This window comes from Lolium perenne, chromosome 3, assembly GCF_019359855.2.
Source record: "Lolium perenne isolate Kyuss_39 chromosome 3, Kyuss_2.0, whole genome shotgun sequence".
NCBI lineage: Eukaryota > Viridiplantae > Streptophyta > Magnoliopsida > Poales > Poaceae > Lolium > Lolium perenne.
This window is the reverse complement of record NC_067246.2, coordinates 77,509,650-77,653,828: the sequence shown is the minus strand read 5'-3', so window position 1 is coordinate 77,653,828 and position 144,179 is coordinate 77,509,650.

Below are 144,179 nucleotides of genomic sequence, written 5' to 3'. Positions count from 1 at the left end.
TAGTAACAGGGGTGATGTGAAAGCAGCAGTAATATGAGAGCAATAGTAACAGTAACACAGTAGCAGTAGCAATAACACAAAGGAGATGGCAACAGAAAATAGTTGATACTACTTCCAATGACATATAGAACGAGTATATGATGATGAAAGATGGACCGGGGTTCCCAGCGATCTACACTAGTGGTAACTCTCCAATAACAAGTGACAAGTGTTGGGTGAACAAATTACAGTTGGGCAATTGATAGGATTGAAATAGCATTAAGATAGAACATCAAGATTATTAATCATGTAGACATGTTTTCCATATATAGTCATACGTGCTCGCAATGAGAAACTTGTACAACATCTTTTGTCCTACCAGCCGGTGGCAGCCGGGCCTCTAGGGAATCTACTGGATATTAAGGTACTCCTTTTAATAAAGTACCGGAGCAAAGCATTAACACTTGGTGAAAACATGTGATCCTCATACCTATGCCTTCCCCTCCAGTTGTCCCAATTTCTGTCACTTTGGGGCCTTTGGTTCCGGACATAGACATGTGCATACAACTTGTAGATACAATCTAAGCAATATTTATAGAGCTTAAATCTAAGATCATGCCACTCGGGCCCTAGTGACAAGCATTAAACACAACAAGATTGCAGCAACAATAACTTCACAAACTTTATAGATAGACTAATCATAATGTATCATCCATCAGATCCCAACAAACACAACAACGATTACATCAGATGGATCTCAATCATGTAAGGCAGCTCATGAGATCATTGTATTGAAGTACATGGGAGAGAGAGAGTACCAACTAGCTACTGCTAGAACCCGTAGTCCATGGGGGAACTACTCACGGAGCATGATGGAGGCGGTGGCGTCGATGGAGATGGCTTCCGGGGGCACTTTCCCGTCCCGGCAGGGTGCCGGAACAGAGACTTCTGTCCCCCGAATTGGAGTTTTGCGATGGCGGTGGCGCCCCTGGAGTCTTTCTGGAGTTTCGTCAATTCGGTATCGCGTTTTTAGGTCGAAAGGGCTTATATAGGCGAAGAGGCAGCGCAGGAGGGCGCCTGGGGCCTCCTCCCCATAGGCCGGCGCGGCCAGGGTGGAGCCCGCGCGGCCCTGGCATGTGGTGGCCCCCTGGCCCGCCTCCGACTCTCCTTCGGTGTTCTGGGGTCTTCCGGGAAAAATAAGATACTGGGTCTTTGTTTCGTCGAATTCCGAGAATATTGCCCGAACAACATTTCTGGAACCAAAAACAGCAGAAAACAGGAACTGGCACTTCGGCATCTTGTTAATAGGTTAGTTCCGGAAAACGCATAAAAACATTATAAAGTGTGAGCAAAACATGTAGGTATTGTCATAAAACAAACATGGAACATCAGAAATTATGGATACGTTGGAGACGTATTAGCATCCCCAAGCTTAGTTCCTACTCGTCCTCGAGTAGGTAAACGATAAAAAGAATAATTTCTGTAGTGACATGCTACTTACATAACCTTGATCATACTATTATAAAGCATATGAGATGAATGCAGTGACTCAAGGCAATGATCTATAGTTGCTAACAAATAGATAATATATAGCAAAACTTTTCATGAATAATACTTTCAAGACAAGCATCAAAAGTCTTGCATAAGAGTTAACTCATAAAGCAATAAATTCAAACTAAAGGCATCGAAGCAACACAAAGGAAGATATAAGTTCCAGCAGTTGCTTTCAACTTGTAACATGTATATCTCATGGATAGTTGTCAATATAAAGTAGAATGATGAATGCAAATAAGCAAGTATGTAAGAACCAATGCACAGTTGACACAAGTGTTTGCTTCTAAGATGGAAGGAAGTAGGTAAACTGACTCAACATAAAGTAAAAGAAAGGCCCTTCGTAGAGGGAAGCAGGGATTAAATCATGTGCTAGAGCTTTTTAAGTTTTGAAATCATATAGAGAGCATAAAAGTAAAGTTTTGAGAGGTGTTTGTTGTTGTCAACGAATGGTAGTGGGCACTCTAACCCCCTTGCCAAACAGACTTTCGAAGAGCGGCTCCCATGAACATTATCTCTCACATGTACTTTAGTTTAATTTATTTTTATTTTTGGGTGACACTCCTTCCAACCTTGCTTTCACAAACCATGGCTAACCGAATCCTCGGGTGCCTGCCAACAATCTCATACCATGAAGGAGTGCCCTTTTATTTTAGTTTTATTTAGATGACACTCCTCCCCACCTTTGCTTTCTCAAGCCATGGCTAACCGAATCCTCGGGTGCCTTCCAACATTTCACATACCATGGAGGAGTGTCTATTTGCAAAATTAAGTTGCTTACTGACGAATCAGAGCAAAACATGTGAAGAGAATTATTAATGAAAGTTGATTAATTGGGGCTGGGAACCCAGTTGCCAGCTATTTTTGCAAAATTATTGGATAAGCGGATGAAGCCACTAGTCCATTGGTGAAAGTTGCCCAACAAGACTGAAAGATAAAACACCACATACTTCCTCATGAGCTATAAAACATTGACACAAATTGAGAAGCATTTTGAATTGTTTAAAGGTAGCACATGAAGTATTTACTTGGAATGGAAGGAAATACCACATAGTAGGTAGGTATGGTGGACACAAATGGCATAGTTTTTGGCTCAAGGATTTGGATGCAAGAGAAGTATTCCCTCTCAGTACAAGGCTTTGGCTAGCAAGGTTATTTGAAGCAAACACAAGTATGAACAGGTACAACAAAACTTACATAAAAACATATTGCAAGCATTATAATACTCTACACTGTCTTCCTTGTTGCTCAAACACTTTTACCAGAAAATATCTAAACCTTAGAGAGACCAATCATGCAAACCAATTTCAACAAGCTCTACGGTAGTTCTCCACTAATAGGTTTAAACTACATGGTGCAAGAACTTAATCATGATCTACTTGAGAGATCAAAACGATTGCCAAGTATCAAATTATCCAAGTCATTGTGAGGCATTTTTTGTTTCCAACCAAATAGCAATAAATGCAACAGCTTCCAACTTTTGTCATTGAACATTAAAAGTAGAACGAAGAACAAGTGTTCATATGAAAAAGCGGAGCGTGTATCTCTCCCACATAAGGATTGCTAGGATCCGAATTTATTCAAACATAAACAAAACGAAAATAAACACACAGACGCTCCAAGTAAAGCACATAAGATGTGACCGAATAAAAATATAGTTTCAATAGAAGAAACCTGATAAATTGTTGATGAAGAAGGGGATGCCTTGGGCATCCCCAAGCTTAGACGCTTGAGTCTTCTTGAAATATGCAGGGATGAACCACGGGGGCATCCCCAAGCTTTGACTTTTCACTCTTCTTGATCATATATCATCCTCCTCTCTTGACCCTTGAAAACTTCCTTCACACCGAACTTCTCATAAACTTCATTAGAGGGGTTAGTACTTAAAAAAACTTGAATCCACCTTGGTCCTGTAGTGACACATTGCAAGAACTCAATAAAACATTGGCTACAGCTCTCCACGTCTAGAAAGCCTCACTTAAAGTCCACAAGAGACAATGCAAGAAAACAGAGACAGAATCTGCCAAAACAGAACAGCCAGTAAAGACGAATTTTTAGGAGGTACTTCCGTTTCTCAAATCAGAAAACTCAAAACTAATGAAAGTTGCGTACATATCTGAGGAACACGCACGTAAATTGGCAGATTTGTCTGAGTTACCTACAGAGAATCTGACCCAAATTCGTGACAGATAGAAATCTGTTTCTGCGCAGAAATCCAAATCTAGTATCAACCTTCTATTAGAGACTTTACTTGGCACAACGATGCAATAAAATAAAGATAAGAAGAGGTTGCTACAGTAGTAACAACTTCCAAGACACAACAAAACAGTAGCAAAATAAAGACATGGGTTATCTCCCAAGAAGTGCTTTCTTTATAGCCATTAAGATGGGCTCAGTAAATTTAACGATGCACTCGCAAGAAATAAGAGTTGAAGCAAAAAAGAGCATCAAAAAGCAAATTCAAAACACATTTAAGTCTAACCCACTTCCTATGCATAGGAATCTTGTACACAAATAAATTCATGAAGAACAAAATGACAAGCATAGGAAGATAAAACAAGAGTAACTTCAAAATTTTAAGCATATAGAGAGGTGTTTTAGTACCATGCAAATTTCTACAACCATATTTTCCTCTCTCATAATAATTTTCAGTAGCTTCATGAATACACTCAACAATATAACTATCACATGCAGCATACTTTTCATGATTCATAAACACATAATTTTTATCAAGCTCAAAAATAATGGGATTAAAACTTCCAAACCCACTTTTATCAATAATATAACAAGATGATTGATCATTCTCAAGAGATATGGGACTCCTACATAAGGTCAAGACTTCTCCAATCCCATTTTCATTAGTAGTACAATTAATATTATCAAGTAACATAGGACCATCATCTAGAGCTTTATCATAAACATTTGCTACGCAAAACTCTTTAGTATCATGCATTTCGACATCAGGCACAAACAAGGCATTATCATAAGATTTATCAAAATAGCATGGATTATCATAAATAACAGTATCATAATTATTCTCACAAGTTTTACTCATAGGTACTATTTCAAGAGAATCCACAGGAACATAACATTCAACCTCCTTTGGTAAGCATGGAGGACAATCAAATAGTGTAAGAGATAAAGAGTTACTCTCATTAGAAGGTTGGCATGGGTAGCTAATCCATTCTTCCTCCTTTTGTTCATCACTCTCCTCTTCTTTTTCATCCAATGAGCTTTCAGGTTCATCAATTTCCTCCTCTTTTTCATCCAATGAGCTTTCAGGTTCATCAATTTCTTCTTCCTTAGGTTCCTGCAAATTGTGAGTGCATTCTTGTGAATTAATGAGTCTCTCTTTATAATCAATGATATAAGGATTATCACTGTAACTTTCTATGCAAAAATTAAGGATAGAAGAGACATAATCTTTAAGGTCCTTACAAACAACACAAGTTTCATAATTTTTAGACATGAAGGATTCTATCTCAGAGGCTCCCATAAATAAGACAAATTGTTCTACCTCTTCGAACCCAAGATGAATATAGTTATTCCAATTACAGTTCTTAATTAAAACTTCTTCACTAAAGCCACATTGAAATTTCAGATGTTTAGTATCCTCTTTAGAGCAACAATTTATATCATGGCGTTTAAGCAAGATTTTAGCAATTGTATTCAATTTTTCTATCATAGCACTCATTACTTTACCCGTTCTTGATTCTCTATAATTATTATAATATTCTATAAGCTCCAACATGGTTATGCGTTCTTCCATAACAACAGTTTTTAATTTTTAGATTTTTCAAATTTTTATGGATTTTTGGGTATATAAGAAAAATAAAACAAGACAAAAAAGAAACTAAGCAAAAGTAAACTAAGCAAAATAATACTAGACAGAAATAAACTAAGCACAAATAAACTAGACAAAAGTAAACTAAGAAAAAACAAAACAAAATAAAACAAAATAAAAACAGAGAGAGAGGTAGAGTGTACTCCCCAGGTGAACTTATGAGTAGAGCTATGCCTCCCCTGCAACGGCGCCAGAAAATAGTCTTGATAACCCACAAGTATAGGGGATCGCAACAGTCTTCGAGGGAAGTAAAACCCAAATTTATTGATTCGACACAAGGGGAGGTAAAGAATACTTATAAGCCTTAACAACTGAGTTGTCAATTCAGCTGCACCTGGAAAAGCACTAGTAACATGGGTGATGTGAAAGCAGCAGTAATATGAGAGCAATAGTAACAGTAACACAGCAGCAGTAGCAATAACACAAAGGAGATGGCACCAGAAAATAGTTGATACTACTTCCAATGACATATAGAACGAGTATATGATGATGAAAGATGGACCGGGGTTCCCAGCGATCTACACTAGTGGTAACTCTCCAATAACAAGTGACAAGTGTTGGCTGAACAAATTACAGTTGGGCAATTGATAGGATTGAAATAGCATTAAGATAGAACATCAAGATTATTAATCATGTAGGCATGTTTTCCATATATAGTCATACGTGCTCGCAATGAGAAACTTGTACAACATCTTTTGTCCTACCAGCCGGTGGCAGCCGGGCCTCTAGGGAATCTACTGGATATTAAGGTACTCCTTTTAATAAAGTACCGGAGCAAAGCATTAACACTTGGTGAAAACATGTGATCCTCATACCTACGCCTTCCCCTCCAGTTGTCCCAATTTCTGTCACTTTGGGGCCTTTGGTTCCGGACATAGACATGTGCATACAACTTGTAGATACAATCTAAGCAATATTTATAGAGCTTAAATCTAAGATCATGCCACTCGGGCCCTAGTGACAAGCATTAAACACAACAAGATTGCAGCAACAATAACTTCACAAACTTTATAGATAGACTAATCATAATGTATCATCCATCGGATCCCAACAAACACAACACCGATTACATCAGATGGATCTCAATCATGTAAGGCAGCTCATGAGATCATTGTATTGAAGTACATGGGAGAGAGAGTACCAACTAGCTACTGCTAGAACCCGTAGTCCATGGGGGAACTACTCACGGAGCATGATGGAGGCGTTGGCGTCGATGGAGATGGCTTCCGGGGGCACTTCCCCGTCCCGGCAGGGTGCCGAAACAGAGACTTCTATCCCCCGAATTGGAGTTCCGCGATGGCGGCGGCGCCCCTGGAGTCTTTCTGGAGTTTCATCAATTCGGTATCGCGTTTTTAGGTCGAAAGGGCTTATATAGGCGAAGAGGCGGCGCAGGAGGGCGCCTGGGGCCTCCTCCCCATAGGCCGGCGTGGCCAGGGTGGAGCCCGCGCGGCCCTGGCGTGTGGTGGCCCCTGGCCTGCCTCCGACTCTCCTTCGGTGTTCTGGGGTCTTCCGGGAAAAATAAGATACTAGGTCTTTGTTTCGTCGAATTCCGAGAATATTGCCCGAACAGCGTTTCTGGAACCAAAAACAGCAGAAAACAAGAACTGGCACTTCGGCATCTTGTTAATAGGTTAGTTTCGGAAAACGCATAAAAACATTATAAAGTGTGAGCAAAACATGTAGGTATTGTCATAAAACAAGCATGGAACATCAGAAATTATGGGTACGTTGGAGACGTATCACCCACCACGTATTTCCCCCTTTACCGGGTGCTGTATGAGTGTAGTGATGCCAGCGGGTGAGGCTAGAACTATCCGAACAGCCTACCACATAGCCATAATGAGAGCCATCACTGATATCCTGGAGCATAAGACGAAGGAGCTTATGGGTTCCGAATTCGCACACATTCCTCATATGGAGGAGGAAGATGATCCTATGCTTAACCACTTTAAACTTGCAAAACGCAAACCAGCAGAAGCCGCTAAGTACATGGACAACAGCCGCAACTTACTGTCATTGTTCTTTCAGTTGAACCGACATCTGTCGGGGCAATTGATACAATGTTAGAAGAGTTTACTGAACCCAAGGAGGAGGCGAAGGGAAAAGAACCAATGGAGGGTGAGGTACACACACCCGTTTATTCATCAGCATTCCGAGACTCCTATAGAGAACTCAATAGGTTGGCGTTAGGGGTGATGACCCACAAGTATAGGGGGTTTTGATATAGCATATGAATAAAGTACGAGTAAGTAAAATGCGAGAGTAATAATTGCAGCAAGTGGCCCAATCCTTTTTAGCACAAAGGACAAGCCGGTTTGTTTACTTATAATGACCAAACGTTCTTGAGGACACACGGGAATTTAGTCTAGTGCTTTCACTTCATATAGCTGATTAATCTTCATTGTTTTGATAAGTGTTGTGTGGGTGAACCTATGCTAATGCACCGCCCTTCCTAGGACTAATACATACTTGTGATTATACCCCTTGCAAGCATCCGCAACTACAAGAAAGTAATTAAGATAAATCTAACCACAGCCTTAAACTCTGAGATCCTGCTATCCCTCCTGCATCGATATACCAACGGGGGTTTAGGTTTCTGTCACTCCGGCAACCCCGCAATTGGCAAACGAATACAAGATGTACTCCCTAGGCCCATAAAGGTGAAGTGTCATGTAGTCGACGTTCACATGACACCACTAGAAGAATAACACCACAACTTAAATATCATAACATTGAATATTACCCAACATAATTCACTACTAACATTTAGACTTCACCCATGTCCTCAAGAACTAAACGAACTACTCACGAGACATCATATGGAACATGATCAGAGGTGATATGACGATGAATAACAATCTGAACATAAACCTTGGTTCAATGGTTTCACTCAATAGCATCGATAACAAGTAGAAATCAATACCGGGAGAGTTTCCCCTATCAAACAATCAAGATCCAACCCTAATTGTTACAGCGGTGATGATGTGCAGCGGTGGAGATGGCGGTGATGATGATGGAGATGATGGTGATGATGATGGAGATGATGTCCAGCTCGATGACGATGACGATGGCGTCGATTTCCCCCTCCGGGAGGGAATTTCCCCGGCAGATTTCAGCCTGCTGGAGAGCTCTTTTCTCTCCGGTGTTTTCCGCCCCGCAGAGGCGGCTGTGACTCTTCGCGACTATCCTCTGGAGCTTAGGTTTTCGGGACGAAGAAGTACGCGAAGGAGAGGAGGCCAGAGGGGGCTGTGGGCCCCCTCCCCACAAGGCGGCGCGGCCAGGCCTGGGCCCGCGCTGGCCTATGGGGGGCCCATGGCGGCCCTCCTCGGCTCGTCATAGGATTTTCAGTGTAATTTCCATCAATTGTTGATCTTCCGAAATATTGCATTCTGATGGCGCTTTTTCCAGCAGAATCCTGACTCCGGTGCGCGATTCTCCAATAATCATGAAACATGCAAAATAGATGAAATAACATAAGTATCATCTCTAAATATGAAATATATCAATGAATAACAGTAAATTATGATATAAAATAGTGATGCGAAATGGACGTATCAACTCCCCCCAAGCTTAGACATCGCTTGTCCCCAAGCGAAACTGAACTCGGTAAATAGGACCACATGTTTATGGAGTGAAGAGTCGATAAACCAAATACGGACAAGAAGCATCATATTAATTCACACAAGACATTCTAGTGAACAACTTCCTGATATAATTCAGCTTGAAACAAGTAGAAGGTAATCACAAATAAAGGTGCATAAGAAATCATAATTGGTGATGGCAAACTTCGTTCTTGGTCAGAGAACAATTAACGGATCATACTTATTTATCGAGCAGCGCTCTTATGTTAAAGCTTATATGGCACAGCTTGTATACTCAATCATAATAATCTCCTCTTAATTATTGATAACTTTCAAAGCTATATTCATTCAGATAAAACTTGTACTAAACAAGGAAGAGTAAAAGGCATGATTAAACAGATCACAATATAAATAGTTTGATCACAACAACTCAAATACTTGCTTAAGATGGAGGGAAATAGGTTTACTGACTCAACATAAAGTAAAAGATAGGCCCTTCGCAGAGGGAAGCAGGGATTAAGTCATGTGCTAGAGCTTTTTCAGTTTTGAAAACATATAGAGAGTATAAAAGTAAAAATTTGAGAGGTGTTTGTTATTGTCAACGAAAGGTAGCGGGTACTCTAACCCCCTTGCCAGACAGACTTTCAAAGAGCGGCTCCCATGAAATTTTTATTTTTGGGTGACACTCCTTCCAACCTTTTCTTTCACAAGCCATGGCTAACCAAATCCTCGGGTGCCTTCCAACAATCACATACCATGAAGGAGTGTCTATTTATTTTAGTTTTATTTAGAGATGACACTCCTCCCAACCTTTGCTTTCTCAAACCATGGCTAACTGAATCCTCGGGTGCCTTCCAACAATCTCATACCATGGAGGAGTGTCTATTTGCAAAATTATGAAGGTTAATTAATTGGGGCTGGGAAGCTCTTTTTGCAAAATTATTGGATAAGCGGATGAAGCCACTAGTCCATTGGTGAAAGTTGCCCAACAAGATTGAAAGATAAAACAACACATACTTCCTCATGAGCTATAAAACATTGACACAAATAAGGGATGATGAATTTTGAATTGTTTAAAGGTAGCACACGAAGTATTTACTTGGAATGGCAGGGAAATACCACATAGTAGGTAGTTATGGTGGACACCGATGGTATAGGTTTTGGGTTAAGGTTTGGATGCACAAGAAGCATTCCCTCTCAGTACAGGTCTTTGGCTAGCAAGGTTGATTAGCAAGCATAAGAGTTGAGGGAAACAAACAAATATACATGTGATAGAAACAATCATGCATCTTCCTTGTAAGCACAAACAATTTTAACTTCAGAATAATAAGCTAAGAGCTAACAAGAAAGAAAGACAATGAAATAGCATATCTACATGTATTTCTCTTTTCTACTTAAACCTCAAAGTGTTGTTGCTATTGACCAATGCTAAGTTTGCCAAAACCAAATAAATTTACTCAATGCTCCCAAAGTGATACCAATACTAACAACAAGATCAATCATATAATAGAGATTGCAAACTAAAATAAGATGTGCAATATGTAAATGATAAGACTTCTCATTAATATTCCATAACGATAACTCACACCAAGGGATACATAGACAACCAACTAAAGAGAGATACTTCCACACTGCAACCCATCTTATATGACAACTTCCCTACTCATGATATGACACTACTTGATAATAAAAAGTAAAAGATAGTGCTGATGTGATACCGCGGCACTCCCCCAAGCTTGGAACAAACCAAGGGGATGCCAATACCGATGATGAATTACTCCTTCGGCGGTGGTGGTGATGATGGGACAACCTCAATGGGAGTGAGGAACCGCTCTAGCATTCTTCGAAGTCGGTAATTCTCCTCCTGAAGTATCTCCACTTCCCTTCTCAGAGCACGGTATTGCTCACAAAACTCATCGGTAACCCGTAAAGCTTCTTCCAAAATAGGGAAAGAGTCGAGGCGAGGAGCAGGTGGTAAGGGTCCCTGCAAGTTATGAGAAAAGGAACGTCGAGCGTCAATAGATCCCACCAAGATTTGCTTACTCCCAACAGCTTGTTGCTCTTGTTTTGACGACATCTTCTTCACTTCTTCCTCCGAAAGCCCCTTGCCCTTGTTGTTGGAGACCATGGTGCTTCTAGATCAAAGACAGATCCTAGCAGAAACAGCTAGAAACAAAACACGTCAAAAAAACGATATACGGACCTCCAAGGGTCCGGGGGATTATATAGAAGAAATTTTTACGACAAAAGGAAAGTACCAGGTCGAACCAGAGTCGGAGAGGAGCAACGAGGGACCCTCCTCATAGGGCGGCGCGGCCAAGCCAGGGCCCGCGCCGGCCTATGGGGGCACGCCCTCGTGCGTCTCCTCCACTCCGTTTCGATCTCGTAATTTTTCATATTTTCCAAAAACAGCAAAAACATTGTTCGGAAAGTTAAACGCGGACTTTTTATTACCAGTACTGTTACCTATTCAAAGTCGAACTCTGCAGAACTGTCAAACTGGCCTTTGATGAAAGCTTCCGGAGTTACCACTCGAATAACATCAACATCTTCATTATAAGAATCTCCAGAGATATAATGCTTAAGTCTTTGTCCATTCACCACTTGTGTGGCGTCGCCTTGGAGAGAACTAATTTTAATTGCTCCTGAACGATACACCTCCACAATGACATATGGTCCTTCCCATTTTGAGAGTAATTTCCCTGCAAAAAATCTGAGACGAGACCGATACAATAGGACTTTATCCCCAACATTAAATTCTCTTTTGATAATTCTTCTATCATGCCATTTCTTAACTTTCTCTTTAAAGAGCTTAGCATTTTCATAAGCTTCACTTCTCCATTCATCTAGAGAACTCAATTGTAGCAATCTCTTCTTACCGGCAAGTTTATGATCTTTATTTAGTTCTCTTACAGCCCAATAAGCTTTGTGCTCTAGTTCTAAAGGTAAATGACAAGCTTTCCCATAAACCATTTTATAAGGTGACATACCCATGGGATTTTTATAAGCAGTTCTATAAGCCCATAGTGCTTCCTTCAATTTACTAGCCCAGTTCTTTCTAGATTTATTAACAGTCTTTTGTAAGATAGATTTAATCTCTCTATTTGATAATTCTACTTGCCCACTAGTTTGAGGATGATAAGCGTAAGCAATTCTATGATTAATACCATATTTAGCAAGAGTTTTTCTAAAACCACCATGAATAAAATGAGAACCTCCATCATTCATAAGATATCTAGGAACTCCAAATCTAGGAAAAATAATATCTAAAAGCATTCTTAAAGAGGTCTCACCATCAGCACTTTTTGTGGGTATGGCTTCCACCCATTTAGTAACATAATCAACAGCAACAAGTATATGAGTGTTACCTTCTGAAGAGGGGAAAGGTCCCATGAAGTCAAATCCCCAACAATCGAATGGTTCAATAACAAGAGTATAATTCATAGGCATTTCATTGCGTCTGGAGATAGTACCAACCCTTTGACATTCATCACAAGATAAAATAAACCTTCTTGCGTCTTTGAAGAGAGTTGGCCAATAAAAACCTGATTGCAGAACCTTTTGCGCGGTTCTATCTCCGGCGTGATGTCCTCCATAAGCACTACCATGACATTTACTCAATATCTCTTGTTGTTCATATTCGGGAACACATCTTCACAGAATACCATCCACTCCTTCTTTATATAAGTGTGGGTCATCCCAAAAATAATGCCTCAAGTCATAAAAGAATTTCCTCCTTTGCTGAGTTGAAAAGGTTGGAGGCAAGTACTTGGAAACAATAAAGTTAGCATAATCGGCATACCAAGGACTATCTCGCGAGCTCACCTTTATTACAGCCAATTGTTCATTTGGAAAACTATCATTAACAGGAACAGGATCATAAGCAATGTTTTCCAATCTAGACAAATTACCAGCAACAGGATTATCAACACCTTTCCTATCTATAATATGCAAATCAAATTCTTGCAACAGAAGCACCCATCTAATAAGCCTTGGCTTAGCATCTTTCTTTTGCATAAGGTATCTAATTGCAGCATGATCAGTATGAATTGTAACTTTTGAATCAACAATATAAGATCTAAACTTGTCACAAGCAAAGACTACAGCTAACAATTCCTTTTCAGTTGTAGCATAATTTCTTTGAGTAGCATCAAGAGTTTTACTAGCATAATGAATAACATTCAATTTTTTATCTACTCGCTGTCCAAGAACAGCACCTACAGCAAAATCACTAGCATCACACATAATTTCAAAAGGTAAGTTCCAATCAGGAGGTTCAACTATAGGAGCAGTTGTTAAGGCTTTCTTTAGAGTTTCAAAAGCTTCCTTACAATCATCATCAAAAACAAAAGGTACATATTTTTGAAGAAGATTAGTAAGAGGCTTTGAAATATTAGAAAAGTATTTAATAAATCTCCTATAAAACCCAACATGACCAAGAACACTACGAATACCTTTAACATCCCTGGGATAGGGCATCTTCTCAATTGCATCAACTTTAGCTCTATCAACTTCAATACCTCTCTCGGAAATTTTATGTCCCAATACAATTCCTTCATTAACCATAAAGTGGCATTTCTCCCAATTAAGAACAAGGTTAGTTTCTTCACATCTCTGCAAAACTTTATCGAGGTTTCGCAAGCAATTATCAAAAGAATTCCCATAGACAGAAAAATCATCCATGAATACCTCTATAATATTCTCGCAAAAGCCATGAAAAATAGCAGACATGTATCTTTGAAAAGTAGCAGGAGCATTACATAAACCAAAGGGCATACGTCTATAAGCATAAGTTCCATAGGGACAAGTGAAAGTGGTTTTCTCTTGATCTTTAGTTTTAACAGCAATTTGTGAAAACCCAGAATAACCATCAAGAAAGCAAAAATGAGTATTTTTAGACAACCTTTCTAACATTTGATCAATAAAAGGCAAAGGGTAATGATCTTTCGATAATCAATGCACATTCTATACCCTACAACTACTCTTTGAGGGATGAGCTCATCATTATCATTAGGTACAACAGTCATTCCTCCCTTCTTAGGAACACAATGCACAGGACTAACCCATCTACTATCAACAATAGGATATATAATACTAGCTTCAAGAAGTTTTAATACCTCATTTCTTACCACATCCTTAATTTTAGGAATTAGACGACGCTGATGTTCAACAACAGGCTTTGCATCATCTTCCATATTAATGGCATGTTGGCAAATTGAGGGAGAAATCCCCTTCAAGTCATCAAGAGTGTAGCCAATAGCTCCTCGGTGTTTCTTCAATATTTCCAATAACCTTTCTTCCTCAAACTCTGAAATCTTAGAACAAATAATAACAGGATATATTTTCTTATCATCAATATGAGCATATTTAAGATTATCAGGCAATGGTTTTAAATCGAAAACAGGATCTTCCTTTGGTGGTGGCGTTGTACCTAGATCTTCTACCGGTAAATCATGCTTAAGAATAGGTTGACGAAGGAAAATTTCATCAAGCTCATTTCTTTCTTCCCTAAAAACTTCACTCTCACTATTCTCCAAATGTTGCTGCAAAGGATTATTAGGAGCAAGAGCAATAGATGCACACTATTCAACTCTAAAATCATTATTAGGCAAATCAGCTTTATAAGGAGTTTTGGCAAATTTAGAGAAATTAAACTCATAAGATTCACCAGCAAATTTAGTCACATTTTTCTCTTTCTTGCAATCTATGACAGCTCCACAAGTATTTAGAAAAGGTCTACCAAAAATGATAGGACAATACTTACTAGCAGCAGAACCAAGTACTAAAGAGTCGGCAGGATATTTAATCTTACCACATAGAACTTCCACATCTCGAACAATACCAATTGGAGAGATAGTTTCTCTATTAGCTAGCCGAATAACCACATCAATATCTTCAAGTTCACAAGAACCAATTTCATGCATGATCTCCGTGTAAAGCTCATAAGGAATAGCACTAATACTTGCACCAATATCGCATAAACCATAATAACAATGATCACCAATTATAACAGATAGCATAGGAACACTAGTTTTCGTAGACTTATTAGGATGTGAAACAATATTAGAAGCATCTTCACAAAAAATAATATGACCAACTTCCACATTTTCAGTCACAAGATCTTTAACTATTGCAATAGCAGGTTAAACCTTTATTTGCTCTTCAGGTTCTATAGGTTTCTTTCCACTTTTATTAACCGCACTATTTATAACAGAATACTCCTTCATTTTAGCGGGGAAAGGAGTTTTTTCAATATAAGCTTCAGGAAGGATATGATCAATAGTTTCAGCTACAACACATTTATTTATAGATGAATCAATTTTATCTTTATACGGTTCATGATACTTATCAAAATTCTTTCTAGGCAATTGAAAATGAGAGGCAAAAGCTTTGTAAAGATTTGCAACGACTTGAGAATCAAGACCATAAGTAGCACTCATATTACGAAATTTATCAGTATCCATAAAAGTTTCAATGCATTTATAATCATAGTTTATACCTGACTCTCTATCTTTGTCGTTCTCCCATCCTTCAGTATTCTCCTAAATCCGATCGAGAAGGTCCCTTTTAAACTCTTCTTTGTTGCGTGTAAATGATCCAGAACAAGAAGTATCCAGCAAGGTCTTATCTTGAAAAGAAAGTCTTGCATAGAAATTATCAATGATAATATTACGAGGAAGCTCTTGAATGGGGCATTTGAGCATTAAAGACTTCAGTCTCCCCCACGCTTGGGCAATACTCTCTCCATCATGAGGCCAGAAATTATATATGCGGTTCCGGTCTTTGTGAATTTCACTTGGAGGATAGAATTTAGAATAAAATAGAGGCACAATATCATTCCAATCAAGAGAATCCCCATTCTTCAGTAATTTATACCAATGCGCTGCTTTACCAGACAGCGATATAGAGAATAGTTTCTTCCTAACTTCATCCATAGCAATACCTGAACAACAAACCACACCCATTACATGATGGTGATGATGATGGAGATGATGTCCAGCTTGATGACGATGACGATGGCGTCGATTTCCCCCTCCGGGAGGGAATTTCCCCGGCAGATTTCAGCCTGCCGGAGAGCTCTTTTCTCTTTGGTGTTTTCCGCCCCGCAGAGGCGGCTGTGACTCTTCACGATTATCCTCTGGAGCTTAGGTTTTCGGGACGAAGAAGTACGCGAAGGAGATGAGGCCAGAGGGGGTTGTGGGCCCCCTCCCCACAAGGCGGTGCGGCCAGGCCTGGGCCCGCGCCGGCCTATGGGGGGGGGCCATGGCAGCCCTCCTCGGCTCCTCCTTTTGGCTATCTTCGTCTTCTGGAAAAATAGGATTTTCAATGTAATTTCCGTCAATTGTTGATCTTCCGAAATATTGCATTCTGACGGCGCTTTTTCCAGCAGAATCCTGACTCCGGTGCGCGATTCTCCAATAATCATGAAACATGCAAAATTGATGAAATAACATAAGTATCATCTCTAAATATGAAATATATCAATGAATAACAGTAAATTATGATATAAAATAGTGATGCAAAATGGACGTATCAGGGGGTCAGACACAGGAACCTCTGGCGATCCAGTCAGAGGTAATTATGAGATGAATGAGGACGCCACAACCCAGTTCTAGAACAATCAGTATAATAGGGGAGACTATGAGGAGTACCCTATACTTATTGAGTCTGATACTGATGGTGGAAATACCTATGGCGGAGTCACAGGGGAGTACACCCGATGGGTGGATTATGATGTATTGAATAATCAGTTCATGAACATAGATTTCTCCCTGGGATCATCCTCTGATTCCGACTACAAGCCAACGGGAATACCCTATGTTCCAGATTCTATCGGGAGGACTACACGTTCGACCGGATGGAAGACTGGGATGTACCGGGAGTAAAGCACGACTAGAGACCACCATGGGAGGCGATACTACAATACAATAGTACCACATGTATTGTAGTGTGTAATATTTGTAGAAATTTGTGCATATACTTCAATAAGTGAGTTTGCATACTCACATCGTCACTGAGTATTGTAATAAAACCACTTAAGTATGTATATACATGGTATATGTTTTGTATGATTTTGATTTGCTTCTTGATTTCCATTGTGTGACTAGTTCTATGCACAAAGTTGAGCTCAGAAAACTTGCGCATGGAGTAACTATGAGTACCACTTTGTGTTGCAGAACTAGGGGAATATGTCGGGAGCGACGGGTGAGGAGAGTGAAGCACAGCGCCTCGAGCGCGAGGCCAAGCAGAAGGAAGAGGCTGATGAAGCAGCCAGAAACCAGTTTCCACCACCACCACCACCCATGACGCAGCAGAACTTCCTCCAATACATGCAAATGTTGGAGGAAAGGCAACGTATGATGATGGAGCAGCAAAACAAGTTCTTCCAGGAGCTGCTTCAGCGGAACAGGGTGGAGAGGCCAGACAATCAGGGAGTCACTTTGTCGGACTTCCAGAATACAAAGCCAATATCCTTCGCATACGCGCCCGAACCTATGGACGCGGAGGATTGGTTGATGGACACTGAGCGAAAGCTCAATACTGTTGGATGCAACGACCTGGAGAAGGTCAGGTATGCAACACACTTGTTGTGTGGACCCGACGCATCATGGTGGGATAACATAGTAGCCGTTTATCCAGCTGAGAAAGTATTCACCTGGGAGGAGTTCAAGAGGAAGTTCAGGTAATCCAATGTCCCTGGAAGTATAGTGGAACTAAAGCGTTGAGAATTTGAAAGTATCGAGCAGAAAGATAAGGCCATCCTGACTTATGTCAGGGAGTTTTCAAAACTGTCTCGGTATGCTGTTGAAGAGGTCAACACCGAGGACAACAAGAAGAAGAGATTCTTGCGGGGATTAAGTCCCCAGTTCAAAGTACAGCTCAGAATGATGAGAGCTACTAAATTCCAGGAGTTGGTGGATGCAGCCATCACTCTTGAAGATGATTTCAAGCAGCTGCAAGAAGAGAAAAGGAAGAAGGCTAAATTTGAGCCTAAGAGATATGTCAGCAACAAACCTAATACCAGCTTGAGTTTCAAGCCAAGGTCCAACAACAACAACAACAACAACAACAACCAGAGGAGGAACCAAGGATTTCAGCCTGCATTGTTTGCCGTATCTGTGGAAAACCAGGACACCTTTCCAAGGATTGCAGGAGGCCAAGGATAATATGCTTTGGTTGTCGTGAGGAAGGACACATGCTTAGGGATTGCCCTAAGAAGAAGAATGGAGGAGGTCAGTCAGGAGGACGAGGAAACCGAGGCGGGAACACCGGAGGGAACTGGAAGAACAAGAAACCCTTCGGCAAGTTGAACTGCACCAGCTTGGAGGAGGTGGTGAACTCCGATCAGGCAGTGATAGGTACGCTTCAGATACTTACTCATCCTGGCAAAGTACTTTTTGATACTGGTGCAACTACATCATTCATTTCTCAGCAATTCATCATCAAACATGGGATTAGTTGCACTAAGTTAGATACACCTATAACCATACTTTCCGCGGGGGGAACGATAGTAGTAACCCACACCAAACAAGGACAAGTCATTATGATCAATAAATGCGCGTTTGACGCAGACCTGTTCATTTTACCGATGAAGGACATTGATGTCATTCTTGGTATGAACTGGTTAGAGGCAAATGGAGCATTGATCGACTGTGTGAACAAGACAGTGTCTTTGAAAAGCCCCGATGGAAGTAGAATGATCTACCAAGAAGATAAGCATACACAGATTGAAGTAGAGCTATAGTTGAATAGGATGAAGGAAGTAAAGTTGGAGGATATTGATGACGCGTAAAGCACACGGCCGTTGGGAACCCCAAGAGGAAGGTGTGATGCGTACAACGGCAAGTTTTTCCCTCAGTAAGAAACCAAGGTTATCGAACCAGTAGGAGTCAATAAGCACGTTGAAGGTTGATGGCGGCGGAGTGTAGTGCGGCGCAACACCAGGGATTCCGGCGATAAACGTGGAACCTGCACAACACAACCAAAGTACTTTGCCCCAACTTAACAGTGAGGTTGTCAATCTCACCGGCTTGCTGTAACAAAGGATTAGATGTATAGTGTGGATGATGATGTTTGCAGAAAACAGTAGAACGAGTATTGCAGTAGATTGTTGATACGTCTCCGACGTATCGATAATTTCTTATGTTCCATGCCACATTATTGATGATATCTACATGTTTTATGCACACTTTATGTCATATTTATGCGTTTTCCGGAACTAACCTATTGACGAGATGCCGAAAGGCCAGTTGCTGTTTTCTGCTATTTTTGGTTTCAGAAATCCTAGTAAGGAAATATTTTCAGAATCGGACGAAATCAACACCGGAGATCTTATAATTTAGGGAAGCTTCCAGAGCACCGGAGAAAAGTCAGAGGGGAGCCAGGGGGCCCACCCCACAGGGCGGCGCGGCCCAGGGGGGGCGCCCCCTATCATCTGGGCACCCCGTGGCCCCTCCGACTCCGCCTCTCCGCCTATATAATTGTCCCTGACCTAAAAACCTCGACCAGTTCGACGAAACCAGAGAAAACCATCCAGAGCCGCCGCCATCGCGAAACTCCAATTCGGGGGACAGAAGTCTCTGTTCCGGCACCCTGCCGGGACGGGGAATTGCCCCCGGAGTCGTCTCCACCGCTGTCTCCACCGCCATCTTCACCGCCATCGCTGCCTCCATGATGAGGAGGGAGTAATTCACCCCCGGGGCTGAGGGCTCCGCTGTAGCTATGTGGTTCATCTCTCTCTCTTTGTGATCAAGTTGAATATCATCTATGTGCTACTCTAGTGATGTTATTAAAGTAGTGTATTCCTCCTGCACGGTGTAATGTGGACAGTGTGTGCATCGTGTAGTACTTGGTTTATGCTATGATTGTGATCTCTTGTAGATTATGAAGTTAACTATTACTATGATGGTATTGATGTGATCTATTCCTCCTTTCATAGTGTGATGGTAGAAGTGTGCATGCTATGTTAGTACTTGGTTTGGTTGTGTTGATCTATCTTGCACTCTAAGGTTATTTAAATATGAACATTGAATATTGTGGAGCTTGTTAACTCCGGCATTGAGGGTTCGTGTAATCCTACACAATGGTGTTCATCATCCAACAAGAGGGTGTAGAGTAGTCCTATTATGTGATCATTGTTGAGAGTGTCCACTAGTGAAAGCAGGATCCCTGGGCCTTGCTTCCAAGCATTGAATCTCCGTTTGTTTACTGTTTTGTTGAATGTTTACTCGCTGCCATATTTTATTCAGATTGCTATTATCACTCATACTCATCCATATTACTTGTATCTCACTATCTCTTCGCCGAACTAGTGCACCTATACATCTGACAAGTGTATTTGGTGTGTTGGGGACACAAGAGACTTCTTGCTTTGTGGTTGCAGAGTTGCTTGAGAGGGATATCTTTGACCTCTTCCTCCCTGAGATCGATAAACCTTGGGTGATCCACTTAAGGGAAACTTGCTGCTGTTCTACAAACCTCTGCTCTTGGAGGCCCAACACTGTCTACAAGAATAGAAGCTCCCGTAGACATCAAGCACTTTTCTGGCGCCGTTGCCGGGGAGGAAAGGTAAAAGGCACTCATACTCCGGTTCCAGGTAACAGTACTTTTCTGGCGCCATTGTGTGTGTGCTCGAAGCTATTTCCTTTAGATCCTGCAATTGCAACTTTTTGTTTCTTGTTTACACTAGTTAGGCATAATGGAATACAACTATGAGCTTTTTGATTTATTTCCTAAGTTAGGACATGAATTGTGTGATGCGAAAATTAAAGAACCTATGGAGCCTCAATTGCATGCTAGTAGCAATGTTATTAGTATGAACGCAATCACTACTAATGCTATGAATAAGTCTAAGCTTGGGGAAGCTAGTTTATATCAAAATAATCTTTTTTGCTCTTCAGCTTTTGAAGAAATATTTTGCTCTGATAATGCTTTGTCTCCCATATGCGATAACTCTAATGATGCTTCTGATATTTTAAATCCACCTACTGCAAGTACTTCTTTCAAGATACCCATGAAAATTATTGAACGTGTTATGGATAACCGCTATGAAGGGGATGGAACTGTCCATCCTGAAGATCATTTACTGTTTTTGCATGAATTATGCGGGTTATTCAAGTGTGCAGGTATCTCTATGGATGAAGTGAGGAAGAAGCTATTCTCTGTTTCGCTGTCTGGTAAAGCGGCGCATTGGTATAAATTGTTGGAGAATAGTCATTCTCTTGGTTGGGAGGAAATTGCATCTCTCTTTTATTCTAAATTTTATCCTCCTCATGAAGTGCATATTGATAGGAATTATATTTATAACTTTTATCCTCGTGATGGAGAGAGTATTTCTCAAGCATGGGGGAGATTGAAATCACTAATGCTCAAATGTCCCATTCATGAGCTCCCCCGTAATGTTATTGTTAACAATTTTTATGCGAGGCTTTCAGGACAACACAAGGACTATCTGGATGCCTGTTCGGAGGAATCTTTCACAAGCAAGGAGGTTGAAGCTAGGTGGGATCTTCTTGATCGGATTGAGGAGAACGCTGAAGGATGGGAGAACAATGAAGGTAAAGAGTCAGGTATAAATTATGATTATGAATGCATTGAAGCTTTTATGGATACTGATAAATTCCGAAATATGAGTGCTACTTATGGTCTTGACTCTCAAGTTGCTGCAAATCTTTATAAAGCCTTTGCTTCTCATTTTGAATTGCCTAAAAAGAATTTTGATAAGTATCATGAACCTTTTAAAGAGGCTTGCATGAAGAATGAAATTGTTGTTAATGATTGCAATAAGCATGCTCAAACTCCTAAGAATGCTATTTCCTATAAGCATGTTAATTTTTGTGGAATGCATAGACCTTGTGGAATTAATCAAGTCAAAGATGAATATTGCATCCATCATATTAATGAAAAAACTAGAAAGTGGCTTAGGGCTCTAGATGATCTTGGTAAAAAAGTTTGTGCCCTCTATCCTTTTATTTGTGAAGTTTGCCATGAAGTGGGTCATTTTAATTTTCAATGCTCCTCCAATGATAATTTGAACCCAATGAGTGCTGCAAATTTGTATTGTGATGATGAAATTACTCCTAATCAGCATGATGAACTTACTTTATTTTTGGGGTGTGAAGAACTGTCGAGAAAAATCTCTTTGTTACATATGAGTGATCTTGATATTGATGATGTCCTGCATGGGTGTTTTTCTTATTGCATTGATAATAGCCATACAAATACTTACATACAAAATATTTTAGAAGATGACACCTTGCCAAAATATGATAGGACCGCTGTGTGTTTTCAACTAATTAATGAAAAGGAGGGATCCTCCCAAGTTTCTTCTATTGTTTCTGAAAGTAAATCAGGTTATGCGGACAAGCCATCCTTCAAGCCTCTTCCTCCTAAAGAAGGGAATGAGGAGAAGGAAGAGAAGAAGAAGAAGAAGAAGAAAAAGAAGAAGAAGAAGGAGAATAAAAAGAAAGAGGCAACGGCATATCCCCGCGTGAATGAGATAACGCTAGGTAACCGTAAGTATGTTGCTCCTAATGATTATTATGATAATGAATCTGAATACGATGATCTTCCTATGCTCTCTACATACACTAGTGATCATGATTTGAATGAGCACACTACTTTTGATATTGCAAATCTCTGGGAAACTAATTCCGAAAATGATGATGATAATAATTGCCATAGTGTCAGTGCTATCCATGCTTCCTCCCATAATGATATAGAAAGCTCTAAGCTTGGGGAAGAGGTGTTTGAAAATCCTTTTGCTACTGATCATTATGTGTTTGATACATCTCCTTCTAATAACAATGATGGTATGGACACAGATAAACCGACTGTGAAAGATAACTATTCTATTTCTTATGATGACACTGTGCCTCCGACCTTTGATGATTATTATAAAGAATGCTATGATATAGGTTATAACTATCCTTATGAAACTTGTCATAGTCATGATTGGATTACCAAAAACAATTCCCTTAATATGCAACTTGTTTACCATGTTCAAATTCTTGATAATAATCTCGCTCCAATTACTATTAATGAGAAGAATTCTTCTTATGCCAAAATTAATGATACTTTTATGCATATGAACCATGATAAGAATGTTTTAAGTGATGGGTATATTGTGGATTTCATCAATGATGCTACTGAAAGTTATTATGAGAGAGGGAAACATGGTTATATGCATCTTAATAATATTAAGTTTCCCCTCTTTATGTTGAGAATCTTGAAGTTACTCGTGTTTTATCCTCGTATGCTTGTCACTTTGTTCTTCATGAATTCATTTGTGTATAAGATTCCTTTGCATAGGAAATGGGTTAAACTTAAATGTGTTTTGAATTTGCCTCTTAATGCTCTCTTTTTGCTTCAAATACTATTTCCTGCGAGTGCATCATTGAAACTGCTGAGCCCATCTTAATGGCTATAAAGAAAGAACTCCTTGGGAGATAACCCATGTGTTATTTTGCTACAGTACTTTGTTTTATATTTGTGTCTTGGAAGTTGTTTACTACTGTAGCAACCTCTCCTTATCTTAGTTTTGTGTTTTGTTGTGTCAAGTAAAGTCTTTGATAGCAAGGTTGATACTAGATTTGGATTACTGCGCAGAAACAGATTTCTGTCTGTCACGAATCTGGGCAAAATTCTCTGTAGGTAACTCATAAAATTATGCCAATTTACGTGAGTGATCCGCAGATATGTACGCAACTTTCATTCAATTTGAGCATTTTTATTTGAGCAAGTCTGGTGCCTCAATAAAATTCGTCTTTACGGACTGTTCTGTTTTGACAGATTCTACCTTTTATTTCGCATTGTTTCTTTTGCTATGTGGGATGGATTTCTTTGTTCCATTGACTTCCAGTAGCTTTGAGCAATGTCCAGAAGTGTTAAGAATGATTGTGTCACCTCTGAACATGTGAATTTTTGATTATGCACTAACCCTCTAATGAGTTTGTTTCGAGTTTGGTGTGGAGGAAGTTTTCAAGGGTCAAGAGAGGAGGATGATATACTACGATCAAGAAGAGTGAAAAGTCTAAGCTTGGGGATGCCCCGGTGGTTCATCCCTGCATATTTCAAGAAGACTCAAGCATCTAAGCTTGGGGATGCCCAAGGCATCCCCTTCTTCATCGACAAATTATCAGGTTCCTTCTCTTGAAACTATATTTTTATTCGGCCACATCATATGTGCCTTACTTGGAGCGTCTGTATGTTTCTTGTTTTTGTTCTTGATTGAATAAATGCTTGTGTGGGAGAGAGACACGCTCCGCTGGTTCATATGAACACATGTGTTCTTAGCTTTTAATTTTCATGGCGAAGGTTGAAACTGTTTCGTTAATTGTTGTATGGTTGGAAACGGGAAATGCTACATGTAGTAATTGGTAGAATGTCTTGAATAATGTGATACTTGGCAATTGTTGTGCTCATGTTTAAGCTCTTGCATCATATACTTTGCACCTATTAATGAAGAAATACATAGAGCTTGCTAAAATTTGGTTTGCATAATTGGTCTCTCTAAGGTCTAGATAATTTCTAGTATTGAGTTTGAACAATAGGGAAGACGGTGTAGAGTCTTATAATGTTTACAATATGTTTTTTATGTGAGTTTTGCTGCACCAGTTCATCCTTGTGTTTGTTTCAAATAACCTTGCTAGCCTAAGCCTTGTATCGAGAGGGAATACTTCTCATACATCCAAAATCCTTGAGCCAACCACTATGCCATTTGTGTCCACCATACCTACCTACTACATGGTATTTCTCCGCCATTCCAAAGTAAATTGCTTGAGTGCTACCTTTAAAATTTCCATTCTTCATCTTTACAATATATAGCTCATGGGACAAATAGCCTAAAAACTATTGTGGTATTGAATATGTACTTATGCACTTTATCTCTTATTAAGTTGCTTGTTGAGCGATAACCATGCTCCTGGGGACGCCATCAACTACTCTTTGTTGAATATCATGTGAGTTGCTATGCATGTCCGTCTTGTCTGAAGTAAGGGAGATTTACCACTAAAATGGTTAGAGCATGCATAATGTTAGAGAAGAACATTGGGCCGCTAACTAAAGCCATGATCCATGGTGGAAGTTTCAGTTATGGACAAATATCCTCAATCTCATATGAGAAAATTAATTGTTTTTGAATGCTTAAGCATTAGAGAGGAGTCCATTATCTGTTGTCTATGTTGTCCCGGTATGGATGTCTAAGTTGAGAATAATCAATAGCGAGAAATCCAATGCGAGCTTTCTCCTTAGACCTTTGTACAGGCGGCATAGAGGTACCCCTTTGTGAAACTTGGTTAAAACATGTGCATTGCAATGATAATCCAGGTAATCCGAGCTAATTAGGACAAGGTGCGGGCACTATTAGTATACTATGCATGAGGCTTGCAACTTGTAAGATATAATTTACATAACACATATGCTTTATTACTACCGTTGACAAAATTGTTTCTTGTTTTCAAAATCAAAGCTCTAGCACAAATATAGCAATCGATGCTTCCCTCTGCGAAGGGCCATTCTTTTACTTCTATGTTGAGTCAGTTCACCTATTTCTCTCTATCTCAAGAAGCAAACACTTGTGTGAACTGTGCATTGATTCCTACATACTTGCATATTGCACTTGTTATATTACTTTACATTGACAACTATCCATGAGATATACATGTTATAAGTTGAAAGCAACCGCTGAAACTTAATATTCCTTTGTGTTGCTTCAATACCTTTACTTTGAATTATTGCTTTATGAGTTAACTCTTATGCAAGACTTATTGATTCTTGTCTTGAAGTACTATTCATGAAAAGTCTTTGCTATATGATTCATTTGTTTACTCATGTCATTTACATTGTTTTGATCGCTGCATTCATTACATATGCTTACAATAGTATGATCAAGGTTATGATGGCATGTCACTCCAGAAATTACCTTTGTTTATCGTTTACCTGCTCGGGACGAGCAGAAACTAAGCTTGGGGATGCTGATACGTCTCCGACGTATTGATAATTTCTTATGTTCCATGCCACATTATTGATGATATCTACATGTTTTATGCACACTTTATGTCATATTTATGCGTTTTCCGGAACTAACCTATTGACGAGATGCCGAAAGGCCAGTTGCTGTTTTCTGCTGTTTTTGGTTTCAGAAATCCTAGTAAGGGAATATTTTCCGAATCGGACGAAATCAACACCGGAGATCTTATAATTTTGGGAAGCTTCCAGAGCACCGGAGAAAAGTCAGAGGGGAGCCAGGGGGGCCCACCCCACAGGGCGGCGCGGCCCAGGGGGGCGCCCCCCTATCATCTGGGCACCCCGTGGCCCCTCCGACTCCGCCTCTCCGCCTATATAATCGTCCCTGACCTAAAAACCTCGACCAGTTCGACGAAACCAGAGAAAACCATCCAGAGCCGCCGCCATCGCGAAACTCCAATTCGGGGGACAGAAGTCTTTGTTCCGGCACACTGCCGGGACGGGGAATTGCCCCCGGAGTCTTCTCCACCACCGTCTCCACCGCCATCTTCACCGCCATCGCTGCCTCCATGATGAGGAGGGAGTAATTCACCCCCGGGGCTGAGGGCTCCGCTGTAGCTATGTGGTTCATCTCTCTCTCTCTTTGTGATCAAGTTGAATATCATCTATGTGCTACTCTAGTGATGTTATTAAAGTAGTGTATTCCTCCTGCACGGTGTAATGTGGACAGTGTGCGCATCGTGTAGTACTTGGTTTATGCTATGATTGTGATCTCTTGTAGATTATGAAGTTAACTATTACTATGATGGTATTGATGCGATCAATTCCTCCTTTCATAGTGTGATGGTAGAAGTGTGCATGCTATGTTAGTACTTGGTTTGGTTGTGTTGATCTATCTTGCACTCTAAGGTTATTTAAATATGAACATTGAATATTGTGGAGCTTGTTAACTCCGGCATTGAGGGTTCGTGTAATCCTACACAATGGTGTTCATCATCCAACAAGAGGGTGTAGAGTAGTCCTATTATGTGATCATTGTTGAGAGTGTCCACTAGTGAAAGCAGGATCCCTGGGCCTTGCTTCCAAGCATTGAATCTCCGTTTGTTTACTGTTTTGTTGAATGTTTACTCGCTGCCATATTTTATTCAGATTGCTATTATCACTCATACTCATCCATATTACTTGTATCTCACTATCTCTTCGCCGAACTAGTGCACCTATACATATGACAAGTGTATTTGGTGTGTTGGGGACACAAGAGACTTCTTGCTTTGTGGTTGCAGGGTTGCTTGAGAGGGATATCTTTGACCTCTTCCTCCCTGAGATCGATAAACCTCGGGTGATCCACTTAAGGGAAACTTGCTGCTGTTCTACAAACCTCTGCTCTTGGAGGCCCAACACTGTCTACAAGAATAGAAGCTCCCGTAGACATCAATTGTATTCGATGTAAAAGAATGGACCGGGGTCCACAGTTCACTAGTGGTGTCTCTCCCATAAGAAAAAGCATGTTCGGTGAACAAATTACAGTTGGGCAATTGACAAATAAAGATGGCATGACAATGCACATACATGTTATGACGAGTAGTGTGAAATTCAATTGGGCATTACGACAAAGTACATAGACCGCTATCCAGCATGCATCTATGCCTAAAAAGTCCACCTTCAGGTTATCATCCGAACCCCTTCCAGTATTAAGTTGCAAACAACAGACAATTGCATTAAGTATGGTGCGTAATGTAATCAACAAATACATCCTTAGACATGGCATTGATGTTTTATCCCTAGTGGCAACAGCACATCCACAACCTTAGAACTTTCTGTCACTGTCCCAGATTTAATGGAGGCATGAACCCACTATCGAGCATAAATACTCCCTCTTGGAGTTACAAGTAACGACTTGGCCAGAGCCTCTACTAATAACGGAGAGCATGCAAGATCATAAACAACACATAGATGATAGATTGATAATCAACATAACATAGCATTCAATATTCATCGAATCCCAACAAACGCAACATGTAGCATTACAAATAGATGATCTTGATCATGTTAGGCAGCTCACAAGATCCGACAATGATAGCACAATGAGGAGAAGAAGACCATCTAGCTACTGCTATGGACCCATAGTCCAGGGGTGAACTACTCACACATCACTCTGGAGGCGACCATGGCGGTGAAGAGTCCTCCGGGAGATGATTCCCCTCTCCGGCAGGGTACCGGAGGCGATCTCCTGAATCCCCCGAGATGGGATTGGCGGCGGCGGCGTCTCTGGAAGGTTTTCCGTATCGTGGCTCTCGGTACTGGAGTTATTATCGACGAAGGCTTATGTAGGCAGAAGGGTAGGTCAGGGGGCGCCATGAGGGCCCCACACGCCAGGGCCGCGCGGCCCAAGCCCTGGCCACGCCGCCCTGTTGTGTGGGCGCCTCGTCGCCCCACTTCGTTTCCCTTTCGGACTTCTGGAAGCTTCGTGGAAAAATAAGCCCCTGGGCGTTGATTTCGTCCAATTCCAAGAATATTTCCTTACTAGGATTTCTGAAACCAAAAACAGCAGAAAACAGCAACTGGCTCTTTGGCATCTTGTTAATAGGTTAGTGCCAGAAAATGCATAAATATGACATAAAGTATGTATAAAACATGTAGGTATTGTCATAAAACAAGCATGGAACATAAGAAATTATCGATACGTTGGAGACGTATCAGATATACCTGTAGTAAATGATTTCCAGGATGTTTTTCCTAAGGAATTACCTGGAATACCACCAGATAGGGAGATAGAGTTTACTATCGACCTAATTCCAGGAACAGCTCCGATTGCTAAGGCACCATACAAGATGGGGCCTAAGGATTGATACGTCTCCAACGTATCGATAATTTCTTATGTTCCATGCTACTTTTATGATGATACACACATGTTTTATACATACTTTATGTCATATTTATGCATTTTCCGGCACTAACCTATTAACAAGATGCCGAAGAGCCAATTTCTTGTTTTGCTGTTTTTGGTTTCAGAAATCCTAGTAAGGAAATATTCTCGGAATTGGACGAAATCAACGCCCAGGGTCTTATTTTTCCACGAAGCTTCCAGAAGTCCGAAAGGGAAACGAAGTAGGGCGACGAGGCGGCCACACAACAGGGCGGTGCGGCCCACCCCCTGGCCGCGCGGCCCTAGCGTGTGGGCCCCTCGTGACGCCCCCTGACCTACCCTTCCGCCTACATATAGCCTTCTTCGAGAATACCCCAGTACCGAGAGCCATGATACGGAAAACCTTCCAGAGACGCCGCCGCCAATCCAATCTCGGGGGATTCAGGAGATCGCCTCCAGCACCCTTCCGGAGAGGGGAATCATCTCCCGGAGGACTCTTCATCGCCATGATCGCCTCCAGATTGATGTGTGAGTAGTTCACCCCTGGACTATGGGTCCATAGCAGTAGCTAGGTGGTTGTCTTCTCCTCATTGTGCTATCATTGTCGGATCTTGTGAGCTGCCTAACATGATCAAGATCATCTATTTGTAATGCTACATGTTGCGTTTGTTGGGATCCGATGAATATGGAATACTATGTTATGTTGATTATCAATCTATCATCTATGTGTTGTTTATGATCTTGCATGCTCTCCGTTATTAGTAGAGGCTCTGGCCAAGTCGTTACTTGTAACTCCAAGAGGGAGTATTTATGCTCGATAGTGGGTTCATGCCTCCATTAAATCTGGGACAGTGACAGAAAGTTCTAAGGTTGTGGATGTGCTATTGCCACTAGGGATAAAACATCAATGCTTTGTCTAAGGATATTTGTGTTGATTCCATTACACACCATACTTAATGCAATTGTCTGTTGTTTGCAACTTAATACTGGAAGGGGTGCGGATGATAACCTGAAGGTGGACTTTTTAGGCATAGATGCATGCTGGATAGCGGTCTATGTACTTTGTCGTAATGCCCAATTAAATCTCACACTACTCATCATAATACGTATGTGCATTGTCATGCCATCTTTATTTGTCAATTGCCCAACTGTAATTTGTTCACCCAACATGCTATTTCTTATCGGAGAGACACCACTAGTGAACTGTGGACCCCGGTCCATTCTTTACATCGAATACAATCTACTGCAATACTTGTTCTGACTGTTCTCTGCAAACATCATCATCCACACTATACATCTAATCCTTTGTTACAGCAAGCCGGTGGGATTGACAACCTCACGGTCACATTGGGGCAAAGTATTTTGGTTGTGTTGTGCAGGTTCCACGTTGGCGCCGGAATCTCTGGTGTTGCGCCGCACTACACTCCGCCGCCATCAACCTTCAACGTGCTTCTTGACTCCTACTGGTTCGATAAACCTTGGTTTCTTACTGAGGGAAACTTACTGTTGTACGCATCACACCTTCCACTTGGGGTTCCCAACGGTCGCGTGTTGTACGCATGTCAAGCTAAATTTCTGGCGCCGTTGCCGGGGAGATCAAGACACACTGCAAGGGGAGTCTCCACTTCCAATCTCTTTACTTTGTTTTTGTCTTGCTTTATTTTATTTACTACTTTGTTTGCTGCATTATATCAAAATACAAAAAATTAGTTACTTGCTTTACTTTATTTACTGTCTTGTGCATTCTCCATATTAAAAACACAAAAAAATTAGTTACTCGCATTTACTTTATCTAGTTTGCTTTATTTACTATTGCTAAAATGAGTAATCCTAAAGTTGAAGTTCTTTCATTTAAGCAACAAGGGGGAGAATGTTTAAAAGATGCTTGGTATAGAATTAGTGATGCTCATAATAGGTGCACTAAGAAACACTCCACTATTATCCTACTCAGGAATTTTTATGTTGGTATCTCTAGCTGGAATAGGTATGTTCTTGATTGTTTCGCGGGAGGTAATTTCCTAGGCACTCCTGCTTTAGAAGATAGTTGCATTATTGAGAGTCTATTTGGAATACCACCTGTTAATGAAGTTAAAATTGAAATCTCTCTTGAAGATGTCATGAAAAAGTTGGAGACCATAGAGCAAAATCTTCCAAGTATTGAGACTAAATTGGGAGTATTACTTAATAGCACTGATAAACTTGATAAATCTTTAGGTGGAATTAATGAGAGAATTGCCATCTTAGAAGCTTGTGCTATTCATGATAATCAAACCCAAAGGATTAGTGAACTTGAAGAAGCTATGGGAATCTTGGGTTCAACTTTTTCTTCTATTAAGTTTAAAGAGAAAGCTTATGTGGGTAAGGAGCAAAAGTTCATGTATGTCTCTAAGGTGCCTAAACCAAAAAACTATTATAGGCCTAAAATTGACAAAGCCCTTGATACCACTATAGATAATGGAGCATCCAAGTTACCTACTGTGACAAGTTGTGAAAATTATGATGTTGATGCTTCATCTCTTGATAATACTTGATACACACTTTCTGCGCCTAGCTGAAAGGCGTTAAAGAAAAGCGCTTATGGGAGACAACCCATGATTTTACTTCTGCACTTTTGTTTTATATTTGAGTCTTGGAAGTTGTTACTACTGTAGCAACCTCTCCTTATCTTTATTTTGCTGCATTGTTGTGCCAAGTAAAGTCTTTGATAGTAAGGTTCATACTAGATTTGGATTACTGCGCAGAAACAGATTTCTTGCTGTCACGAATTTGAGAAGTGTTCTCTGTAGATAACTCAGAAAAATCTGCCAATTTACGTGAGTGGTCCTCAGATATGTACGCAACTTTCATTCAATTTTAGCATTTTCATTTGAGCAAGTCTGGTGCACCTGAAAAATTCATCTTTACGGACTGTTCTGTTTTGATAGATTCTGCCTTTTATTTCGCATTGCATGTTTTGCTATGCTTGATGGATTTCTTTATTCCATTAACTTTTATTAGCTTTGTGAAATGTCCAGAAGTGTTAAGAAAGATTGTGTCACCTCTGAACATGTGAATTTTTATTATGCACTAACCCTCTAATGAGTTTGTTTTGAGTTTGGCGTGGAGGAAGTTTTCAAGGATCAAGAGAGGAGGATGATACAATATGATCAAGGAGAGTGAAAGCTCTAAGCTTGGGGATGCCCCCGTGGTTCATCCCTACATATTTCAAGAAGACTCAAGCATCTAAGCTTGGGGATGCCCAAGGCATCCCCTTCTTCATCGACAAATTATCAGGTTCCTCTAGTGAAACTATATTTTTATTCCGTCACATCTTATGTGCTTTACTTGGAGCGTCTTTATGTTTTTGTTTTTGTTTTGTTTGAATAAAATTGGATCCTAGCATTCATTGTGTGGGAGAGAGACACGCTCCGCTATTGCATATGAACACATATGTTCTTAGCTTTATTCTTAATGTTCATGGCGAAGGTTGAAACTGCTTCGTTAATTGTTATATGGTTGGAAACAGAAAATGCTACATGTGGTAATTGGTATAATGTCTTGAATAATTTGATACTTGGAAATTGTTGTGCTCATATAGATCATGTTTAAGCTCTTGCATCATATACTTTGCACCTATTAGTGAAGAAATACATAGAGCTTGCTGAAATTTGGTTTGCATGATTGGTCTCTCTAGAGTCTAGATATTTTCTGGTAAGGGTTTGAGCAACAAGGAGGACAGTGTAGAGTCTTATAATGCTTGCAATATGTTCTTATGTGAGTCTTGCTGTACCGGTTCATACTTGTGTTTGCTTCAAATAGCCTTGCTAGCCTAAGCCTTGTACTGAGAGGGAATACTTCTCGTGCATCCAAATCCTTGAGCCAAAAACTATGCCATTTGTGTCCACCATACCTACCTACTACATGGTATTTTCTGCCATTCCAAAGTAAATTGCTTGAGTGCTATCTTTAAACAATTCAAAATTTATCACCTCTTATTTGTGTCAATGTTTTATAGATCATGAGGAAGTATGTGGAGTTTATCTTTCAATCTTGTTGGGCAACTTTCACCAATGGACTAGTGGCTTCATCCGCTTATCCAATAATTTTGCAAAAAGAGCTAGCAATGGGGTTCCCAACCCCAATTAATTAACCTTCATAATTTTACAAAAAAAATAGACACTCCTCCATGGTATGTGATTATTGGATGGCACCCGAGGATTCGGTTAGCCATGGCTTGAGAAAGCAAAGGTGGGGAGGAGTGTCATCTAAATAAAACTAAAATAAAAAGGCACTCCTTCATGGTATGAGATTGTTGGCAGGCACCCGAGGATTCGGTTAGCCATGGTTTGTGAAAGCAGAGGTTGGAAGGAGTGCCACCCAAAAATAAAAAAATTCATGGGAGCCGCTCTTTGAAAGTCTGTCTGGCAAGGGGGTTAGAGTGCCCACTACCATTCGTTGACAACAACAAACACCTCTCAAAACTATACTTATATGCTCTCTCTATGTTTTCAAAATAAAAGCTCTAGCACAAATATAGCAATCCATGCTTCCCTCTGTGAAGGGCCATTCTTTTACTTTTATGTTGAGTCAGTTTACCTACTCTTTCTATCTTAGAAGCAAACACTTGTGTTAACTGTGCATTGATTCTTACATACTTGCATATTTGCATTAATCATATTACTTTATATTGACAACTATCCATGAGATATACATGTTACAAGTTGAAAGCAACCGCTGAAACTTAATCTTCCTTTGTGTTGCTTCAATGCCTTTACTTTGAATTTACTGCTTTATGAGTTAACTCTTATGCAAGACTTATTGATGCTTGTCTCGAAAGTACTATTCATGAAAAGTCTTTGCTATATGATTCAGTTGTTTAATCATTGTCTTTACCATTGCTTTGGATCGCTGCATTCATTACATATGCTTACAATAGTATTGATCAAGATTATGATAGCATGTCACTTCAGAAATTATCTTTGTTATCGTTTACCTACTCGGGGACGAGTAGGAACTAAGCTTGGGGATGCTGATACGTCTCCAACGTATCGATAATTTCTTATGTTCCATGCTACTTTTATGATGATACACACATGTTTTATACATACTTTATGTCATATTTATGCATTTTCTGGCACTAACCTATTAACAAGATGCCGAAGAGCCAGTTGCTGTTTTCTGTTGTTTTTGGTTTCAGAAATCCTAGTAAGGAAATATTCTCGGAATTGGACGAAATCAACGCCCAGGGTCTTATTTTTCCATGAAGCTTCCAGAAGTCCGAAAGGGAAACGAAGTAGGGCGATGAGGCGGCCACACAACAGGGCGGCGCGGCCCACCCCCTGGCCGCGCGGCCCTAGCCTGTGAGCCCCTCGTGATGCCCCCTGACCTACCCTTCCGCCTACATATAGCCTTCGTCGAGAATACCCCAGTACCGAGAGCCACGATACGGAAAATCTTCCAGAGACGCCGCCGCCAATCCCATCTCGGGGGATTCAGGAGATCGCCTCCGGCACCCTGCCAGAGAGGGGAATCATCTCCCGGAGGACTCTTCATCGCCATGATCGCCTCCGGATTGATATGTGAGTAGTTCACCCCTGGACTATGGGTCCATAGCAGTAGCTAGATGGTTGTCTTCTCCTCATTGTGCTATCATTGTCAGATCTTGTGAGCTGCCTAACATGATCAAGATCATCTATTTGTAATGCTACATGTTGTGTTTGTTGGGATCCGATGAATATGGAATACTATGTTATGTTGATTATCAATCTATCATCTATGTGTTGTTTATGATCTTGCATGCTCTCCGTTATTAGTAGAGGCTCTGGCCAAGTCGTTACTTGTAACTCCAAGAGGGAGTATTTATGCTCGATAGTGGGTTCATGCCTCCATTAAATCTGGGACAGTGACAGAAAGTTCTAAGGTTGTGGATGTGCTGTTGCCACTAGGGATAAAACATCAATGCTTTGTCTAAGGATATTTGTGTTGATTCCATTACACACCATACTTAATGCAATTGTCTGTTGTTGGCAACTTAATACTGGAAGGGGTGCGGATGATAACCTGAAGGTGGACTTTTTAGGCATAGATGCATGCTGGATAGCGGTCTATGTACTTTGTCGTAATGCCCAATTAAATCTCACACTACTCATCATAATATGTATGTGCATTGTCATGCCATCTTTATTTGTCAATTGCCCAACTGTAATTTGTTCACCCAACATGCTATTTCTTATCGGAGAGACACCACTAGTGAACTGTGGACCCCGGTCCATTCTTTACATCGAATACAATCTACTGCAATACTTGTTCTTACTGTTCTCTGTAAACATCATCATCCACACTATACATCTAATCCTTTGTTACAGCAAGCCGGTGAGATTGACAACCTCACTGTCACGTTGGGGCAAAGTATTTTGGTTGTGTTGTGCAGGTTCCACGTTGGCGCCGGAATCCCTGGTGTTGCGCCGCACTACACTCCGCCACCATCAACCTTCAACGTGCTTCTTGACTCCTACTGGTTCGATAAACCTTGGTTTCTTACTGAGGGAAACTTACTGCCGTACGCATCACACCTTCCACTTGGGGTTCCCAACGGTCGCGTGCTGTACGCGTGTCAAGGAGTTGAAAGAACATAAGGAGCAATTGGATGACTTAGAACAGAAAGGATTCATACATGAGAGTATCTCACCATGGGGATCACCTGTTATCTTTGTGGATAAAAGAGATGGAGGCAGAAGGATGTGCGGAGACTACAGGAATTTGAATAATATTACTATCAAGAACAAATACCCACTTCCTAGAATACACGATCTATTTGATCAATTTAGAGGCGCGGGAGTCTTTTCCAAGATTGATCTAAGATCCGGTTATCATCAGATAAAGATCAAGAAGAAGACGTTCTGAAAACAACCTTTGTCTCAAGGTACGGACATCATGAATACCTAGTAGTACCTTTTGGATTAACCAATGCCCCAACAATCTTCATGAATCTTATGAATAAGATCTTCATGCCATGTCTAGACAAGTTTGTCATCGTATTCATCGATGATATCTTGATATACTCCAAAGATAAAACTGAACATGCTGAACATCTGAGGACAGTGTTGCAAACACTAAGAGAACATCAACTCTATGCCAAATTCAGCAAGTGTGAATTTTGGTTAGATCAAGTAGAATTTCTTGGTCATGTTATTAGCAAGGATGGGATAGATGTAAACCCAAGCAAGGTAGCCGTAGTTTTAGACTGGGAAGCACCCAAGACTGTCAAAGAAATCCGTGGATTCTTAGGAATGGCAGCATACTATCGGAGGTTCATTGAAGGACTCTCCAAGATAGCAGGACCGATGACTAAGCTGTTAAGGAAGAACACACCATTTGTGTGGTCTGATGAGTGTGAGAAGAGTTTTCAGACTCTGAAAGAGAAACTCACCACAACACCGGTGTTAGCAGTCCTGGAAGTTGGCAAGGATTACACCGTGTACTGTGACGCATCCAAGCATGGATTGGGTTGCGTACTCATGCAAGATCGGAAAGTAATATATTATGGATCGAGGCAACTCAGAACTCATGAAGTGAACTATCCAACACATGACTTAGAATTAGCAGCAGTAGTATTTGCACTTAAAACTTGGAGACATTTTCTCTATGGAGCCAAGTGTGAGCTCTATACTGATCATAAGAGTCTCAAGTATTTGTTCACTCAGAAAGAACTCAATATGAGACTGATACGTCTCAAACGTATCTATAATTTCTTATGTTCCATGCTACTTTTATGATGATACTCACATGTTTTATACACACTTTATGTCATATTTATGCATTTTCCGGCACTAACCTATTAATAAGATGCCGAAGAGCCAGTTGCTGTTTTCTGCTGTTTTTGGTTTCAGAAATCCTACAAAGGAAATATTCTCGGAATTGGACGAAATCAACGCCCAGGGTCTTATTTTTCCACGAAGCTTCCAGAAGACCGAAAGGATTACGAAGTGGGGCGACGAGGCGCCGACACCACAGGGCCGCGCGGCCAAGGGTGGGCCCGCGCCGCCCTGTTGTGTGGGGCCCTCGTGCCGCCTCCAACCCTACCCTTCCGCCTACTTAAAGCCTTCGTCGCGAAAACCCCAGTACCGAGAGCCACGATACGGAAAAAGTTCCAGAGACGCCGCCGCCACCAATCCCATCTCGGGGGATTCAGGAGATCGCCTCCGGCACCCTGCCGGAGAGGGGAATCATCTCCCGGAGGACTCTACATCACCATGATCGCCTCCGGACTGATGTGTGAGTAGTTCATCCTTGGAATATGGGTCCATAGCAGTAGCTAGATGGTTGTATTCTCCTAATTGTGCTATCATGTTAGATCTTGTGAGCTGCCTATCATGATCAAGATCATCTATTTGTAATGCTACATGTTGTGTTTGTTGGGATCCGATGAATATGGAATACTATGTCAAGTTGATTATCAATCTATCATATATGTGTTGTTTATGATCTTGCATGCTCTCCGTTGCTAGTAGAGGCTCTGGCCAAGTTGATACTTGTGACTCCAAGAGGGAGTATTTATGCTCGATAGTGGGTTCATACCTCCATTGAATCTGGGACAGTGACAGAAAGTTCTAAGGTTGTGGATGTGTTGTTGCCACTAGGGATAAAACATCAATGCTTTGTCTAAGGATATTTATGTTGATTACATTACGCACCATACTTAATGCAATTGTCTGTTGTTTGCAACTTAATACTGGAAGGGGTGCGGATGCTAACCCGAAGGTGGACTTTTTAGGCATAGATGCATGCTGGATAGCGGTCTATGTACTTTGTGGTAATGCCCTTAGTAAATCTCATATTAGTCATCATGATATGTATGTGCATTGTTATGCCCTCTCTATTTGTCAATTGCCCAACTGTAATTTGTTCACCCAACATGCTATTTCTTATTTGAGAGACACCACTAGTGAACTGTGGACCCCGGTCCATTCTTTTACATCTGAATACAATCTACTGCAATCATTGTTCTCTGCTGTTCTTTGCCAAACAAACATCATTTTCCACACCATACGTTTAATCCTTTGTTTACAGCAAGCTGGTGAGATTGACAACCTCACTGTTAAGTTGGGGCAAAGTACTTTGATTGTGTTGTGCAGGTTCCACGTTGGCGCCGGAATCCCTGGTGTTGCGCCGCACTACACTCCTCCACCAACAACCTTCACGTGGCCTTCATCTCCTACTGGTTCGATAACCTTGGTTTCTTACTGAGGGAAAACTTGCTGCTGTACGCATCACACCTTCCTCTTGGGGTTCCCAACGGACGTGTGCTTCACGCGTTATCAAGCTCTTTTTCTGGCGCCGTTGCCGGGGAGATCAAGACACGCTGCAAGGGGAGTCTCTCACTTCCAATCTCTTTACTTTGTCTTTGTATTGCTTTACTTTACTTTATTTACTGCTTTGTTTGCTCTCTATATCAAAATACAAAAAAATTAGTTACTTGCATTTACTTTATTTACCATCTTGTTTGCGTTCTCAATATTAAAAACACAAAAAAATTAGCTACTTGCATTTACTTTATTTAGTTTGCTTTATTTACTATTGCTAAAATGGGTACTCCTGAAAATACTAAGTTGTGTGACTTCACTAGCACAAATAATAATGATTTCCTATGCACACCTATTGCTCCACCTGCTACTACAATAGAATTTTTTGAAATTAAACCTGCTTTACTGAATCTTGTTATGAGAGAGCAATTTTCTGGTGTTAGTTCTGATGATGCTGCTGCCCATCTTAATAATTTTGTTGAACTATGTGAAATGCAAAAGTATAAGGATGTAGATGGTGACATTATAAAATTAAAATTGTTTCCTTTCTCCTTAAGAGGAAGAGCTAAAGATTGGTTGCTATCTTTGCCTAAGAATAGTATTGATTCATGGACTAAATGTAAGGATGCTTTCATTGGTAGATATTATCCTCCTGCTAAAATTATATCTTTGAGAAGTAGCATAATGAATTTTAAGCAATTGGATAATGAGCATGTTGCTCAAGCATGGGAAAGAATGAAATCTTTGGTCAAGAATTGCCCTACCCATGGACTGACTACTTGGATGATCATCCAAACCTTTTATGCAGGATTGAATTTTTCTTCGCGGAACTTATTGGATTCAGCTGTTGGAGGTACTTTTATGTCCATCACCTTAGGCGCCGCAACAAAGCTTCTCGATAATAGGATGATCAATTACTCTGAATGGCACACGGAAAGAGCTCCACAAGGTAAGAAGGTAAATTCTGTTGAAGAAACCTCCTCCTTGAGTGATAAGATTGATGCTATTATGTCTATGCTTGTGAATGGTAGATCTAATGTTGATCCTAATAATGTTCCTTTAGCTTCATTGGTTTCTCAAGAAGAGCATGTTGATGTGAACTTCATTAAAAATAATAATTTCAACAACAATGCTTATAGGAATAATTCTGGTAACAACTATAGGCCATATCCTTCTAATAATGGTAATGGTTATGGTAATTCTTATGGGAATTATTACAACAATAATAGGAATGTACCCCCTGGTCTTGAAGCCATGCTTAAAGAATTTATTAGTACACAAACTGCTTTTAACAAATCTGTTGAAGAAAAGCTTGGTAAAATTGATATTCTTGCTTCTAAAGTTGATAGTCTTGCTGCTGATGTTGATCTTTTAAAATTGAAAGTTATGCCTAATGAAAATAAAGATATTAAGTCATTTGCTACAGGAAACGTCATCCAAGTTCGAATTAATGAGAATATTAGATTGATGGCTGAATTGCATGCTAGGTGGGAAAAAGAGGAAAAATTTGCTAAAGAGAATAATGTAGCTAAAGTTTGGACTATTACCACCACTGGTAATGCTAATGCTTCACATGTTGCTACACCTCCTACTATCAATGGTAAAATAATTGGTGTTGGCAATGTTTCTACTCCTAATGCAAAGCGTGCAAAACTGCCTGAAACTGCTAAAACTGCTGAAACTGCTTGTGATAAAACTGCTGAAATTTTTCAAGATATTGGGGACAATGATCCCATTGCTGTAGATCATAATGGTTTAGATTTTGATGATTGTCACATCTCTGAAGTTATAAAGTTCTTACAAAAACTTGCTAGAAGTCCCAATGCTAGTGCTATAAATTTGGCCTTTACAAAACATATTACAAATGCTCTCATTAAAGCTAGAGAAGAGAAACTAAAACTTGAAACTTCTATTCCTAGGAAGTTAGAAGATGGTTGGGAGCCCATCATTAAGATGAAGGTCAATGATTTTGATTGTAATGCTTTATGTGATCTTGGTGCAAGTATTTCCGTTATGCCTAAGAAAAATCTATAATATGCTTGACTTGCCACTATTGAAAAATTGTTATTTGGATGTTAATCTTGCTGATAATTCTACAAAGAAACCTTTGGGGAGGATTGATAATGTTCACATTACGGTTAACAATAACCTTGTCCCCGTTGATTTTGTTGTCTTGGATATTGAATGCAATGCATCTTGTCCCATTATTTTGGGAAGACCTTTTCTTCGAACTGTTGGTGCTATTATTGATATGAAGGAAGGCAATATTAAATATCAATTTCCTCTAAAGAAAGGTATGGAACACTTCCCTAGAAAGAGAATGAAGTTAACTTTTGATTCTATTATTAGGACAAATTATGATGTTGATGCTTCATCTCTTGATGTTACTTGATTCACACTTTCTGCGCCTAGCTGAAAGGCGTTAAAGAAAAGCGCTTATGGGAGACAACCCATTATTTTACTTCTGCACTTTTGTTTTATATTTGAGTCTTGGAAGTTTTTAATACTGTAGAAACCTCTCCTTATCTTTATTTTATTGCATTGTTGTGCCAAGTAAAGTCTTTGATAGTAAGGTTGATACTAGATTTGGATTACTGCGCAGATACAGATTTCTTGCTGTCACGAATTTGAGTAGCCCCCTATGTAGGTAACTCAGAAAAATCTGCCAATTTATGTGAGTGATCCTCAGATATGTACGCAACTTTCATTCAATTTGAGCTTTTTCATCTGAGCAAGTTAAGTGCCTATAAAAAATTCGTCTTTACGGACTGTTCTGTTTTGACAGATTCTGCCTTTTAATTCGCATTGCCTGTTTTGCTATGTTTGATGGATTTCTTTATTCCATTAACTTTCGGTAGCTTTGTGCAATGTCCAGAAGTGTTAAGAATGATTATGTCACCTCTGAATATGTGAATTTTTGATTATGCACTAACCCTCTAATGAGTTTGCACTACTAGGAAAAGGCCTAGCCGTAAGACTGACTTCAGTGGCGCACCTTGAAAGCCATGCGCCACTACTACTTAGCAGTGGCGCACCACAAAATGGTGGGCCACTGTTACAAATGTAGTAGTGGCGCACCTTGTTTGTGGTGCGCCATTACTAAATGCTGGCAGGAGGCCAGCTCCTACCCCAACCTAATAGTGGCGCACGTCGGAGTGGTGCGCCACTGCTACTTCCCTTACCTATGGCGCACGGCATAGTGGTGCGCCACTGCTAGGAGGTGGCCAGGGCACCTTTAGAGGTGAGAGCTTTAGCAATGGCGCACTGCCGCGGTGCGCCACTACTAGCTATGGCGCACCACCAATATGGTGCGCCACTGCTAAGTTGGGCAGGGGCGTGTGGTGCAGGTACCAGGTGAGCAGTGGCGCACCACGAAGCAGTGCACCATTGCTACATGACCTTAGCAGTGGCGCACGGCTGAGTGGTGCGCCGCTGCTAACCTGGGACCATTTCCAGCTTTTCCCCCTCCACTCACATGTGCCACCCACTTTCCCCAAACACTCTTCCACCACCACCTCCCACCAAATCTGGATCTGGTCGTGTTGCTCCTCCTCCCCACCTCATTTTGACCTCTTCATTCACCCAAATTAAGTGGTAAACTTAATTTTCTTCGTAGGTAAGTAAGGGTGAAACTTTCTATAGCTCAATACCTACTCAATCTCAACTTTTTTCCTCATCCAACACTCTCGGTCTCGTCGTATCGGTAACTTTGTTGGTTTTATGATTTGTGTGTGACCGGTTACGATCGTCTTGCACACGTGTGTGTGCATATATGTTATGCGAAAGCTCTACATGTGTTGTGCATGGATGCGCGATCGAAGTGCATATGTGTGTGTTGTATGCGAAGCCTCCACATGCATGTGTTGTATATGCGAAGCCTCCACATGCATGTGTTGCATGTTTTTGTTTGCAGGGATTAGAAATGCGATGGAGTTGCCAATATTTTGCCGAAACGTTGATTCATTTCCGCTTCGGTGAATAATGGGCATACTACGCATATACATATGTCCTATTTTTAGGGAAGGTCATGCCAAAATTTCCTTTTGGTATACTAAGATATCCATTTTCTCTATACCCGCAGGCAACCATGGTCCGCATGATGAGCGAAGGCGTTGTGGCTAGGTTTTTGAAAGCCGCGACGGTCGAGATGATTAAAAATAACCAAAAGGAGATAAGATGCCCGTGTCGAAGATGCAAGCTGACGAGCCTTATGGACCCTAAAGCCGATATGGTGCGGGACCACCTTCTCATGCGTGGTTTCATGGATGGCTATCGGTGGGAAGGCGACGAATATGATTATTAATTTGTCCATGGGATTTCAACAAGAAATAAGGAAGGAGGTGAGCACCATGTAGAAGATCCCGGACATGATCAGGATGTAGAAGATCCCGGACATGATTAGGATGTAGAAGATCCCGGAGATGATCATGATCACAATGTAGGAGATCCTAGACCTGATGATGAGGAAGATCAAGATGGAGGTCATCATGACGATCATGAAGATGAAGACGATGGACCATCGTCGATGGACTGGGTGCAGGACCCTTATCTTCAAGAGCTGCTTCTCAAGCAGACGAGTAACGCAAGAGCTGCCGCCCGAGAGAAAGCCAAGATGGATCAACTGGAGGTAGACGCGGTTACTCCATTGTATGAAGGATGCAGGCCGGAGGATACCCGCCTGAAAGTAACGCTCATGGCTCTGGAGATGAAGGTAAAGCACAAAATGACGGACACATCCTTCAACGACAACATGTCATTCTGGCACGAAAGTCTTCCCAAAGGTAACACGTGTCCGACTAGTATCGAGGAGGCCAAGAAAATCGTGTGTTCTCTGGATTTACCACATGTGAAATACCATGTGTGCTTGAACGATTGCATCATTTATCGGAACGAGCACGCGGAGTCTACCATATGTCCGGAGTGCGGCGTCAGTCGGTACAAGAAGGGGAAGAAAGCTCCTCGGAAGGTGGTGTGGTACTTTCTGATCACTCCTCGGCTGCAGCGGTATTTCGCGGATCCTAAGCAAGCAAAGCTAATGCGCTGGCACGCGGAGATGAGGAAGGGAGAAGATGACGCGGATGATCCGGACAAAAAGAAAAAGGACAGGATGTTGAGACACCCTTCGGATGCTAGCCAGTGGAATGCGTTGAACCTCGAGTACCCAGAATTCGGGGACGATCCTAGGAACATAAGGCTGGGCGCGAGCACCGATGGAGTCAATCCGTTTGGCAGCCAGAGAAGCACGCATAGCACCTGGCCCGTGTTTGTGTGGATGTACAACCTCCCCCATGGTTGTGCATGAAGAGGAAGTACATTCAAATGAGTATGCTAATTGAAGGGCCGAAACAACCAGGGAACGACATCAATCTGTATATGGGGCTTCTGAAAGAGGAGCTAGCCACGCTATGGGACACGCCTGCCAATACGTGGGACGCCGCCGCGGAAGAATATTTCCCTATGAGAGCCGCACTGCTCACGACGGTGCACGACTTTCTCGGTTACGGATATGTCGCGGGGCAGGTGGTCCACGGATTCAATGCATGCGTCAGGTGCATGGATGACACAACGTACCGCCAGCTAGATAGAGATCCCGGGTCCTCGAAAACGGTGTTCATGGGACATCAAAGGTGGCTTCGCGAGGAAGACCCATGGAGGAAACGCAAGGATCTGTTCGATGGTCAAGACGAACCACGAAGACGGCCACGTACGAGAAGCGGCGAGCAAATAGACGAGCTATTGAAAAATTGGAAAGAGTGCCCACCGCCGGGAAAGAAGCGAAAGGCGCCAGAGCCGCTGCTTAAGGTATGGAAGACGAGGTCTGTTTTCTGAGACTTGCCGTACTGAAAGATCCTCCGTGTGCCTCACAGCCTTGATGTCATTCACATCATGAAGAACGTGTGCGAGAGTCTGCTTGGTACCCTCCTCAACATGCCAGAGAAGACCAAAAATGGGCCGAAAGCAATGTACGACTTGCAATCAATTGGGATCAGGGAGGAGCTTCACGCGGGACGCCGTAATGATGATGATGATGATGATGATGATGACGATGACGATGATGAGGCAGAGGACACGCAAAGTCGTCGCAAGGCCAAAAAGGCCAAAAAGATCGAATATTACTGCCCCCCCCCCCGCGTGCTTCACTCTAAGTCAGAAGGAGATCGAGCAGTTTTTCGACTGTCTCCTAGGAGTAAAACTTCCTTACGGTTACGCGGGGAAGATAAGAAGGTACCTAGACAAAGCGAAGCAGAGGTTCAGCGGGATGAAGTCTCACGACTGTCACGTGCTGATGACGCAGATACTTCCGGTTGCAATCCGTGGGATCATGGACGCGCACGTCCGTGAAACGCTTTTTGGCCTATGCAACTTTTTCGACGTCATCTCTCGGAAGTCTGTTAGCGTGAGGCAACTTAGAAGGCTACAGGAAGAGATCGTGGTGATACTGTGCGAGCTTGAGATGTACTTCCTGTCACACCCCAACTTTTGCAACCATGTTTTGTTGTCCTGAGTGCAAAAATTAGGGAGAACAAAAACTTTTTCTAAAGACTTATTAAATGAATTGTCTTGATCTGTTTGTTATAATGAATTGCCTTGATCTGTTTGTAGATGAATTGTCTTGATTTGCTTGTTGAAATTTTGTCTTGAGCTACCTCCAAAACAACACCTCTACTAATAAAACAACTTAGCAACTCACTAAATAGAACAAATGTGTGGTCCTGGAAAATTCTTTTCCTTTCCCTACCAATACATAAAACCCTATCGTTGGTGTTTTCCCATAAGTATCCCAACTCACATCTTCTATTCTCAAGAAAAAAATAGCTAAGCTATGGCCCCTCTTGTATTACCTGAACCCCCTCTCTTCAAAAAAACATTTGAAGATTTTGACAAAAGTCACCAAACCTCTTTTTGATTTGTCCTATGACTTAAAATCTTAATTCAAAAGATCTTGCCAAAAACCTTTCTTTTTAAAATTAACTATGGTCACCTTAGATCATAGTATCGCAAAAAGTGTTTCTATAAGATATTTTGTTTTGACCCAAAGTGATGGCCTAATGGCCTCCTAAAGAAATATGAAATGGTCCATTTTTAATTTTTTTTGGGATCATTGAACTCTTATAAAACCCCTCATCTTGTATCTAAGACCAATAAAACTACTTTCACTATTGTTTTGTAAGACGTTATTTCTTCACTTATTTTGTCAACTTTATTTCTATATTTCTATTTAAACTTTGTGCTCGTCTCTCACTTAGCTACTTTAAACTATCCCTCTCTTGGTTATCAAACTCATTTACGAATTGATTTTTTTAGTTTATGATATATCAAGAAAGGAGTGTGAGGAATAATACCTCATTATTCTTTTTCCAAATATAATCTTTACAAAGTTATACTCTTTTTTTTTAAAAAAAAAATAATCTTTTATTTACTTAATGCATTCAAATGGCGGTTCTTTCATTTCATGCACCAAAACTTATATTTTAAAATTTTGGTAAAATTATGCAAAGCCCACATTTGGGCAGAGAGCATAACTAGCCCAAAATTTACATTGGCTGTAGAAAAACAAAATACCATTTCTACCTCTTTTTGGCCAATTTTGTAATTCAAATCAAATAGGGGCTAAACCTTTTTCTAAAAAAAGCATAGAACTTGTAGACCTTTGCACCACACGCCAAGCATCACAAAACACTAGTAAAAAAAAATCACTTGTACTCCGAGTCCATCTCAAAATCCTATTTCGGGAAAAATATTGACCAAACCCCCTTTCTCATTTTTTCCAAACCAAGCCGTGTTCGTTTTGCACTTTTTTTTTTCAGCCATCTACCTCACATTCTCCTCTCTATATTAGGCAACCCTTCTATTTGCTTGTTTTGCATGAAAAGAGGATATGGACGGGACAAGTTTTGATCAAAGCTTGTGCTTGTACGTGCCCCAGCCCAAACCGATACCACAAGATCTAGCTAACCTAGACTTCCAGGAAACACACCCAGACCAACTCACACCCGCCGTATCACGACTAGGCACGCCCAGAACTCTACGGCCACGTCCCAGAACGTGAGCACGACCCCAAGCCCAAACGACTGCTGCAGGACGCGCATGTCCGCGCACGCATTAACCGACCAAGCACCGACCCCACCCCTCTCCATGGACCATCTCTTCCGGCCCAATCGCACCAGGCCGCCAGCCCTTGAAGGACACGACCAGCGAGCCAGGGGCAGCTCGAACTGGAGCGTGCATGTCCACGCCCGTGCGCACACCCGCGCCAAACCCTCTCAGGTCGAAGCCGCTCGCCCGCGCGCATCCCTCCACTCTCCCTTGCTGACGCCAGCCTGCAAACGTCAGCAGCTCGCACCGCCCAAACGTCAGCATCCGCGCGGCCATTGGCTGAGTCCACCGCGCGCCCGCGTCCATCCTACGCCACCCTCGCCTATAAAAGCCGCCCCAAGCCCTCTCCCCTTTGCTACACCTCGCCACCCCCCTCTCCCATCTCACGGAAACGCTGCAGAGAGCTCCCTACTGCCTCAAACCCGAGGAGCTCCACCTCCGTCCGAAGTCACCATCGGGTGGCGCAGAAAGATGGCGCCCAACGCCGACGGCCCCGCCCTCTCTATTTGCTCCATCTTGCTTACCTTCTTCTTCTCGTTCTAAGGAGCTGCTCCCCGATGCCCAGGACCCCCCTGTAGCCACCGCTGTCGTCGAACACCCGAAGGACGAGCCGAAGAAGGAGCCGCGCATGCTGCTGCTCGGAGGATCCCCTGCTCGAGCCAGAGGAGCTGCCGGAGGCACTGCTCGATCGCCTCGACCTGCCACCACCCCGCCAGAACCCTGCCGTCGACCACCGCCACCTCCCGGCCAGCTCCCGATCGCTGCCGTCGAGAGCGTCCGTGCAGGTCCGTCCCGGCGCCAAGCTGTCCTGCATCCTCGCCGCCGACCGCGAGCCCGCCGACGCGAACGTGAAGATCAAGCTGAGCCTTCTCCGCAGTCCCGCGTCGTCCCCCTACCCTCCGAGCGCCATGGTGAGCTTCCCGACTGTCTCCGTGTTCTGGACGTGAGCTCCGTCGCGTATTCGTGTGTTTGATCAGAACGTGAGCTAGCATAGCTTTTCGCACGGTTTTTAAAGCAATCCTGCTAGTTTAAGTCATGTTGCTTCTCATGGGCCGTTAGATTAGGATCAAGGGTAGCATACCCCTTCAGCATTTGTTTTAGGCTGACGTGTCTAGCCCAGTTTCAGAGTTTTAATTTTTTTTCTCTCTCCACTGCCCACGGGACAGCAGATAGGCCGGTCTCGTCTCGGCCCATGGACTCGGTCAGTTTAGATCTTTTTTGAGGAAATCTTGTTAATGTTTTAAAACAATCAGAAAACTTATAAAATCAATATCTCCCGAATTATAGACCCAAATCCAGTATTTCCAACTTTCAAAGATCACCAATTAAAACACCTTTCAAACTCAACTGGTCCCATACCAGTGGTATTTTTACATATTAAATGGTAATTTATTTGCGTGTTATGGATAGTTTAATTTCGAAATTGGTTATAGAATTATTGGAAACTTTTTTTTTTTTGGTATAAACAAGTTTTTCATATTAAAAGTATCTCATTATATACCCTAGGTTTGATTGTTTTTTTGTTCACATAAAGTTGTTTTGCTAGTTAACTAAAATCCATGATTAGTTGTTGTCCAAAAATCTATAACTACAGTTTTAAAATTTCAAATGTGGTGAAACCACTTGCAAAGCTTTTTGTTAATCCAAAACCAACTCTTTGGAACTAGTGTCATGTTTTATTTCTTGATGTGATGTGTTGATGTATTGGTTTGTGATTGTGTGTATGTGTGCATTTTTTTCCGGCGATAGATGCGAACAATTCCGGAAAGAAGAAGAAGTGGATCGGAAGAGGATTTTATTTATATTGTTGGAATACTTATTGGATGGAGTTGAAGAAGTCCAGGGACAAATAAGCCAAGGCAAGCCATCTCTTGATCTCTGAATGTTGAATCACATATTGTGGTTACTTTGATGTTATTCTTGTCTCTCGATCTATTTTGTGTGGTATCCACTTATGATTGATGGAGCGTGCTCACCATGAGCATGTTGAATTCTATTTGACACCTCACCTACCATACCCTTTAGGGAAATGGTGGTCATCATCATGATCTTGGTGTACCCTCTAAGTGTGAGGGGTATGCCCACTTATCTTGTGTGTGTCGACCTCTTGGCACCCTTCTTGCACCTCTTAGAGGTATGATGGTTAGCATCATTCCCTCTTATTGATGCTATGCATACTTACTCCCAAATATGTTGAACCCCTTGTTGATGTTATGCATACTTACTCTCGAGCATGTTGAACCCCTTGTCGACCTTATGCATGCTTACCCTGAGCATGTATGCCCCCTTGACCACCTATTTTACCATCTTCTTAGTGGTATGATGATCAACATCATGACCCTTTGTCAAATCCTCCTACTTATGTTGTCCCCATGCGTGCTTATCCTAAGCACGTATAATCCCCTTGACACCTCAATTATCATCTCCTTAGAGGTATGACGGCTAGCATCATGCCATTGATGTATCTTAGCTCCTACATAAAACTTTAGGTTGGGAACCCCTCAAGGTTTACCTTGTTGTAAATGTTTATGAAAACCTTGGGTAAGATAACCTTACCCAAGTGTATGGTTTATAAAGGCAAAAAGGATCTTGTCAAAGATGGTTGAGAAAAGGAATGTGTGTGTGAGTTGAGTTTTGAGAAAAACGACACATGGTTCTTTGTATTCGCCCGGAACAATTACACAGCGCAACCATAGCTACTCCAACGTGGGCACGGGGCTTAACTTGACGTTTGTTCTTCTTAGCATGAGGCACCGCACAACTATACAAGGGTAATGCAGTTACCCCGAGTCCGGGTTGTCATGGTTGGGACAATAGTATAACGGGAGGCCTTCGGGGCTGACCCGTCCGGAAGACACTATGGGTCTCCTGGCTTGGCGGTGGAGCCACGCTCAAGAGGAGGTGAGCTGCCACGGTGCCGGGGAGGTACATACTCCATAGGGTAGGACCTCGTGTTAAGTCGAATGGGCGAAAGGTTATGTCCGGGTATCCGTCGTGGCATATGTCGTTATGCGGGGATGATGCCCACACGATAGGTATCCGGATAGTTGTGGTGAAAGTGTGCAAACTCTGCAGAGTCAAAACTATTCGAATAGCCGCGTCCGTGGTCAAGGACGGTTGGGATGGCCGTTACAGAGCTGTGTCGAGTTTTGTTTTATAAAATGCTTTACAAAGGAAGGGAATGTGTTGGATGTACCGGAAGGGTACGGAAAGGATTATGCCGACCATATGGAGATGGTCGAGGAAAATGAAACAAAATTGGGTGACCCTTCCTAGTGTTTCATGTAGAGAGCCTCTTCTTCAATAAAGATATATAGGTGTCATAGTCTATCTTTTGAAATATCTTCTTTAACAAAGATATAGAGATGTCATAGGATTTCCTTAGTGTCCCCATCAACTGTGATGTCGGGATGCTATATCCACAAGAGAAACTATTCTCTTCTTCATGCTATTTCCACAAGAGAAAGTAGCACTTCTCTCTTGTCTTCTCTAGTTAGAATTGTTATCACCTTCTTGATGGTTTGCGAGTACAATTCCAATGTACTCACGGCTTTGTCCCTGGCTATTTACTTGGCCAGACTTGGAGGAATTCGACCAGATGAAGAAGGAGTTGACGACGTCTATGCGAGCTAGGAACGTCTTCCCGATCGGTTACTGTAGGGTTATGGCAGATGACTTGGGCTCTACGCTGATTGAAGTGTTTCCGCGACTCTGATGATTAGATTAGGCCCTTCGAGGTTATTATGTAAAGAAGGGTCATGTGACCTTATTGTAATTTTCTTATTCCGTTTTGTAAAGGATGATGTAATTTGATATCAGTTCGGTTATGTGTTCACGGCACACTGATCATGGGAACGTGAACTGTATACATAACAGGGTATTTCGGACAGCTAGTCCGGGGTCCCCACAGAGCTGGTATCAGAGCTATCCTGACTGTAGGAGACCTTAGTTAGCATGGACGTTAGTTAGGAAACAAGTACTTGGGAAAAACTATTTATGAAATAAATTCTTTCCTGAGTCGGTAGCATAGTCTCTACTCCTCTTATTTCTACAAAACCTCTAAATTCTTATCTCTCCGCTTTATAAAAAAATGATTTGAAATTTCTTACTCTATTGTCTCATCCACTTCAAACCTACATATTGGACGATGTCCCCAACTCAGACCGATGACCCAAACTCAAGGATGGAAGACTCATGTATCTCCAACCGAAGCTATTTAAGATTGAAGGCCGACTTAGCGTGCACATAAAGTGATAATTAGATCATGTCTTTGGTTGTCACCAAAGTCTGTCAAGGAGCTGACCTTGTACCTCCGTGGACTTGCACTTTTGTAGTCATCAGGGATCAAGTCCTCAGTTTCTTGACTAGTAATTTTTAGGCCAGCTACAGAAGTTGTCGACTTTGGGAGTATCTCGATAGCTACTCCTCTGAAGACCTCACGTCCCTGGGATGTTGAGACCAGAAGTTCTACGCAGTTTTCGCCTCAACTTCAACATCGACGACTCAACACCAGGCTGCTTCACCACCAACTGCTTCGAGAATCCTTGTTGAAGACGATGTCAGCCGGTTAAAGACATCAACAGATGTGATCACCCCCAAACATATAGGATGGATAGGACAAACTCAATCGCTTTGATTGAGCTACCCCCACGTATTAGGTATCCCTAGATACTTAGAGTGCCTTGTTTGGTTTGAGTGCTTGTAGTTTCCCCGTGTGCTGCTTGAGTGATTTTATCTGTTTGTTGTGTATGTCTGTCTTGGTCCTTCGGTCTGAAAAACCCTCTTAGTGTGATAAACCAACTTAGGAAGCCTCCCAAAGATGTTTTCACCCTCATCTACCTCGCCGATGGATTGCTAACATCTAGTTGGTTGGATAGGTTAACAAAAGGCTCTAACTCTAACCCCGTTAGTAGTTGTTTTTTTCAACCTTCGGAAAAACTAACCAAGACCCCTATCTGCACTAACTACTTTCAAGATCAGCTGGATCATCTCTACTACGCCAAGAAAGCAGAAGCCCCTACATTCAAGAGTAACTGCACCTCTGCGAGAAGACATACTAACTTTGTCTAACCTTGGAGTATAATCGCGCTAACCTCGAGGTTAACTTTTTGAAACTACTCTCTAACACACCGTCTAACAAGCTGAGAGAGCAATAGTGTCAAAGCCAACCTGCATCACCTGGTTCATCCGCTCCTCATCAAGTGAAGCTCCTGAAGATACCTCAACACTTAAGATTAGGTGTACTTTACCCGCTTATCTCTTAGCTGGTATAAGTCAGCACTGACACCCAAGCTGAAGATTGTCTCCGACAACCTTTGATGCTCCTTCATATGGACAACAACCAGGCGCTTCATTGACTTACTAACTTACCGCGTGTTTTAGGGTCTAATAAACACCGTGAGAGCCTCTTAAAGTCGAGGACTACACATCGCCTCCTGAAGATTCTTCAACTAAATACGGAAGATCGACGACTTCTTCAGAAGCCCCAGACAGGACAAAAAGGCAGAAGCTCTAAGTTTTTCCGAATACCCGATGAAAAATCTTAAGGGTGGAAGACTTCGTCTCCCACTAAAATTTAAAGTTAACTCTAAAAACTTTTCAACCCTGCTAAAGCACCGCTAGAGTGCACTAACTCTCCCAGAATCTTAAACACCCGCTAGGATCGCTTAGAAGCTACAGATCTAACACCTACATGGAGTAGTCACCCTCTTCATGAAGATCGCCATCAGCGGGAATCTACCGTCTCTCCCAGAAGATGAAGCAACAACCTTCTCAACATGGGCCTCTCTACAGAAGAATGGAGTCTAACTTTCGTTAAACTTTACAACCCCTCTACCCCTACGCTTAGTAATCTCGGGACGAGATTATTTTAAGGGTGGAAGAGCTGTCACACCCCAACTTTTGCAACCATGTTTTGTTGTCCAGAGTGCAAAAATTAGGGGGAACAAAAACTTTTTCTAAAGACTTATTAAATGAATTGTCTTGATCTGTTTGTTATAATGAATTGCCTTGATCTGTTTGTAGATGAATTGTCTTGATTTGCTTGTTGAAATTTTGTCTTGAGCTACCTCCAAAACAACACCTCTACTAATAAAACAACTTAGCAACTCACTAAATAGAACAAATGTGTGGTCCTGGAAAATTCTTTTCCTTTCCCTACCAATACATAAAACCCTATCGTTGGTGTTTTCCCATAAGTATCCCAACTCACATCTTCTATTCTCAAGAAAAAAATAGCTAAGCTATGGCCCCTCTTGTATTACCTGAACCCCCTCTCTTCAAAAAAACATTTGAAGATTTTGACAAAAGTCACCAAACCTCTTTTTGATTTGTCCTATGACTTAAAATCTTAATTCAAAAGATCTTGCCAAAAACCTTTCTTTTTAAAATTAACTATGGTCACCTTAGATCATAGTATCGCAAAAAGTGTTTCTATAAGATATTTTGTTTTGACCCAAAGTGATGGCCTAATGGCCTCCTAAAGAAATATGAAATGGTCCATTTTTAATTTTTTTTGGGATCATTGAACTCTTATAAAACCCCTCATCTTGTATCTAAGACCAATAAAACTACTTTCACTATTGTTTTGTAAGACGTTATTTCTTCACTTATTTTGTCAACTTTATTTCTATATTTCTATTTAAACTTTGTGCTCGTCTCTCACTTAGCTACTTTAAACTATCCCTCTCTTGGTTATCAAACTCATTTACGAATTGATTTTTTTAGTTTATGATATATCAAGAAAGGAGTGTGAGGAATAATACCTCATTATTCTTTTTCCAAATATAATCTTTACAAAGTTATACTCTTTTTTTTTAAAAAAAAAATAATCTTTTATTTACTTAATGCATTCAAATGGCGGTTCTTTCATTTCATGCACCAAAACTTATATTTTAAAATTTTGGTAAAATTATGCAAAGCCCACATTTGGGCAGAGAGCATAACTAGCCCAAAATTTACATTGGCTGTAGAAAAACAAAATACCATTTCTACCTCTTTTTGGCCAATTTTGTAATTCAAATCAAATAGGGGCTAAACCTTTTTCTAAAAAAAGCATAGAACCTGTAGACCTTTGCACCACACGCCAAGCATCACAAAACACTAGTAAAAAAAAATCACTTGTACTCCGAGTCCATCTCAAAATCCTATTTCGGGAAAAATATTGACCAAACCCCCTTTCTCATTTTTTCCAAACCAAGCCGTGTTCGTTTTGCACTTTTTTTTTTCAGCCATCTACCTCACATTCTCCTCTCTATATTAGGCAACCCTTCTATTTGCTTGTTTTGCATGAAAAGAGGAGATGGACGGGACAAGTTTTGATCAAAGCTTGTGCTTGTACGTGCCCCAGCCCAAACCGATACCACAAGATCTAGCTAACCTAGACTTCCAGGAAACACACCCAGACCAACTCACACCCGCCGTATCACGACTAGGCACGCCCAGAACTCTACGGCCACGTCCCAGAACGTGAGCACGACCCCAAGCCCAAACGACTGCTGCAGGACGCGCATGTCCGCGCACGCATTAACCGACCAAGCACCGACCCCACCCCTCTCCATGGACCATCTCTTCCGGCCCAATCGCACCAGGCCGCCAGCCCTTGAAGGACACGACCAGCGAGCCAGGGGCAGCTCGAACTGGAGCGTGCATGTCCACGCCCGTGCGCACACCCGCGCCAAACCCTCTCAGGTCGAAGCCGCTCGCCCGCGCGCATCCCTCCACTCTCCCTTGCTGACGCCAGCCTGCAAACGTCAGCAGCTCGCACCGCCCAAACGTCAGCATCCGCGCGGCCATTGGCTGAGTCCACCGCGCGCCCGCGTCCATCCTACGCCACCCTCGCCTATAAAAGCCGCCCCAAGCCCTCTCCCCTTTGCTACACCTCGCCACCCCCCTCTCCCATCTCACGGAAACGCTGCAGAGAGCTCCCTACTGCCTCAAACCCGAGGAGCTCCACCTCCGTCCGAAGTCACCATCGGGTGGCGCAGAAAGATGGCGCCCAACGCCGACGGCCCCGCCCTCTCTATTTGCTCCATCTTGCTTACCTTCTTCTTCTCGTTCTAAGGAGCTGCTCCCCGATGCCCAGGACCCCCCTGTAGCCACCGCTGTCGTCGAACACCCGAAGGACGAGCCGAAGAAGGAGCCGCGCATGCTGCTGCTCGGAGGATCCCCTGCTCGAGCCAGAGGAGCTGCCGGAGGCACTGCTCGATCGCCTCGACCTGCCACCACCCCGCCAGAACCCTGCCGTCGACCACCGCCACCTCCCGGCCAGCTCCCGATCGCTGCCGTCGAGAGCGTCCGTGCAGGTCCGTCCCGGCGCCAAGCTGTCCTGCATCCTCGCCGCCGACCGCGAGCCCGCCGACGCGAACGTGAAGATCAAGCTGAGCCTTCTCCGCAGTCCCGCGTCGTCCCCCTACCCTCCGAGCGCCATGGTGAGCTTCCCGACTGTCTCCGTGTTCTGGACGTGAGCTCCGTCGCGTATTCGTGTGTTTGATCAGAACGTGAGCTAGCATAGCTTTTCGCACGGTTTTTAAAGCAATCCTGCTAGTTTAAGTCATGTTGCTTCTCATGGGCCGTTAGATTAGGATCAAGGGTAGCATACCCCTTCAGCATTTGTTTTAGGCTGACGTGTCTAGCCCAGTTTCAGAGTTTTAATTTTTTTTCTCTCTCCACTGCCCACGGGACAGCAGATAGGCCGGTCTCGTCTCGGCCCATGGACTCGGTCCGTTTAGATCTTTTTTGAGGAAATCTTGTTAATGTTTTAAAACAATCAGAAAACTTATAAAATCAATATCTCCCGAATTATAGACCCAAATCCAGTATTTCCAACTTTCAAAGATCACCAATTAAAACACCTTTCAAACTCAACTGGTCCCATACCAGTGGTATTTTTACATATTAAATGGTAATTTATTTGCGTGCTATGGATAGTTTAATTTCGAAATTGGTTATAGAATTATTGGAAACTTTTTTTTTTTGGTATAAACAAGTTTTTCATATTAAAAGTATCTCATTATATACCCTAGGTTTGATTGTTTTTTTGTTCACATAAAGTTGTTTTGCTAGTTAACTAAAATCCATGATTAGTTGTTGTCCAAAAATCTATAACTACAGTTTTAAAATTTCAAATGTGGTGAAACCACTTGCAAAGCTTTTTGTTAATCCAAAACCAACTCTTTGGAACTAGTGTCATGTTTTATTTCTTGATGTGATGTGTTGATGTATTGGTTTGTGATTGTGTGTATGTGTGCATTTTTCCGTGATAGATGCGAACAATTCCGGAAAGAAGAAGAAGTGGATCGGAAGAGGATTTTATTTATATTGTTGGAATACTTATTGGATGGAGTTGAAGAAGTCCAGGGACAAATAAGCCAAGGCAAGCCATCTCTTGATCTCTGAATGTTGAATCACATATTGTGGTTACTTTGATGTTATTCTTGTCTCTCGATCTATTTTGTGTGGTATCCACTTATGATTGATGGAGCGTGCTCACCATGAGCATGTTGAATTCTATTTGACACCTCACCTACCATACCCTTTAGGGAAATGGTGGTCATCATCATGATCTTGGTGTACCCTCTAAGTGTGAGGGGTATGCCCACTTATCTTGTGTGTGTCGACCTCTTGGCACCCTTCTTGCACCTCTTAGAGGTATGATGGTTAGCATCATTCCCTCTTATTGATGCTATGCATACTTACTCCCAAATATGTTGAACCCCTTGTTGATGTTATGCATACTTACTCTCGAGCATGTTGAACCCCTTGTCGACCTTATGCATGCTTACCCTGAGCATGTATGCCCCCTTGACCACCTATTTTACCATCTTCTTAGTGGTATGATGATCAACATCATGACCCTTTGTCAAATCCTCCTACTTATGTTGTCCCCATGCGTGCTTATCCTAAGCACGTATAATCCCCTTGACGCCTCAATTATCATCTCCTTAGAGGTATGACGGCTAGCATCATGCCATTGATGTATCTTAGCTCCTACATAAAACTTTAGGTTGGGAACCCCTCAAGGTTTACCTTGTTCTAAATGTTTATGAAAACCTTGGGTAAGATAACCTTACCCAAGTGTATGGTTTATAAAGGCAAAAAGGATCTTGTCAAAGATGGTTGAGAAAAGGAATGTGTGTGTGAGTTGAGTTTTGAGAAAAACGACACATGGTTCTTTGTATTCGCCCGGAACAATTACACAGCGCAACCATAGCTACTCCAACGTGGGCACGGGGCTTAACTTGACGCTTGTTCTTCTTAGCATGAGGCACCGCACAACTATACAAGGGTACGGTTACCCCCGAGTCCGGGTTGTCATGGTTGGGACAATAGTATAACGGGAGGCCTTCGGGGCTGACCCGTCCGGAAGACACTATGGGTCTCCTGGCTTGGCGGTGGAGCCACGCTCAAGAGGAGGTGAGCTGCCACGGTGCCGGGGAGGTACATACTCCATAGGGTAGGACCTCGTGTTAAGTCGAATGGGCGAAAGGTTATGTCCGGGTATCCGTCGTGGCATATGTCGTTATGCGGGGATGATGCCCACACGATAGGTATCCGGATAGTTGTGGTGAAAGTGTGCAAACTCTGCAGAGTCAAAACTATTCGAATAGCCGCGTCCGCGGTCAAGGACGGTTGGGATGGCCGTTACAGAGCTGTGTCGAGTTTTGTTTTATAAAATGCTTTACAAAGGAAGGGAATGTGTTGGATGTACCGGAAGGGTACGGAAAGGATTATGCCGACCATATGGAGATGGTCGAGGAAAATGAAACAAAATTGGGTGACCCTTCCTAGTGTTTCATGTAGAGAGCCTCTTCTTCAATAAAGATATATAGGTGTCATAGTCTATCTTTTGAAATATCTTCTTTAACAAAGATATAGAGATGTCATAGGATTTCCTTAGTGTCCCCATCAACTGTGATGTCGGGATGCTATATCCACAAGAAAAACTATTCTCTTCTTCATGCTATTTCCACAAGAGAAAGTAGCACTTCTCTCTTGTCTTCTCTAGTTAGAATTGTTATCACCTTCTTGATGGTTTGCGAGTACAATTCCAATGTACTCACGGCTTTGTCCCTGGCTATTTACTTGGCCAGACTTGGAGGAATTCGACCAGATGAAGAAGGAGTTGACGACGTCTATGCGAGCTAGGAACGTCTTCCCAGTCAGTTGCCTGTAGGGTTATGGCAGATGACTTGGGCTCTACGCTGATTGAAGTGTTTCCGCGACTCTGATGATTAGATTAGGCCCTTCGAGGTTATTATGTAAAGAAGGGTCATGTGACCTTATTGTAATTTTCTTATTCCGTTTTGTAAAGGATGATGTAATTTGATATCAGTTCGGTTATGTGTTCACGGCACACTGATCATGGGAACGTGAACTGTATACATAACAGGGTATTTCGGACAGCTAGTCCGGGGTCCCCACACTTCCCGCCCGCATTCTTTGACGTTATGGTGCATCTGCTGGTACATATCGTGGAGGATATCATCCAACTGGGGCCGACGTTCCTGCACAGCATGATGCCGTTCGAAAGGATGAATGGTGTCATCAATGGGTATATTCGCAACAGGGCACGTCCAGACGGAAGCATAGCCCAGGGCTTTCTGACCGAAGAGTGCATCTCCTTCTGCACGAGTTATCTAGAAATCGAGAATCCCGTCGGTCTGCCCGTAAACAGGCACCTCGGGAAGCTCGCTGGATGGGGTCACCGCGATGGTAGCCGCGAAATGCATGTCGACTTCAAGGGTCGAATCGCCGACTTTGAAAGAGCAAACCTAGTCGCGCTACAACACATAGACATGGTCGATCCTTGGGTGGTAGAGCACAAAACCTTCATCGCCACGACGTACAATGATCAGGGCCAACAGAGGACGGACAGAGATATAATCAAAGAGCACAACTCAACCTTCACGCGGTGGTTCAAGGACAAGATGCTGACGTACCCTATAGACGAGGATTCTTCTACCGAAGAAAAACTCATATTCGCCTTGTCACAGGGCGCCGAACACAACCTGATGACATTTCAGGCATATGATATCAACGGCTACACATTCTACACCGAGGAAAAGGGCATGAAGAGCGATTATCAGAACTTCGGGGTAACGATGGAGTCCTACACCGGTCACATCAAGCAGAGATACTACGGAAAGATCGAGGAGATCTGGGAGCTGAGCTACGCCGGAGAGAATGTGCCAACGTTCCGTGTCATATGGGCCAAGAACGTCGTAAAAGAAGACCAACATTTCACCACCATGGTTATACCCGAAGCCAAATCCAAGACAGCGGGCGCAAAGGTCACCGCGAAATATGACCCATGGGTACTAGCTTCCCAAGTGGACCAATGCTTCTTCATTACCGACCCGCAAAAGCCCAGCCGTATTGTCGTGAGGAGAGGCAAAAGGAGCATCATCGGAATGGATGGAGCCGCCAACGAGCTAGACTTTGACCAGTACGGCGATCCGAAGATGGAAGATGACGACGACGATGATGAAGAACCATACACAACAAGAAGAAGCAAGACCACCCTACCTAAAGGCCGTCCATTCAAGAGAAGAAGTCTAGGAGTTCCGGGGTTAAATTATTCAACCGCGAGAAAGAAGGGCAAGAAGATTGTGAAAAGATAATTATGTATCATTTTCTTGTATGAATAATGGATGTCATATTGTTAATCTACACATTGTACCGATCAAAATAGACATATAATTTATATTTTTGGATATTTTCTAGATTCTATAGTATTTTAAATATTCTACATAATTATAATTATTTATGCCTTTTATGTTGGTGTATTATGCTATTTTGGATGTTTATTATAGTGTTAAATGAATTTAAAAAGAAAAGGAAAAAAATTGGGGCCGCCAGGGTTCGAACCTGGGCGGCAGGGTTTGGCACAAACCAACCAGGGACAGAGCCAGTGCGGTACATTTCAGGATATGTCAATCCACCCAGCGTTACTCTTTTGACCAAATCATGAAGTGGCAGTGGCGCACCCCTAGAGGTGCGCTATTGTTAAGCCTCATAGTGGCGCACCACTAGAGGTGCGCTATTGCTAAGTGTGTTTGGGGACTTAGCCAAAAATCCCCCCGGCCGTCCCAACATCCCCATTCCTCATTCTTCTCCGACGACGACGACGCCACCTCCCCTGAGCGACGCGAGCGACCCCGGCGACACCCTCCTCTCCTCGCCACCTCTCCGACGCCCCCACCACCCCGGCGACGCCCTCCTCTCCTCGCCACCTCTCCGACGCCCTCGCCACCTCTCCGACGCCCCCTCGATCTTGATCTCCGGCGGCCAGATCCCCTCGATTTCCCTCCTCCCACCGGTGGGTGCCTCTCCTCTGCATCGTCACCGACGCCCCCTGCTCCTCCACATCGGCGCCTCCACAACGGAACTCTGCTCCTCCACATCGGCGTCCTCGTCTGCGAGCTCGTCGGCGTCCTCGTCTGCGACCTTGTCGGCATCCTTGTCTGCGACCTCCACCACAACGCCATCATCTTCGAGGGTGAGCGAAGCCTCCTGCCCCATCTCCCCTCTCCCCTCCCCTCTCCCCTGCTAGCAGTAGGTTCCTCTCCCCTCCCCTCTCCCCTCAGTAGGTTCTCTGTCGCCCGCAACAGGTTCATTTAGTTTCATTGCTACTACTAGCAGTAGTTTCATTTAATTTGGTGATATAGAAATAGCTAGGATTTGTTACTGCTAGGATTTGTTAGCAGTTTCATTTAGTTTAGGTGGTAGTAGCAAATTTAGGTCTAGGATTTAGGTGGCAGTAGCAAATTTAGGTGGCATTTGCAAATTTAGGTTTAGGTGGCAGTAGCAAATTTGTTGCTGCTATGTGCTTACAATTTAAAGCAGTTAGTTTTTTTAGCTTACTGGATGAAAGCTTGATGTTCTTGTTGCATATGTGTATCATTTAGTTCATTGATCATTTAGTTCTTGTTGCATATGGTTTTCCCTTACATGTTTATTCAACACAATTGTACTTACACAACTGTTTCTGCATATGGTGCCTAGTAACTATGTGATCTGATGGCTCAAGTGTCAAATTAGAAGTACATGTGGTGTCAAAATTAGGATATCAAATTAGATTTTTAATAGTGCTGCTTGCTGCTGCTCATGATGGATTTTAATATTGAAACTGACTCTGTATTTTGATGTTAGCTACAGCATTATTGAAAATGACTTGAGCACTGGCATTCATTGATGCAAAACATTTGAGTTTAGCTTAGTTTTCTTTAAATGACTTAGTTTAAAACATTTTTGAGAGAAAAACACAAACATTATGTTTACTAGCAGTTCATGCTAACATGGATAACATAGGGGTTGTCAAGATGCTTGATAGTCTAGTGAAGCAAAAGAAAATTGCTAAGTAACTAGTCTGTGCACCTTATGCAAACCAAATGAGGAATTTTGATTTCACAAAAGGTGGTTCTCTGTAGTTCATTGGAGTTCTTTGTTGCAAATGCAGTTAGTTAGGGTAATGCACATTTATTTTGCTATGGTGTAGCATACAAATAGCACACTTGCTTCATTTGGCTGATCAAAGAAATTCATGGTAAATATGTAGTTGGTGTTGTGTCTGTATTTGGCTGCTATAGTATATATCTTGCAAGGTTTTGTTTTGGAATGAACACCGTAAACTGCAGCATGAGGATTTCATCTATATTCTAGGTACCTTACAAGATTAAGTGGTGGAGGTGCTGCTGCTAGCATATTAGTGCTAGGTGCTGCTGCTAGCATGCATATTAGTGCTAGGTGCAGTTCTTTAATTTCTGCCATCATAGTAGCAACTGTAGCTCTTTTATTTTCAGAGTTCAAAGCTTACTGACTTTTTATTTTAAACATTTGCAAGGCTGATACTTGAGCACCTAACCGCTACGCACGCCTTGGAGCAGGAGCAGGAGAAGCACGCTGCTTGCCGCCATCACCGTCGCCGCAGGTGAGGCCCTTCTCCCCTCCCTCCCTCTCTGACCTAGTGTTGTGTCTGTATGAGCATCAACACTCCTACTGCTGTTAAGCTAGTATGTAGAGAGTGAGGGAGCAGAGCTAGGTTGCTTGGTTGTTGCTGCTGCTGCTAGGTTGCTTGCTTGCTTGCTGCTGCTGCTAGGTTGCTTTCTTGCTTGATGCTGCTGTTGCTTGCTAGGGCTGTAAAATTGGGTATTTTTTGCTTGTTGCTGCTGCTAGGTTGTTAGCTTGCTTGCTGCTGCTAGGTTGTTAGGTTGATGTTAGTTGTTGTTAGTTGCTAGGTTGATTGCTGCTGCTACTAGGTGCTTACTGACTTTTTATTTTAAACATTTGCAAGGCTGAGAAGCAGCTTGGAGCAGCAGCTTGGAGCAGACAGGAGGTTTTCAAACAATCTGCATAGCTTCTTTTTTTAGAGGTGAGGTGCTTGATACGTCTCCGACGTATCGATAATTTCTTATGTTCCATGCCACATTATTGATGATATCTACATGTTTTATGCATACTTTATGTCATATTTATGTGTTTTCCGGAACTAACCTATTGACGAGATGCCGAAGGGGCAGTTGCTGTTTTCTGCTGTTTTTGGTTTCAGAAATCCTAGTAAGGAAATATTCTCGGAATCGGACGAAATCAACGCCCAGCATCTTAGAATCCCCGGAAGCATCCAGAACACCCGAGAGAGGCCAGAGGGGGGCCACAGGCCCACCACACATGGCCCTGGCGTGGCCAAGGGGGGGCTCATGCCCCCTATTGTGTCGTCGCCTCGTTGACCCTCCGACGCCGCCTCTTCGCCTATTTAAGCCTCCTCGACCTAAAACCTCGATACGGGAAAAGCCACGGTACGAGAAACCTTCCAGAGCCACCGCCATCGCGAAGCCAAGATCTGGGGGACAGGAGTCTCTGTTCCGGCATGCCGCCGGGACGGGGAAGTGCCCCCGGAAGGCTCCTCCATCGACACCACCGCCATCTTCATCACCGCTGTTGTCTCCCATGAGGAGGGAGTAGTTCTCCATCGAGGCTAAGGGCTGTACCGGTAGCTATGTGGTTAATCTCTCTCCTATGTACTTCAATACAATAATCTCATGAGCTGCCTTACATGATTGAGATTCATATGATGATGCTTGTAATCTAGATGTCATTATGCTAGTCAAGTGGATTTTACTTATGTGATCTCCGGAGACTCCTTGTCCCACGTGTGTAAAGGTGACAGTGTGTGCACCGTGTGGGTCTCTTAGACTATATTTCACAGAATACTTATTCACTGTTATGAATGGCATAGTGAAGTGCTTATTTATATCTCTTTATGATTGCAATGTGTTTTGTATCACAATTTATCTGTGTGCTACTCTAGTGATGTTATTAAAGTAGTTTATTCCTCCTGCACGGTGTAATGGTGACAGTGTGTGCATCGTGTAGTACTTAGCGTAGGCTATGATTGTGATCTCTTGTAGATTATGAAGTTAACTATTGCTATGATAGTATTGATGTGATCTATGCCTCCTTTCGTAGCGTGAAGGTGACAGTGTGCATGTTATGTTAGTACTTGGTTTGGTTATGTTGATCTGTCATGCACTCTAAGGTTATTTAAACATGAACATCGAATATTGTGGAGCTTGTTAACTCCGGCATTGAGGGTTCGTGTAATCCTACACAGTTAGTGGTGTTCATCATCCAACAAGAGGGTGTAGAGTCTAGCATTTATCTATTTATTCTGTTATGTGATCAATGTTGAGAGTGTCCACTAGTGAAAGTATGATCCCTAGGCCTTGTTCCTAAATACTGCTATCGCTGCTTGTTTACTGTTCTACTGTATTTGTACTGCCTGCAATATTACCACCATCATCCACACGCCAGTCCTGGACAGCAAAGCACTTTTCTGGCGTTGTTTCTACTGCTCATACTTATTCATACCACCTGTATTTCACTATCTCTTCGCCGAACTAGTGCACCTATTAGGTGTGTTGGGGACACAAGAGACTTCTTGCTTTGTGGTTGCAGGGTTGCATGAGAGGGATATCTTTGACCTCTTCCTCCCTGAGATCGATAAACCTTGGGTGATCCACTTAAGGGAAACTTGCTGCTGTTCTACAAACCTCTGCTCTTGGAGGCCCAACACTGTCTACAAGAATAGAAGCTCCCGTAGACAGCAAGCACTTTTCTGGCGCCGTTGCCGGGGAGGAAAGGTAAAAGGCTCTCATACTCCGGTTCCAGGTAACAGTACTTTTCTGGCGCCATTGTGTTTGTGCTCGAAGCTATTTCCTTTAGATCCTGCAATTGCATCTTTTTGTTTCTTGTTTACACTAGTAAGGCATAATGGACAACAATGAGCTTCTTATTCTATTTCCTGATTTAAGACATGGATGGTTTGATGCGAAAATTAAAAAACCTATGGAACATATTAGTATGAACGCTTTGAACACCATTGTTGCTAATGATATGGAAAATTCTAAGCTTGGGGAATCTGGTTTTGATGAGCATGATCTTTTTAGTCCCCCAAGCATTGAGGAGAAAATTTACTTTGATGATACTTTGCCTCCTATTTATGATGATTATAATGATAGTAGTCTTTTAGTACCGCCTGTTATGGAGGATAAATTTGATTATGATTACCATATGCCTCCTATATTTGATGATGAGAATAATAATGATAGATACTTTGTTGAATTTGCTCCCACTATTACTAATAAAATTGATTATGCTTATGTGGAGAGTAATAATTTTATGCATGAGACTCATGATAAGAATGCTTTATGTGATAGTTATATTGTTGAGTTTGCTCATGATGCTACTGAAAGTTATTATGAGAGAGGAAAATATGGTTGTAGAAATTTTCATGTTACTAAAATGCCTCTCTATGTGCTGAAATTTTTGAAGCTACACTTGTTTTATCTTCCTATGCTTGTCACTTTGCTCTTCATGAACTTGTTTATTTACAAGATTCCTATGCATAGGAAGCATGTTAGGCTTAAATTTGTTTTTAATTTGCTCTTGATGCTCTCTTTTTGCTTCAAATACTATTTCTTGCGAGTGCATCATTAAAACTGCTGAGCTCATCTTAATGGCCATAAAGAAAGAACTTCTTGGGAGATAACCCATGTGTTTATTTTGCTTCAGTAATTTTGTTTTATATTTGAGTCTTGGAAGTTGTTACTACTGTAGCAACCTCTCCTTATCTTAGTTTTGTTGCATTGTTGTGCCAAGTAAAGTCTTTGATAGTAAGGTTCATACTAGATTTGGATTACTGCGCAGAAACAGATTTCTTTGCTGTCACGAATCTGGGCAAAATTCTCTGTAGGTAACTCATACAATTATGCCAATTTACGTGAGTGATCCTCAGATATGTACGCAACTTTCATTCAATTTGAGCATTTTCATTTGAGCAAGTCTGGTGCCTCTTTAAAATTCGTCTTTACGGACTGTTCTGATTTGACAGATTCTGCCTTTTATTTCGCATTGCCTCTTTTGCTGTGTTGGATGGATTTCTTTGTTCCATTGACTTCCAGTAGCTTTGGGCAATGTCCAGAAGTGTTAAGAATGATTGTGTCACCTCTGAACATGTGAATTTTGATTATGCACTAACCCTCTAATGAGTTTGTTTCGAGTTTGGTGTGGAGGAAGTTTTCAAGGGTCAAGAGAGGAGGATGATACAATATGATCAAGGAGAGTGAAAAGTCTAAGCTTGGGGATGCCCCGGTGGTTCACCCCTGCATATTTCAAGAAGCTCAAGCGTCTAAGCTTGGGGATGCCCAAGGCATCCCCTTCTTCATCGACAAATTATCAGGTTCCTTCTCTTGAAACTATATTTTTATTCGGTCACATCTTATGTACTTTACTTGGAGCGTCTGTTTGTTTTCATTTTTGTTTGGTTTGAATAAATTCATGCTTGTGTGGGAGAGAGACACGCTCCGCTGGTTCATATGAACACATGTGTTCTTAGCTTTTAATTTTCATGGCGAAGGTTGAAACTGCTTCGTTAATTGTTATATGATTGGAAACGGAAAATGCTACATGTAGTAATTGGTATGATGTCTTGAATAATTTGATACTTGGCAATTGTTGTGCTCATGTTTAAGCTCTTGCATCATATACTTTGCACCTATTAATGAAGAAATACATAGAGCTTGCTAAAATTTGGTTTGCATAATTGGTCTCTCTAAGGTCTAGATAATTTCTAGTAAAGAGTTTGAACAACAAGGAAGACGGTGTAGAGTCTTATAATGTTTACAATATGTCTTTTATGTGAGTTTTGCTACACCGGTTCATCCTTGTGTTTGTTTCAAATAACCTTGCTAGCCTAAACCTTGTATCGAGAGGGAATACTTCTCATGCATCCAAAATCCTTGAGCCAACCACTATGCCATTTGTGTCCACCATACCTACCTACTACATGGTATTTCTCCGCCATTCCAAAGTAAATTGCTTGAGTGCTACCTTTAAATTTCTATCCTTTACCTTTGCAATATATAGCTCATGGGACAAATAGCCTAAAAACTATTGTGGTATTGAATATGTACTTATGCACTTTATCTCTTATTAAGTTGCTTGTTGTGCGATAACCATGTTCCTGGGGACGCCATCAACTACTCTTTGTTGAATATCATGTGAGTTGCTATGCATGTCCGTCTTGTCTGAAGTAAGGGAGATTTACTGCTAGAATGGTTAGAGCATGCATAATGTTAGAGAAGAACATTGGGCCGCTAACTAAAGCCATGATCCATGGTGGAAGTTTCAGTTTTGGACAAATATCCTCAATCTCATATGAGAAAATTAACTGTTGTTGAATGCTTAAGCATTAAAGAGGAGTCCATTATCTGTTGTCTATGTTGTCCCGGTATGGATGTCTAAGTTGAGAATAATCAATAGCGAGAAATCCAATGCGAGCTTTCTCCTTAGACCTTTGTACAGGCGGCATAGAGGTACCCCTTTGTGACACTTGGTTAAAACATATGTATTGCGATGATAATCCAGGTAATCCGAGCTAATTAGGACAAGGTGCGGGCACTATTAGTATACTATGCATGAGGCTTGCAACTTGTAGGATATAATTTACATAACACATATGCTTTATTACTACCGTTGACAAAATTGTTTCTTGTTTTCAAAACCAAAGCTCTAGCACAAATATAGCAATCGATGCTTCCCTCTGCGAAGGGCCATTCTTTTACTTTTATGTTGAGTCAGTTCACCTATTTCTCTCCATCTCAAGAAGCAAACACTTGTGTGAACTTTGCATTGATTCATACATACTTGCTTATTGCACTTATTATATTACTTTGCATTGACAACTATCCATGAGATATACATGTTACAAGTTGAAAGCAACCGCTGAAACTTAATCTTACTTTGTGTTGCTTCAATGCCTTTACTTTGAATTTATTGCTTTATGAGTTAACTCTTATGCAAGACTTATTGATGCTTGTCTTGAAGTACTATTCATGAAAAGTCTTTGCTATATGATTCATTTGTTTACTCATGTCATTTACCATTGTTTTGATCGCTGCATTCATTACATGTGTTTACAATAGTATGATCAAGGTTATGATGGCATGTCACTCCAGAAATTATCTTTGTTATCGTTTACCTGCTCGGGACGAGCAGAAACTAAGCTTGGGGATGCTGATACGTCTCCGACGTATCGATAATTTCTTATGTTCCATGCCACATTATTGATGATATCTACATGTTTTATGCATACTTTATGTCATATTTATGCGTTTTCCGGAACTAACCTATTGACGAGATGCCGAAGGGCCAGTTGCTGTTTTCTGCTGTTTTTGGTTTCAGAAATCCTAGTAAGGAAATATTCTCGGAATCGGACGAAATCAACGCCCAGCATCTTAGAATCCCCTGAAGCATCCAGAACACCCGAGAGAGGCCAGAGGGGGGCCATAGGCCCACCACACATGGCCCTAGCGCGGCCAAGGGGGGGCCCGCGCCCCCCTATTGTGTCGTCGCCTCGTTGACCCTCCGACGCCGCCTCTTCGCCTATTTAAGCCTCCTCGACCTAAAATCTCGATACGGGAAAAGCCACGGTACGAGAAACCTTCCAGAGCCGCCGCCATCGCGAAGCCAAGATCTGGGGGACAGGAGTCTCTGTTCCGGCACGCCGCCGGGACGGGGAAGTGCCCCCGGAAGGCTCCTCCATCGACACCACCGCCATCTTCATCACCGCTGCTGTCTCCCACGAGGAGGGAGTAGTTCTCCATCGAGGCTAAGGGCTGTACCGGTAGCTATGTGGTTAATCTCTCTCCTATGTACTTCAATACAATAATCTCATGAGCTGCCTTACATGATTGAGATTCATATGATGATGCTTGTAATCTAGATGTCATTATGCTAGTCAAGTGGATTTTACTTATGTGATCTCCAGAGACTCCTTGTCCCACGTGTGTAAAGGTGACAGTGTGTGCACCGTGTGGGTCTCTTAGGCTATATTTCACAGAATACTTATTCACTGTTATGAATGGCATAGTGAAGTGCTTATTTATATCTCTTTATGATTGCAATGTGTTTTGTTTCACAATTTATCTGTGTGCTACTCTAGTGATGTTATTAAAGTAGTTTATTCCTCCTGCACGGTGTAATGGTGACAGTGTGTGCATCGTGTAGTACTTGGCGTAGGCTATGATTGTGATCTCTTGTAGATTATGAAGTTAACTATTGCTATGATAGTATTGATGTGATCTATGCCTCCTTTCGTAGCGTGAAGGTGACAGTGTGCATGCTATGTTAGTACTTGGTTTGGTTATGTTGATCTGTCATGCACTCTAAGGATATTTAAACATGAACATCGAATATTGTGGAGCTTGTTAACTCCGGCATTGAGGGTTCGTGTAATCCTACACAGTTAGTGGTGTTCATCATCCAACAAGAGGGTGTAGAGTCTAGCATTTATCTATTTATTCTGTTATGTGATCAATGTTGAGAGTGTCCACTAGTGAAAGTATGATCCCTAGGCCTTGTTCCTAAATAATGCTATCGCTGCTTGTTTACTGTTCTACTGTATTTGTACTGCCTGCAATATTACCACCATCATCCACACGCCAGTCCTGGACAGCAAAGCACTTTTCTGGCGCTGTTGCTACTGCTCATAATTATTCATACCACCTGTATTTCACTATCTCTTCGCCGAACTAGTGCACCTATTAGGTGTGTTGGGGACACAAGAGACTTCTTGCTTTGTGGTTGCAGGGTTGCATGAGAGGGATATCTTTGACCTCTTCCTCCCTGAGATCGATAAACCTTGGGTGATCCACTTAAGGGAAACTTGCTGCTGTTCTACAAACCTCTGCTCTTGGAGGCCCAACAATGTCTACAAGAATAGAAGCTCCCGTAGACAGCAGTGCTGTTGATGCATGATGCTAGCTGCTGCTGCTAGCTTCTGCTTGCTGTTGATGCATGTTGTTGCTTGCTCTGGAACTGTTGCTGCTGCTTGCTTGCTGTTGGTGCTCAGCTGGTGTATATGGTGTCATATTCTTGTTCATGTGCCATGGTGCTCAGCTGGTGTATATGAGGAACAATTGTACATGTGCCATGGTGCTCAGCTGGTGTATATGGTGACATATTCTTGTGCAGGGATCGACTGAGTTGCCCATTATCGCCGAAATGTTGATTCATTTCTGTTTCGGTGAAAATGGGGCACTCATATGTACATAAATTAGCATAGGTCATGCCCAAATTTTCCATGGAAATTTGCGCTAACTTTATGCATTTTTTCCTACTTAGTTCTAACATGGTCGACCACGATGAGGCCGGCGGCAGTGGCAGCAAGCCGTTCTGGATGATAACCGATGAAGTGGAGATGATGGAGTCACAACCTCGCCGCGACAACGGCGAGGATGATGGCACCGATCCAGACTACCTAGCGGATGATGCCGCCGAGGATGCCTCCACTGAAGATGGTGCCGCTGAGGATGACACCACGGATGCCGGCGAGCAGAGGAAGCAACGGAGGGAGCGTCACCCGAATGTGCTCAGCACCGTGAAGCAGGCATTCACCGAAGTGGACGCCAGTGGGCACCCAACGACGCCCCCTGAACTAGTCAAAGGGTACTCGGCCCAACTCGGGTGCATCCTCCGGAGCACGGTCTCGATCAACACCGAGAACCTTAGGCATCCTGACCGAGCGAATTTGCGCTCCCTCCTCTTCACGAAGCTGCACGAACGGTACGAGTTCCCGGTGGACTGCTCAGAAAAACGTCTTGGGCGGAACAAAGTGCACAATGCCGCCCTCACGAAGATGAGCACCACCCTCGCTAGTTGGCGGAACCGAGTGAAGAAAATGATTCAGAAGGGCGAGAGTTACGAGAAGATCAAGGAGTCAAATCCTTCTATCACCGAAAAGACTACGCTGATTTCAAGATCAAGTGCGAGAGCGAGTCAACGTCGGATTCTAGTCAGTGGGGGAAGGACATGCGGAGTCTGAACTTAGGCACCCACAAACTTGGTCCTGGCGGGTTTAGGGCGGCGCAACCGAAATGGGACGCCCAGGATAAGGAGCGTGTGAAGAACGGCATCCAACCCCTCTTCTCACAATACAAAAACAAGCAAACCAGGCAGTTCCTCCTGGCCCGGTACCATGTTGACCCGAAAACAAAGGAGCTCACCACCAATCCGGAGGTGAAGGAGTTTGAGGCTCTTCTGGTAAGGAGTGCACCCGCTTAATTAGCTCCTTTATGGTTGCATTCGAATTGATGAATCCAAATTACTAAGTGGTTCATGCATGTTCCTCCTGTAGGATAAGGAGGAAGCTGAAATCAGTAGCGGTGCGGGGTCCACGAGCTCCTCACAGTGTGCCCCTTGGGACAACCCTTTAAATAGGGCGTTGAATGCCCACAAGAAGAGGGATCCATTGAGTAAGCCGACGTCAACTGGTCGTGTGGTCAGCGAAGGATGCTCTATGAAATGGTCGGATTCACTACTAGGAAAACCCTTACTGCTGGCGCACCTATTTGGGCTTCTGCCGGCGCACTGGAGCCCGCCGGTGCGAACATGCCGGTGATAACTGGCTATTGCCGGCGCACCAGCCTGTGTGCGCCGGCGTTAGTTCAGTTATTGCCGACGCACTTGTCTGTGTTCGCCGGCAATGAGTTGTAGCTCTGGCGCACGTGGTGCTGCGCCGGCGATGAATCTTGTCTCATGATGGCGCGTCGCTGTGCGCCGGCAGAAGGGGGTAGAGGTGCGTCGGCGGTATAATCCGAAATTTCAAATTTTACAGCATTTTCCAGTATATTACAATACATTCACAATCCATGAAATACAATAGATATTTAGACAGCAGTACATGCAATATGAGAAGCACATAGAGAGCCAAGTTTCATTTCGGTATCAATAACAAATACGCAAGTCTCTTTTCGGAATGTGTTGATTCATACAACACATGTGCATATGCAACACCGAACGACGAAGTTTCACAAAGTTAGAAGTCTCGGTACATAGTCGTCACAAGTATCGTCATACACCTCACAATATAGGTCCTAACCTAAACTACAATCACATAGAACATGACCAACATGGTCATGATGACCATCATCACGAAGGCCATGGTCTTCATCCGGTTCCTCCTCATGTCCCTCATCTCTCCCGCTAGATAACGGGCGTATCTTCCTTCCGCCTCCACCCTAGTGGGGTATCCCTTGTAGCTATTGCCGCTGAAACGGTGCACCTGTCTCCGACAGTCCTCCCAGTCGTCGTAGACTCTAGGAACCCTCCCCTTGTACACGACATATGTCGTCGGCATCTCCATTCACAAGACAAGTAAAATGTTAGTACCAATGCAATGAACAAGTGCCAAGTCAAATAAGAGACAAGTAGTATGAACTAAATAGCATGTGCCTCATACTTTGTTGGTCGAAATAAATAATAACATACAGGGATGGGGTCAGCGAGGCTAGGTAGGATGCACAATAGATTGATATTTGTGGCCATCACACCAAGCCTCACTGGCCCCACCCCGGAGTGTACAAGTGACCGAACATTTTAATCATCGGCCAATGCAATTAAGAAGTGCGAACTCAAATAAAAGACAAGTAGTACGAATTAAATAGCGTGCCTCATACTTTGTCGGTCGAAACAAATATTAACATCCAGGGATGGATTCAGTGAGGCTAGGTAGGATGCACAATAGATTGATACTTGTGGCCATCGCACCAAGGCTCACTGGCTCCACCCCCGAGTGTACGAGTGACCGAACATTCTAATCATCGGCGAACTCCAAATAAAAGACAAGTAGTACGAATTAAATAGCGTGCCTCATACTTTGTCGGTCGAAACAAATATTAACATCCAGGGATGGAGTCAGTGAGGCTAGGTAGGATGCACAAGAGATTGATACTTGTGGCCGTCGCACCAAGGCTCACTGGCTCCACCCCCGAGTGTACGAGTGACCGAACATTCTAATCATCGGCGAACTCCAAATACGAGGCAAGTAGTGGTCGAGTAAATGCAAATAATTATTAAGCTATCTACGCCATAATCTTGAAATATATAGCAAAAGTAAATGAAACTATAGACACATGTTCACATGCACATTCATACAACTAAATAAAAGAAACTAGTCGATTCTATGGGAATATATAGCAATTATTACAATACGGAAGTTCAAGGACATATCGTTCAAGCTTTAGCAAGTGTTCCCGTCGTAGGATCAGGTTGTACGTCTAGGGGGGAATGGACGGCAGCCCTCAAGCGAGTTGAACGGCCTCTCATCACGCGACATCTTCAAGCGGAGTTCTATCTCGTCATTAGGTGGTAGACCGTAGCCGTAGAAGAACTCGCCAGACCTATTTTGGACATCCTGCAGGATTATCGTGCAAATGAACTGCTGGATGCGACCCCAGTTCTTTCTAATCTCTCTATCAGGGACATCCGCCATGTTTGCAAACCTGTTTCTGAGATTCTCTGGCAGCAACATGTCATCTGCGTACTTTATGTACTCCTGCATCTGAAGGATGGCATACCACGCGTCCATCCCATTGTCATGCTTCGACTGCCTGAGGCAGGGGAAGTTGGTTGTGTGGGTTAAGACCAAGCCTCCTCGGGATTTCCTCTCTACTTTGAGGGGGCCTGCCTTGTTGGCGAAGCCGGTGAGAGCATCATCGAGAAGGGCCTTGATGTGGGTGTAGTCTTTCTTGTGGTCCCTACCCGAGTCGAGATAGACTGCATGCGAGTGTTGCGGGTGCACGACGATGAGGGTGCAGAACTTGTCTCTGCGGAAAACACACAGATTAATCTTTGGAAATGCAAATGAAGATATAGGATAGAATGGTAATGGGGGACTAGCGAGTGATTACTTACTCGGGGAAGTAAGGGATGAGAATGGCGCCCTTTTTAATGTTCGCCAGCATGAAATCCTCGACCTGCTGGGTGGCAATCGCCCGATCCCCAGCGTTGCAGATGATGCTCTCCCGCATATAGAAGGGGTCCATTATCGCGATGGTCGGCGTCTCCTCCTTAACAATCTGGGAAGACAAGCTAAGAGCAACTAGGCGAACCACACTAAAGTGGAGCGCTTGCATGCGATAGATGCTGAAGATGTCATTGAACCGGATGAAGCACAAGTCCGCGGGGTACTTCTCGACGAAGTTCATGCCAGTTGGCACCTTCGCCACGAAGAGAGGGTAAGCAGGATCATTTGATTTGAGAAGAAGGTTCTCCACATGCATGACAGTCTCATGCAAGCTCCTCATATCCGGGGTGAGTTTCTTCACGACATGCTCCGGTAGCATCGTTTCACCCAAGTGATGCAGAGGTCGCCAATTGTTTGGCAACTTGTCAAGGAGTGGGACCTTGTCCTTGGATTTGGCCGCCGCCTTGTCTTGGGCGTCCTTCTTATTTGCCCTCTTCCTCTTCTTGGGTTGTACTACTGGACCCTCCATCGCCGTATTGGCCGTAGCACGGAGTGTGTTTGGGCTCAGCATATTTTTGACGGCGGCGGTGGCGACCTCCTCAGGATTTTCCTCCTCAGCCGTTTCTTGAGAATCGAACAGCTTCTTGGAGCACACATATTTCGACGTCGGCGCATCCTCATGGACAACTTGTGAAGACGTAGGAATATCTCATTGGAAGTTCTCACGTTCGTATTCCTCGGCCTCTGGCGCAGCTGGCTGTTGTGGTGTGGCGCTGACCTCTGGCGCAGCTGGCCGTTCTGGTGGGGCGATGACCACCGGCGCCGCTGGCTGTCGTGGAGGGACGCTGACATGTGGCGCCGCAAGGTGCTTGTCTTTGCTTGCCGTCGACCTCGAGTAGGTGTTGATCCGAATTAGGGTCTTCGGCCATAGCAGTACCCAACCCTTAAGTGAGGCCAGATTCAACGGGCTATCGTCATCGGCACCATGCGGTTGATTAGGAGGAAACAAATCCTCATAGCCTGGTAACGCCCGATCCACTTCAACCCGGTAAACGTCATCTGCCATATCTCGTGTGTGCCACTTCTTGTCCAGGGGCCAAAGGATGGACCCCCTCGCGACGTATTTGAGTTCGTCGTTTACTCTCATCAGGAAGGTGCATGGCATTGAGAGCGCCTGCGAGAACATGTGTATGGCGTTAGAGAGAGGGCAAGGATGATGAAACTAATATATTAACTTGATGTACACATTAGTTAATTACCGTGAGGGCGTTGAGCTCGGCTAATGTGGACGGGCCGGCACATGCGGCGGCGGGCGTGCAAGTGACGGAGGGCCTGCTACCCGGCATGGACGGTGAATCCCTAGCACCAGCGACATTGCCGGTGGCCGGAGGAGTCTCCATTATAACATTGTCATTGCCGACGGACGGCAGCGCCATCGAGTTGCTGCCGTCGAAGCTAACCACTTGCATTTTCGGGGGGGGGGGGGGGGCTTGTTTGCCACCCTCATACCACGCGTGTAGAGCGTTTAAATCTGCTTGGACTGAAGCGGCGACTTCAGCTTTGACTTCAGGTACGAGTGTAGCTTTGAGTTGCGGTACCAGTTGCGGTACCAAACCAGCTTGGACTTGGGCTAGGATTGACTCCCTCATTTCCTCCGCCTCCCGCTGCTTCCTCTCATTGCGCGCATTTTTATCGGCCGCAGACGACAAGCCGTAGTGACCATGCTTGTGGCCTGTACCGGCGCCAGTCACACGGCCTCTATGCGGCCTTCTGGTAGGTGAATGCTCATTGACGATGTTTAGCGCCCGTACGAGAGGCTTGTCCCATGCTACCCTGCCCGTCGACGCCTGGGACGAGGAGCCTTCGTCACCTTGAGAAAGTCTTTGTCTTTCTTCTTTCCTGCGGAAGAAACGTGAACCATTTAGAAATTTTGCTACTATTATATGAACGATACTTGATCTAATAAAACCGGTAAATGCTTACCAGTTTTTTCTCCAACGACAGGACCTTCTGGTCGTTCGTGAACCAAATTATGTCGGTTACGACATTGGGGTCCGTGAAAAGTTCCTCGGTTAGTTTCTTCTTATGGTACCGGGACCTGATGAATCTTCTTTCAAGCGGGTCCTTGTACTTGAGCCAGGGGTTCTCAATGCCGGCCTTTACATACGCCTCGTCCTCATTCGCCCAATAGGGCTCCTTTCCCTCGTACCCACGGCTCCCAAGGTTGTGGTTGCCGATGTTAAGCTCCCGCATTTCCTTCCCCCACAACTTGCGATTCTTCGTCGCTTGTAGCTCTTCATTGGCCACAAAAGCATCAAAGTCCGCCTGGGAGACATGCGGAAAGGCAGAGTGGACCTCTTCGAAACCTTTGCCGTCAGCAATCATCTTCCGCACCATGTACTTATAACTGCTGAGGTGTTTGGTGAACTTCAGGAGGGCTTGTGAGTTCACAATGTTCTTGGTTTCATGAGTGGAGGCGTAGTCGCCTAGGAACTTGTATCATGAGTGCAACCTCGCAATGAGCTGGGCTGGCAAATGCGCTTTGTTCTCAGCTCGGAGATCCGTCTCGTTGAGATTGATGACCTCTCGGAGGATACATGCCAGTTGGTTGCCGTACCCCTTGGCAACATCCTTAGGCTCCACCGGCAAACCACTGGCGGGGTCCACCTCTTTGACTGTGTCTCTGCCGGTGGCGACCGTGTTTTGGCGCCTTGCCTTCCGCGGCCTCTTGGAACCACTTGTCCCGGCGGCAGTACTCCCGGCGGCGCCGCTAGGATCATCGCCGCTTGTCTCACCGCCACCCCCGGCAGCGCCGGTTGCCTCATCGCCGCTAGGCTCGTAGGTACTACCCCCGGCGGCGCCGCTTGCCTTGTTGCCGCTTGGCTCATCGGCACTACCCCCAGCGGCATCCTCCATCTCATGGTCCTCGTCGCCGCCAACACCAGCGGCCTCGGCATCCTCCTCCGTCCTAAAGAAGTGCCTATTGTAGTGCTCCTCTAACTGTTCTTGAGACGCCATGGTGGCTTGCACTAATAGAAGATGAAAAAGAGTTAGAATTCACGGAAAAATTCGGCATGACCTTTGCTAAAAATTGGTCATGTCGAGTGCTAGAATTGCCGGAACGGAAATGAATCGACATTCCGGCACTCAATAGCAACTCAATCCCTGTACAACAATGCAAGCATCTTGACAACACATGTAAATATTTACAGACATGTAAATGTGTAACAGACATCAACTAAGCAATATTTACTAAATCTGAACATGTATACAGTATCTTCATTTTCATTTCTTTTCCAACCAGCAGCAAGAGAGCAGCAGCTTCATTTTCATTTTTTTCCAACCAGCAGCAAGAGAGCAACATGAGCTTAATTTCATTAGCAGCAGTAGATATAGCAGCAGCTATATAGGAGCAACACCAACTGATAGCACTTGTTCTTTTTTAAATCTAGCATACCTACTACATTTTTCAACATGAGCACCAGCACACATACATATTTTTTACCTTTCTGCCAGCCAGCACTGACATAGGCATCCCTAATGGGCCTGCCGAAGATAGTACCCGGGGTTTATTGAAGGCCCACTACCCGAGGAATAAGAAGATTCGGAAGCCCAAGATATTGTTAAGGAAAGCTAGAGTTGTAATAGGAAGCATTATTTGTAATCTTGCGGGATGAGTTAGAAACCTTCCCGGACTCTGTAACTTGTACAATACGAATCACTCAGCTCCGCCTCCTATATAAGGGGGAGTCGAGGGACAAAGAAAGCATCGAATCATTGTTTCTCAAACCCTAGTTTCATAATCGTCGAGTACTTTTTGGCTGAAACCTTCGAGATCTACTTGCCCTCTACTTCCAACTAAACCCTAGTCTACAACCCGTAGGCATTGACAAGTTGATACCTTGTCGATTGGCACCGTCTGTGGGGACTAGAGGCGTCAAGGATCCGATCTCGATGGCACGTTCAAGATCGTCGACTTCATCAACCGCAAGCAACACGATGGATCGAGGTAAACAGATCGCAACTGGTCTTGTCGATTTTGTTCCTCACCCGCCCTCCCGTTTGGATGCATATGCGTATCTGGAGGAGCCTATGGAGATGACGTTCGGAAGATTTCACTTTCGCGTCGAGAAAGAGGGATCGTATCGTGTCGAAACTCCAATTTCGTCGGGATCGTCGGCGGTCGATTCCGATTTTTCAAGCTATACATCGTCAACCGAATCAGGAGAGGAAGAAACTTCGTTGTCATGCTTCATCAGCACCAGGGCAAGAGAAAAACTTGCCAAGATCTTCAGCGACATGTCGTTTGAGTCATCTGTGGACTCCTATATAAGCGATGGCTCAAGCAGTGTCGATAGCTACGACTTCATCGACAAATCTACTACAGTGGGCAAGGTCTTCGCCAATCTTCATGATGGTGTCACCAAACCCAGCATAGATCTGAATACAAAGTATCATCAGATTTATGTCATCGGAGAGCCAAGTCGTGATCAGGAGGAAACATCTGAGGCTTTCGATGATTTGGGAAATCCATACGTCGATCCCTCTGATTTGCGACGAGGCTTAGGCAATAAATATATCGGGCCACAGCCGCGAGATAGAGTCCAACTTCCGCAAGCAGCATGGGATAGATCCGCAAGGGCTATGGATGGCTCAGAACCAATAGCCACCACAGCCACGCCAGAAGAATTACAAGCATATCAATATAGGCTCGCACGAGCTGCAAGGGAATTGGAAAAACAGACAGCTGAGTTAAACAGAAGAAAGGAGGCAGCCTCTGCATCAAGCAGGTGCAGGGCAGAGCTGAGTCGACAATCTAGAACTTCGGGTGATAGCCACAGGGAAGCTCAGAACAGAGCAAGATCAAGGTTACAAAACGTACCCGAAGGAGAAAGAGAGCACTTGGTTCAAAACCTCGACATGTCTTTTATGTCGATAGACACGAGAGGAAACATCATCCCCAAGACACCAGAAGCTGGGTATATGGCGACACAAGCTTTCATCCTTGCATCCAGACCACCCCCAGGAGATCCAAGGGAGGCATTGTATAACATGGCAATGGCAGGAGTTGGAGCCATGGGGACGGCGTTTGTATCAACACCTCCCGAAGGAACAGCAAGGCAAAATAGTCCACGACCTGCGGCAGCAACAGCAGCAGTTCCCGAAGGACCAAGTGGAGCAAGGGACACGGCAGCACAAGCAAGGGTTGACAGGGCGTGACAAAGCAGAAGGGAACATCGGTAGTCCCCAGAGCTAAACGACGAGGATATGTGTGGTTTGCCATGCTTCACAAGGAGGGTTCGAAAAACTCGAGTCCCTTCGGGATTCAAGTTACCTGATAACTTCAAGAAATTCGACGGCCTTCAAGATCCAGAGGATTGGCTAGTTGATTATCTCGAGACAGTGAAGCTCACAGGAGGAACCAGAGCAACAGCTATGCAAAGCATCCAGGTGCATTTGAGTGGAGCCGCACGATCTTGGATTAAGAAACTTCCTCCAGGATCTATCGACAGCTGGGATAGCTTCGAGGACGTGTTCGTCAAGAACTTCCGGTCCACATGTAAAAAATCTGCGTCATTAGAGGAGCTGAGAGCGTGCCGACAAAAGCCAGACGATCCAATGAGAAAATATATCCAAAGGTGGAATATCATCAAAAACTCGGCAGAAAATATATCTGACGAGAGAGCAATAGATGTGTTTGTCGCAGGGATCAGGCGTGGAGATTTTGTCGAGGATTTGGGGAGGACCAATCCAAAGACAGTATTCGCGTTAATGGAAATAGCAAACAGATGGGCAGATGGAGAAGATGCTGTTCACAACAAACGGCATAGGTCGCCAGAGGAAGACCGCGGTCGAAATTATCAACCAAGGCGACGATTTCCTCGGCAGTACTCGAGCTATGACGCTCCAGGTCAAATCTCGGCTGGCTTCCGAGCAAGCGCCGGAGGAAACAACAGAGATGATTACCAGAGAAGCAATGAGCAACGAGGCGACAATAGAGATGACTCTCGAAACAATAGGCAAAATAGCGGGCCAAGGTTTCAGAGACCTTTCGTGTCTCCCGAAGAGATGATGAACGGGCCGTGTCAGATGCATTTTTTCCTCGACAGCAACGGAAAAAGACAGTCAGGACATCTGCAGAAGGATTGTAGACATTTCCAGGCAATGCTAAGGTATGCAGGGCATGCTAATGCTCAGGCGGCACAGAGAAATCCTCGAGAACCCAGGAGTGAGATTCAGTTGCCACCGCCTCCCGCGATTACGGACGACAATCGACATCAGCTCAGAATAGCGGCAGCACCTGCACCATGATACGTCCAATTTGCATCACTATTTTGTATCATAATTTGCTGTTATTCATTGATATATTTCATGTTTGGACACAATACTTATGTTATTTTATCTATTTTGCATGTTTCATCATTATTGGAGGATCGAGCACCGGAGCCAGGATTCTGCTGGAAAAAGCACCGTCAGAACGCAATATTTCGGAAGATCAACTGTGGAAGGAAATTATACCAAAAATCCTATTTTTCCAGATGACGAAGGAAGCCAGAAGGGGGAGCCAGCTGGACCCAAGGTGGGCCCAGACCATAGGGCGGCGCGGCAGATGGCCTGGCCGCGCCACCTTGTGGTGAGGGGGCCCCACAGCCCCTTTCGCCTCCTTTTCTTCGCGAAATCCTTCGTCCCGAAAACCTAAGCCACAGAGGGTACCTCACGAAGAGTTACAGCCGCCTCTGCGGGGCGGAGAACACCAGAGAGAAAAGAGCTCTTCGGCGGGCTGAGATCCGCCGGGGAAATTCCCTCCGGGAGGGGGAAATCGACGCCATCGTCACCGTCATCGAGCTGGACATCATCTCCATCACCATCATCATCATCTCCACCATCATCACCGCCGTCTCCACCGCTGGACATCGTCACCGCCGTAGCAATTTGGGTTTGATCTTGATTGTTTGATAGGGGAAACTCTCCCGGTATCGATTTCTACTTGTTGTTGATGCTATTGAGTGAAACCCTTGAACCAAGGTTTATGTTCAGATTGTTATTCATCATCATATCACCTCTGATCATGTTCCATATGATGTCTCGTGAGTAGTTCGTTTAGTTCTTGAGGACATGGGTGAAGTCTAAATGTTAGTAGTGAACTATGGTTGAGTAATATTCAATGTTATGATATTTAAGTTGTGGTGTTATTCTTCTAGTGGTGTCATGTGAACGTCGACTACATGACACTTCACCTTTATGGGCCTAGGGGAATGCATCTTGTACTCGTTTGCCAATTGCGGGGTTGCCGGAGTGACAGAAACCTAAACCCCCGTTGGTATATCGATGCAGGAGGGATAGCAGGATCTCAGAGTTTAAGGCTGTGGTTAGATTTATTCTTAATTACTTTCTTGTAGTTGCGGATGCTTGCAAGGGGTATAATCACAAGTATGTATTAGTCCTAGGAAGGGCGGTACATTAGCATAGGTTCACCCACACAACACTTATCATAACAATGAAGATTATTTAGCCGTATGTAGCAAAAGCACTAGACTAAAATCCCGTGTGTCCTCGAGAACGTTTGGTCATTATAAGTAAACAAACCGGCTTGTCCTTTGTGCTAAAAAGGATTGGGCCACTCGCTGCAATTGTTACTCTCGCACTTTACTTACTCGTACTTTATTCACCTGTTACATCAAAACCCCCTGAATACTTGTCTGTGAGCATTTACAGTGAATCCTTCATCGAAACTGCTTGTCAATACCTTCTGCTCCTCGTTGGGATCGACATTCTTACTTATCGAAAATACTACGGTACACCCCCTATACTTGTGGGTCATCAAGACTATTTTCTGGCACCGTTGCCGGGGAGTGAAGCGCTATTGGTAAGTGGAATTGGTAAGGGAAATATCTACTGTTTGTGCTGATTTTATTTCTGCCTGCTGCCATAATTCATTATGGAGAGATCTTCTCTCGAATGTTTATTTGGGAAATCCGCTACTACTGCAAAGGTAGTGGATGAGGCGCCAGGTGAAGAAGAAATACCATACAAAATACCTATGAAAATTATTGAACGCGTAGTGAATAACCGTTATACAGGGGATGGAACTGTCCACCCTGGAGATCATTTATTGTTCTTGCATGAATTATGCGGTTTATTCAAGTGTGCAGGTATTGCTATGGATGAAGTGAGGAAGAAACTATTCTCTATATCGCTGTGTGGTAAAGCGGCGCATTGGTATAAATTACTGGATAATGGGGATTCTCTTGAATGGAATGATATTGTGCCCCGGTTTTATTCTAAGTTCTATCCTCCAAGTGAAATTCACAAGGATCGGAATCGCATATATAATTTTTGGCCTCATGATGGAGAGAGTATTGCCCAAGCTTGGGGGAGATTGAAGTCTTTAATGCTCAAATGCCCCATTCATGAGCTTCCTGGTAATGTTATTATTGATAATTTCTATGCAAAACTTTCTTTTGAAGACAAGACCTTGCTGGATACTTCTTGTTCTGGATCATTCACGCGCAATAAGGAAGAGTTTTAAAGGGACCTTCTTAATCGGATCCAGGAAAATACTGAAGGATGGGAGATCGACAAAGATCGAGAATCAGGTATAAATTATGATTACAAATGCATTGAAGCTTTTATGGATACTGATAAATTTCGTAATATGAGTGCTACTTATGGTCTTGATTCTCAAGTTGCTGCAAATCTTTATAAAGCTTTTGCCTCTCATTATGAATTGCCTAAGAAGAATTTCGATAAGTATCATGAACCGTACAAAGATAAAATTGATTCATCTATTAATAAATGTGTTGTAGTTGAAACTGTTGATCATGTTATTCCTGAAGGTTATATTGAAAAAACTCCTTTCCCTGCTAAAATGAAGGAGTACTCTGTTATAAATAGTGCGGTTCATAAAAGTGAAAAGAAACCTATAGAACCTGAAGAACAAATAAAAGTTGAACCTGCTGTTGCAATAGTTAAAGATCTTGTGACTGAAAATTTGGAGGAAGGTCATATTATTTTCGGTGAAGATGCTTCTAATATTGTTTCACATCCTAATAAACCCAAGCAAGCTAGTGTTCCTATGCTATCTGTTAGAATTGGTGATCATTGCTATTATGGTTTATGTGATATTGGTGCAAGTATTAGTGCTATTCCTTATGAGCTTTACACGGAGATTATGCACGAAATTGGTTCTTATGAACTTGAAGATATTGATGTGGTTATTCAGCTGGCTAATAGAGAAACTATCTCTCCAATTGGTATTGTTCGAGATGTAGAAGTTCTATGTGGTAAGATTAAATATCCCGCTGACTTTTTGGTACTTGGTTCTGCTGCTAGTGATTATTGTCCTATCATTTTTGGTAGACCTTTTCTAAATACTTGTGGAGCTATTATAGATTGCAAGAAAGAGAAAATTTTGACTAAATTTGCTGGTGAATCATATGAGTTTAACTTCTCTAAATTTATCAAAACTCCTTATAAAGCTGATTTGCCTAGTAATGATTTTAAAATGGAACAGTGTGCATCTATTGTTCTTGTTCCTAATAATCCTTTGCAGCAACATTTGGAGAATAGCGAGAGTGAAGTTTTTAGGAAAGAAAGAGATAAGCTTGAGGAAATTTTTCTTCGCCAACCTATTCTTAAGCATGATTTACCGGTGGAAGATCTGGGTACAACACCGCCACCAAAGGAAGATCCTGTCTTTGATTTAAAACCCTTGCCTGATAATCTTAAATATGCTCATATTGATGATAAGAAAATATATCCTGTTATTATTAGTTCTAAGCTTACAGAGTTTGAAGAAGAAAGGCTATTGGAAATATTGAAGAAACACCGAGGAGATATTGGCTACACTCTTGATGATTTGAAGGGGATTTCTCCCTCTATATGCCAACACGCCATTAATATGGAAGATGATGCGAAGCCTGTTGTTGAACCTCAGCGTCGTCTAATTCCCAAGATGAAGGATGTGGTAAGAAATGAGGTATTACGACTTCTTGAAGCTGGTATTATATATCCTATTGCTGATAGTAGATGGGTTAGTCCTGTGCATTGTGTTCCTAAGAAAGGAGGAATGACTGTTGTGCCTAATGATAATGATGAGCTCATACCTCAAAGAGTAGTTGTAGGGTATAGAATGTGCATTGATTATCGAAAAGTTAATAAAGTTACTAAAAAAGATCATTACCCTTTGCCTTTTATTGATCAAATGTTAGAAAGGTTATCTAAAAATACTCATTTTGTTTTCTTGATGGTTATTCTGGATTTTCACAAATTGCTGTTAAAACTAAAGATCAAGAGAAAACCACTTTCACTTGTCCCTATGGAACTTATGCTTATAGACGTATGCCTTTTGGTTTGTGTAATGCTCCTGCTACTTTTCAAAGATGCATGTCTGCTATTTTTCATGGTTTTTGCGAGAGTATTGTAGAGGTATTCATGGATGATTTTTCTGTCTATGGGAATTCTTTTGATAATTGCTTGCGGAACCTCGATAAAGTTTTGCAGAGATTTGAAGAAACTAACCTTGTTCTTAATTGGGAGAAATGCCACTTTATGGTTAATGAAGGAATTGTATTGGGACATAAAATTTCCGAGAGAGGTATTGAAGTTGATAGAGCTAAAGTTGAAGCAATTGAGAAGATGCCCTATCCTAGGGATGTTAAAGGTATTCGTAGTGTTCTTGGTCATGCTGAGTTTTATAGGAGGTTTATTAAAGATTTCTCCAAGATTTCAAAGCCTCTTACTAATCTTCTTCAAAAAGAAATACCTTTTGTTTTTGATGACGATTGTAAGGAAGCTTTTGAAACTCTTAAGAAAGCCTTAACAACTGCTCCTATAGTTGAACCTCCTGATTGGAACTTACCATTTGAAATTATGTGTGATGCTAGTGATTTTGCTGTAGGCGCTGTTCTTGGACAGCGGGTAAATAAAAAACTGAATGTTATTCATTATGCTAGTAAAACTCTTGATGCTGCTCAAAGAAATTATGCTACTACTGAAAAGGAATTGTTAGCTGTAGTCTTTGCTTGTGATAAGTTTAGATCTTATATTGTTGATTCAAAAGTTACTATTCATACTGATCATGCTGCAATCAGATACCTTATGCAAAAGAAAGATGCTAAGCCTAGGCTTATTAGATGGGTACTTCTCTTGCAAGAATTTGATTTACATATTGTAGATAGGAAGGGTGCTGATAATCCTGTTGCTGATAATTTGTCTAGATTGGAAAATATTGCTTATGATCCTGTTCCTGTTAATGATAGTTTTCCAAATGAACAATTGGCTGCAATAAAGGTGAGTTCGCGAGACAGTCCTTGGTATGCTGATTATGCTAACTTTATTGTTTCCAAGTACTTGCCACCAACCTTTTCAGCTCAGCAAAGGAGGAAATTCTTTTATGACTTGAGGCATTATTTCTGGAATGACCCACACTTATATAAAGAAGGAGTGGATGGTATTATGCGAAGATGTGTTCCCGAATATGAACAACAGGAGATATTGAGTAAATGCCATGGTAGTGCTTATGGAGGACATCACGCCGGAGAAAGAACCGCGCAAAAGGTTCTACAATCAGGTTTTTATTGGCCAACTCTCTTCAAAGATGCAAGGAAGTTTATTTTATCTTGTGATGAATGCCAAAGGGTTGGTAATATCTCTAGACGCAATGAAATGTCGATGAATTATACTCTTGTTATTGAACCGTTCGATTGTTGGGGATTTGACTTCATGGGACCTTTTCCCTCTTCAGAAGGTAACACTCATATACTTGTTGCTATTGATTATGTTACTAAATGGGTGGAAGCCATACCTACAAAAAGTGCTGATGGTGAGACCTCTTTAAGAATGCTTTTAGATATTATTTTTCCTAGATTTGGTGTTCCTAGATATATTATAACTGATGGAGGTTCTCATTTTATTCATGGTGGTTTTAGAAAAACTCTTGCTAGATATGGTATTAATCATAGAATTGCTTCCGCTTATCATCCTCAAACTAGTGGGCAAGTAGAATTATCAAATAGAGAGATTAAATCTATCTTGCAAAAGACTGCTAATAAAACTAGAAAGAATTGGGCTAGTAAATTGAAGGATGCACTTTGGGCTAATAGAACTGCTTATAAAAATCCCATGGGAATGTCACCTTATAAAATGGTTTATGGGAAAGCTTGTCATTTACCTTTAGAACTAGAGCACAAAGCTTATTGGGCTGTTAGAGAATTAAATAAAGATCCTAAACTTGCCGGTAATAAGAGGTTGTTGCAACTGAGTTCTCTAGATGAATGGAGAAGTGAAGCTTACGAAAATGCTAAACTATTTAAAGAGAAAGTTAAAAAATGGCATGATAGAAGGATTATCAAAAGAGAATTTAATATTGGAGATAAAGTCCTATTGTATCGGTCTCGTCTCAGATTCTTTGCAGGGAAATTACTCTCGAAATGGGAAGGACCGTATGTTGTCGAGGAGGTGTATCGTTCAGGAGCAATCAAAATTAGCTCTCTCCAAGGCAATGCTACGCAAGTGGTAAATGGACAAAGACTCAAGCATTATATCTCAGGTGATTCCTATAATGTTGATGTTGATATTATTCGAGTGGAAACACCGGAGGCCTTCATCAAAGGACAAGTTGACAGTTCGCCAGAACTCGACTTTGAATAGGTAACAGTACTGGTAATAAAAAGTTCGCAATTTACTTTCCAAACAATATTTTTGCTGTTTTTGGAAAATATGAAAAATTACGAGATCGAAACGGAGTGGAAAAGACGCGCGAGGGCGTGCCACCATAGGCCGGCGCGGCCTGGCCTGGGCCCGCGCCGCCCTATGAGCTGGCCGCCTCATTGCCCCTTTCCGACTCTAGTTCGATCTGGTACTTTCCTTTTGTCGTGAAAATTTTTGCTATATAATCCCCCGGACCCCTGGAGGTCCGTATATCGTTTTCTCGACGTGTTTTTGTTGCGGTCAAAACCCACCGGCGAGCAGCGACGGGCAACACAGTAGAGCCGGGAACAACTTAGGGCTGCGGCTGGCCCTGGTCCCTCCGAGCGACGGCCCGCAAAGCCTCTGGTACACACGTCCGATGCTGGTGCAAGGGCGTGCCACCTGACCTATACCTGGTCAGGAAGGTGATGGAGATGCCTCGCTTAGTTTCCTGCATGGCATACACGTAAACATTAAATACGAGCCTCGATCGGCTCTCAGGTTATCCTGTGAATCAGCTCAAGGAGCCGATCCACCCATGATTCGTACGAGGTGCACGAATATATGGTGGTCCTGCTTGATCAAGATAAAGCTAAAGCGATCTACGACGATTTAGGGTCTTCACCGCATAATCGGATCATCCTACTCACGATTGGGCCTCGCGGCCACGCACGGTGATCGTAAGCCGATCCTAGACAAGGCCTAAAAACCAACACGAGGTTGATCCCCGGAACATCCTGTCTAGGACTAGCAAACGACACCCTACGTGCCGCTGGATCCTCCAACCCTTTGTAAGGCCTAACTATTGCAGATATTAAACTAATCCTTGAAGAACAAGGAGCAACCGTAACGGATCGGATCTACTAAATAATGATCAAGTGGGGTGCCGCCCCTACACCTAAGATAGGTGTAAGGGCGGCTAGATATGCAAGGGTTGCACTACGATAGCATATGATACGAAGAACAATGCTAACCCTAACACATCTAAGATAACTACGTTGCTCGCCATCAAAAAGGCTTCAGTACGAGCAACGCATTGAACAACAAAAAGCTTATGCTGCCTAGATCGCAAGATGCGATCTAGGCAGCATGATGCTTACCGGTAGAAACCCTCGAGACGAAGGAGTTGGCGATGTGCCGAGATTGATTTGTGGTTGAACGTTGGTTGTTGTTTATTCCATAAACCCTAGATACATATTTATAGTCCAGGGGACTTTCTAATTTAGACGTGCACCTAAACGTGCACGGGTTAAACTCTATCTTTTAATCTAAGATGCGATCTACTATATTACAGATACAAGGGCAAACTAGCCCAAACGTTGCGCATAAGGCCGATTCATGTATTTCTTCCGTATATAATCTTTAAGCCCATCTTGATCGCGGCCCACCTCTGACTTGGTCAAATTCTGGTGATAACACATGCCCCCCCTGGTTTTGGAATTGATAATTCCAAAATCACTCTGTTTTTCTTCGTCGGGTCATGTCATGGCAGAGCAGAACCGTCGCAGCATTCTTCATCATGATGCTCTACCTTCTCAACTATTCCGCGTGATTTGACCGCTGTCTTTGGGCACCGCCTCCTCGGAAACTGCGGTGGCATTGAATTTCTATTATAGCCCCTTTATTTAACCGCTCTGAGCAGTTTGCCACTTCATCCCTTTGCTCTGTTCTGGCCATCGGCACCCAAAAAACCCCCAATCTCCCATAACCATGTCTCCCTCTTCTTCCTCCTCTACCTCGTCGGTCTTCTCTGACTCTTCCTCATCTCGCGAGCCGACGCCGGAGTGGGGCTCGTTGGCGGCGCACGATATTCTCGCCCCAACGACGTGGGACAAGGAGGAACACGATTCCTCCATCTGGTCTGAGGATGACAAATCCCTGACCGACGGAGAGGGCGACCTTCAATTCCTCGTCGAAGGGGAAGAGGAGGCGGAGAGCGAGGACGACCGCTTCTCCTGGGACGATTTCACCTCCTCCGAGGAAGAGGCGGAGGAGGACGACGACGACTCCCTTGAAGGCTACCCACCAGCGAAGCGCCTCCGCACCTGGTGGGACGACGACAGCGATGATGATGATGAGGAAGATGAGGCTCCCGTAGAAGGCTACGGAAGCTCCGATGAGGAGCCTATCAGCAGCTGCGCCGGAAGCAGCGACGACGAGGGCAGCAACGGCCCCTAGATTAGGGATCAGTAGTAGTAGTTGGCTTTTGCCCTCTTCTTCCCTGAGCAATCGGCTCTTTCTTTGTAAGAAATCCCTCTATTAATGAAGAAAATATTCCTCAATTAATTTCGCTTCCTTGTCAACTTTGCCGATTGTCGAATGGAGTCGCCGTACAGAGAGCCGATAGCAGGACATCGGCTCGCATTGCGATCTGAGGCCAAGCTGTTGCCTAAACATGCGGTCCAACAGGCCTCAATAGGCCTAATTCTCGTCCAAACCATCAGATTGAACTCCTCAGCAACCCCCTAGGAGATTCGTCTCACGCATCATGATTTCTGGTCTGAACCGATTCCGTTAACTTGCTAATTTGAGCTTATTCCTCTAGAGTCGATATCAGCGTATCGGCTTTGTTATTCTGAAGTCGATGCCTGTGCATCGGCTGTATTTGCATACTGTTGTCTCCGTATGTTTTCTCAAGTCGATGTCTGCGCATCGGCTGTGATTTTTTTTTTTGCTGGCCGATTTTAAATCGGCCTCCATACCTTACTGCCCATCATCCCACATGCTTGGGAAATACTTCTTGAGGTGTTGACCATTGACGGCTACTGGGAACTTCTCGCCGTCCAATTCTTCCAACATGTATGCATTACCCTTTAAGGCCTGGACGACTTTGTACGGACCGTGCCAATTAGGAGACCATTTGCCATATGCCTTGTCCCTGGTTCCTAACGGCAACACAGCTTCCCATACTAGATCACCAACTTGAAACTCCTTTGGTCTAACCTTCTTATTGTAGGCACGAGCTACCCTGGCTTTGTTCTCCTTAATCTTCTCCAACGACCAAAGTCTAAGTTCTGTTGCGTCCTCAATAGTGTCACTCATCAAAGCTGCATATTCTTCAGCTGTCAGATCATTCTGAAATGTGACACGTCTTGATCCAGCCGTAATTTCCCAAGGTAATACGGCCTTCTGTCCATAGACAAGCTGGTACGGCGAAGTCTTTATAGCTCCATGGCACGACATGCGGTAGGCCCATAACGCTTCTGATAGCTTCTCATGCCAATCCCTAGGGTTCTCGTCAATCTTTCTCTTGATCAGCTTGATTAAGCTCTGATTGGACGCTTCAGCTTGCCCATTAGCTTGAGCATAGTACGGAGATGATCGGATCAGTTTAATCCCCATGTCATCGCAGAACTTCCTGAATTCTTTAGAAACAAAGACCGAACCTCCAGCGGTCATGATAGTTTGGGGAATCCCGAACCTATGAATGACGTGTTCTTTCACAAACTTGATCACATCTTCTGATTTCACCTTCTTCATAGGGACGGCTTCCACCCACTTGGTGAAGTAATCTGTGATAACCAAAATCCATTCATGTTTCTTACTCGACGCCGGATGGATTTTGCCGATATGCCCCACCCCCGGAACGGCCAAGGCTTGATGATAGGGTTCATCGTTGATGCTGGTACCATCTGAATCTTCCCGAACATCTGGCACGCTTGGCACCCCTTGTAGTAATTGAAGCAATCTTCAAGCATGGTGGGCCAATAAAACCCTGATCGCCTGATTAGCCACTTCATCTTATGAGCCGACTGATGAGTTCCACATGCGCCTTCATGCACCTCATGTAAGAGCCGATTAGACTCAGTTGGTCCCAGGCACTTGAGTAGCAACCCTTCCAACGTCCTGTAGAACATGTCGTCTCCTATGAGGACATACTTCATGGCTTTGTATCTTATCCGTTTAGGTGCCCCCCGAGCCGAATCTTTTAAGTAATTGAAGATTTCGGCTCTCCAATCATCCTGTTCCAGGAATTGTACCTGAACTTCCGACCCGTCAGCTATATCTATGTAGCCTGACGCCATTTGTGCGAGATTGTTGGCCTCGGTGTTTTGGGATCTTGGGACCCAATTAAAGTTGATGTACCGAAACTGTGTCATCAACTCACGGCATTCCATCCAATATGGGAAAAGCGATTCACTCTCGCACTTATATTCATCCGTGAGCTGGTTAATCACCAACTTGGAGTCTCCAAAAAGCTCTACTGCCTCTGCCCCGGCTTCCAGTAGCAACTCCATCCCCTTACGTACCGCCTCATATTCTGCTACGTTGTTGGTGCAAGGGGTAGATAATCTGATGGAGAAGGAGTATTCTGCCCCTCGAGGTGACACGAGCAGAATGCCGATGCCACAACCATCGTCGCAAGCCGATCCATCGAAGAACATAGCCCATGCACGTATAGACAGTGCTGCTATGTTGGTACTGATCCGTTCAGCTATAAGATCGGCCAACGCTTGTCCCTTGACTGCTTTCGCAGGCTGATACCGGAGATCGAACTCTGACAACGCAAACATCCACTTGCCAAGTCGGCCTTTCAAAACAGGGGCCGACAACATGTGCTTGACAACATCTGACTTGCATATAACGACGATCTCTGCCGTCAAAAGGATGTGATGAAGCTTGGTGCAGGTAAAGAACAGGCAGAGGCAAAGTTTCTCGACCTCGGGATATCTTGTCTCCGCGTCCAACATCCTTCTGCTGAGGTAGAAAACGACCTTTTCAACGCCCTCGTAGAGTTGCACCACTACCGAAGCGATGGACGTGTCAGCTACTGACAAGTAGATGTAGAACGGCCTGTCTTGCTGGGGCGGAACTAGCACAGGCGGCGTCGTCGTCAGATACCGCTTAATCTCATCAAACGCCTGCTGCTGTTCTGCCCCCCAGTGAAACTCGTCATCAGATTTAGTTTTCACCAGCGCCATGAACGGCTCGATTCGTCCTGACAGATTAGAGATGAATCGTCGGACAAAATTGATCTTGCCGATGAGACGTTGGAGCTCCTTCTTCGTGGTGGGCGGCTGCATGGTGCGCACCGCTTCTTGACTTTTCAGGCCGATCTCGATTCCCCGTTCATGAACCAGAAAACCTAGGAACTGACCAGCCGTCACACCAAAAGCACACTTCTTCGGATTCATTCTCAGTCCGAACTTCCGAGTTCGGTCTAGGACGCGCCGTAAATCATCCAAGTGTCCCTCCATGGAGACAGATTTGACTACCACGTCGTCGATATAGATTTCCACCAACTTACCGATCAGATCATGAAATATATAATTCATGGCTCGTTGGTACGTTGCACCAGCATTCTTCAACCCAAAGGTCATGACTACATATTCAAACAAGCCTACCGCCCCTGGTACTCTGAATGCGGTCTTGTGTATATCTTCCGGAGCCATGAAGATTTGGTTATAGCCAGCGTTGCCATGCATGAAGCTCAACACCTTGTGGCCGGCAGCTGCAGTGATCAATGTTTCTGCCACAGGCATCGGATACTCGTCCTTTGGAGTGGCTCTGTTGAGATCTCGGAAATCGATGGCCACACGCCATCGGCCGTCCTTCTTCTCTACAGGAACGATACTGGAGATCCACTCAGCGTACCTGCATGGCCTGATGAACCCGGCGGCCAACATCTTCTCGATCTCTTTCTTGACTTCTTCCAGAATTTCGGCCCTCATCTGACGTGCTCGTTGTTGGAACGGCCGAAATCCTTTCTTAAGGGGGAGCCGATGTTCAATGATGCTCCTGTCCAAACCAGGCATCTCCGTGTAATCCCATGCAAAGCAATCTGGGTATTCTTTTAACAGAGCTATCATCTGCTCCCTGAGCTGCGGATCTAACTTCTTGCTGATAAAAGTCGGTCGCGGCTTATCCCCAGGACCGATGTCGACTTCCTCTAGCTCATCAGCCGATGTAAACCCATACCCTAGCTTTCCGTCACCTGTGAGGTCGACGCCATATACTGGGAGAGCAGGTGGTACGGACAATACGGGCCGATCACTAGAATCGGCCTCCATCTTGATCATCACCAGGACCTTTTGGCAGTGTCGGGGCCGATCGCGTAGAGCGGCTTCCTCCTTATCTTCGCTATGAGAGCAGCTGCCCTCGTCCCTACCTTTATCAGGGCGGTGCCCCAGTTCCACCATGTTGATGTTGAACGAGTATCTTGGCTGGCACCTCCCAGGGTAAGTGTCCTCAACCCCGTCAACGGCGCATGCCGGTGTATCAGGCACTTTTGGTGCCGCCGATGCGAATGACGATGGTGGACGGGACTGGAGTGGCACTTCTCCTTGGTAGGTCCCGAGAGCTGGTCCTGACGGAGAGCACTGGTGCCTCATGATTTCCTGTATCATCCGAAAAGCGACACGCTCCAAAGTATTCACCAGGCTCTCAGAATGGCGATGCAGTGAGTGAGTTACCATGTAGCCAATCTCCTGACGCAGGGACCTGGTGCGTTCTTCTGACGGGACGGACAGGTCCACTTCATCGAGCGCGCCTTCAGGTGAGAACCCTTTCCACCTGATGCCATGGGAACGGGTTCTGTGAAAAGAGCCGATGAGATCGGCCTCGAGGATAGCTTTGACCTCGTCATACTTCTTCTTGAGCTCGTCGGTCAGATCCTCGTACGTGACTGGCGTGTTGTCCGCCATCTCAGATGTAGATGGCGATGTGGTTGATGTCGAAGCTGGTCCTACCGGGCGTGCCAGAATGTGTTGCGGTCAAAACACACCGGCGAGCAGCGACGGGCAACACAGTAGAGCCGGGAACAACTTAGGGCTGCGGCTGGCCCTGGTCCCTCCGAGCGATGGCCCGCAAAGCCTCTGGTACACACGTCCGATGCTGGTGCAAGGGCGTGCCACCTGACCTATACCTGGTCAGGAAGGTGATGGAGATGCCTCGCTTAGTTTCCTGCATGGCATACACCTAAACATTAAATACGAGCCTCGATCGGCTCTCAGGTTATCCTGTGAATCGGCTCAAGGAGCCGATCCACCCATGATTCGTACGAGGTGCACGAATATATGGTGGTCCTGCTTGATCAAGATAAAGCTAAAGCGATCTACGACGATTTAGGGTCTTCACCGCATAATCGGATCATCCTACTCACGATTGGGCCTCGCGGCCACGCACGGTGATCGTAAGCCGATCCTAGACAAGGCCTAAAAACCAACACGAGGTTGATCCCCGGAACATCCTGTCTAGGACTAGCAAACGACACCCTACGTGCCGCTGGATCCTCCAACCCTTTGTAAGGCCTAACTATTGCAGATATTAAACTAATCCTTGAAGAACAAGGAGCAACCGTAACGGATCGGATCTACTAAATAATGATCAAGCGGGGTGCCGCCCCTACACCTAAGATAGGTGTAAGGGCGGCTAGATATGCAAGGGTTGCACTACGATAGCATATGATACGAAGAACAATGCTAACCCTAACACATCTAAGATAACTACGTTGCTCGCCATCAAAAAGGCTTCAGTACGAGCAACGCATTGAACAACAAAAAGCTTATGCTGCCTAGATCGCAAGATGCGATCTAGGCAGCATGATGCTTACCGGTAGAAACCCTCGAGACGAAGGAGTTGGCGATGCGCCGAGATTGATTTGTGGTTGAACGTTGGTTGTTGTTTATTCCATAAACCCTAGATACATATTTATAGTCCAGGGGACTTTCTAATTTAGACGTGCACCTAAACGTGCACGGGTTAAACTCTATCTTTTAATCTAAGATGCGATCTACTATATTACAGATACAAGGGCAAACTAGCCCAAACGTTGCGCATAAGGCCGATTCATGTATTTCTTCCGTATATAATCTTTAAGCCCATCTTGATCGCGGCCCACCTCTGACTTGGTCAAATTCTGGTGATAACAGTTTTGTTTCGAGCTGTTTCTGCCAGGATTTGCTTCGGATCTAGAGCCATCATGTCTTCGTCGGAAACTCCGAAGGACAGCTCCCGGAAGGATGTTGGCAACTTGTACATGGAGGAGCTGAGGATGCACCCCAAGGAGTTGCTGCTCGTTGAGGGAGAACTGCAGATCAAGGATACCCAGGGTCCTAAAGGAGAAGGAAGCTTGGAAGATAGGATGGAGAAGCTAGAATAAGAGGTCTTCAAATACAAGAAGATGGCTGAGCGTGAGGTGGATATCTTCCACAAGATTGTGTCTGAACTCATTGCTGAACACGAGAAGGAAACTGCAAAGCTTTGGGGCGACATCCTCTCACTTCACGACACCACCAACAAGCTCCAAGCACAACTCTATGACGTTCAGAATCAGAACTGTGAGTATGAAAACAGGTTTAAATACATAAGCCGTGCTGCTAGTTTCAGGATCCCCGAGACCAAGATGTCGTTTCTTGATGGAGAACCTCTTCCTTGGAAGTTTGATGACGGGAATTCATCACCACCATCACCGCAAGAGTAATTCATCATCGGTATTGGCATCCCCTTGGTTTGTTCCAAGCTTGGGGGAGTGCCGCGGTATCACATCATCACTACCTTTTACTTTTTACTGTCAAGTAGTGTCATATCATGAGTAGGGAAGTTATCATATAAGATGGGTTGCAGTTTGGAAGTATCTCTCCTTTAGTTGGTTGTCTATGTATCCCTTGGTGTGAGTTATCGTTATGGAATATTAATGAGAAGTCTTATCATTTACATATTGCACATCTCATTTTAGTTTGCAATCTCTATTATATGATTTACCTTGTTGTTAGTATTGGTATCACTTTGGGAGCATTGAATAAATCTATTTGGTTTTGGCAAACTTAGCATTGGTCAATAGCAACAACACTTTGAGGTTTAAGTAGAAAAGAGAAATACATGTAGATGTTTCATTGTCTTTCTTTCTTGTTAGATCATAGCTTATTATTCTGAAGTTAAAATTGTTTGTGCTTACAAGGAAGATGCATGATTGTTTCTATCACATGTATATTTGTTTGTTTCCTTCAACTCTTATGCTTGCTAATTAACCTTGCTAGCCAAAGACCTGTACTGAGAGGGAATACTTCTCGTGCATCCAAACCTTAGCCCAAACCTATGTCATTTGTGTCCACCATATCTACCTACTACATGGTATTTTCTGCCATTCCAAGTAAATACTTCATGTGCTACCTTTAAACAATTCAAAATTTACTATCTCTTATTTGTGTCAATGTTTTATAGCTCATGAGGAAGTATGTGGTGTTTTATCTTTCAATCTTGTTGGGCAACTTTCACCAATGGACTAGTGGCTTCATCCGCTTATCCAATAATTTTGCAAAAAGAGCTGGCAATGGGATTCCCAGTCCCAAATTAATTAAACTAAATAGACACTCCTCCATGGTATGTGATTGATGGACGGCACCCGAAGGATTCGGTTAGCCATGGCTTGTGTAAGCAAAGGTTGGGGGAGTGTCATCATCATAATAAAACCAAAATAAAAAGGCACTCCTTCATGGTATGAGATTGTTGGCAGGCAACCGAGGATTCGGTTAGCCATGGTTTGTGAAAGAAAGGTTGGAAGGAGTGCCACACAAAATAAAAATAAAATGGGAGCCGCTCTTTGAAGGTTGTCTGGCAAGGGGGTTAGAGTACCCGCTACCAGTCGTTGACAACAACAAACACCTCTCAAAATGTTACTTTTATTATCTCTATATGATTTCAAAACTGAAAAAGCTCTGGCACATGATTTAATCACTGCTTCCCTCTGCGAAGGGCCTGTCTTTTACTTTATGTTGAGTCAGTAAACCTATTTCCCTCTATCTCAAGCAAGCATTTGAGTAGTTGTGATCAAACCATTATATTGTGATCTGCTTCATCATGTCTTTTATTCTTCCTTGTTTAGTACAAGTTTTATCTGAATGAATATAGCTTTGCAAGTTATCAATGATTATGAGGAGACTATTATGATTGAGTATGCAAGTTGTGCCATATAAACTTTAACATGAGAGCGCTGCTCAATAGATAAATATAACCTGTTAATTGTTCTCTGACCAAGAACGAAGTTTGCCATCACCAACTATGATTTCTTATGCACCTTTATTTGTGATTACCTTATACTTGTTTCAAGTTGAGTTATATGAGGAAGTTGTTTGCTATAATGTCTTGTGTGAATGAATATGATGCTTCTTGTCCGTATTTTATTTATCGACTCTTCACTCCATAAACATGTGGTCCTGTTTATTGAGTTTACTTTCGCTTGGGGACAAGCGAAGTCTAAGCTTGGGGGGAGTTGATACGTCCAATTTGCATCACTATTTTGTATCATAATTTGCTGTTATTCATTGATATATTTCATGTTTGGACACAATACTTATGTTATTTTATCTATTTTGCATGTTTCATCATTATTGGAGGATCGAGCACCGGAGCCAGGATTCTGCTGGAAAAAGCACCGTCAGAACGCAATATTTCGAAAGATCAACTGTGGAAGGAAATTATACCAAAAATCCTATTTTTCCAGATGACGAAGGAAGCCAGAAGGGGGAGCCAGCTGGACCCAAGGTGGGCCCAGACCATAGGGCGGCGCGGCCCATGGCCTGGTCGCGCCACCTTGTGGTGAGGGGGGCCCACAGCCCCTTTCGCCTCCTTTTCTTCGCGAAATCCTTCGTCCCGAAAACCTAAGCCACAGAGGGTACCTCACGAAGAGTTACAGCCGCCTCTGCGGGGCGGAGAACACCAGAGACAAAAGAGCTCTCCGGCGGGCTGAGATCCGCCGGGGAAATTCCCTCCGGGAGGGGGAAATCGACGCCATCGTCACCGTCATCGAGCTGGACATCATCTCCATCACCATCATCATCATCTCCACCATCATCACAGCCGTCTCCACCGCTGGACATCGTCACCGCCGTAGCAATTTGGGTTTGATCTTGATTGTTTGATAGGGGAAACTCTCCCGGTATCGATTTCTACTTGTTGTTGATGCTATTGAGTGAAACCATTGAACCAAGGTTTATGTTCAGATTGTTATTCATCATCATATCACCTCTGATCATGTTCCATATGATGTCTCGTGAGTAGTTCGTTTAGTTCTTGAGGACATGGGTGAAGTCTAAATGTTAGTAGTGAACTATGGTTGAGTAATATTCAATGTTATGATATTTAAGTTGTGGTGTTATTCTTCTAGTGGTGTCATGTGAACGTCGACTACATGACACTTCACCTTTATGGGCCTAGGGGAATGCATCTTGTACTCGTTTGCCAATTGCGGGGTTGCCGGAGTGACAGAAACCTAAACCCCCGTTGGTATATCGATGCAGGAGGGATAGCAGGATCTCAGAGTTTAAGGCTGTGGTTAGATTTATTCTTAATTACTTTCTTGTAGTTGCGGATGCTTGCAAGGGGTATAATCACAAGTATGTATTAGTCCTAGGAAGGGCGGTACATTAGCATAGGTTCACCCACACAACACTTATCATAACAATGAAGATTATTTAGCCGTATGTAGCGAAAGCACTAGACTAAAATCCCGTGTGTCCTCGAGAACGTTTGGTCATTATAAGTAAACAAACCGGCTTGTCCTTTATGCTAAAAAGGATTGGGCCACTCGCTGCAATTGTTACTCTCGCACTTTACTTACTCGTACTTTATTCACCTGTTACATCAAAACCCCCTGAATACTTGTCTGTGAGCATTTACAGTGAATCCTTCATCGAAACTGCTTGTCAACACCTTCTGCTCCTCGTTGGGATCGACATTCTTACTTATCGAAAATACTACGATACACCCCCTATACTTGTGGGTCATCACACCACCGCCTTATGTTGATCCTAACTCTAACGGAGCGGTCTCGATGATTCAGAAGGGAAGGCCATCCAACAAAGCTCAGAAAGTAATCTCGCGACAAGTGTTCATGGCAGAAAAAATGCCTCCACCAACAGTCGAGTATCTTAATTGGTCAGGGTAAGACATTGGCTTCACCATAGCGGATCATACACAGCAAGTTCCTCGACCAAGGAAGTCAGCACTTATCCTACCAGCAGTCATCGCAGGGTTCGACGTCTCTCGCGTGTTCATAGATGGCGGCATCAGCTTAAACCTTATGTATGCAGATACACTAAGGAAGATGAACATATCCCTAGCAAACCTGAAGCCAACAGACACGAGATTCCACGGTATCACACCGGAGAAGCCAAGTTATCCGCTGGGGAAGATTAATCTCGACGTTCAGTTTGGGACCCGAGAAAACTACAGAATCGAGAACTTGGAGTTTGATGTCGTAGATTTTCCATCACAGTACCATGCTCTGTTGGGACGACCAGCATATGCTAGATTTATGGCGGTGCCACATTACACGTACCTTTTGTGGAGGATGTCTGGACCTAAGGGACCAATCACAGTCAAAGGAAGCTTCGCCCTAGCCGATAAATGTGATAAGGATTTTCATCGAATATCGGAAACTTTCGGGATGCAAGCTGAGTATTTGGCGTCAAGGCTCCTGACTGACTACGACGTGTTGCCAGACGTTGGAAGGCCAAATAAAGAATCAACTTTAAACACTGAGAAAAATTCTAAGGAGGTGCAGATTCACCCAACGGATCCAAAAAAGACGACATCCATCGCAAATGACATGGACCTCGCATAGGAAAGCGCGCTCGTCGAGTTCCTCCGTGAGAACTGGAAAATCTTCGCATGGTGTCCAGCTGACATGCCAGGAGTACCCAGGGAACTTGCCGAGCACCACCTAAACTTGGATCCATTAGCGATACCAATCAAACAACCTTTGCGATGTTTTTCGGAACAAAACCGCAAGGCTATGCTGTCAGAAATTGATCGACTAAGAGAAGCTGGTTTTATCAAGGAACTGCATACAGAGGCCACATGGGTAGCAAATCCGTTGTTGGTGCCAAAGAAAAACACTAAAGTCCTTCGCATGTGCGTCGACTTTACGTGTCTCAATAAACATTGTCCAAAGGATCACTTCCCCCTCCCAAGGATCGACCAAATTATCGACTCCACGGTAGGATGTGAACGTCTTTCCTTCCTGGACGCATATTCTGGTTATAACCAGATTAGATTGAAGGAAGAAGATGAAGTCAAAACAGCGTTCATCACACCTTACGGCGTGTTTTGCTACAGAACAATGCCCTTTGGTCTGAAAGACGCGGGAGCAACATATCAGAGGATGATGCAGAAGTGTTTGGCGACACAGATTGGAAAAAATGTGCAAGTGTACATCGACGATGTCGTCATAACGTCAAAAAAGGGGGCGACGCTGATCGAGGATCTCAAGGAAACCTTTGACAACCTCGACAAATTCTGCCTCAAGCTGAACCCGACGAAGTGCTCCTTCGGCGTCCCAGCAGGAGAACTTCTTGGGTTTTTAGTTTCAGCAAGAGGGATTGAAGCAAATCCCAACAAAATACAAGCTATCATAACAATGAGGAAGCCAACAAAGTTGAAAGAAATACAACAATTAACGGGGCGAGTCGCAGCTTTAAGCAGATTCGTCGCCAGGCTGGGAGAAAAAGCGTTACCATTCTACGCTTTAATAAAGCAAGGAGAGAAATTCCAGTGGAACGAAGAAGCCGATAGAGCTTTCGAAGACCTGAAACGCACAATCTCGACACCACCAATCTTGGTGGCGCCGAAGGAAAAGGAACCTCTCCTGCTGTACATTGCAGCCACACCCCAGGTGGTTAGCACGGTGCTAGTTGTTGAAAGAGAAGAAGAAGGAAAACTCCATGGAGTGCAAAGGCCGGTATATTTCATCAGTGAAGTTTTATCGCCTTCCAAACAGCGGTACCCGCAGTACTAGAAACTAGCATATGGAGTGATTACAACGGCAAGAAAGTTGCGCCACTATTTTTCGGCACACCCGATAATAGTAGTCAATGAAGCACCGCTCTCAAATATACTGAACAATCCAGAAGCTACAGGGCGTGTCTCCCTTTGGGGAATAGAACTTTCCCCTCGGGGCATCACGTATGAGAAAAGAAAACCAATTAAGTCGCAAGTTTTGCCAGATTTCATTGCAGAGTGGATGGAGCTGCAAAACACGGGACCCCCAGATTTGTCGAGAACTTGGACTATGAACTTTGATGGATCCAAGAGAGTAGAAGGAGCTGGCGCAGGAGTAATACTTATATCACCCGAGGGCGACAAGTTAAAGTATGTCCTACGGATGACGTTCCCAAACGCATCCAACAATGAAGCAGAATACGAAGCCCTCATACACGGGATGAAGATGGCGAAAGCTTGCGGCGCAACTCGATTAAAAATATTTGGCGACTCACAATTGGTGGCTCAGCAAGTTATGAACCAATGTGATGCAGTCAATGATAGCATGATAGCATATAAGGAGGTGTACAATGAGCTTGAGAAGCTGTTTGATGGATGCGAGGTAAATCACATCAGTAGGTTGAGCAATGATGAAGCCGACGTTCTCGTAAACATCGGGTCGCAGTGCCTTCCAATCCCGCCAGGCGTATTTTGGGAAGAGATAGCGAGATCCACAAAGCCAAAGAAGGCGCAGAAAAAAGCAAAGGAAGAAAAAACTTCGGCGCCCCTCAAAGAAGCCGTGGAGGACGAAGAATACCAAGAACTTGTGATGATGGTAGAAGTTCCTTGGATGCAAGCGTACATATCGTATATCCTTAGAAAAGAAATACCCGATGATCCAGTTGTGGCAAGGCGAATTATTCGACGATCCAAAGCTTTCACAATGGTCAAAGGGGAGTTATATAAACGAAGTATTTCAGGCGTCCTGCAAAGGTGCGTCACACCCGAAGAAGGAAGGATAATCCAAATGGATGTGCACGAAGGAATATGTGGTCACCACGCGAGCAGTCGAGCTATTGCAGCCAAGGTTTTTCGGGCAGGATTTTACTGGTTGACAGCAATCGAGGATGCAAAAGAGATAGTACGAACCTGCGACGCGTGCCAAAGGTTCGCCGCAAAACCTCACTCTCCGGTGGCAGAGCTGATGCCAATACCACTGTCATGGCCCTTTGCCCAATGGGGACTTGATATGGTGGGTAAGTTGCACAAAGCTTCGCCAGGAGGATATGAGTACCTGCTGGTTGCTGTCGACAAATTCACCAAGTGGGTATAAGCGAAGCCAATAAACTCACCAGATGCAGCGTCGGCAATAAAGTTTGTCAAAGGCCTCGTTTTTCGGTTCGGAGTGCCTCATAGCATCGTCACAGACAACGGTACTAGCTTTACAGCTAAGGAGTTCAAGGCTGCGCAGAAGTAGGCATTAAATTGCACTTTGCGTCAGTAGGACACCCACAAACCAATGGCCAAGTCGAAAAAGCCAATGGTATCATCTGCAACGGCATTAAAAAACGTCTGCTAGGACCGCTCGAAAAGGCTCGACATACCTGGCCAGAAGAATTGCCAAGTGTTTTGTGGAGCATCCGAACAACACCAAATACGGCGACACAAGAAACTCCGTTTTTTCTCGTCCACGGAGCCGAAGCAGTACTACCAATCGAAATAGAGCATGATTCTCCAAGAGCAACAGAGTATGACGAGGAAACATCACGAAAAGCTCGGGAGGACGATATGGATGCACTCGATGAAGCTCGAGATGAAGTACTATCACGAGTTACCAAGTACCAGCAGGACCTGAAAAACTACCACAGTCGATGATTGCGGCCCAGATCTTTCCAGGTCGGCGATTTGGTCCTACGGCTTAACCAGCAAAGTACTGAAAAGCTCGAGTCACCATGGTTGGGACCTTACGTCGTCACGGAAGTCATCGACGGAGGAGCATACAGGATCAAGGACAAGAAGACAGGGGTTCCCGAGAAAAACCCCTGGAACGTGGCGCAGCTCAGGCGTTTCTACGCTTAGAGTCGAAATATAGTCCTCCTCTGTAAAAATGCAATGTACCGAAACGCCCGCGAGTTTTCAGACGCACTCTTTTCCTTTTCGGGGCACCGAGTGGGGCCGGAAAGGTTTTTAATGAGGCGGGCTCGCGGTGCTGCAATATAATAAAGATAGTGGAGATATACTTCTTATTCTTCGGCACGCTCGGGGGCTCAATGCCTTCAAGTTACAAAATATACACAATATAGATAAACTAGACTTACCGAAATATTTCGCCTTGGTACAAGAATACCTCGCTAAATAGAACATCGGGAGCTAACAACTATAAATATAGTATACTCGTCAAAATCCTATTGCTTTGGTCTGAAAACCTCGCAACAAAAATATAGAACTTCGCCACCAAGACACTCGGGGGTTTGTAACCCATCGACAGAAAAATAAATATATCTTCTTGCAACAAGAGAAAAATCTTCGAAAGAGCAAAACAGTATAAACTCCAGCCAGAGGCTCGGGGGCTCCAACAATATAGGCCACTTTACAATATAAACAAGTTCTTAGGAACAAAAAGAGATCGACAAGATATAGACACAATTTCTCGCAATATAGTACAGCTCAGTTAAGGCCTAAAATACTATCTATGGATAAACCTCTGGTTGTTTTGTGTTCAGCATAGGTCCCCTTGACGAAGAATTCTGAATCCATCCGAAGAAGTTCATCCATCATCAACTCGGCCACAGGGGTCACCATGTCATTGATTGTGTCAAGATCATTTTTTCGCTGTGATTTCTTGGCCAAGCTATCAGCAACAATCTTCGTCAGATCCAACTTGGGATGGCAAATGTGTATCATAATCATGGCGAACCTTGCTCCAGCAGTCAATTGAGCTCGCACAAAGTTATGAATGCGAGGGGCATCTCTAAATTTCTCCATCAGTCCAAGAAGAGTTTCGGGAGCCTCATCTCGAGGAAATAAAGTCTTGTAAACAAGGGTTAAGGTTCTCGTGCAGAAATTGAGAAATTCGCGCACCTGACAAGCGCGATCTTGGAACCTGACAATTTGCTGGGTTCGCTCAGGGGTGGCCCAGAACAGACAGCCATGGTTAAGAGAAAGATTGACGAGGAGATTCGTTCTGACATTCACTCTTTCACCTTCAGCGGCAGCGTCGAGAACCGAGCCTATTAAGCGACAAAACAAGAAATCTAAGGGGAGGCACAGCAAAACAAAAAAGAAGCAGTGTGAGGTTGGAAAAACATACCTAGCATATCCGCGCTAGCTTCAGACATTAGCTCGAGCATGCTATTTTCTCGAGTAGTGGCTTTCTCAGCTTCCGACACAGCAGCATCCTTGGCAGCTATGGCCTCTTTGGCTTGTTGGAGAGCAATTTTCTCTCTCTCGGATGCTTTTCGAGATTGTTCCATCATTGCCAGCGTTTGTTTTTTCATGGATTGAAGTTGTTGTCGAAGTTCTTGCAAATCTTGCGACAAATGTTTACTTGAAGAACCTTCGATGAGGTTATCATCGACCAGTGTTTTCTTCGAGAAGGAGGAAGCAGGAGAAGTATCGGCAGGATGAGGATTGGCAGAGTAGTTATCAAATATCAACTGGAAAAGAAAATTTCAATATCAAATGAGTGCACAAGATAGAATTCCATTGATCTTCAGGAAATTTACAAGGATATTACAGAAGGAGTTCTTCAAAGGGACTGCTAAGGTAACTGTCGCCAAAGCTAGTATGGCGACAATAGCAAAAGAAACCGAAGAAACAAAGAAAGAAAAAGAAGGGGCATTCAACTAGACCTCCGGCTTCGACGAGCTAGGAGTCGAAGTTGGCTTGATTCCAAGATAGGCAAGAATTTTCTTCGTATTGGGCTTTGTCGCCCTGATCAGTGCCCGCCACTTCGTGGTCTCCATCTGTTCGGTGTCACCAACCTTCATCCAGTCAATAGTTTGTTGGCTGTCAGCGACCAAGGCAACAGTGCTTTCGACAGCAATCTTCATGTTTTCTTGGCGCATCTTCAGTCCAAGATCCTCTGGTGGATTGAAGTCCTTGGCAAGAGCAAGGAAAGTTTTGGGTTCCGCTTTCTTCGGGAAGAAGTAGGGGAACAGCCGTGACAATCCTGCGTCAGCCTGTTCAATGCCTTCGCGAGCTTCGGTTCCATGAAGCTCAAGGACAGAGAGCGCGTCAAGAAGAGGATCGTTGTCGGGATCTTCAAGCTCAAATTCTTGGTTTGTTTTACCTGTCGCAGAAAATATATGTTGGTCGACAGTAAGTAAAGAAAAGCAAGTCTAAGAAAAATAGAATGGATCGACAAAATTACCGACAAAGCGCCGATTCTGCGTGTTGAAGCGCTTGATGATCGCCTTTTCACGAGTAGCCTACGCGGCTTTGTGCTCGTTCAAAGCAGTTTCGGCATCATCAAGTCTTTTTTGCAGATCTTCGACACCAGCAGCTTCTGCCTTGGCCTTATCAGCCTCCGCTTTAGCTTTGCCAGCATCAAGTTCAGCCTTCTTGCGAGCTGCTTCACTTTGCTCTAATTTCTGAGCAAGCGTGTCGACAAGCTTGTTGGCTTCCGCAAGTTTTTCTGCCAAAATAGTTAAGAATCGTCAAAATTGCGACAAAACAGGAGCAAGAAGTTATAAATAAGGGCCAGCAAAGAATTATTACATTCAGTCTTGCCGGCATACTCATGGTACCCAATGAATTGGGCACCGATGCGAATAAGCTCTTTGATCATAGGCTATCAAAGAAGGATAAAGAAAGAAAACGTCGGTATGGGGAAAATATGATGGCATAAAAAAGCAAAGAGAGGAAATATAGAAAGTAACACGAAAATTAAGAACTTACATCATCCAAGAGAGGACTTGAGGAGTTACCCAATTGGAGGGTAGGCTCCGGGATAGTATCAACCCTTGTCCTTTTTGGTGAAGGGACAAGGGGGCTTGAAAGGGGAGTAGGAGCATTGAGGTTTTGTTGAGGAGGTGAGGATTCCTCTCCTTCGACTGGCGTCTCCGAAACAACTAGAGTATGTGACGTACTCGTTCGAGCAGCCACATCAAAAGATGGTACTTCTTCCTCATCATCACTGTGATTAAATGTCGGCAGCATAAAAAGCAAGATAGACAAAAATCTTCGAGTACAAAAATAAAGGGAAATAAAAAGTGACTTACGAGTTGATGAGGGCCTCAAGGTATGGATCATAAGCTGCCTTCTAACGTGAAGGAACAGCTTCTTCGGCTTTGGAGGTGCCGGAATCTTTGACATTATCCCTTTTCCTTTTGTTCCTTGGAGAAACAGCAGGAGGAGGAGATTGTGCCGATGTAGTGCCTTCAGAGGCAGCCTCCTTTTCAGAAGATCCCGCAGATTTTTGAGAATATGCGGGTTCATTCAAAAAAGAGGGGGCATCTTGGTTGTCGTCGGTGACAACGGCCCTTTCATCGACTTCTCCACCTTCAGGAAGGGGAGGAAGTGAGACAAGATTTGGATGGTTCTATACAAAAAACAGGGGAAGATGTCAAAAAAGGAGTTACAAAAAAGATAGCAAGGCAATAACAAATCAATCGACAAAGGTTACCTTGGGAAGCGCATTGGTGGCGCTATACGGTTTTACACGACAAGAAGAAGGGATAGGATCTTTTTTGCTGAGAGAGGAGATTTTTCGGACAAGCTTCTCTAAGTCCTTGACCTCTAAATCCGCTGACAACCGATCTGCGTCCTTGTCGCCAGCATATTTCCAGAGAGGGTATTTGCGAGCCTGAAGAGGCTGCACTCTGGTTCTAAGAAAATACGCTGTGATTTGGATACCTGACAACTCTTTGCCGCGAGTATTTTGCAACTCATGGATGCGAGTCATCAGGGCCTCTGTCGATATTTTTTCTTCCTCGGTAGCCTCTGCATCCCAGGAGCGGCGGCGAAGTATTTTTTCGGCACCATCGAAAGGAGGGATGTTGTCTTCAGCACATCCATGGTTCTCCTCCTGAATGTACAACCACTTCTTGCGCCACCCTTGAACTGAGTCAGGGAGTTTGACGTCGAAGTAATCGACTGTGGGGCGAACGGAAATAACAACGCCACCTATATTATAGGCAACATTGGGAGAGCCATTGCGGCGACAAAAGAAAATGCGCTTCCATAGCGCCCAGTTAGGCTGGACGCCAAGGAAGGCTTCGCAGAGGGTTATGAAAATGGAAATATGGAGGATAGAATTGGGCGTGAGGTGGTGAAGTTGCAGACCATAAACAAAAAGCAATCCGCGGAGGAAAGGATGAATGGGGGCGGAAAGACCGCGGATGAGATGGTCGACGAAACTTACCCGATACCCCATTGGAGGGGTGCTGGCGTGCAGTTGACGTGGGAGTTAGAGATCTCTGTAGTGTAACTTTTCTTCAGTTCCCCGGCAACGGTGCCAGAAAAAGAGCTTGATACGCGTACAGCACACGCGTCCGTTGGGAACCCCAAGAGGAAGGTGTGATGCGTACAGCGGCAAGTTTTCCCTCAGTATGAGACCAAGGTTTATCGAACCAGTAGGAGCCAAGAAGCACGTTGAAGGTTGATGGCGGCGAGATGTAGTGCGGCGCAACACCAGGGATTTCGGCGCCAACGTGGAACCTGCACAACACAAACCAAGTACTTTGCCCCAACGAAACAGTGAGGTTGTCAATCTCACCGGCTTGCTGTAACAAAGGATTAGATGTATAGTGTGGATGATGATTGTTTGCAGAAAACAGTAGAACAAGTATTGCAGTAGATTGTATTTCAGATGTAAAGAATGGACCGGGGTCCACAGTTCACTAGTGGTGTCTCTCCCATAAGATAAATAGCATGTTGGGTGAACAAATTAAAGTTGGGCAATTGACAAATAGAGAGCGCATGACCATGCAAATACATATTATGATGAGTATTGTGAGATTTAATTGGGCATTACAACAAAGTACATAGACCGCTATCCAGCATGCATCTATGCCTAAAAAGTCCACCTTCAGGTTATCATCCGAACCCCTTCCAGTATTAAGTTGCTAACAACAGAAAATTGCATTAAGTATGGTGCGTAATGTAATCAATAACTACATCCTCGGACATAGCATCAATGTTTTATCCCTAGTGGCAACAGCACATACATAACCTTAGAGGTTTCTGTCACTCCCCCAGATTCGCGGAGACATGAACCCACTATCGAGCATAAATACTCCCTCTTGGAGTTACTAGCAAAAACTTTGTTGGGGGGATGACCCCCGGTATGCCAAAGGCATGCCAAACCGGATGGTTTGAGCCATCAGGATACCGGTTAGATGTTCATGCCGGAGTCTAAGATAGGCGTTTGGCTAAACAGGCTAAGCCGGTATCCTCATAAGAGGGATACCGGAACCGGATAGAAAAGGTACCGGGCCACCGGAAGGAATGGCTTGTCGGCAAAGCTGGTCAAAGATCCTCTCCAGAGCTAGAAGACAAGGATGAGCTAAGCAAAGTAGCTTTAAACGAAGGGCTGACGATAAAGGAGAAGATGACGGAGAAAGAAGCCGGAGGACGTCAGCCTCCCTGATTAAAGAAGACCCCGGTGTCATCTATGATTAAAGTAGCTTTGTACAGTAGCCTTGTAAAGTAGTTTGTCCAGTCAAAGATGCCATTAGGGTTTCTTGCACTGTAAGCCACCCTCTCCCCTATATAAGGAGAGGGGGCAGCCCTTCTTCACGAGAGAGAGAGAGGGGCATGTATGGATGTACACGCGGAACACAGAGAGAAAGAAACCTGTAACCTGTGTGAATCAATGAACATGGTGATCTAGAGTGAGTTCTTCCTTGTGTCTTTCTTCTTCAACCTCTGGCCTTGGCCAAGTTCTTGAGGAAACCATCCGGAAGTTCATCCCACCTGATCACAAACCCTCCCCCGAATCCTCTTGCGTCCATTCGGCCCCAATCTAAGCCATCCTATGGCATCTGCTCGTTCACCACGACGATAGTTGGCGCCCACCGTGGGGCATGAAGTGGCGCTTGATGGAGTTCACATTCGGGCGGGCGTCCTCGAGATCTCCGGCGAGCGTACGGTGTCTGCGTTGGTGCAGCGCATCTACGCCATGGACTTCATCAACGACAACGCGGGCTGCTTCGCCAACGGCGGCGTCTTCCCCAAGAACGGCCGCATCATCGAGTTTGGCAGCCACCGCGTCTACCTCGGCACCGTCCCCGTGCGCCAGCGCCTCTCGCCGGTGCTGGTGGCACCGGACCCACCAAGATGGCTCTGTGCTGGCCGCGCCGCCGACAGCGTTGAGGTAATGATGACCGGTGTGGCTGGTGCAGGAAAGGAGGTTGCGGGTGAAGATGCTGGTCGCGCGGTTTCGACCCGTGCGGCTAAGCCACCGCTGGAGCGCGGCGCAGGCGCAGCGGGAGCATCATCCGCGCCACCGGAGACACCCCTCCAGGCGGCGATGAACGTCCTCGCCACCCCCATCGCGCAGAACGTCGACCCGGCAGCGGCTCAGGCGGAGCTGGAGGCGCAGCGCCAGAAGATGCTCGAGAGCGGCAAGGACATCGTCAGGGCGCAGCGCGAGCTGAACCTAACCGTACGTGAGTATAACGCTGCCCATGGCTTTGCTTCTGTTAGCGCGCATGCTGCTAGGATGCCGGAAAACCGGCTAAAAGCTCGCAACCTAGATCAAGATTTGCGCAAAGAGATTCATGCCGGCAAAAGTACCTCTGCATCTGTTAGCATCGTGGAAAAGCCTAAGTATAGCAGCCCGGATAAAACTATAAAAGCTGCCAAAGCTGCGGTAGAACTATGCGAGTCGCTTTCCGGAGATGCTTTGGCAAAACAGCAAGAGCGTGTTAGAGAGCTGCTAGAAACTATTGAGCAGCAAAATGCTGAGCAGCTAGCTAAGCTGAACAAGGCAGCGGCCTCAAAGTCCGCGCGTTCAACAAAGAATGCCGGTAGCAAGTCCCATGGGCAGGCTTCATCCCCCCATCCGGATAGAAGAAGAGAAAAAGAAGTGAATGCGCAGCAGATGACTGTGTACGATCCGGTTCTTGCCGGAAAGCAACAAGCCGGGCAACATGATGCTGGTAGAAAAGGCCAAGGGGCAGAGCGAGGCTACGCCAGAGGCGGCTATGCCGGAAACAATCATGCCGGTGGATATGAGACCGGGCAAAACTATCGAGCTGCAAGGGCAGCGTACGATGAGGAGGAAATAGATCCCCCGAGGTACCGGCAGGCAAGGGCCGCGGTACCGGAATGTTACGATGAAGCTGATTCTGCAAGACCGGCAGCATACCGGAACACATTGGGAGAACGCTTGGGAGAAAGATACTTACCGGAACGGGATGCAAGGCACCGTCTGGATAGAGTGTACTTGTCGGAAATGATCGAGGAGGAAGGTCCTCCAGGTCCAAAGTGCTTTGGCCCAAGGATCATGAAAGAAAAACCACCAGTTCGCAACTTTATGTTGCCCCGTGACACAAAGACATACGATGGCACCACGAAGCCGGAAGATTGGCTCGCGGATTACGTGACTGCGGTATACGTCGCAGGCGGTGGAGGAACCGTAGCAGGAGGAGGAAACCGGCGTTGGGCCGTGAGGATCATACCATCGTTTTTGGTCGGACCGGCAAGAATCTGGCTAAACAACTTGCCGGCAGGAAGCATAAATGGCTGGCTGGATTTTGAGGAGGCTTTTGTGAGCAATTTCAGCAGCACCTATCAGAGGCCAAACAGGCCGCAGCAACTTGCTCTGTGCGTGCAGCGCCCGAACGAAACAGACCGGGATTATCTGGCCCGGTGGAACACTACAAGGAACTCCTGTGAAGGGGTAATCGAGGCACAGGCCATTGCTTGGTTTAGCAGTGGATGCAGAAGAGGTTCACCGTTGTGGCAAAAGTTGCAGCGCAACATGCCGACAACGTTGGCAGAGATGATACGTGTGGCGGATAGCTATGCGTTGGGAGACCCAACGCAGCCGGCGGTGCAACCTGAGCCGGAACAGCTGCGCCACGAACAACACCGGGATAACCGGAATAACAAAAGAAGGGAAGATTTTCCGGATCGAAGGTACGGTCCGCAGCAAGTTGCTGCTGTGCAGGAAAACTCTGAGGCCAGCGGCGATCAGAGGCAAAAACCGGATCGCAGCCATGGGCGGGTCCTAAGAAACAATGGGTGGAAAAGAAACCCTGGGTCCAGAAAAGAAACTGGCAAGAACCCGCAAAATACACCATGGAAGCTGCCATGGATCAACCTTGCCGGTGGCACACACCGAATCCGGCACACCCGTCAAACCATCTGACGAAGGATTGTACCTGGACCAAGTACTTGATGCAAAAGGGAACGGTAAAAGATGCGCAACCGCCACAAGACATGCCGCGGCAGCAACAGCTACCGCCACCACCGCCACTTACCGGGGCAAACGCCTTACCGGTGCAGCCAAACCGGCAGCAGTACCAGCAAGTTAACCGGGTGGAGCAAAACGATAACCAACCGCCTCCACCGGCACCTTTGGGCCGGAATGTTTACGAAGACCCGCATCTGTCTTTGTGTTGTCTTTGTCATCGAGCCAACAGACAGGCAAAGTGTACACCGCCGCTCCATGGAGGTCAATGCTGTGATGCCGGCAGTCCCCAAGTACATGCTGTGGTCCAATCAGGAAATTACCTGGTCATTCAAGGATCACCCTAAGATCATGCCGAATCCGGGTGGATATGCCCTTGTTGTGGACCCAATCATGAAGGGGCCGCAAGCTCGAGTAAAATTCAGCAAGGTGCTGATAGACAATGGCAGCAGCATAAACATCATGTATAAGCACACCATGCGTACGTTGGGCATAACAGAGAACATGCTTCAGCCGACGTGCACAACGTTCCACGGGATCGTTCCTGGCTTGTCCTGTGCCCCGATAGGAAAAGTTCGGGTGGACGTGGCATTTGGAGGACGTGACAATTGCCGGGTTGAAAATGTTGAGTTTGAGGTGGTGGATCTAGACAGTCCCTACCATGCATTGCTGGGGAGACCGGCGTTGGCAGCCTTCATGGCCACGACTCATACAGCTTACCTCAAGATGAAGATGCCGGCACCTCGCGGACCATTGACTGTGGTGGGAAACTATAAGGTCTCACTGGAAACAGCATCTGCCGGATCGAACCTGGCGGAGTCGCTGGTGATTGCGGAGGAAAAGAAAAGAATGCAAACAGCTGTTGCGCTGGCTCAGTCCTCACAATTGAGCTTAGCGGCAATGAGTGAAAACATGGGCTCACCGGCATTCAAGCCAACAAATGAGACAAAGGACATCGTGCTGGATCCGGCTTACCCAGAGCGCACCGTTCGTATCGGTGCCGGACTTGATCAAGCATAGGAAAGCGCGCTCGTCAGCTTCCTCCGTGAGAATCGGAATATCTTTGCCTGGTCAACTGATGATTTGGTAGGTGTTCCGAGGGAGCTGGCTGAGCACTCCTTAAACGTCCGGAAAGATGCCAAGCCGGTGCGACAACACTTGCGCCGGTTCGCTGAAGATAGAAGGAAAATCATAGGAGAAGAGGTGACCAAACTGCTTGTTGCCGGATTCATTGTGGAGGTCACGCACACAGAGTGGCTGGCCAATCCGGTAATGGTTGAAAAGAAGAAAGATGAGAACCTGGAGGCAAAAGCTCCGAAGGTGTGGCGCATGTGCATCGACTACACCAACCTAAACAAGGCTTGCCCAAGAGATCCCTTTCCTTTGCCACGAATCGATCAAGTGATTGATTCAACTGCTGGGTGTGAGTTGTTGTCCTTCCTGGACGCGTATTCCGGTTTCCACCAGATTCCCTTGAAAAAGGAAGATCAAATAAAAACTGCATTCATTACCCCGCACGGGGCTTATTGCTATGTCACTATGCCTTTTGGTTTGCGCAACGCTGGTGCAACGTACCAGCGCTGTATGCAAAAATGCTTGTTTGATCAAATTGGAAAGAATGTGCAAGTCTATGTAGACGACATTGTGATAAAAACTAAGGTAAAGAACACCTTAATCGATGACATCCGGCAAACATTCGATAACCTAAGACGGTTCCGGATGAAACTCAATCCGGCAAAATGCACCTTTGGTGTCCCTGCCGGCAAGCTGCTCGGTTTCCTGGTGTCAAGCCGGGGCATAGAAGTCAATCCGGTAAAAATCCGGGCAATTGAAAGAATGGCTATCCCTCGAGAGTTAAAAGATGTGCAAAAGTTTACCGGAAGCTTGGCATCGCTAAGCCGGTTCGTAAGCAGGTTGGGAGAAAAAGCTCTACCACTCTATGCTCTGATGAAAAAATCTGACACGTTCGTCTGGACCCCTCAGGCAGACGCAGCGTTTAAAGAGCTAAAAACAATGCTAGCCACAGCACCAATACTGGCTTCACCTCTAGAAAGGGAGCCTATGCTGTTATACATAGCGGCAACAAACCGGGTTGTGAGTGTAGTGGTTGTAGTTGAAAGAGAAGAGGAAGGAAAAACCGTCCAGAGGCCGGTATACTACCTGAGCGAGGTGCTCTCCCTCTCGAAACAAAACTACCCTCACTTCCAGAAAATGACTTATGGCGTGTACATGGCCACCACAAAACTCAAGCACTACTTTGAGGAGCACCCCATGAAGGTGGTGAGTGAAGCACCAATTTCCGACATCATGTGCAACAAAGACGCCAGCGGCCGGATTGCAAAATGGGCAATCCAGATATCACCATACGTGCTTTCGTGTGTATGAAAGAAGAGATGCCATAAAATCACAGGCTTTGGCTGATTTCCTCGTTGATTGGGCGGAAATGCAATACAAACCGCCGGATCAGAGGATAGAGTACTGGAAGATGCACTTTGATGGATCCAAGCTCAAGGAGGGTCTAGGTACCGGTGTGGTGCTTACTTCACCAAAAGGAGACCACCTCCGGTATGTTTTGCAAGTGCATTTCAGGGCATCGAATAATGTCACTGAATATGAAGCTTTGATCCATGGGCTTAAAGTCGCAAAAGAAATCGGTGCACACAGGATCATTTGCTACGGAGATTCAGATCTTGTGGTACAGCAGCGTTCCGGAGATTGGGATGCAAAAGATGCCAACATGGCCTCGTACCGGTTTCACGTGCAAAAGATTGCCGGATTCTTCGAAGGATGTGAGTTCCACCATGTGCCACGCGCAGAAAATGAAGCCGCGGATGCTTTGTCCAAGCTGGGCTCATCTAGGCAAGAAATTCCTCCCGGAATAGCTTTGGCTCATCTAAGAGTACCATCGATCAAACCAAGCCCGGAATCGGAATCAATTTTTGTACCGGAGTCACACGTGGTGCCCATGGATATCGATGAAGGGAACCCGGGGACTGCTCCGGCAAGCTCGGGGACTGCTCCGGCAAGCTCGGGGACTGCTCCGGTAAGCTCGGGGACTGCTGTACCCATACCGGAAGAAATGATGCTGGTGGATAGCATGGAGATAGATGCACCAGTATTTCTGGTTCGAGAGATACCGTCATGGGTTAAACTTATTAAGGAATTCCTGATCAACGGCACCTTGCCGGCTGACGAAAACGAGTCAAGGAGGATACAAAGAAGGTCCAAAGCTTACACATTCATCAACGGTGAGGTGTACAAGAGAAGCGTTACCGGTGTCCTTCAAAGATGTGTGGAACCGGAGGAAGGGAAAGAAATGCTTGAGGAAATTCACCAAGGAGAGTGTGGGCACCATGCTTCATCAAGGGCGCTAGTAGCAAAAGTATTCCGGCATGGATTTTATTGGCCCACTGCTTTGGAGAATGCTGAGGATTTGGTAAGAAAATGCAACGGCTGCCAGAGGTACGCCAAGCAAAATCATACCCCAGCATCCGGTTTAAAGACAATACCGTTAACATGGCCATTCGCCGTTTGGTGCCTTGACATGGTTGGACCATTCAAAACTGCAAGAAGCAGCATGACTCATATCTTGGTCATGGTGGATAAGTTCACCAAATGGCTAGAAGTGAAACCTATCGCAAAGTGTGATGGGCATACAGCGGTGAAATTCTTGAAAGATGTCATTTTGCGGTATGGGTACCCGCATAGCATCATCACTGATAATGGAACCAACTTTGCTCAAGGTGAGTTCAAAAGGTTCTGTGAGGACAACAACATCCGGTTGGATTTGTGCTCAGTGGCACACCCACAAGGCAATGGCCAGGTGGAAAGAATGAATGCTTTGGTGCTTTCCGGTATCAAGCCTAGGCTCATTGATGCAGTGGAGAAGTCACCGGGATGTTGGCTCGATGAGCTACCATCAGTTCTGTGGAGTATAAGAACGACTCCAAACCGGTCTACCGGATACACTCCCTTCTTCATGGTTTATGGAGCAGAAGCGGTCATACCGACTGACATCATTCATGACTCACCAAGGGTACAGCTCTATACTGAGCAAGAGGTCAAAGAGGCCAGAGAAAATGATGTGGACTTGCTAGAAGAAGCAAGAGAGCTAGCTTTGGCAAGAACAGCCATTTATCAGCAAAACCTAAGATGCTATCATAACCGGAAGGTTAACCCGAGAGTTTTCCGGGAAGGAGATCTTGTACTTCGCCTAGTGCAGCGCACTGAAGGCCGGCATAAGCTTTTGCCACCATGGGAAGGTCCCTTCATTGTAAGCAAGGTGCTTCACAATGACGCATACTACAAAAAGGAAAGGCGGACAGGTCCGGAGAGGAGAGCAAGCGTCCATGGAACGTAGCTCTGTTGCGTCCTTTCTACTCTTGAAGTTGTGGTGTAAGAAGTTCCTTTTTGTACCTTATATGCTATGAATAAAAGATGCCGGAACCTTGAATGAATCTCGGGGACTACCCCAACTTAAGTTGCATGTAACTTGTTTATTTTTTCAGTTTACCGGTTGCTTACTGAATGTTTTTTCTTTCCGGTTTAGTAGTGTGCTAAATCCTACCGGAGTCTTCGACTCTGCTGCTGTCCGCAAACCGGCTTCATGGCAAGCAAGATAAACCGGTAGGGGATAAGCACATGAACTGCGAAAAGGGAGAGCAGGAAAGAACAATCCGGAAAATTTAACTAACCCCGGTTAAACCGGTTTTTTGCAAAATTTCAAAGTTATTTCTAAGTTCAAGAAGATGCTTGTTTGGTGAAAGAACCTTGTGCTCATACACCAAAGAACGCCCAGAGAAGGCAGGCAGAGCCAAGGCAAAAGAACCAAGTATGCATCAAATTGGATGCGGAAACAATTGGGAAATCTTTGCAGTGCAGGATAAAAGCAGAACCAAAAGCAAATATGCTAAGGCAAACTTAGAAATACTTAGCTACCGGTATAACTTACCGGCATAAAATGTTGTACCACAACCAAAAGCAGATTTAAAGTTTTACATCATAGACCCCGGCATACCGGGGTAGAATTTAACAAACATTGTCTTGAGGCAAACAGGGCCAACAAATAGATCACAGGCAAACATCTGATAGAGGGTCATCAGGCAGCGGGAGCATCGGGTGGAGCGTCACCAGCCCCAACATCTTCAGGGGGAGCAGCACCGGCTTCGGGAGCTTCCGGCGGCACGTCCTCGGTAGCTTCATCTTCATCTCCCTCGTCTTCTTCTTCCTCATCGCTGAGGTAGTCCTTGACGCCAGGAGGGGGAGGGATGAAGGTGCGGACCTCGGCATACTCAGCAAGCCGGTATGCCCGGTCCCGCCGCCAGCGGCAAGCGCCGGATCCGTGTCCGTGGGAGCATCTGCGCGTACGCCTTGAAGAGCATCCAGGTTCAGGTCAGGGTACCACGAGCACGCGGAGCGCAGCGCCGTGTCAGCTCCGGCACGAGCCGCGGAGCATTGCCACTCGCGAATCCGGTGCCCGGCATCATTGAGCCGCGCGGCAGTCAGCGTGATGTTCCCCGGCAGCTCCTCCTCAGGCCACAGTACCTTGAAGACTTGGATGGCGGCGGCTGGCAGGTCGGCAAGAAGCCGGTCGATGGAGCGCATATGCTGGACTCGCGCGGAGAGGGCGACAAGATAGTCGTACCCATCCCAGTGCGCGTCCAGATTGGGAAACTCCCGCGCAATCCGATCCTCCCTCACCTTCTTCAAGGCATAAACCTGGGATTCCGGGAAATGTTCTACAGGAAGAAGAAAAAAGCATAAACACGAGACACCGGAAGAGGTATGTCGAAAAAGCAAGGAACAAAGATACATCTTGAAAAGGAAAAAGCTTATAAGCAAAAGAAGGGACAAGGCAAGGACTTACGGAGAGCCAGCGCGTCTATCTTCATAATCAACCGATCGTATTCCCGGTGATCGGTGGTCATGGTGTCAATGAGGCGCTCCGCTGCCTTCCGCGATTTCCTCTCCTCCTCCAGCTCTGCCGATAAGACGGTGTTGGAGTTCGTGGAGTCCTCCACGACCTCCGCCAGCCTGGCCTCCACTGCAACCCGGGCGTCCTTCAAGGCTTGCTCATGCCGGAGCGCGGCTTGTATAGCCTGTTCTTTAAGCTCCCCCAGGGCGGTCTTCTGGGCCTCCAGTGCCTCGTTGTGCTCCTTGAGGAGCTGCTCCTTCTCGCCTAAGTACCGGAAAGAAAGGTCTTAGCAAGCAACAATAGATGAAATGAAAAAAGGAACGGGTTAGCACAAAAAGAAAGGATGGTACCTTGAAGCTTGGTGACCTGAGCCTTCAGGGCCTCGATGGTAGCTTCCGGAACAACTGTTAAGCAAAAGAATGCGTGAGTATCAAAGAAGGAAACATTCCGGTGAAAAGATGCCGGAGGGAAAAGAAACAAACCTTGGCAGTGGCTGTGGGCCTCAGCAAGGTCCCGATGCTCCCACAGAAGCTCCTCAAAGAGTTGCTTCCGGGCGTCAGCAGTGCTCTGTTCAAAGGAAGATGGGTGTGAGAAAGAAAGAAACAAGGTTTCAACCCGAAACTCGGGGACTGGCTATGCCGGTTTCACATGCCTCTAGTTAAAGTTTCGCGCTGAAAACTGCGTTTTCACCACGAAACTCGGGGACTGGGAGAATAGATAAGATCCGGAAAGAAAAGAAACCGGCATCAACAAAAATACAAGAGGTTTAGCGGAACTTACCACCACGTTGTTGGTAGCATCGTACCAGGCACTGTCGAACTCTTTCACGGCGCGTTTAAGCCGCGTGAAATGTTCTTCAGTGGACCGAGCCCCGGCAGGATCTGGTGCCGGAAGGCGATCCTTCCCCAGGCCGCGGGTAGAAGCGGAGATATCCGCCTCATTCCACTTCTGGGCATAGGGGAGAAGGTGCCCCAGGTCCTTGCCCGCGCGCTTCAGATCAACAATCCGGCCCAGGAGGCCGGTAGGCTTGTCCTGGGCAGCGATGGCAGCGGGGCCGACGTGCAGCACCACGTCCCCCGAGCCGCCTGAGGCGGCGCCCTCCACAGCCTTGCCGCGGGAAGCCCCGGGCTTGAGGAACTTGGTGATCTTGGGGGTCTCGGACGGCGCCGGTTGCTTGGCCGCGGAAGGTCCTTGGCTGGGCGGCGGTGTCGGAGTGGTCTCGGGAGGAGGAGAAGGTACCAGCGCGGAAGTATCCGGCGCGGTAGGGGAAGAGCTTGACTGCTTCTTCTTTTTCTTTGGGGGAGGAGGAACCAGAGGTTCCGCCTGCCCGGCATCAGTCTGGCCGGCGCCGATGTTGCTGGCGCCGGTGTCTTGGGTCTCTGGAGGGGAGGTGAAGTCCTCCTCCGCGCGGTGATCAGGAGGTGTTGGGGCCGCGCGCCCCGAACTTGTAGTGCCTCCCGAAGGGGAGGCAGAGCTGTTGCCGGCACCAGATGGTACCGGACTTGAGTGAGGAGGAGGAGTTGAGGTCCTCGCGGAGCCGGCAGAGCCAAGCTCAAGCGCAGGGCTGAAAGAAAGGAAAAAGAGAGCAAGTTGGAAAAAAGCAACCGGAAAGGAACTCGGTGGAAACAAAGAGAGCATAAAAAAGAGATAAAAACTTACCCGGAAGACATCGGCATCCGCTTCTGCTTGTAGCGCTTGGTGCCAACCTGCTTCCCTCCAATGACCTCAGTCCGAGGGCGTTTGGCAGAGGGAGCATGGCTGGGGCCGGCGCCAGCAGCCGGAGGATCACTCTTCTGGCCTTCAGCCATGAGTTTATCCAGGAACTCATCCCCAACCTCGGCTTGCAGGGGGGGCTCATGCTCATGGACCTGTGGGTTGTTGCTGGCTGAGGGAATGTCTACAGAATGGAAGTAACAAAAAGAATATAAGAAAACGAACAGAAAAGCTACCTCAAGTATGGTCAAGTCATCAGACGAACCAGCTGGTTCCGGCGGAGACTTGCCGAGGCGAGAAGATGCAGTCCGGCCCATCCTCAGATCCAGCCAATGGATGACGGGATCCGGATCGTATTTGTCCAGAGGCCTCTTCCGGCAAGGGCCTCGTCGGTCTGAATCAATCCGGGGGAAGCGGGCCTTAGCCTGAAAACAAAGGAAAAAAGGGAGGTTAGACACAAGTACAAGAGTTACCGGTAATACGACCCGAGCCGCGTATCTTCTTACTTCTTTGGACGGAGGATTTCTGGCGCTGAGGGGGCAAAGGCCCCACTCCCAGTCATCCGGCATGTCCGTTTGGCAGATTTGGCTAGCCTTGAGGACCACATCCTCTTTGCTCAAGGCCAGGCCGGTGATCTTGGTGGGATCACCGGGGCCGTACATCTCACTAATCTTGTGAGCGCGCTGCTGAAGGGGAAGCACCCGGCGGCTGATGAAGGCGCGGATGATATCGTCGGAGCAGATGTTGGTGTCCTTCATCAACTTCATCATGAAGCGCACCACCCGGTTCGTCTCGGCATGATCCGTACCGGGGTTGTACTGCCAGTTGGTCTTGGCAGGCGGCGCCGGGTTGAACGCCGGCAGGTTGATGAGGTCGACGTCGCCCGCGTTCTTCACATAGAAGAACGTCGTCTGCCACAACCGGCAAGACTCGAGGCCGTTGAACTTAAAAAAGGGGCTCCCTTGGCGGGAGCCAATGATGCAAGACCCGCATTGAACGGGGGGTTTGGGCTTAGGAATGTCCTTGCCCTGGACCGAATTGATCCGAAGGGAGAAAAAGCGGGCAAACGTCTCGCGAGCGGGACGGATGCCAATGTAGCCCTCCATGAAGGCCACAAAGCAAGAAAGGTAAAAAACGGCATTGCCGGGAAGGTGGTGAGGTTGGAGACGATAGAAGTTGAGGAATTGGCGAAAGAAATCAGAAGCAGGAAGGCCGAAGCCACGCTCAAAGTGAGCAAGAAAAACAACGACCTCACCGGGTTTGAGCACCGGTTGGATCTCGTCGCCTGGAAGCCGGCAGATGACTCCTTCCGGAATCCTCCTAGACCGGTAGAGCCAGTCGATCTCAAACTGGGTCACGTCGGAACCTCTCCAGGCTCCGCGTGTCTTGTCCTTTCCGGAGGCCCGGCTAGATGAGCCGGCCTCTTGTTTCCGGCTAGATGCCAGATCCATCCGGTCGAGGTCGTCGGTTAACCCGTCGGAAGCGCTACTATCTTGGTTGCTAGAGGTGGCAGCGGGGAGAAACCCTTCGCTAGACATGAGGATCTAGGGACGCCGGAATCTACCAAGAAACAGTTTTCCCCAAATGGACCCTCGCGCGAAGATCTACGAGTAAGAGGAAAAGCAAAACAAAGAACGAATAAATACTCTACCGCCCCCAAGATCCGAAGTGCAAGAGAGAAAAGGGTAAAGGCGCATCGGGCCTAACCTGAGGCGGCGGAGTCGCGGAGGAAGAGGTTCGCCGGAGGTACGGTGAGCCTGCGGTCGCCAACGACCACCGTCGACGGCGAGGTGGAGGAGTTCGCGGAGAAGCACGAATGCGGCGGGCGCGGTGAAGTTGCTGCTGAGGATCTCCGCGCGGCGAAGTCCGGCGGAAGGACGGCGTGAGTTCGCCGGGCGACGGGGCTCAGGCGAGCGACGGCGGACGGGGAACGGCGGAAGGCACGGAAGCGAAGAGCACTGTGCGCGAGGAAGTGGAGAATGCGAGAAGAGGAAGAAGGAGCGGCGGTTGCGCTTATAAAGAAGAAGGGAAGTGGGCTGGAAACCGCTGGGCCGTGGCGGTTCGCCTCGCGGCCCGCGGCGGTTCGCACCATGGGCCGCCACGTGTCGAAGAGATACACGCGAAAAACAGGAGGCCACACGGAGGCACACAGGAGATCTGGAACGGCCAGTGGGATCCGCAGCGGTGCATTAAATGGGCGCGCGGGAGTCGAAACGAAATGACAACTGACACTGGCCCGTCAGTCACAGTGCGCATGTCTCTGTCAGGCGCGGGGCCCGAGATATTCTCGACTTCGCCGAGGAGGTATTTAATGGTTAAGATACCGGAAGACAAGATACCGGAGAATGACTTACGAAGAAAAGATAAGGAAGATCCGGGCAAAGATGCCGGATCCGAGCCTAGCGCCGGATGGATCAAACCGGTATCCAAAGACGTAAGAACCTGGCATGGTCTGTTGGATAGGATCCGCCAGACTATACCAGCTTCGGGGACTAATGTTGGGGGGATGACCCCCGGTATGCCAAAGGCATGCCAAACCGGATGGTTTGAGCCATCAGGATACCGGTTAGATGTTCATGCCGGAGTCTAAGATAGGCGTTTGGCTAAACAGGCTAAGCCGGTATCCTCATAAGAGGGATACCGGAACCGGATAGAAAAGGTACCGGGCCACCGGAAGGAATGGCTTGTCGGCAAAGCTGGTCAAAGATCCTCTCCAGAGCTAGAAGACAAGGATGAGCTAAGCAAAGTAGCTTTAAACGAAGGGCTGACGATAAAGGAGAAGATGACGGAGAAAGAAGCCGGAGGACGTCAGCCTCCCTGATTAAAGAAGACCCCGGTGTCATCTATGATTAAAGTAGCTTTGTACAGTAGCCTTGTAAAGTAGTTTGTCCAGTCAAAGATGCCATTAGGGTTTCTTGCACTGTAAGCCACCCTCTCCCCTATATAAGGAGAGGGGGCAGCCCTTCTTCACGAGAGAGAGAGAGAGAGAGGGGCATGTATGGATGTACGCGCGGAACACAGAGAGAAAAAACCTGTAACCTGTGTGAATCAATGAACATGGTGATCTAGAGTGAGTTCTTCCTTGTGTCTTTCTTCTTCAACCTCTGGCCTTGGCCAAGTTCTTGAGGAAACCATCCGGAAGTTCATCCCACCTGATCACAAACCCTCCCCCGAATCCTCTTGCGTCCATTCGGCCCCAATCTAAGCCATCCTATGGCATCTGCTCGTTCACCACGACGACAAACTTGGCCAGAGCCTCTACTAATAACGGAGAGCATGCAAGATCATAAACAACACATAGGTATAAATTGATAATCAACATAACATAGTATTCTCTATCCATCAGATCCAAACAAACACAACATATAGCATTATAGATAGATGATCTTGATCATGTTAGGCAGCTCACAAGATCCGACAATGAAGCATAATGAGGAGAAGACAACCATCTAGCTACTGCTATGGACCCATAGTCCAGGGGTGAACTACTCACTCATCACTCCGGAGGCGACCATGGCGGCGTAGAGTCCTCCGGGAGATGAATCCCCTCTCCGGCAGGGTGCCGGAGGCGATCTCCTGAATCCCCCGAGATGGGATTGGCGGCGGCGGCGTCTCTGGAAGGTTTTCCGTATCGTGGCTCTCGGTACTGGGGGTTTCGCGTCGAAGGCAATTTGTAGGCGGAAGGGCAGGTCAAGGGGCGTCACGAGGGGCCCAGGAGACAGGCCGGCGCGGCCAGGGCTTGGGCCACGCCGCCCTACCTCCTGGCCACCTCGTGGCCCCACTTCGTTGACTCTTCGGTCTTCTGGAAGCTTCGTGTGAAAATAGGCCCCTGGGCGTTGATTTCGTCCAATTCCGAGAATATTTCCTTACTAGGATTTCTGAAACCAAAAACAGCAGAAAACAACAATTGGCTCTTCGGCATCTCGTTAATAGGTTAGTGCCGGAAAATGCATAAATATGATGTAAAGTATGCATAAAACATGTAGATATCATCAATAATGTGGCATGGAACATAAGAAATTATCGATACGTCGGAGACGTATCAGCATCCCCAAGCTTAGTTTCTGCTCGTCCCGAGCAGGTAAACGATAAAAAAGATAATTTCTGGAGTGACATGCCATCGTAACCTTGATCATACTATTGTAAGCATATGTAATGAATGCAGCGATCAAAACAATGTAAATGACATGAGTAAACAAATGAATCATATAGCAAAGACTTTTCATGAATAGTACTTCAAGACAAGCATCAATAAGTATTGCATAAAAGTTAACTCATAAAGCAATAATTCAAAGTAGAGGTATTGAAGCAACACGTATATCTCATGGATATAACATGTATATCTCATGGATAATTTCAGCGGTTGCTTTCAGCGGTTGCTTTCAACTTATAACATGTATATCTCATGGATAATTGTCAATGTAAAGTAATATAACAAGTGCAATATGCAAGTATGTAGGAATCAATGCATAGTTCACACAAGTGTTTGCTTCTTGAGGTGGAGAGAGATAGGTGAACTGACTCAACAATAAAAGTAAAAGAAAGGTCCTTCAAAGAGGAAAGCATCGATTGCTATATTTGTGCTAGAGCTTTGGTTTTGAAAACAAGAAACAATTTTGTCAACGGTAGTAATAAAGCATATGTGTTATGTAAGTTATATCTTACAAGTTGCAAGCCTCATGCATAGTATACTAATAGTGCCCGCACCTTGTCCTAATTAGCTTGGATTACCGGGATTATCGCAATGCACATGTTTTAACCAAGTGTCACAAAGGGGTACCTCTATGCCGCCTGTACAAAGGTCTAAGGAGAAAGCTCGCATTGGATTTCTCGCTATTCATTATTCTCAACTTAGACATCCATACCGGGACAACGTAGACAACAGATAATGGACTCCTCTTTAATGCATAAGCATGTAGCAACAATTAATTTTCTCATATGAGATTGAGGATATTTGTCCAAAACTGAAACTTCCACCATGGATCATGGCTTTAGTTAGCGGCCCAATGTTCTTCTCTAACAATATGCATGCTCTAACCATTAGGTGGTAAATCTCCCTTACTTCAGACAAGATGGACATGCATAGCAACTCACATGATATTCAACAAAGAGTAGTTGATGGCGTCCCCAGGAACATGGTTATCGCACAACAAGCAACTTAATAAGAGATAAAGTGCATAAGTACATATTCAATACCACAATAGTTTTTAGGCTATTTGTCCCATGAGCTATATATTGTAAAGGTAGAGGATTAGAAAATTAAAGGTAGCACTCAAGCAATTTACTTTGGAATGGTGGAGAAATACCATGTAGTAGGTAGGTATGGTGGACACAAATGGCATAGTGGTTGGCTCAAGTATTTTGGATGCATGAGAAGTATTCCCTCTCGATACAAGGTTTATGCTAGCAAGGCTATTTGAAACAAACACAAGGATGAAGCGGTGCAGCAAAACTCACATAAAAGACATATTGTAAACATTATAAGACTCTACACCGTCTTCCTTGTTGTTCAAACTCAATACTAGAAATTATCTAGACCTTAGAGAGACCAAATATGCAAACCAAATTTTAGCATGCTCTATGTATTTCTTCATTAATAGGTGCAAAGTATATGATGCAAGAGCTTAATCATGAGCACAACAATTGCCAAGTATCACATTATCCAAGACATTTTAGCAAATTACTACATGTATCATTTTTCAATTCCAACCATATAACAATTTAACGAAGAAGAAACTTTGCCATGAATACTATGAGTAAAGCCTAAGGATATATTTGTCCATATGCAACAGCGGAGCGTGTCTCTCTCCCACACAAAGAATGCTAGAATCCATTTTATTCAAACAAAACAAAAACAAAAACAAACCAACGCTCCAAGCAAAGCACATAAGATGTGACGGAATAAAAATATAGTTTCAGTGGAGGAACCTGATAATGTTGTCGATGAAGAAGGGGATGCCTTGGGCATCCCCAAGCTTAGACGCTTGAGTCTTCTTGATATATGCAGGGGTGAACCACCGGGGCATCCCCAAGCTTAGAGCTTTCACTCTCCTTGATCATGTTGTATCATCTCCCTCTCTTGATCCTTGAAAACTTCCTCCACACCAAACTCTAAACAACTCATTAGAGGGTTAGTGCACAATCAAAATATACATGTTCAGAGGTGACATAATCATTCTTAACACTTCTGGACATTGCACAAAGCTACTGAAAGTCAATGGAATCGAAAAATCCATCGAACATATCAAAACAGGCAATGCGAAATAAAAGGCAGAATCTGTCAAAACATAACAGTTCGTAAAGACGAATTTTATTGAGGCACCAGACTTGCTCAAATGAAAATACTAAAATTTAATGAAAGTTGTGTACATATCTGAGGATCACTCACGTAAATTGGCATAATTTTCTGAGCTACCTACAGAGAATTTTGCCCAGATTCGTGACAGCAAAGAAATCTGTTTCTGCGCAGTAATCCAAATCTAGTATGAACCTTACTATCAACGACTTTACTTGGCACAACAAAGCACAAAACTAAGATAAGGAGAGGTTGCTACAGTAGTAAACAACTTCCAAGACTCAAAATAGAAACAAAGGTACTGTAGTAAAAACATGAGTTGTCTCCCATAAGCGCTTTTCTTTAACGCCTTTCAGCTAGGCGCAGAAAGTGTGTATCAAGTGTTATCAAGAGATGGTGTATCAACATTACCTTGGGCTTTACCCTTACCATTCTTGTTCTTTTTCTTACTCTTTGATTTAGGGAATACATGTCTTCCCCCCGGTGTCGAGGTGAATTTCAGGGTGCCTTCTCCCATATCTATGACTGCTCCCAATAGTTTCAGCAGGGATCTTCCGAGTGTGATTTGTCCTGTTCCTACACATTCAATAACAAGATAATCAATGGATATTGTTCTTCCAAGAATGGTTGTATGCACACCTGCGGCTATTCCCTTTGGAATTATAACAGAGTTATCAATAAGAGTTATTTCTTCTCCTCCTTCAACGAATCCCCAAAGTTGCAAAGATTCATGAATATTCTTAGGCATAAGGCAAAATTCAGACATAATATCACAATTGGCATGAAGAGTTTGATCACCGATAACAATTTTAATAGTAGGATCCCATAATGAAGGTTCAGAGTTCACTAAAACTTGTTCAAGACGGTTACGAACATAGCGATAGTTGTCATTCAAGCGAGATGCACTTGTCTCAAGATTGTTTAATCTATTATAAATGCTAATAAGGGCTGAATCAAAGTTATTAGCTGAATCATGTGATGCAACCAACTTCTTTATGGCATTAAAAACTTGATCCCCATTGCAATGAAGGAAATCTCCTCCCACTAAAGCATCCAAGGCATATCTATAGAGAATCATAAGACCAAAATAAAAATTACTAAGGAGCAAACTTAGAGTCATTTGAGGTTCAGTTTTACGATAAGAAGTAAAAATTCTGGACCAAGCATCTTTAAAACTCTCCTCATCCCCTTGTTTAAAAGTGAAGACTAATTCTTCAGGTGAAGAAGTAACAAGTGCAGAACTAGACATGGTAACAAAAGTAAAATGCAAGTAACTAATTTTTTTGTGTTTTTGATATAGAGTGCAAGACAGTAAATAAAGTAAAACTAGCAACTAATTTTTTTGTGTTTTGATTTAGTGCAGCAAACAAAGTAGTAAATAAAATAAAGCAAGACAAAAACAAAGTAAAGAGATTGAGATGTGGAGACTCCCCTTGCAGCGTGTCTTGATCTCCCCGGCAACGGCGCCAGAAAAAGATTTGCTGGCGTGCAGTTGACGTGGGAGTTAGAGATCTCTGTAGTGTAACTTTTCTTCAGTTCCCCGGCAACGGCGCCAGAAAAAGAGCTTGATACGCGTACAGCACACGTCCGTTGGGAACCCCAAGAGGAAGGTGTGATGCGTACAGCGGCAAGTTTTCCCTCAGTATGAAACCAAGGTTTATCGAACCAGTAGGAGCCAAGAAGCACGTTGAAGGTTGATGGCGGCGAGATGTAGTGCGGCGCAACACCAGGGATTCCGGCGCCAACGTGGAACCTGCACAACACAAACCAAGTACTTTGCCCCAACGAAACAGTGAGGTTGTCAATCTCACCGGCTTGTTGTAACAAAGGATTAGATGTATAGTGTGGATGATGATTGTTTGCAGAAAACATTAGAACAAGTATTGCAGTAGATTGTATTTCAGATGTAAAGAATGGACCGGGGTCCACAGTTCACTAGTGGTGTCTCTCCCATAAGATAAATAGCATGTTGGGTGAACAAATTACAGTTGGGCAATTGACAAATAGAGAGGACATGACCATGCACATACATATTATGATGAGTATTGTGAGATTTAATTGGGCATTACGACAAAGTACATAGACCGCTATCCAGCATGCATCTATGCCTAAAAAGTCCACCTTCAGGTTATCATCCGAACCCCTTCCAGTATTAAGTTGCTAACAACAGACAATTGCATTAAGTATGGTGCGTAATGTAATCAATAACTACATCCTCGGACATAGCATCAATGTTTTATCCCTAGTGGCAACAGCACATCCATAACCTTAGAGGTTTCTGTCACTTCCCCAGATTCACGGAGACATGAACCCACTATCGAGCATAAATACTCCCTCTTGGAGTTACTAGCAAAAACTTTGCCAGAGCCTCTACTAATAACGGAGAGCATGCAAGATCATAAACAACACATAGGTATAAATTGATAATCAACATAACATAGTATTCTCTATCCATCGGATCCCAACAAACACAACATATAGCATTACAGATAGATGATCTTGATCATGTTAGGAAGCTCACAAGATCCGACAATGAAGCATAATGAGGAGAAGACAACCATCTAGCTACTGCTATGGACCCATAGTCCAGGGGTGAACTACTCACTCATCACTCCGGAGGCGACCATGGCGGCGTAGAGTCCTCCGGGAGATGAATCCCCTCTCCGGCAGGGTGCCGGAGGCGATCTCCTGAATCCCCCGAGATGGGATTGGCGGCGGCGGCGTCTCTGGAAGGTTTTCCGTATCGTGGCTCTCGGTACTGGGGGTTTCGTGATGAAGGCTATTTGTAGGCGGAAGGGCAGGTCAAGGGGCGTCACGAGGGGCCCAGGAGACAGGCCGGCGCGGCTAGGGCTTGGGCCGCGCCGCCCTACCTCCTGGCCACCTCGTGGCCCCACTTCGTTGACTCTTCGGTCTTCTGGAAGCTTCGTGTGAAAATAGGCCCCTAGGCGTTGATTTCGTCCAATTCCGAGAATATTTCCTTACTAGGATTTCTGAAACCAAAAAGCAATGACAAAGAATCGGCTCTTCGGCATCTCGTTAATAGGTTAGTGCCAGAAAATGCATAAATATGATGTAAAGTATGCATAAAACATGTAGATATCATCAATAATGTGGCATGGAACATAAGAAATTATCGATACGTCAGAGACGTATCAAGGGGTTGGGTAGCTTTCTTCACTAGGGAAGCACAGCGCCTTGGGCTTCTTGCTGATCCCAGCTTCTTCAAGAGGTTGACGTCCTGGGTGGAAATTTTGGACCTTTCCCACTCCGCGCTTCCCAGATCTACAGCAGCCATTGACGATTCCGGCGTGCTGTGTTTGATCAACCGACGCGGTGGCATCAACAATGGCGCGGGAATGCAGCTTGGAGAAGATGAGCTCAGAGAATTGTGGGGCGCAGCAGGAAGTTTTGCAGAGGAGAGCAGGAGAACGGCGCGAGCGGAAGTGCTCGAGGAAGAAGAAGGGGATCTTATATAGAGGTGCGGCGAAGCGGCGGACTGTTGGATGGGGAAAATGTGCGGCAGATGATAACCACGTAGAAACAGGGGTAAAAAAGTATTTTAACATTAGAGAAGTTACAGTACGTGCGCCAGGAAAAGCGGAGGACGTGTGTCCCCCACCTGCACGATGTGTCAAGATAATGGATAAATTGGGCCCGCAAGGCAGTGGGAGAGGACTTCTCATGATTTTCGGACTTGCAATCGTGGCTATCGTCAGCAATAACGTCACTTTAGCAGGAGAAAAATTCGACTCAACAGCTGCATAAAAAGGCGACATGCAAAAATATTGGAGAGCCTTTGATCAAATGCTCGGGGGCTACTTTGGAAAAATGAAAAGATCAAGAAAGACAAAATAGAAATGGCGTGAGCCTATGATCAAATACAAATATTTGCTCATAGCCTCGGGGGCTACTCCCATCGGGAACGCTGTTCGCGCACCCGAGAAATTATAAAACTTCGGGAGAGAAAGAAAATATAGCACCATAAGGCGTGGAGCCTACACCCAAGCACAAGTCCTTGGCTGTAGCCTCGGGGGCTACTCCCATCGGGAACGCTGTTCGCGTGCCCGATGAAATTATAAAAAAGAAAGAAAGAACGGGAAGAAGAAAGATAGAAGAGCAAAAGAGTATATTTCGAGTTATAAATAACTCTGCATATACTCCCATCGGAAGAGCAATATAAGTCATCCGTTGACTCAATAAAATGTGCCATTCCAACAGCCGAATAAGCACTCGACAATATATTCTCAGAACGCCAAAGTTGCGATCAATTTCTGAATGCCGCAAATTTGCGAAGGTAAGACCCCAGATCCGTTCTGTGTGGCGTGGCGCCCTCTCTGACGTCGGTTTGCTACTTTTATCCGTATCAACAGATACGAAGAAAAATCCTAACGGACGTGTTAGGTACCCGATAAATATGACTGGGACTCGACAGAATGGTAAGACCTTAAGCGGCACCTGTCGAAGTTTACACCAGTATCTCGAGATCATGTCCAGGGACGTGATCTTGAAGTAGGTTTTTGCGGATTGCCACTAGAGCAGTTAACTAGTACCTGATCCGTCAGATGAACTAGCCCCAACTACCATTATCCCTGTACAATATAAAAATTTATGTGAAGAAATATAGAAAAGTTTTAAGTTGTCGAGTAAAAATAAACAGTGGAGATTTTCCCTGATTCTACGATTCAAGCAAAATCTCGGGGGCTACTGACATAGGCATCCCCAATGGGCCTACCGAAGATAGTACCCGGGGTTTATTGAAGGCCCACTACCCAAGGAATAAGAAGATTCAGAAGCCCAAGATATTGTTAAGGAAAGCTAGAGTTGTAATAGGAAGCATTATTTGTAATCTTGCGGGATGAGTTAGAAACCTTCCCGGACTCTGTAACTTGTACAATACGAATCCCTCGGCTCCGCCTCCTATATAAGGGGGAGTCGAGGGACAAAGAAAGCATCGAATCATTGTTTCTCAAACCCTAGTTTCATAATCGTCGAGTACTTTTCGGCTGAAACCTTCGAGATCTACTTGCCCTCTACTTCCAACTAAACCCTAGTCTACAACCCGTAGGCATTGACAAGTTGATACCTTGTCAAGCACACTTACAGAGAGCTAGCTAGACCTTGGCATTTTGCTATATCTTGGCATTTACAGAATTTGTACATAATTTACAGAATTTCAGCCAGCCCACATGATGAACCAAAACATCTTTCTATGCACAAAAACCAAAACTAGAGAACAATATCCTGGTTATGTTGGAGTACTAGGAACAACTATAAACTACAAATATTGGTTCAGTTTTAGAAGTTCCCTAGTAATTTGGGCAAATGGACAGACTTGGCTCCCTGCCATTTGTAGAAATGAGCCTGATTGCTGTTTGTTCATTCTGTATGAACCCTAACATTGAAAAAGCCTAAATCATCAATTTTGCTGTAGAAAAAGCCTAACATTGAAATATGTATGAACCCTAAATCATCAATTTTTTATAAAGCAGAGAATTGATGGACAGAACAGGAGCATTTTCATTTTCATCATAAACCATAGCATAAAAAAAAACCTACTGCCTAGCTACCTAGGTACTGCACATCATCAACATCTGCTACTGCTAGCATTTTTCAACTAAACCAACTAAATGAGAACCACTTTAGTCTCTGCCAATTTATCCACTATTAACTAAACCAACATCAATTAACCACTTTAGTCTCTGCGAATTTCATATAAACTACTGCATAATATGTCAGCCATTTATTTAGGAACAACCTAAGCATCATTGAACTAAATCAGTGACAAACAATATGGAACAGAGGGAGTATCATTATATTTTTAATCACTACTGTAACTGTAGTGTTTTTCATTCAGCACTAAATCATACAAATGTTGTTTGGGCTAGAAATAATGTACTGAGTTAGCTACAATTAGTGTCCAGGGTATGTTAGAGTTCCATCTGAATAAATGGTAAAGCAATTTCATGAAATTTAGGTTCCCAACTTCTCCCTCCTATTCTGCTTTTTCCATAATTAGTGTCCAGGGAAGTTTCAATAGATATATTTGTGTAGGACATGGTGACCATAGGCCAAAATCATGTTCCTAGAAACTAAACCTAAGCATATGCAAGCCCTTCATGCAATTTTGGTCGATCCTAGCAGTATGTGCATCATTAGTTGAATTGGTTCACAGAGAAAGAAGCTTTGAAATTGAAACTACTACATTTTCACCAAATTGCATTGTATTCAGCCACAATTCATACATTCAAATACAAGGAATATGATGCAATTTCATTTTCCTAACCAGAGAGCAACATGAACTTAATTGTTCCATTTTCTTATTCAACAATTTTAGCAGTAGTTCATTTGAATGTATGAATATGATTCAATTTCATTTTCAACATGAACAATATGATGCAATCTGTCTATGCAACTAGAGAGCATCTAGCAGGAACCCTAGCCCTAACTAGCAGTAGGTAAATCCTAACCCTACCGAGGAGGGGAGAGCGAAGGCGGAGGGAAGGGTGACGTGGGCATAACCCTTCGGGTACTCGACATTGCCATACCCGGTAATTGCTATGAAGGTGGACCAGCACGAGGACTCGACAAGCTGGACTTGCACGCGTCTCAACTTGGACTACAAGGAAAGAAGACTCCAATATGAATCCTACTAGGACTCTTGTAAACCCTAGTTTGGCTGATATATAAAGCCAGGCAGGGGCACCCCTTAGGGCACACACAATCAGAAACATAATTATAGAGGCGACACGCCTAGACATCGCAACCCGCGAACTAGAACTAGACTAGATACAACTACTCCGCCTATGGTGCCCCCCTGTACCCATATATTCATATACTGGATTGCTAGCAGGACGTAGCGATCCTCCACCGCGGGGACGTGAACCTGGGTACGTCGTGTACCGCCTCGCTCCCGGAATTTCCGTCGTCGCCTTTCTCTAAAACCCAAGCCCCTCATGGTAGGCATTGCCGAGGAACCGCCTCGTCAATTGGCGCCGTCTGTGGGAATCGCGACGACTGGATTTCATCATCCGGGCGGGATCCGTCGAGTTCATCATCATCAACAACATGTATACCGATTTACTTCAACAAAACGGCTGCAGTGCATCTGATCTACGTCAAAAAGCAGCGTCGCTGTATCCGATCAACAAACAGCAGAGCTGTGTGCCGATCGTCTAATTCAAAGAAAGCCAGACTGAGTACGGAAATTCAGGTCGGCCTGCTCAGACTGAGAACCAAGCGACCCGATTGTGTTCGCGGTGAGGAAAGAAAAAGAAAAGTCATCAACCAGTACTCGGCGTAATCAACTCAAAGCGTCGTGGGCTACGCATCATACAATGAAAATCAGAAGTGATGAAACCGTGGAGGTCCAAGTTCCCAGGAGATGTCTCATGCGAGCGAGCCAAAAGGAAAGAGCAAGAAAGCGAAACAGGGTCACGTATTCACAAAGTCAGGAAGCATCGGATAAGAAAATCATTGATCAGACTCCGGTGCTCACACTGCCGATCACAATATTGAGTTATCGGGCTGCGCAGACATCGCAGGAAAAAGTACTTCATCGACTTCCTAATAACCACGGACTACGTACAGTTCCGAACTCGACATTGCAGAGCCGCCAGCACCCGCCCGCCAATACACGCTCGTCGTCGTGAAGTCTCAATCCGACGCAAAGAAATATCAGGTGCTATACTTCCGGTTAATTACTACATGCAAAATTTATTTTTAGCCAAATATTTTTGGCTCGTACTATTATTTGTGCACAGTTTTTGCGATGTAATATGACTGCAGATCAGAACAAGATTCGACTGCTTCACAGCGCACAGTCGCCACGCTCAGGAGCTCGCTTGTTGCATCGTGGACTTGGTATATTCGGGAGCTCTCCCGTCGACCGCCCTGCTTGGCTGACCGCGCCTGCCATCGCGCACTCTTCTTACTCGGGGGCTCGCCTTCCGCGGACCCGACATTACGGACCCGATATATTCGGATGCTCACCTGTCACGGGTCCGCTACATCGACTGCATCCTCTTCATCGACCACGTTTGCCTGGCATGGACTATCTTGGATGGCGGGATTATTTCGGATGCGCTCGCCGGCATGAATTATCTTGGATGGCGCAATTATCTCGGCTGCGCCCGCCGTGTGAATTATCTTGGATGGCGCAATTATCTCAGTTGCGCCCGCCGTGTGAATTATCTTGGATGGCGCAATTATTTCGACTGCGCCCGCCGCACGGACTATCTTTGGCCGTGCAACTATTTCGACTGCGCCTGCAGAACTAAGTGTTCCTCTTCTTTTGCCACACCCGATAATCGGGGAGGCGTCATTACATCGTTACCTCCAGTATTCTCGATTACTCGGTGGATTTATTTTCCCCGAATCAGTGGATTTATTTTCTCCATCATCTATGATTACTAGGTGGACTTATCTTCTTCGGCTCTGGATATATCTTCTCCCGATGCACTCTCGGGTTGGTGGATTCATCATCTGGAATATTCAATGGATATCATCTTATTTAATATCGACCCCATGCGATCCCATCGGGAGCGCTGGAATTACTCGGGGGCTCCTGGAATATCTTCGAGCTATTGCGATTACTCCCATCGGGAGCGCCGGTTCGCTGGAACCTAAGAAGATTTGAAGACTATTACTCCCATCGGGAGCGCCGGTTTGCTGGAACCTAAGAAGATATGAAGACTATTACTCCCATCGGGAGCGCCGGTTCGCTGGAACCTAAGAAGATTTTAAGACTATTACTCCCATCAGGAGCGCCGGTTCGCTGGAACCTAAGAAAATTTGAAGACTATTACTCTCATCGGGAGTGCCGGTTCGCTGGAACCCAAGAAGATATGAAGACTCAAGTTTTGAAGAATTGCAGTAATTCGGGACACCCGGACTGCATCCTCAGGAACCTTGTTCGTATATTTCAACGAACATCGGTGCGATGGAAAATACGCCCAGAGATTGCACTCTGAAAAAGCCTCTGAAACTACGAGTGCTATGATGCAAAATCAATGGGGACCTTGCTCTTTTTCCTTTGCTATAGATGCCTCAAAGAGTGCCGCAAATAGCAAGGATCATGAAGCAACGGGGACCTTGCTCTTTTCCTTCGCTATAGATGCCTCAAAGAGTGCCGCAAATAGCAAGGATCATGAAACAAACAAGGACGCCGACCTTTCCCTCTGCTACAGATGCCTCTACGAGCGCCGTAAATAGCAAGAGTACGGAAATACATATAAAACAACCCACGTTCAATATTTTACTTATGGAAATATCAAAGAACAACGGGCTCATCGGCAGAGTTAGTGCTTTCGATACAGTCGGGAGCTGCTGTCAGAACATACATCGGTTGAAAGCAAAGTTGCGCATACAACGGGTTTAGCAAGACCTGCAACACGAGCTGATCACTCAAACAATTTGCTGACCAACGAATACACATATGCTTAAACGAGCAATTAAGATTTGCTCCTTCAAAATTTGCCAACGGCATTGACACGGTAAAAGTGCATATATATGTACCTACCGAAAAACTTACGAACAATGGCATCAACGATGCTCAAGGTGCGTTTTGCCCCTTGAAATAAACAACAATGTGTCAACGGCACCTGAAGAAAACTGTAAACATCGGGCTACTCAACTTGAGTCTACTCACGGTTACAAGCATCAGTTCCCAGACTCGGGGGCTACTTCCATCGGGAGCACTGGACGTGCACCCGATAAAATTATCGGCTCCTCAGGGCCATCATCTCAATCATCGGCTCATCAGGGCCATCATCTCAATCATCGGTTCCTCAGGGCCATCATCTCAATCATCGGCTCCTCAGGGCCATCATCTCAACCATCGGCTCCTCAGGGCCATCATCTCAATCATCGTCTCCTCAGGGCAATCATCTCCATCATCGGCTCCTCTGGAATATCATCTGAATCATCGACTCCTCTATCTATGGCATCATCAGAGTCATCGGCATCAAGTTCTCGGAACTTGAAAAAGTCTACGGTGTTTGACTTAGCATTTTTTACACCCTATACATAACTATTTCATATTTATCTACAGGCTCAGGCGCTACTCCCATCGGGAGCGCTAGTCGCGCACCCGATAAAAAATATGGCAACCTCGCCAACAAAGAAGAATAAAGTTGAAGACGTCGACATCAACAATCAAGATCTTCGAGTAGTACAACTTGAGTCTATGCGTGGCTGCAAGCATCCGCCCATAGACTCGAGGGCTACTCCCATCGGGAGCGCTCCACGCACCCGACAGAAAGCAACTTCGACTCTACATCAAGCGCAAGATTCAACAGATGATCAAGACATTCGGTGAAGACAACTTTAGTCCCTGCCCGAAGCTTCACTTCGGCCAGACACTCGGGGGCTACTGACGTGGGCATAACCCTTCGGGTACTCGACATTGCCATACCCGGTAATTGCTATGAAGGTGGACCAGCACAAGGACTTGACAAGCTGGACTTGCACGCGCCTCAACTTGGACTACAAGGAAAGAAGACTCCAATATGAATCCTACTAGGACTCTTGTAAACCCTAGTTTGGCTGATATATAAAGCCAGGCAGGGGCACCCCTTAGGGCACACACAATCAGAAACATAATTATAGAGGCGACACGCCTAGACATCGCAACCCGCGAACTAGAACTAGACTAGATACAACTACTCCGCCTATAGCGGCCCCCTGTACCCATATATTCATATACTGGATTGCTAGCAGGACGTAGCGATCCTCCACCGCGGGGACGTGAACCTAGGTACGTCGTCTACCGCCTCGCTCCCGGAACTTCCATCGTCGCCTTTCTCTAAAACCCAAGCCCCTCATGGTTAGGAAAATGAATGCATATGCAAGCCCTTCATGCAATTTTGGTCGATCCTAGCAGTATGTGCATCATTAGTTGAATTGGTTCACAGAGAAAGAAGCTTTGAAATTGAAACTACTACATTTTCACCAAATTGCATTGTATTCAGCCACAATTCATACATTCAAATACAAGGAATATGATGCAATTTCATTTTCCTAACCAGAGAGCAACATGAAGTTAATTGTTCCATTTTCTTATTCAACAATTTTAGCAGTAGTTCATTTGAATGTATGAATATGATTCAATTTCATTTTCAACATGAACAATATGATGCAATCTGTCTATGCAACTAGAGAGCATCTAGCAGGAACCCTAGCCCTAACTAGCAGTAGGTAAATCCTAACCCTACCGAGGAGGGGAGAGCGAAGGCGGAGGGAAGGGAGAGGGAAGGGAAGAGGGAAGGGGAGAGGGAAGCTCACCGTGGCTAGCGCGCACCTCCTTCTTCTCCAACGGCGGCACCGACGTCCCCTCCTCCAACGGCGATAGCGTACGGGTCCTCTTCCGCGGCTGCGTGGAGGCGCTTGGTTGGGGGCTTCCGCGGCGGCAGAATGGAGGCGGACGGTGGAGGGGGGATTTGGCGGTGAACGGTGGCGGATGAGGAGAAAGGGGATGGGATCGACTGTGCTGGAGAAGATGAGGAGAAAACGGTTAAGTCCGTAGTATAGCCGTGCCAGGCTTATTGCCGGCGCACCAAGGCACTGGTTCGCCGGGGGTCACTTGACCCCCGGCGAACCAGTGCCTTGGTGCGCCGGCAATAAGCCTGGCACGGCTAAACCTGGGACATGTCAATTCACCTAGCAAGCCTGCCCATTTCCTTTTCTTTTTTCCATTCTTTTTCTTTATTTCTTTTCTCTTTATTTTATGTTACTTTTATTTTACCCCAAATGCTATAATATTTTATTTTTCTTATCTTTTCAAGATAATAACAAAGCAATATATATATGCATGAGTATGCAAAAACAAATGAGTTATACATACAAAATATTGACAAACACAATTAATATTAGTTATAGATAAAATATTGGACATGACCATATGAGTAGTTATGAATTACACAAAATATGAGTTATAGATTGCAAATAAAGTTTTACATCATCGATTGAGAAGAGTTTTTCGCTTTCTTCTTGCTTTTCTTGCTCGTCGTTGAATAATTTAGCCCCGTGTTGTGACTTCTTCTTTTGAAGGGTCGACCTGACCTCGGTAGCGTGGTCCTGCTTCTGAAGGAGATATGCCCTAGAGGCAATAATAAAGTGGTTATTATTTATATCTTTATGTTTATGATAAATGTTTATATATCATGCTATAATTGTATTACCCGAAACATTAGTACATGTGTGATATGTAGACAACAAAGAGTCCCTAGTATGCCTCTTAACTAGCTTGTTGATTAATGGATGATTAGTTTCATAATCATGAACATTGGATGTTATTAATAACAAGGTTATGTCATTGTATGAATGATGTAATGGACACACCCAATTAAGCGTAGCATAAGATCTCATCATTAAGTTATTTGCTATAAGCTTTCGATACATAGTTACCTAGTCCTTATGACCATGAGATCATGTAAATCACTTATACCGGAAAGGTACTTTGATTACACCAAATGCCACTGCGTAAATGGATGGTTATAAAGGTGGGATTAAGTATCCGGAAAGTATGAGTTGAAGCATATGGATCAACAGTGGGATTTGTCCATCCCGATGACGGATAGATATACTCTGGGCCCTCTCGGTGGAATGTCGTCTAATGTCTTGCAAGCATATGAATAAGTTCATAAGAGACCACATACCACAGTACGAGTAAAGAGTACTTGTCAGGAGACGAGGTTGAACAAGGTATAGAGTGATACCGAAGATCAAACCTCGGACAAGTAAAATATCGCGTGACAAAGGGAATTGGTATCGTATGTGAATGGTTCATTCGATCACTAAAGTCATCGTTGAATATGTGGGAGCCATTATGGATCTCCAGATCCCGCTATTGGTTATTGGTCGGAGTAAGTACTCAACCATGTCCGCATAGTTTGCGAACCGTAGGGTGACACACTTAAAGTTGGATGTTGAAATGGTAGAACTTGAATATGGTATGGAGTTCGAATATTTGTTCGGAGTCCCGGATGAGATCCCGGACATCACGAGGAGTTCCGGAATGGTCCGGAGAATAAGATTCATATATAGGATGTCATTTTATGTGAATTAAAATGATGCGGAAGGTTCTATGGAAGGTTCTAGAAAAGTCCGGAAGAAACCACCAAGGAAGGTGGAGTCCAATAGGGACTCCACCTCCATGGCCGGCCAACCCTAGTGGGGGAGGAGTCCCAAGTGGACTCCCCCTATGGGGGCCGGCCACCCCCCCCCCATATGGAAGGGGGAATCCCACCCCAAGTGGGATTCCCACCTTGGGTAGGTTTCCCTATCATATGGAAGGTTTTGGGTTCGGGTCTTATTCGGAGACTTGTAGTCCAACACTTGGGGCTTCCACCTATATAATGAGGGGCCAAGGGGAGGGGGCCGGCCACCCCAAGACCACAAGCTGGCCGCACCCCCCAAGTGGCCGGCCACCCCCTCCCAAACCCTAGCCTCCCCCCTCTCCTCCATAGCTCCCGCGTGCTTAAGCGAAGCTCCGCCGGAGTTCTCCACCGCCACCGACACCACGCCGTCGTGCTGTCGGATTCAAGAGGAGCTACTACTTCCGCTGCCCGCTGGAACGGGAGGTGGACGTCGTCTTCATCAACAACCGAACGTGTGACCGAGTACGGAGGTGCTGCCCGTTCGTGGCGCCGGTGATCAAGATCTTCTACGCGCTTTTGCAAGCGGCAAGTGAACGTCTACCGCAGCAACAAGAGCCTCATCTTGTAGGCTTTGGAATCTCTTCAAGGGTGAGACTCGATAATCCCCTCGTTGCTACCGTCTTCTAGATTGCATCTTGGCTTGGATTGCGTGTTCGCGGTAGGAAATTTTTTGTTTTCTATGCAACGTTATCCTACAGTGGTATCAGAGCCGTGTCTATGCATAGATGGTTGCACGAGTAGAACACAATGGTTTTGTGGGCGTTGATGCTCTTGTTATCTTTAGTTTGAGTACTTTGCATCTTTGTGGCATAGTGGGATGAAGCGGCTCGGACTAACTTTACATGACCGCGTTCCTGAGACTTGTTCCTCGTTCGACATGCAACTTGTATTGCATAAGAGGCTTTGCGGGTGTCTGTCTCTCCTACTATAGTGAATATTCAATTTACTCTTCTATTGAAAACATTAGTATCAATGTTGTGGTTCATGTTCGTAGGTAGATTAGATCTCTATCGAAAACCCTAAACCACGTAAAATATGCAAACCAAATTAGAGACGTCTAACTTGTTTTTGCAGGGTTTGGTGATGTGATATGGCCATAATGTGATGATGAATATGTATGAGATGATCATTATTGTATTGTGGCAACCGGCAGGAGCCTTATGGTTGTCTTTAAATTTCATGTTGAGTAGTATTTCAAAGTAGTTGTAATAGTTGCTACATGGAGGACAATCATGAAGACGGCGCCATTGACCTTGACGCTACGCCGACGATGATGGAGATCATGCCCGAAGATGATGGAGATCATGTCCGTGCTTTGGAGATGAAGATCAAAGGCGCAAAGACAAAAGGGCCATATCATATCACATATGAACTGCATGTGATGTTAATCCTTTTATGCATCTTATTTTGCTTAGATCGCGACGGTAGCATTATAAGATGATCCCTCACTAAAATCTCAAGATAATGAAGTGTTCATCCTTAGTAGCACCGTTGCCAAGACTTGTCGTTTCGAAGCATCTCGTGATGATCGGGTGTGATAGAATCAACAAGTGCATACAACGGGTGCAAGACAGTTTTGCACATGCGGATACTAAGGTGGCCTTGACGAGCCTAGCATGTACAGACATGGTCTCGGAACACGTGATACCGAAAGGTAGAGCATGAATCATATGGTTGATATGATGAACACTTTGAGTGTTCTCCATTGAAATCACACCTTGTCTCGTGATGATCGGACTTAGGTGCCGTGGATTTGGTTCGTGTGATCACTAAGACAGTGCGAGGGATATTGTTTTGAGTGGGAGTTCACCTAGATTTCTAATTATGTTGAATTAAAATTTGAACTCAATTTGTCATAAACTTAGTCTAAACTTTTGCAAATATATGTTGTAGAGATGGCGTCCCCAATCAATTTTAACCAGTTCCTAGAGAAAGAAAAACTTAAGAGCAACGGTAGCAACTTCACCGACTGGTTCCGTCATGTGAGGATCTTCCTCTCTGGCGGAAATCTGCAATATGTGCTTGATGCACCGCTAGGTGACCCTCCTGCAGAAACTGAAACCGATGAAGTAAAAGCTGTTTACGAGACTCGGAAAACTCGGTACTCTCAAGTTCAGTGTGCCATCCTGTGCAGTCTGGAATCCGATCTTCAAAAACGTTTTGAGCACCACGATCCTCATGAGTTGATGAATGAGCTGAAAGCTATTTTTGAGACTCATGCGGCCGTGGAATGCTATGAAGCATCGAAACAATTCTTCAGCTGTATGATGGAAGAAGGCAGCTCCGTTAGTGAGCACATGCTCACCATGATCGGGCATGCGAAGAAACTCAGTGACTTGGGAATAGTGATTCCTAATAGACTGGGGATTAATCGTGTCCTTCAATCACTGCCACCAAGTTACAAGAACTTTGTGATGAACTACAATATGCAGAACATGAACAAGGAGTTACCTGAACTCTTTGGCATGCTAAAAGCTGCTGAGATTGAGATCAAGAAAGAGCACCAAGTGTTGATGGTCAACAAGACCACCAGTTTCAAGAAACAGGGCAAGTCTAAGGGAAAATTCAAGAAGGGTGGCAAGAAAGCTGCCACGCCTCCTGTGAAACCTAAGAACGGCCCTAAGCCTGATGCTGAGTGCTATTACTGCAAGGAGAAGGGACACTGGAAGCGTAATTGCTCCAAGTATCTGGCTGATCTGAAGAGCGGCCTTGTCAAGAAGAAGAAAGAAGGTATATCTGATATACATGTTATAGATGTTTATCTCACTAGTTCTCGTTCTAGTACCTGGGTATTTGATACTGGTTCGGTTGCTCATATTTGTAACTCGAAACAGGAACTAAAGAATAAACGAAGACTACTGAAAGATGAAGTGACGATGCGCGTTGGAAACGGATCCAAAGTCGATGTGATCGCTGTCGGCACACTTCCTCTACATCTACCTTTGGGATTAGTTTTAAGCCTAAATAATTGTTATTTTGTACCCGCGTTGAGCATGAACATTATATCTGGATCTTGTTTAATGCAAGACGGTTATTCATTCAAGTCTGAGAATAATGGTTGTTCTATTTTTATGAATAATATCTTTTATGGTCGAGCACCTGAAAAGAATGGCTTATTTCTGTTAGATCTCGATAGTAGTGATACGCATATACATAACATTGATGCTAAGCGAATTAAATTGAATGATAATTCTACTTATATGTGGCACTGTCGTCTTGGTCATATTGGAGTGAAACGCATGAAGAAACTCCATACCGATGGATTACTTGAATCACTTGACTTTGAGTCACTTGATAGATGCGAAGCATGTCTAATGGGTAAAATGACTAAGACTCCATTTTCTGGTATGATGGAGCGAGCTACTGACTTATTGGAAATCATACATACCGATGTGTGCGGACCAATGAGTGTAGCATCGCGCGGTGGTTATCGTTATGTTCTAACCTTCACAGATGATCTGAGTAGATATGGGTATATCTATTTCATGAAACATAAATCCGAAACTTTCGAGAAGTTTAAGGAATTCCAAAGTGAAGTAGAAAATCAACGTAACAAGAAGATTAAATTTCTATGATCTGATCGTGGAGGTGAATATCTGAGTTATGAGTTTGGCATGCATTTAAAGAAATGCGGAATACTTTCACAATTGACACCGCCGGGAACACCTCAACGAAACGGTGTGTCCGAACGTCGTAATCGAACTCTCTTAGATATGGTTCGTTCTATGATGTCTCTTACTGATTTGCCGTTATCATTTTGGAGTTATGCATTAGAGACAGCCGCATTCACTTTAAATAGAGCACCATCAAAATCCGTAGAAACGACACCGTATGAATTATGGTTTAATAAGAAACCTAAGCTATCGTTCTTGAAAGTTTGGGGTTGCGAAGCCTATGTAAAGAAGTTACAACCGGACAAGCTAGAACCCAAAGCGGAGAAATGCGTCTTCATAGGATACCCTAAGGAAACTATAGGGTACACTTTCTATCACAGATCCGAAGGCAAAATCTTTGTTGCTAAGAACGGAACCTTTCTTGAGAAAGAATTTCTCACTAAAGAAGTGACTGGAAGAAAAGTAGAACTCGATGAGATTGATGAATCTATACTCGTTGATCAGAGTAGCGCAGTACCGGAAGTTGTACCTGTACCGCCTACACCGGCAACAGAGGAAGCTAATGATAATGATCATGAAACTTCGAACGAGGAAACTACTGAACCTCGCAGATCGACAAGGGAACGTGCCACTCCTGATTGGTATGATCCTTGTCTAAATGTCATGATTGTGGATAACAATGATGAGGACCCTGCGACGTATGAAGAAGCGATGATGAGCCCAGATTCCAACAAATGGCAAGAAGCCATGAAATCCGAAATGGGATCCATGTATGATAACAAAGTATGGACTTTGGTAGACTTACCTGATAGCCGAAAGGCTGTCGAGAATAAATGGATCTTCAAGAGAAAAACAGATGCTGATGGTAATATTACTGTCTATAAAGCTCGACTTGTCGCAAAGGGTTTCCGACAAATTCAAGGAGTTGACTACAATGAGACTTTCTCACCTGTAGCGAAGCTAAAATCTGTGAGGATTTTGTTAGCAATAGCTGCATTTTTCGATTATGAGATTTGGCAGATGGATGTCAAAATGGCGTTCCTTAATGGAGACATTGAGGAAGAGTTGTATATGGTACAACCCAAAGGTTTTGTCGATCCTAAAAATGCTGACAAAGTATGCAAACTTCAGCGTTCAATCTATGGACTGAAGCAAGCATCAAGAAGTTGGAACCGACGCTTTGATAAGGTGATCAAAGACTTCGGGTTTATACAGTGTCATGGAGAGGCCTGTATTTACAAGAAAGTGAGTGGGAGCTCTGTAGCATTCCTGATATTATATGTAGATGACATATTATTGATCGAGAATGATGTAGAACTATTAAGCAGTGTTAAAGGTTATTTGAATAATATTTTTTCAATGAAAGACCTTGGTGAAGCATCGTATATATTAGGCATCAAGATTTATAGAGATAGATCAAGATGCCTAATAGGGCTATCACAGAGTACATACCTGGACAAGATTCTAAAGAAGTTTAGAATGGACGAAAGTAAGAAAGGGTTCTTACCTATGTTACCAGGCAAGGTCTTGAGTAAGACTCAAGGACCGGGTACGGCAGAAGAAAGAGAAAGGATGAGTAATATCCCCTATGCCTCGGCAGTAGGATCTATCATGTATGACATGCTATGTACTAGACCGGATATAGCACATGCTGTTAGTTTGACTAGCAGATATCAAAGTGATCCAGGAATGGAACACTGGACAGCGGTCAAGAATATCCTGAAGTACTTGAAAAGAACTAAGGATATGTTTCTTTGTTATGGAGGTGACTAAGAGCTCGTTGTAAACGGTTACACCGATGCAAGTTGGAACACTGATCCTGATGACTCTAAGTCATAGTCTGGGTACGTGTTTATATTGAATGGTGCTGCAGTAAGCTGGGCAAGCTCAAAGCAGTGCACAGTGGCGAAGTCTTCAACAGAATCAGAGTACATAGCGGCTTCAGAGGCTTCATCAGAAGCGGTATGGATGAAGAGGTTCATTGTAGAGCTCGGTGTGGTTCCTAGTGCATTGGACCCATTAATCATCTACTGTGATAACATGGGTGCCATCGCCAATGCACAAGAGCCAAGGTCACACAAGAGGCTGAAGCATATCAAGCTGCGTTACCACTCGATTCACGAGTACATCGAAGATGGAGAAGTAAAGATTTGCAAAGTACACACTGATCTGAATGTAGCAGATCCGTTGACTAAAGCTCTCCCTAGGGCAAAGCATGACCAACACCAGAATGCCATGGGTGTTAGGTATATTACAATGTAATCTAGATTATTGACTCTAGTGCAAGTGGGAGACTGAAGGAGATATGCCCTAGAGGCAATAATAAAGTGGTTATTATTTATATATTTATGTTTATGATAAATGTTTATATATCATGCTATAATTGTATTAGCCGAAGCATTAGTACATGTGTGATATGTAGACAACAAAGAGTCCCTAGTATGCCTCTTAACTAGCTTGTTGATTAATGGATGATTAGTTTCATAATCATGAACATTGGATGTTATTAATAACAAGGTTATGTCATTGTATGAATGATGTAATGGACACACCCAATTAAGCGTAGCATAAGATCTCGTCATTAAGTTATTTGCTATAAGCTTTCGATACATAGTTACCTAGTCCTTATGACCATGAGATCATGTAAATCACTTATACCGGAAAGGTACTTTGATTACACCAAACGCCACTGCGTAAATGGGTGGTTATAAAGGTGGGATTAAGTATCTGGAAAGTATGAGTTGAAGCATATGGATCAACAGTGGGATTTGTCCATCCCGATGACGGATAGATATACTCTGGGCCCTCTCGGTGGAATGTCGTCTAATGTCTTGCAAGCATATGAATAAGTTCATAAGAGACCACATACCACAGTACGAGTAAAGAGTACTTGTCAGGAGACGAGGTTGAACAAGGTATAGAGTGATACCGAAGATCAAACCTCGGACAAGTAAAATATCGCGTGACAAAGGGAATTGGTATCGTATGTGAATGGTTCATTCGATCACTAAAGTCATCGTTGAATATGTGGGAGCCATTATGGATCTCCAGATCCCGCTATTGGTTATTGGTCGGAGTAAGTACTCAACCATGTCCGCATAGTTTGCGAACCGTAGGGTGACACACTTAAAGTTGGATGTTGAAATGGTAGAACTTGAATATGGTATGGAGTTCGAATATTTGTTCGGAGTCCCGGATGAGATCCCGGACATCACGAGGAGTTCCGGAATGGTCCGGAGAATAAGATTCATATATAGGATGTCATTTTATGTGAATTAAAATGATGCGGAAGGTTCTATGGAAGGTTCTAGAAGGTTCTAAAAAAGTCCGGAAGAAACCACCAAGGAAGGTGGAGTCCAATAGGGACTCCACCTCCATGGCCGGCCAACCCTAGTGGGGGAGGAGTCCCAAGTGGACTCCCCCTATGGGGGCCGGCCACCCCCCCCCCATATGGAAGGGGGGAATCCCACCCCAAGTGGGATTCCCACCTTGGGTAGGTTTCCCTATCATATGGAAGGTTTTGGGTTTGGGTCTTATTCGGAGACTTGTAGTCCAACAGTTGGGGCTTCCACCTATATAATGAGGGGCCAAGGGGAGGGGGCCGGCCACCCCAAGACCACAATCTGGCCGCACCCCCCAAGTGGCCGGCCACCCCCTCCCAAACCCTAGCCGCCCCCCTCTCCTCCTTAGCTCCCGCGTGCTTAAGCGAAGCTCCGCCGGAGTTCTCCACCGCCACCGACACCACGCCGTCGTGCTGTCGGATTCAAGAGGAGCTACTACTTCTGCTGCCCGCTGGAACGGGAGGTGGACGTCGTCTTCATCAACAACCGAAGGTGTGACCGAGTACGGAGGTGCTGCCCATTCGTGGCGCCGGTGATCAAGATCTTCTACGCGCTTTTGCAAGCGGCAAGTGAACGTCTACCGCAGCAACAAGAGCCTCATCTTGTAGGCTTTGGAATCTCTTCAAGGGTGAGACTCGATAATCCCCTCGTTGCTACCGTCTTCTAGATTGCATCTTGGCTTGGATTGCGTGTTCGCGGTAGGAAATTTTTTGTTTTCTATGCAACGTTATCCTACAGCTTCTTCTTGTGGTGTATGTTGTGTCTTCGTCCTCGGATTCTTCCATCATTAGGTCTCCGACTTGTCTTTCGAAGTCTTCCTCGTTGGCGACTCCATCCATTCCGACGATGGTCCTCTTGCCTCTCCTCACGATAACACGGTTAGGCCTGGATGGGTCGGTTATGAAGAAGCATTGGTAAGGTTTTGGGTTCGGGT